This window comes from Balaenoptera physalus (genome assembly GCF_965194825.1).
Source record: "Balaenoptera physalus genome assembly, chromosome: 18".
NCBI classification, from domain to species: Eukaryota; Metazoa; Chordata; class Mammalia; order Artiodactyla; family Balaenopteridae; genus Balaenoptera; species Balaenoptera physalus.
The window spans coordinates 1,101,315-1,245,493 of record NC_138899.1 but is presented as its reverse complement, the minus strand read 5'-3'; the positions used below and the strand labels follow the sequence as shown (position 1 = coordinate 1,245,493).

Below are 144,179 nucleotides of genomic sequence, written 5' to 3'. Positions count from 1 at the left end.
TTTTAATATCAATACACGTTGATCAACATTGACAGATGTCCTATGGATTCTAAAAAAGCTTCTAAGTATTCATGGGGTGTGATGTCAATCTATAACCTAGTCATCAAAAGGATGACACTTTTTTCTTCTTAATATTTATAACTTCTACATTTTATTGTCTTTTATGCTAATTCAGTGTTGACTATAAATGGTGATAGTCTGCATTCTGGACTTGATCTTGGTTTTGTGGGAAAAATTCTAAAATGTTTTACAATTAACAATGAGTTTTGCTGTAGTTTGGAGTTTTTTCTTTTTCTGTCTTTTTTTTTTCTTTTTTCTTTTTGCTGTTATTTTAGAGATTTATCTACTTAAGGACAAGTTTTCCATTTCATCTTACCAAATTCTACTCTGCACGTTTCGAGAAGATCACATGGTTTTTCTCGCTTAGTCTGGAAGGTTGGTAAACTAAATGAATACGATTTTCTGATGTTGATCCAACTTCAGAGAAACCCCCCTGGGTGGGACCTTTTACATATGCAATGTGTTCAGTTTGGGGTTTTGTTCAGGACCCGTGCCCTGTGCACATGTACGAAGTCGGCCTGTAATTTTCACCAGGGTTTCTACATTTTCATCTGCACCGAAATGTGAACATTTTGGAGCCCAGTCACTTGCAGACGTGTGGTCTTCCTTGTCCTCAATGCAGGACATGACCAGCATCCTTTGCATTCCGGCCACATCGCGGACATTTCTCACAGCCAGGACAGGAGAGGAAAACTGTCGGGAAGACGGAGGGGGTCATGCTTGGGGGGGCGGCCGAGTAAGCAAGGCAGACACAATTATGAGCGTCCATGGGAGGAAGGGCTGCGGGGAGGCCTGATGCCTCCGTGGGGCAAAGGCAGAGGAGAGGGGCTGGCACCGGGGCCCCTCGACGGACACAAGGGACAAGCAGAGGTCCACGTGTCTGCTCTGCCTCCTCTGGGCACCAAAAACGGGCTTGGATCGATCGAGTGCAGTAGTGGTTCCCGCGCACTTCCGTTACAGATGACTCTAGCGTGTCACAGGCGACAACCGTACACGCTGCCCGCCTCTTTTCTGGCCGGGTCCAGATTTCTTATCTGCCAGGCGCAGAGCCCCTGGCTTCTCCTGTGCGCACACTAATCTTGTCTTAAGCCGGTCTGCGCAGGGATATAGCTTCCTTGTGTCGGGGGCCTGGCCGCCATCTGCATAAACTCTTGGCCTCTGCGTCTGCAGTGACTCCAAGTTCAGGCGAAGCCCGCGGCTCATCAGTTACTAACGGGGCTTGGCCCTGCTCCCATCAGCTCCACAGAAACGCTTCTGGATGAATTCGGGGGCCGCACAGGGTTCTCTTTTCCTCTGAGCCCTCCACGCTTTCTGGGTGAAAGTCGATGTGTGATGATGATGATGGCGATGACAGTGGTTTATCTAATCTCATCATGAGCTGGACGCTGCGCTAGGAACCACGTGTACATCACCGCTCGTCTTCACTGCCTCGTGAGACCTTTTACAGATGAGGACGCTGAGCTCCCAGAGCTCATGCAGGGCAAGTTGGCTTGAAGAAAAGCATCTGCAGTATCCCTTCTGAGCCCTTTCACCCCTCGGCCACTCCAAAGAGCCGGAGGAGCTGCTGCACAGGTGATGGGCGTGGCTGCAGGGCGGGCGGGCACTGCAGGAGAAGATGCTTGGTCCCAATCCGAGCCGTGTCTCCTACACGTGCTCCTCCAGCTCCTCCCAGCAACTGCCCCGGGGGTGGGGGGGAGGCTCCCTTCAACCAAGGGCGCGTCCTGGGGAGGGGGCCCAGCTGTGGGCTCTCGACAGCCTGGGATTGGGGGTGCAGCACCTCACGCTGCCCACTGCACTGTTTAATTTCCAAATATTTGAGGAATATCCTAGTTAGATTTCTCATATAGCTTTCTAACTTCATTTCATTGTGATCAGAGAACATAGCCTTTATGATTTCAATCTTCTTAAATCTATTGAGGCTCATTTTAGCCTCCAGCACATGGCAAATGCTAGAGTAGCTTATGCCCTTGAAAAGAATTTGTATTCTGCTATTGTTGGATGTTCAGTAAATTATCAGTAAACTCATGTAGGTTGATAGTGTTGTTTAGGTCTTTTGTTGTTGTTGTTGACTTTTCTATAGTTCTTCTATAAATTGCTAATACAGGGGTTTAAAATCTCCTACTATGGTTGTGGAATTTCCTGTTTCTCTCATTAATCCTGTCAATGTTTTCTTCTTGTATTTTGAAGCTCTATTCTTAGCGAATATACACTTATGACTGCTATGTCTTCCTCACTAAATGACCATTTTTTATTATAAGATTTTCTTCTTTTCTTTTTTTAAATGTTTTTCCTTTGTTAATTGAAGTATAATTGACATACAACACTGTATTAGTTTCAGGTAGACAACATATTATACACTTCCTATACCTTATAAAGTTATCACCACAATAAGTCAGTTACCATCTGTCACCATAAAAAGTTATCATACTATATGATAACTGTTCCCTATTTGACTGTATTCCCTGCAGTACATTTCATCCTGGTGACTCATTTCTTTTTTAACTGGAAGTTTGTGCCTCTTAATCTCCCTCACCTGTTGCACTCATTCCCCTACTCCCTCCTCTCTGGCAACTACCAGTACTTCTCTGTGTCATGAGTCAGTTTCATGTTTTATTCTGTTTGTTCATTTGTTATTTTTTTTAGACTTCACATATAAGTGATATCATACAGTGTTTGTCTTCCTCTGTCTGACATTTCACTTCACATAGTAACCCCCAGGTCCATCTGTGTTGTCACAAATGGCAAAATGTATATCTCATAGGGGGTTAATATCCAAAATATACAAAGAACTCATACAACTCAACATAATAAAACCAAACAACCTGGTTGAAAAATGGGCAGAGTGCCAGAATGGACATTTTTCCAAAGAAGACATACAAATGGCCAACAGGCACACGAAAAGATGCTCAACATCACTAATCATCAGGAAATGCAAATCAAAACCATAATGATATATCACCTCACACCTGTCAGAATGACTATTATCTCAAAGACAAAAAACAAGTGTTGGCGAGGGTGTGGAGTAAAGGGAACCCTTGTGCACTGTTGGTGGGAGTGTAAATTGGTGCAGCCACTTATGGAAACAGTGTGGAGTTTCCTCAAACAATTAAATATAGAGCTACCATGTGGACCAGCAATTCTACTCCTGGGTGTTTTTCCAAAGAAAGCAAAAACACTAATTGGAAATACATGCACCCCTAAGTATACTGCAGCATTATTTACAATAGCCAAGATATGGAAGCAACTTAGGTGCCCATCAACAGATAAATGGATAAAGAAGATGTGGTGAATATATATATATATGTATTCCATTATATCATAGGATTCCATTATATATATATATATATATCATTTTAGATATATATATAGATATATATATGTATCTTCTCTCATTCAGTTGGCTGCCTTTTCATTTTGTTGATAGTTTTCCTTGCTGTGTAAAAGCTTTTTCGTTTGATGTAGTCTCATTTGTTTATTTTTGGTTTTGTTTCCCTTGTCTGAGGAGACATATCCAAAAAAATATACTGCTAAGACTGATGTCAAAGGTCATACTGCTTGTGTTTTTTTTCTAGGAGTTTTATGGTTTCAGGCCTTATATTTAAGTCTTTAACCCATTTTGAGTTTATTTTTGTGCATGATGTGAGAGAGTAGTCAAGTTTGATTCTTTTGCATGTAGCTACCAAGTTTTCCCAACACCATTTATTGAAGAGACTACTTTTTCCCCATTGTATATTCTTGCCTCCTTTTTGTAGTTTAATTGTCCATATAAGTGTGGGTTTATTTCTGGGTTCTCTATTCTGTTCCATTGATCTATGTATCTGTTTTTGTGCCAGTGCCATACTGTTTTGATTACTGTAGCTTTGTAGTATAGTTTGAAATCAGGGCGTGTGATACCTCCAGCTTTGTTCTTCTTTCTCAAGATTGTTTTGACCTCTGTGTTTCCATAGAAACTTTAGAATTATTTGTTCTAGTTCTGTGAAAAATGTCGTTGGTATTTTGATAGGGATTGCATTAATTCTGTAGATTGCCTCGGGGAGTATGGTCATTTTAACAATATTAATTCTTCCAATCTATGAACACAGTATATCTTTCCATCTGTTTGTGTTGTCTTCAATTTCTTTCATCAATGTCTTATAGTTTTCTGAGTACAAGTCTTTTACCTCCTTGGTTGATTTATTTCTAGGTATTTTATTCTTTTTCATGCAATTGTAAATGGGACTGTTTTCTTAATTTTTCTTTCTCTTTCATTGTTGCTGTATAGAAATGCAGCAGATTTCTGTGTATCAATTTTGTATTCTGCAGCTTTACCGAATTTATTGATGAGTTCTAATAGTTTTTGGTGGTGTCTTCAGGATTTTCTATGTATAGTATCATGTCATCTGCAAACAGTGGTAGTTTTACCTCTTCCTTTCCAGTTTGGATTCCTTTCATTTCTTTTTCATATCTGATTGCTCTGGCTAGGACTTCCAATACTATGTTGAATAAAAATGGTGAGAGTGGGCATCCTTGTCTTGTTCCTGATCTCGGAGAAAATGCTCTCAGCTCTGCATCAACAGCTTCTGGCCTGTGTTGTTCCTTGGGTGGAAATTTTGAAACGTGTAAGGACACAGGGTCACCTGACTATAGTTACTGAAATCAATCTTTGGCGGGACTACCTTAAACCAGGTCAAAACTCACCTATAGGGCTTCCCTGGTGGCGCAGTGGTTAAGAATCGGCCTGCCAATGCAGGGGACATGGGTTCGAGCCCTGGTCTGGGAAGATCCCACATGCCGCGGAGCAACTAAGCCCATGAGCCACAACTACTGAGCCTGCGCGTCTGGAGCCTGTGCTCCGCAACAGGAGAGGCCGCGACAGTGAGAGGCCCACACACCACGATGAAGAGTGGCCTCCACTCATCGGAATTGGAGAAAGCCCTCGCACAGGAACGAAGACCCAACACAGCCAAAAATAAATAAATAAATAAATAAATTTATTTTAAAAAAAAACTCACCTATAAATATAGGTTTCAATAAAGTGGTAAAAACTTTACCAATAAAATGTGAAGTCCAGTGCATGAGACATTGCTATGTCTCTATCACAACATTTGGATTGAAAAAAGAAAAAGCCCTCTTATTTATACTCAGATGCTGAGGGGTGTTTGTCTGTGTCTGTGGTATGTATTCATCTCTTTCTTGATAGGAAAAATATTGGGACTTATATCACTTAATCTTTTCCTCCCTGAAATACAGTTGAAGCTCCTTTATTCTCTATTGAAAAGGACAAATAATGGTTAACACAAAAGTATGGATCAATTTAAATATCAGTGCATAGTGTCAAGGACCAGAGTGAAAGCAGAGGAAATCTCCAAACCCATACACTGTTTTATTGTTAAAGTGCTATGTGTTCACATGGTACAGTTTTTAATGATAAAAGCATATGAAGTAGAACATTTAAATTCCCCATGGTAACGCTTCCCTTGTTCAAAACCTGGCTCCTCCATTTACACCACTGTGAACTTCAGCAAGTAATTGAGCTCCTGCACCTCAGTCCCTTCATCTGTAAAGTGGGGATAACCCTTGTGCCTTGTTGTCCGGGTAACTGAGGGCATAGGCGTCTTGTGAGCCCTGTGCCCCATACCCTTGTCCCCTCAAGTTTTAGTTGCGGGTCCGGTGGACAATTTCCCCATTTGCTGCCAGGATCCTACCCCAAGTGCCCAGCTCACCATCTCCACTTCTCTGCCTCTGGACTTCTTCCAAGGCCAGGAGGACTCACTCAGCCTGTGCATGGAACACCCTGGAATGCTGGGGGCCAGAGGAGGTATTGTGCCCATGGACAGAAGGCTCAGGGTCAAGACCCCACTTCCTGGCCTTTGAAGGGACCCTGTGAGGCCCTGAGTCTCTGTCCTGCTGGTGACACAGCAACCAGCTCATTACATCCCTTTAACCTGGCTTCCTGTCTTCACGGCTCTGATCATTACCTGAAATTATCTTCTGTGTTTGTTTCCAGGGGGCCAGTCACAGAAACGGGGACTGTAATTGTCATGAGTATTTCCTCCTTACTTTATGAATATACTTGTATATATAAATAAATCATACATTTGTGTTATATATAATATATATATATATATATATAATATATATAGCAAATGTCTTTATTTTGTCCCCTTTTCTTATCCTCTTATCATGTAACATAAGATGTATTGACTTTATATCATAGTGTTTAAGTATTGCTAACTTTACATCATAGTATTTAAATTACAGGATATCAAACAGAGCATTATACATGTCTTCTGGAGAAAGGGCGCATGTGTTTTCAGTTGTATGCAGGATGCAGAATCGTGTTAGGCAGACTTATGGCCTTGTTCCTGTCTTTACTTGGTGGTTAAAGATGGTTTAAGCAGGTGTGTGTGGATGCTGAGTTGATAAGCGGTGGTCTTATGATGGTTAATTTTATGTGTCAACTTGACGGGGCCAAGGGATGCCCAGGTATTTGCTCAAACATTATTCTGGGTGTTTCTGTGCAGATGATTCTGGGTGAGTCCAACATCTAAATCAGTGGGCTGAGTAAAGCAGATTGCCCTACCCAGTGTGGGTGGGCCTCGTCCAATTAGTTGAAGGCATGAATAGAACAAAAAGGCTGAACTTTCCATGAGAAAGAGGGAACTCCTCCTGCCTGACTGCCTTTGAACTGGGACATTGGCTTTTTCCTGCCTTTGGGGTCAAACTGCACCATCAGCTCTCCTGGGTCTCCAGCGGGGTCACCCTGCACATCTGGGGACTTGCCGGCCTCCATAAGCATGTGAGCCAATTCCTTCTAACAAATCAGTCTTTCTCTCCCTCTCTCTCTCCCCATGTATATATATCAGTTCTGTTTCTCCAGAGAATCCTGACAAATACAGACTTGGGTCCCACACTAGAATCTAAGTACAAAGTGCAGAAACTGTCCTTCATGGTCAGGGTCATATCCTCAACCAGCCAACCAACGGATGCATTAACACCTCAGTCATGAGCTCAGAGGAGCCCACGGCAAAGAGCCCCAGAGGACCAACCACTTGCCTCCCCAGATGAGGCAGCAGGTACGCATGGGCCACCCCGTGGGATGGAGCCACGCAAAGCGCTCGTGGCCCACACACCCAGGTGGATCAGCTCTGGTGACATGGCAGAGACGAGGAAAAGATGTAAACCCGTAAAAAATGTCACTTTCACTTCCTGAGCCCTCTTGCAGCCCAGCCGCCCATCCTGACCAGGAGGACCCTGCCCCCCGCCCGGGGCAAACTCGCATGATGTTGAGGAATTCAGCATTTCCTCCAAGCTGAACCTTGGCCAGAAGGCTGCTGAGAAGTTCATTACAAAGACCGTGCATCTGGAGAGCTTCAAGTCCACTGGGCACATGGGGCCCACAGGACTTGCCTTTCTCCAGAGACGTGGGCAGGCTTGGGAGAGCCCCGCCGGCAGAGAGAAATCCCCCCTGAGAAAGTGAGAAGAACGTCCCAGAGAGGCCGGGTGAAGAAATCTCTTGGAAGGGCTGGAAAACAAAAGGTAAAGTTAACAGCGTAATGATGGCACAATTTCCAAATATTATGTGAGAGGCAGCCTCAAGACAAATATTTTTGAATTTCTAATGGAAAAATGGCATTTCTTTTATTTATTTTTTATGTATTTTTGAGTGTTAACAAATAGTTCTAGTGATAATTAGCATCTTTGTATATTTATTGAAAACCAGCACTAAATCTGTATATTTACAGAAAAACGCCTTCGACATAGATAATAGCACAATTCCATGTTTGTGAATTGACAGTTTCCTCTAAACATAGAGTAGAAATTCAGCAATTGTCACTACAGCTGTTTGTGAAAATTTGACAATAGATAAATAATGACTAGAAATCAATCTTTTCATTAAAATGCAAGAAACAAAAAAATATCTAAAGGAATTTTATTATTCCTTTAGCAAGTCCAAGTTAGTCTTTAGGGAGCTCCTACACATACATTTCGGCGTTGTTTCCATTTTTGTAGACCCAGAACCGTCTTTTTCTTTTCAAAGATGTGCATCGTGTTGCGGGGGGAGGGGGTGTCTGGGGGGCGGGGCCTGCACGCCTCCAACCCTTAGCTCACCTTTAACACACCTTCCCGACTTTTCGTCACTTACTGAAGGCCTGGGCTGCACACACACACACTCACATATACACACTGCACACACACTCACACACACACAGATGGTGCTTCAACCAAAGGGTTCACACTCCTTATTCTGTCCAATGACTGGACCGGCCAATGTGTTCTTGTCCCAAATAACCCCCTTCCTCCAAAAAAAAAAAACAACACCAAAACAACAAACAAAAACTATTGGCTTGTGTCTTAGCTGTTAATTGACTGAAAGCATTGAGTTAGACATGATCTGCGCCTGAGAATTCGTTGTGTTGTGGGCTCTTCTCACAAAGAAGAGATAGGAACCACAATCAAAGCAAAGATGGAGAAACACGGTGAACCACATTCTCTTCGGCTGTTCTCAACAGGAAAAGGTGGAAAAGCTCCATCTCCCGGAACAGCCGAGGTGCCTGGAGCCGACGGCACAACTAGACAGCGGAGGGTCAGCCTGTGGGAGCGCAAGCAGAGGCCAGGAAGATCTCCAGTAAGAGCCTCCGCGGGGTGCGTGCCTGGTGGTCAGCTTGTAGGGATGTGGGCAAGTACAGAGAAGACGCTGATTGTCAACCAATCTCCACCCAAGGATCCGGCCGCTGGAAGCCCCTTGTCTTGTGACTTCTGGCATTTCTTCCTCATTCCACCTTATCCACGGCAGCTGTACACACTCACGTGTGAGTGGGCGTCCATCCCCGAGCTGTGGAGTGACCGATAAGGCGACCACTCACGCTGGGGGAACGGTGTAATCACCGTCACAAGAGCCCACAGAGTTTACAGATCTTCAGTTTCAAAGCTTCCTTAAAGGATAAATACAGTATTTTCCATTTTGGAGCTGGAGACGTTTTCCTTCTCTTTTCCCTTCTACCCTTCTTAAATAGTCCATGTTTTGGATGAACCGCAGCGGGGGTGTGACCTCACACAGGGAAATTTTAGAAGTGCAGCAATTGCTTAGAAATTAAACAGCGAAGTCGGGTGTGTCTGGAAGCGTGGTGTCACTCCTTCCACCCAGACGAGGTGCCCTCGCCACCCACTGCGGCGTGGCCTCTGGAAGGAGACGCTGCCAGAGCCACCTCGCCTCCCCTTGTAGGGCCTCGGTGAGGGGGTCTGCACTGGGACAAGGCCGGTCCCCCCGCCGTGGGCAGCACCCCGGCCGTGGTCAGGAGCAGGAAGCAGAGCGTGGGTGGGTGGGGCTCTTGCTGACATGACCGTGTGTCAGGTGAGCCAGCCCGGAGTTGGGGGAGCCAATCATACCTGTCCGGAAGATGATTCCTGCCTTGTTCAAATGTCTTAGCGGAGAGAGAAGCCCTTGAGTGCATCTTGCGAAGGTCTCCGTGCTGGGTCGTGGTGGGGGTGGGCGTGGTGCAGTTGCTTGTCCGGGAAACACACGCTGACTCACGAGCTGTGAAACGTCCTTTCTGCTCAAGGCGGGATGCCGGGGATCCCAGGACACGTGTGTGTGTGTCATGTGTGTATAAACATGAGGAGAGGGCGGGAGAAGGACCAGGAGAACGTGGCCGAGTCACCTGGGGAATCCGGGTGGTCTGGGTGAAACGTTTCTGGACTAGCTTGCACCCCTCTTGCAAGTTTTCAGTGAGACCGAGGTGATTTTAAAGCTGCCTCTTCCCCGACAGCTCCAAGCGCCGGGCAAGGCTCGAGGGTGGCAGGAGTTGATGTCCCTCCCACCCCCTGCATGCAGGGTTCTGCCGGCCTGCCGCCCCTCCTCCCCAGAGCCTGTGTAGGGGTCAACCTCACCAACCCACATGGCTGGCCGGGAAGAGGGGTGGCTTTGCAGAGGGAGGCTGGGTTCTGTTGTCAAAATGAGGGGACACGGGTGTTGTCTCCGCCCCGAAACTCTACCCAAGTGGTCTGTGTGCTTCACTGCTCCTGGTCTACTGAGCAAAAGCCATCAGACCACAAACACCAGAGGTAAAAAAAATTCTGCAATTCCAACCCAAACGGTCTCGGGATTAATGAAAATCTGGGCTGCTAAAGCAAGATTCAAACCAGCAATGGGGCCTCATGGGTTAGGAAAATGGTCATATTCTTTTTGAAGAAAACTATCTTCCTATTTGTTTACAAAAACACTTATTTTTCGGCAAAAATGGAAATGGACGTGGTCAATGAGGTTATTTTATCAAAATGTTCAGTGACATACAGTAATTTTAATTAAGCGCTGAAATCCAACCAAAACCAAGCCCTTTAAATGAACTCAAACACATAAGAAAACATCAAACTGGTGTAAAATGTGGGGTTGGAATCATCCGCGATCCCTCCAGCGGTATCACTCAAAACAGAACCAAGTGCAGGGGAGAAGCCCCTCGGAGCCCAAAGACAATCTCCAGAATAAAGCAGTAAGGAAACAAACCTTCTGTGTACTTTAAATAAAGCACAGAGACAATCCCGACCCCAGACAGCACTTTCTGCATATTTATTTTCTGCCTTTTAGGTGATTAGGCGATTGTAACATTTTAACACTGCTCTGGAATAAGTGCTTTTGTGAGAAGTTCATCCTCCAGGTTCAAACAGACTGAATTTCCTGGTAAAATTTTATTTTGCAATTATTCCACTTTTTAAAAAAATCTTCATGCCACAAGATGCAAAGTCCAAAATATTTATGTTCCTGATTGTCAGCCTTCCCTTCTTAGAGACGTCAAAGCGAAAACAAAATAGACAACTCATTTTGTTGAAGCAATACAGGCACATTATCACAGCAAGATTATAATTCGGGTGCACAAAACCTGCATTTTCAGAGCCCAGCAAGGAAGCGAGCAGGTGCTCAGAGGCACAGCAGGCAACTAATACCAATAAAGTAGCCCAGATTCGAGTTCCAACAACAGAGAAAGGGTCAAACTGCAACCCACAAAAGTGGCGAAAAGCAGAGCTAAGGCCAAAGTCTCCCTAAACCACCTCATGCCTCGGGGAGAAGCTGCCACGTGGGGACACATCCTGTATCTCCCCCCGACGCCCAAGGCTCCACCACAGAAAGCCCAGGACGGGGTTAGGGGCGGAGGCAGGTCCACCAACGGTGACCAGAGCAGGACGGGTGACCGGGCGCAGGCACCTCCGTGTAACGCCCTGTCTCTCTCTGCAGCGCTCACCCCACACATCCTGGCTGCCCGCCCATGACCTGACACCCCCTCCCCTCTTCATCCTCGTCCTCGGCCTTCTCTGTGCCCAGGTCTCTCTGCCTGGCGATGCTCTCTGTTCCAGAAACAATCTCATAACAAAATAGAATAGACCTCAATCACACTCAAGGAAAGCAATACTTTACAGTATTTAAGCTCACTTCTGAAGGTACTGAATATACATATAATTTGAATGTAAATGTTGAGTCTAATTTCGCTTCCAGAGTCTGGCTCTAGAACTTAAACTACATGTAGAGTTTCCTTCAATGAATCAAGAGCAGACCCTACATATAGAACGCTTTGTGGGTTCGCGTTTGCACGGCTGACTTTCAGAGCAAAAGGAACGCTGTGCTCACACGCACGGCTGTGAGCTAACCCTGACCTGGACCACACAGGGCCACCGAGGTGACAGGTGGCAGCCCCAGGGCATTACCCAGAGAAGGCCACGACCCAGGTCTCTGCGCAGAAGAAGGTTATGAGAGTTTGGGTTTCGTTTTAGGACATCAAGACGCTATTTTCAGATATGTGAGTCATCATAATGTTCCCTGAAAAGACCGTCTCGGTCCTGAGGGTGACTGCACACGGACCCCGCCCAGCCCGGCACCAGGCCGAGCCTCAAACCCACCGCCTGCCCCAGGGCCAGTGGCACGGGGGTCGCGGCCACGGGGCTTGGCCCATGAGCAGGTGGGAGCAGGTCACCCAGAGCCGCAGGGTGGCGACTCCAAGCCCCCAGACAGCCTGTGGGGTGGCACGACTGGGGCCTTGGCGGGGCCCGGCACCCACTCACCTGATCCCTGGGGGCCCAAGGCTGGCGACGCAGCATCGCCAAACGTGGCAGTGCCTGGACCCGTTAGGGACCAGACAGTCTAGATGCAGCTCCATCCCGAGGCTTTGCGCGACCGCCCCGGGCCTGGTACCCACGGTGGGTGAGGACTGACCAGGGGGCAAAGGGCGAGCCTCATGCCCGGCACTGTCCACACCAGTGACGTCACCCCCAACCCCGAGCACCTCTGGGTGTGCACCGTGCTACGGTTCCAGCCCGCCCTCCGCCCTCTGCCCATTTCTCACCCCCCCTGAGCCGACCTCTGGTCCCGCACCCTCTGAGGACCCAGCCTCCTCCTGGGGTCGGGGTGCAGAGGGGTTGAGGCTCAGAAGTGGGTCAGGGTGTGTGTTTCCATCACTCCAGGGGATCTGGACACCCCTGGGAATGTGGGCTCTGGTTTTCAGCTCGCTTCCAAGGGTCCAGGCCCCCTGCCACGTCCAGCACCCTGACCGTCTGGGGTCTTGCTCTGACGTCCACACCGGCTGTGAGTGGACCTGCCCGGCCCGGTGTCTGCGTCTTGTTGCTGCTGGTGGCTCTGGGTGGGCCTCTCTGGGCCTGGATCCCACCCTCACGCGGAGTCAGCAGGGACTCGGGTCCCCTGCAGCCCCCCTTGCAGGTGCCTGCTCGATGCTGGGCGCAGATGTGACCTCACAGTACCTTCTCGGTGGTGCCCGCTGGCCATTCCCCTCTGGGCCGATCCAGACCCATGATGTCACTGCCCGGCTGGGCTCCTGCTTCTTCAGGACAACTCCTTCTTCTCGGCGCCGAAGTTTAATTCCTTGCAGGACCTGGCCTGTGCTGTGCAAATAAACCAGCTCTCCTTGTATGAAGGGAACTCAGTGTAATGTTCGAAGAAAGACGTAAAAGCTACTCTCTGTTTAAACCTTGGAGACCATCCTCTGCCCCGTGGGGCAGCGGCCAGTGGCTCAGGCTGTGTTTGCAGGGGCACAGCGGCCACCTGTGGCTCCTACAGGCTGTTCTGCCTGACTCCTGGGCTCGAGGGCACAGACTCTGATTCAGGACAAGAGAGGGCCGGTTCCGCCCATGATGGGGCCGCGGGGGGACCCCTCTCCAGAGGGGCAGGGGCGAGGCTGACGGCTTCCGGACCCGCCCAGCCCCGGGGCTGCTTTCGTTCTGTGATGTGACTGCAGGGGCAGAGGAGACGCCCTCTCAACCCCACACTCCCTCCCGCACACTCCATCCCCACGCATGGCATCCACCCACTCGGAGCTTTTTCTCTCCAAAGACGCCTCTTTGAAGTGCAAGCTCCCTTGGGTTGTTTCCGAGGCGCGTACTCACAGGGGCTGCCCCAGTGGCTACTTTCAGGCTGTCCGCCCACGGGACAGGAATGCGGGGTCCGGGGACAGAGCTGGACATGGGGTGGCAGCTGTAAGGGGCGGTCCCCTCATGAGCTCCTTCTGCCGGTGACTGACACCCAACTCCCTCCACTGGCTCCCGAAGTGAGGGGCGGGGAGGCCGGGGTCACATCCAAAGAGAACAGATGAGACTGCACAGCCTCTGAGCAGGACCGCCGCCGCCGCCTGGGGCGTTTCCTCAGCCTCAACCATCGCTGCGGGAGGTTAGGAAATCTGATTCCGGACGTATATCCACAACATGTGACTCTAAGTATGGGTCAACCTGACGGAGCAGCCAGTAGCCAAATCCCGGACAGTGTAAACTAATAATAACAAAAATGGGGTATTATACCCCATGGGAGAAAACATACCCAAGAGCTTATACTGGTACAGATAAATCATTGCATAAATGAAGGGAAAGGAGGCTCTTTCTTACAGTAGAATTCCAATGAGTAAACGCAGAAGGAAGGACAGAAACAGACGCCCCATCGGCAAGCAGCGCAGTAACAACTGTCGAAGGCTGAAGTGTCAGTGGTGCTAAAATCGGTGAGAACATAATGAGAAACAGGCTATCTAGGTCTTTCCAAATATCTTCCCATGAAACACGTAGGAATTAACAAAAGGAAAAGCCACCAGCTCACAACAGAGGGGCTGGTGGGCGGGACCCTGACGAGGGACCACAGCCGCCTTCCCCAGGAGTGACGGGACGTGACCCCCGGGGGCCTGGGAAGGACCCAGCACCACTTCCGCGGCATTCTCACCAAAAATGCGTAACCTCAGCTTATTCATGGGGAAGCCCCAGGCGAACCCCAGCTGAGAGGCGTTCTAGAGAATTCCAGCCAGCACTCTGCAAACCGCCAAGGACACTAGAGGAACGCATGGTGAGGAACTGCCCCCGACGCAGCGAGGTGCCACATGGGGTCCGAGATTGGCTCTCGGACCAGAGAAAGGACATTTGTGGGAAAATCGGTGACATCTGAGCACTGATCAATGTACTGGTGTCGACAGTCTGAGGTTGATTCTGCACTGTAATTCTGCAAGATGCTTGCATTTGATGGCGGGACCACCCCAAACTATTGTGGTAACTATTTTGGAAGTCTGCATTGTCTCAGAATGGAAGTTAAAAGCTAAAGTGAAGCTGCTGACGAACGGCAGTTTGTTGGGATCTTCACTCAGGACTTGCTTTGACCTGGGGCGCCACCTGCCCAGACCCCAGCGTGGAGGAACTGCTCGGCCCACGGTCACCCTGAGCACCTGTGCGGCTGCAGTTTCTCCTCCTCCTTCAATGCCTGGTGTCCCCGGAGAGGGGCGTGCGCTTCAGGTGGCGTTTGGGGCCAAGGTGACCCCAGAAAACTGCAGCTGGATCTTCTGCTTCTTAGTGAGAGACTCTGACACATTAACAGGCTTCGAGCCCTCTGCAAAAGGACCTGGGGACATTTATCAACCTCAGGTCGACACTGGCTTTGGTTGCACGTTAACGGGACCATGGGCCGCGTGGCAGGAAGGGGCCCTCGGGGGCTGTGAGATCACGTCCACTTTCCATGGCTGGACAAGGAGACATTCGTGTTCTGCCCGGCATGGTCCTGTGAACCCCCTAAGAGTCGGCGACAAAAACCGGCAAGTGGGACGTCCCTGACGGTCCAGTGGTTAAGACTCCGTGCTTCTGCTGGAGGGGGCACGGGTTTGATCCCTGGTTCAGGAACTAAGATCCCGCGTGATGCACAGTGCGGCCAAAAAAAATAAAAATAAAAAATAACCCAGTGAGCTGTCCCATCAGGACCCAGGCAGCAGGAAAGAGCGCTCGTCACCCCCCCTGCAGCCACCGAGGCCACACACGCCAGACACGGAGCTCCCAGGGCCTTCCGAGCTGCTGCGCAGCGTTGTGTCGGACTCATTCACAGCACAAGTCGTACCAGAAACTTGTCCTATCTGGCTCATCAGATTCCAGGCCACCTCTGGTGATTTTAGTTGCTTTAATTTAATTAACTTTAAAAAACCCGCAGCATATTGGTAAACAGCCTCCCGGGGCACATCGTGGGGATGGTTAACGACCTGCCCAATTACAGGAGGGGTCCCGACCCCTGCACCTGGTAATTAAAATTGCTAATCACCAGCAATTTTCTGGCTGGGCTTTAGAGGCTGGAGAAACTGTTTGACCCTTTGCCCACGGCGGGAACAATGTTTGCTGTCCATCGTCGGGTGCTTAGCCAAGCCTCCGGCCCTGCCTATTAAGTGCCACTAATAGGAAATCAACAAAAGAGCCGTGACATCTGCGGGGGCGTCCGGGCCCCAGGTCTGAGAGCACAGGTGCCTCGCAGGGCTGCCAAAGAACGCGCCGCCGAGCAGGGAAATCCAGCGGTAATTAAGCGGCTGTATTTCTGCAAAGTTGGCAGCCGTGCCCAGCAGCCGGCCTCCAGGCCTCCACTGGGTCCCAACCCCCAGGGGAGAGAAACGCCAGGCGCCTTTTGTCCTGAAGGGCGCTTGGACAAAGGCACTGGATGCGGGTTTTTTTTCTTCTTTTCTTTTTAATGAAGCTTCCCCCTGCTCCAGCGCAAGTGGGAGAGGTTGTGTAGGCTTTTCTTTGGTGGGGAGGTTGGGGTTTTCCTCCGTCGTTCTTAGAGGTCGTTGCTGGGTTGAAGGGCTCACAGGCCAGACGCTGTGATCTGCTGCTGGGAAAGTCCTTAACCAGTTCAAGCCCCCAAGATGTGGCTTCCAAGCCTCCTGGTATCAGCACAGCCCACGCCAGGCTTCCTAACATCATGTCCTGAGAACACGCCTCCCCATTCATCACTGCCCTCCTGGCCGCTTAAGGATGAAGTGGTCCCAGGCTAGAAATACGTGCTCAGAGTGGCCTCAACTGCTTTGGATATAAAAACAGTACAAGAGGGCTTCCCTGGTGGCGCAGTGGTTGAGAATCTGCCTGCTAATGCAGGGGACACGGGTTCAAGCCCTAGTCCGGGAAGATCCCACATGCCGCGGAGCGACTAAGCCCGTGAGCCACAACTACTGAACCTGCGCGTCTGGAGCCCATGCTCCGCAACAAGAGAGGCCGCGACAGTGAGAGGCCCGCGCACCGCAATGAAGAGTGGCCCCCGCTTGCCGCAACTAGAGAAAGTCCTCGCACAGAAACGAAGACCCAACACAGCCAAAAGTAAAAAATAAATTAAAAAAAAAAACAAAAAACAAACAGTACAAGATGGAAATTTGGATGGAGCTGCAGTGCGGGTGCTGTGATCTCAGACTCCATCTCCAGGCAGCCTGCAAAAGAGAAGACGAGAAATTTCATTCCAGCCGAGGGTGCTGACGAGGTAATCGTTCTCCACATCTTCCGTCGGTCCTTTATGAAAAAATAAAGTGAAATCAAATGTCATAAACTTAAAAACAAGGATTCTGAGGGAAGCGTAAAAATAAAACCAATAAAATGAGATGCTTTGCCTCGCATGTTTTCGTCCCCGCTTGCCCTTCTCTGAGCCTCCCTCTCCCTGGAGCCCAGGGTGACCGGTGTGGTGCCTGGTGGGGAAGCAGGCATCTGGCATCAGCAGGACTCTTCTAACCAGGGCTGTTCTAACAAGCGGAGAAGGAGCTGGCGTGACCAGAATCTTCCGGAAGCCACAGTCATCACTCAGGTCTGGTTTCCACGCGTTCCGGGGAGGGCACGGCTGGTTCTGGAACTCAATGTGCGAAGAGCTTGTGGGAAGCAGAAGATGGGGGTTCCTTCCACGTCCCCGATTTCCTCTGCTGAGTTCCTGCTCAGGGGCCGGCCTCGACTCTGAGTCCCTGCGGAAGGTGATGGGAGGGGTGGCCTCTCCCACACACCCTGGAACCGGACAAAACCCACACCCTTGTCGACCCTTGTCCAGAGCCAATGCGACTGGATGCTCCAGGGGCAGACGTGGTCCAGTTACCGCGGTGCCCCCATGCCTGGAGGTTAGGAGGTGCTCAGTAGATGCTTGCAGAGTGGATGCAGGACAGGGCCTGACTCCTGATCCCCCCACCTCTGCCTGACTCCTCACGCAGCTGGGGTCCTGCGTCTTCTTCCCAAGCCTTTATCCTTCTCAGACTTGACGTGTCTGTCTGTTCTCCTGTCCCCCAACTTTTCTGCCCTAGACCTCACAAACCTGCGGCTCCTGACCTGTCCTCTCCCCAACGACCTCACCTCCACCCTCTTTCCAGCGTCCCTGTTCTGTCACAGCCGAGCTCCACACCCACCGTCCCCAAAATGTGGCCGTCAGACCCCCAGGGCCTCCAACACCCTTTCAGGGAGTCAGAGAGGTCAAAACTCTTTCCATCACAACGCTAAGACGCACCTTGCCTTTTTCACTGGGTGGACACAGGCGCTGACGGCCCCAGAGAGATGGGGGGCAGACTGCAGGCGCCTGAGCATGAACCAAGGCAGGGCACCAGCTGTGCATCTCACCGTGCTAGTGCCCCACACGCTCAGGGTGGGAGGGAAAATGCCAGTTTCACTTAAGAATGTGCTAATGAGGCAGCACAAATTATTACGTTTGTTAAGTGTTGACCGTGAGCACAGGCAGGGGGGCTTCTGAGGCGGGAGACCTTTGCCCTGAGCTCCTTTCTCTGAAGGGCCTGCACGTGGTTGAAGTCTCCACTGTGGACATCTTGAAATTCTTAATAACTGTTTAACAAGGGGCCCTGTGTTTTCCTTTTGCCCTGAGCTCCGCTAATTCTGTAGCTGGTCCTGAATCAAGGCCTTTCTTTAATATTCTTTTTGATGAAATTAGATTAGACGTGTGCCTACAGTCCTTCTGCTACATAGCAGTCTCAGGGGGTCGACTCGGGAAACAGCTGGTGGGATTGCTTGGGTTGCAAGCTAAACTAGCCACCTTTTCATGGAGTATCACTTTTATGTGAAAGATCACTTCCTGGCAGATCAGCTGCTTATTCAGACACGGTGATCTGGCAGACATTTTCTCCCAAAAAAACGGACAATGTAAGCCTCTCACTTTAAAGAAAGTAACTGACAGTTTTGTTTTCAGTGATAAAATTTGAGGTTTCAAGCAAAAATTCCCAAAAATGGGTCTACCACCCTGAGCTTCAAAGATTCTTCATACCTAAAGGCTTTTCTAATGAGGCAGTGGTGATATTAATGAATGTGATTTTTTGATATTGTATTATGAAATGTGTCCACATTTGCAAGCTCTTTGTAAGTCAGTGCACGGGCAAAAGATCTGTTCAAAGTCCAGTGGATCTTAATGTAACAGAGTATGAGCAGTTCCTCAATGTAGCTTTAGGTTCCACATTGTAACTAACTTTTTAAGAAACTACCACTTGTCACGTTGTGGTGTAGCATCAGAGCAGATTATCCACGTTTACCTGAGAAAAATGCTCATTCTTTTTCCAACTATGCTTCGGAGGGAAGCCGAATTGTCTTATACTACAACCAAAACAACATACTGAAGAAAGAGATGAGAATTCAACACCCTTCTATCTAAGCCACACATTAAAAAGATTTGCAAACATGTAAACAAAGACCATCCTTCTCATTAAATTTTATTTTGGTTTGGAAAATATCACTATTCATAAAAATATGCTATCTATGTTTACTTATATTTATTTTATATGATGTATTATTATTATAAATAAATAAACATTTTTAATCATTCAGTTTTAATATCTATTACTGTAACCATAGATAGATATAACTCATGCAAACAAATGCTGTTTGGCATCTCAATAACTGTTAAGAGTGTAAAGTTGCCCAGAGGCTGAACCATTTGAGAACTGCTGCTCTTCCCACTGCATCAGCGCCGCCAAACCACCATGTGGCACAAATGGATGTATCTATGAAACAAGAACAGGCTCACAGGCAAAGAGAACAGACTTGCGGTTGCCAAGGGAGAGGGGCAGCAGGGGAGGGAAGGATTGGGAGTTTGGTGTTAGCTGATGCAAACCATTATATACAGAATGGATAAACAACTAGGTCCTACTGTAGAGCACAGGGAACTGTATTCAATATCCTGGGGTAAACTGCAATGGAGAAGAGAGTGTGTGAGTATAACTGAGTCACTCTGCTGTACAGCAGAAATGAACACAACACTGTTAATCAACTATACTTCAATTAAAAAATTTAAAAATAAAGTAGACTAGTTTTGGGGGAGGGATGGAGTGGGAATTTGGGGTTAGCTGATGCAAACTTCTCTATGTAGAATGGATGAACAACGAGGTCCTACTGTAGAGCACAGGGAACTGTATTCAATATCCTGGGGTAAAGTGTAATGGAAAAGAGTATGTATGTGTATAACTGGGTCATTCTGCTGTACAGCAGGAATGAACGCAGCACTATAAGTCAGCTGCATGTCAGTAAAATAGATTGGAAACCCCGCCCTGTGGCAGAAGCAGACCCACTCCATCCAGGAAGCAGAGAGCTGCTGCTGTCACAAGCATTGTCTTTTCTGTCTGTCATTTCAGTCCCACAGTGAAAAGCCAAGCTTCTGTCCTCTTGGACACATAGGCCCGGCTTCCTGAAGGATGATACAGCAGCTCCCCTGCAAGAGTTGTGTGTGGCACCAAAGCCCACGAGGGCCTCCAGATGTGGCCTGGGTGATCTGGACGCATCTGCAGGAGCTAAATGACTTCTTTCATGTTAACCATGAACCAAATTAAGGGACTTCCGGTTCTGGACAAGATGAAGTAGACACACTTCTGTCTAATCCTCCCACTGATATGTGGATTGTATACCAAACAAACATGGAACGGTGGGGACAGGTGGAGAGAAGAAGACAGGCAGGCCGTGGACATCAGGACCCGAGGAATAACATGGCATGTTCTCTTTGCTTTGTACATCCCAGCTGAGAAAACCAGAAACACCAAAGGGCACGGACAAAAAAAGTGCCGAGAAAAGCCGGTTCTCTCTAACCAAAGGATCAGGAAAGGGGCCACCTAACAAGACAGAAAACCTTTAGAGGACAACAGCCTCCTCCAGCCAAGCACCAGCAGAGGCCAAGCGGGGAGACTGGACCGTGCCCCCAACCTGCAGGAATGAAGTTCCCCAACCCCCTGATGGGGTGGTGTCAGCGGAGGCCTTTGGGGAGCCTGAACTCCCAGCCCTGCCTTGACTCATGAGGTCCCCTCTCCCCACCCCCAGATGTTGATGGAGACCCAGTGAGAACACTGAACTTTCCCCTCAGTCAACAGCACAAAACAACAGCCTCAGAGGAGGGCTGCTAAAGCAGAAGGTTAAAATAAGAACCAGAGTCTTGTAGCATAAGATGTCCAGGACACAACTGAAAATCACTCGTCATACCAAGAATGCAGAAAACCTCAACTTAAGTGAGAAAAGACAAGCAAAAGACACCAACACAAACCTGATATGGATGTTGGAACCATCTGACAAGGATTCCAATGCCATCATCATAAAGATGCTTTGGCAGGTAATCACCAACCCACATGAAACAAATGTAAAAATAGAAAGTATCAGCAAAGAAATAGAAGACATAAAGGAAACCAAATGGAGATTTTAGAACTGAGAAACAGGATAATCAAATCAAACACTCACAGGGTGGGCTCCAGAGCAGAACATAGAGGATGAGGAAAGAATCAGTGAAGACAGAGCAGTGGAAATCACCAAGTCTGAGCGGCAGAGAGAGGCTGAACAGAGGATGAGCAAAGCCTTTTGTAGGCCCGAAACAAAAATCTAATGTTTCTGTCACTGGAGCCTCAGAAGACAAGGAGGAGGAGAAGGCTGACAATATTTCAAGAAATAATGACTGAAATCTGGTGATAAATGAAGAAACCTTCAGAATCAAGAAGCCAAGCAAAGTGCAAACAGGATAAATGCAAAGAAGTTCACACAATAGTCAACCTCCAGAAAACTGAAGGCAAAGACTAGGTCTTGAAACAGCCGGAGAGAAACGATGCCCATTTACAAGGGGAAAAACACAAGGCAAAGACAGCAAATTTCTCATCAAAAACACTGGAGACCAGAAAGAATTGTCACAAGTGCTGAAAGAAAAGAACCATCAACCTAGGATCTTATTTCTCCAGGAATTAAGGGGAAATCAAGACACTCTCAGGGAAAATGAAGAAATTTATTGCCATCAGAAGAATAGATAGAGGGAGTTCTCTAAACAGACAAGAATTGTTGAAAGAAGGAATCTTGGAACATCAGAAAGGAAGAACGGAAAGAATGAAAATAAGGGTAAATACAATAGACTTTCCTTCTCCTCCCGAGTCGTGTGACTCATGTTTGTCGGCTGAAGCAAAAATGACAACACTGTGGTTTTCAATGTATGTGGAGGAAAACTCAAACGGAGGAGGATAGAGAGACCTAAAGAAAGTTTCTATACTTCACTTGAACTGGTAAAATGACACCAAAACAAAATGCATAAAAGAATTGTATTAAATAAAAAAATGAAATAATTCAAGGATTGCAGAAAATTTCAAAAGAGAAAACTCACTGAGGATGGAAGTGGGAACTCACAGGGCGGCCACTGGGACGTCAGCTGGGAGTGGGACAGGTTGGGGGAGGACACGTCTCTCTGAGCCCTGAGGAAGCCAGCTGAGGAGATACCACCTCCCGCCCTGCACACAGTGAGACAATCAGGCAACCTCCACAGCGCCTTGTAAAGTGGAGTAAGAATTCGAAAGCCAACAATAAACGCTGGAGAGGGTGTGGAGAAAAGGGAACCCTCCTGCACTGTTGGTGGGAATGTAAATTGGTACAGCCACTATGGAGAACAGAATGGAGGTTTCTTAAAAAACTAAAAACAGAGCTAACATATGACCCAGAAATCCCTCTACTGGGTATATGTCTGGAGAAAACTCTAATTTGAAAAGACACATGCACCCCAATGCTCACAGCAGCACTATTTACAACAGACAAGACATGGAAGCAACCTAAATGTCCATCGACAGATGAGTGGATAAAGAAGATGTGGTACATATATACCATGGAATACTACTCAGCCATAAAAAGGAATGAAATAATGTCATTTGCAGTAACATGGATGGACCTAGAGATTATCATACGACATGAAGTTAGTCAGACAGAGAAACACAAATACCATGTGATATCACTTATATGTGGAATCTAAAATATGACACAAATGATCTTATCTATGAAACAGAAACAGACTCACTGGTTAGAAAACAAACTGATGGTTACCAAAGGGGAAAGGTGAGGGGGAAGGATAAATTCAGAGTTTGGGATTAACATATACACACCACTATATATAAAATAGATAAACATATTATATAGCACAGGGAACTCTACTCAATACTGTGTAATAACCTATATGGAAAAAGAGTCTGAAAAAGAATAGATATATGTAAATGTATAACTGAATCACTTTGCTGTACACCTGAAACTAACACAACATTGTAAATCAACTATACTCCAATATAAAAAAAAAATTTAAAAAAATTAAAAACACGGAAAAAATTGCGTACAAAAAAAGGAGTAAAATTTAAAAAAATAAGAAAGTATGTATATTAAAAATGATAGTTTTCCCTTCCTCTTTTCATTGATGAAGTAAACACCATTAACAGTTTGCTGTGTACTCTTTTCTATGCCTATAGAAACATAAATATATGTTATATATATATATATAGTAGGTTAATAGGTAATCATACTTTGTATAGTATTCTGCAACTTGCTTTTTTATTTAACAGTATAAAGTGGACATCTTTCTAATGTGCACATGTATAATTATTTCTCCTGGCTGCAGAGTATTTTACAGTATGCATGAACCATTATTTATTCAACTATTTGCCCCTTAATAAACATTTGTTTTGTAAAAAAAAGAATCCAAAAGCCAAATGCAGTGTATCTGCTCCAATCCAATGGTTCTCCACAGCCCCTCTGCTTACTAAGATATAAGAAATACTCAAAGCCGGTAGGTTTTCTTCCTGTCCTGAAATGTGAGGGAGGTTTAACACTTTTAAAGAACTATAGTGATGTGCCGACGGAGGGCTGGGAAATCTACTCTTTGGTGGTTTCCTGGGTGCTTGTTCTCAAGCGTGGCTGCAGGTGAGAACCCCCAGGGGCCCCAGAAATTCCTGCTGCCTGGGCAGTACTGGCCGCAGGCTCCCTGGGTCCAGGCACCTGTCCGTCTGTCAGTCTGTCTGAAATCTAATGTCACATTTCACTCCAGCGTGCAGCCAGGCGACCGATGCTCTGGATTGAATACCAGACCTTTATCTAGTTTTCTGAATTCAAGAACCTTTTACAATCTCACTGTTGACCGGAAGCCAAAGAAACAGCAGGTGACACGGCCAGAGGACGTGGGCACTGAGGCCCGGCGTCAACCCCGGCTGCCGCGTGTCATTGCTCCTGAGCCAGTTTCTGGACCTTGTAGAGTCTTGTTGCCTCGTCTGCAGGATGGAGATGGTCCCAGCCTTGCTCAGTGCTTGTCAGGGTGAAATCCGTGAGGGGGTGGATGGTGGTGCCCAGGTGTGACCACATCCCGGCGCCTGGAACCTGTGACAGTGACCTTGTCTGGAATGGGGTCTTTGCACATGTGACCAAGGATCTCAGATGAGATCATCTGGGATTCTCTGGCCCCGAATCCAGTGACGAGACAGAAGACATGAAAACTGGCCCGTTCCCCTCGTGATTAGAACCATGATATTGATCACAACGCTGTGAAAAAGAGCTTCGCATGTGTGTGTTCATGGGGGTGGGGCGGGGGGGGGGGCACGTACAAATAAATAACTGTATCCACACCTGTGATGGTTAATTTTATGTGTCAACTTGACCGGGCTAATGGATACCCAGCCCCCCAGACGGCTGGTAAAACATCATTCTGGGTGCATCTGCGAGGGAGCTTCTGGAAGTGATGTGCATTTGAATCTGCGCACTGAGTAGAGATCGCCCTCACAGGGCAGGCAGGCGTCCTCCAGCCTTGAACTCTGACTGGGACCCACACCACTGGTTCTCAGGCCTTCGGGTTTGGACGGGAACCGACTTTCCTGGGCCTCCAGCTTGCAGACGGCAGTTGGAGGGACTTCTCAGCCTCCATAATCATGTCAGCCGATTCCTCGTAATAAATCTCTTTCTGTACATCTCTGTATATCCTACCAGTTCTCTTTCTCTGGAGAACCTTGACTAACACAGTATCTGGACATACACCTAGGCATCTATCTATCTGTCTATCTATTATCTATCTATCTATCTATCATCTATCTCGAAAGCTATTGAATTTGTACATGGGTTAATAGGAGTAAACTTTCTAAAGGATTCCTTTCTCCCATGAAACTTGCCATAGTTTTCCTTCTTGCTGAATGTGCATTTTTATTTTACACATTTTACTAAAAATTTCTCTAGTTTAGGATTCAGAAAGAATGGGACCTCTATTGCCATACAGGCCACCTGCAAAGCATTCCTTTTTTTCTCTTCTCTTCTTTAGATCCTAAGACATCCATAGCATGGGCAAGACAAGACATGCATGAACCTTCTCCATACTTGCTTCCAGGGACAAGAGCCCTGGACCGGGGTCTCATCAAGAATCAGAGGGTCCTTCAGGACACCTGCCCCTCCACTCTCCCCAGCAAACAAATGTACAACAGGAGACCGTTTCTCAACATCCTGTTAGAGAAGTGTAAGGCGACACCCAGTGCGTATTCAGGGTCCCACACTCATTAAGCTCTCCAGGAACGAGCTGCTCATTGAAGAGGGTTGGGCTGTGCTGTGCCTTCTGTGACCAAGAGAAGAGGTGTCCCAGGGGTCCACCCAGAGCAAGGCACTGCAGGAGGGCCAACCTCACAGCACAGGATCCTGAAGATAACAGACTGCAGAGCCCATTTATTTTCTGGAGAGAGTCATGGCAATGACGTCATAAACACGTCCTGTGGTTTGATAACCAAAGCTTCAGGTTTGTTTGTTTGCTTGTTTTTTAATTGCGGTGAAAAACACGCACCGTGCCATGTACCACCCTGACCATGGCTAGGCGCTGTCAGCTCTGCCCGGGCTGATGTGGAACCTTCTCACCCTCATCCCGGAGCGTCTCCCCCTTCCCTCCCAGCAGCCCCGGCCACACATCAGCTTTTGGCTTTTAAAACTATCAACAAGGATCTGATAGAAAAATACTGAAAGAAAGGAAATTCTGACCAAAGGAATTGGGGGCCGTGAGAAAGATCGAGGGTGTCTCTGGATGGGGGGGAGGCCCCGCGCCAGGTCCCGGGGTCTGTGTGCCGTGGGAGCCACAGCTGTGTGAGCGACGTGCATGGCTTCCCGGACATGAGCGCTTCTGCCCCCGTGCACCTGTCTTTCATGACTGTTGTTGCTGACCTCCTGCATGAAAGGTGCCAATCCTTGTAGATCTCGCTCTCCATGAGGTTACGTTGTTGCCCCCGGCAGTTCTGAAACTTGCTAGAACCCTCTGCTTCTGCGGGTGGATTGCTCCCCAGCACTCGCAGGCCCCAGAGGACACTTTAAACCTTTGGCATTTGGGGAATCAAGTTCGCAAGCCCACGCCCCTGTCTGTGACCCTGCCTCTGCAGTGGAGGTGGCCCTCAGTCCCAGCACGGGCACAGCCGGCCACCAGGGAGGGGACCCAAATGTCCCGGCACATCCGCAACTTACATCACAGACTTGGCTCTTTATGGAGCTCACGCAATGCCGTTTTGTGTCCTTTCCACACACCAAGAATCCAACAACCGTATTCCTTGTGTGGCTCTCACACTGAGCCATTGATCTTCTCACCAAGAAACCCTCAAGGTAATGGGACACTGTGACAAGGTCGCTCCTGAAGGGAGAGCCCGAGGCCAGGGGAGCGGTGTTCTAGGTGGACGCCCAGCATCGCTCAGGCCAGTGTCCCCAGCAGAGGCATTCGCACGCAGCGGGAAGGCTAGCGGGGCCAAAGCCGCACACACAGGCCTCTGGAAACCCACCTGCGCCGGGAGCGGGCACCCGGCATCCCGGAGCGAAATGTGTGCGGGCCAGGTGCCATCTGGGGCCAGACCTCCTCCGTGCCATCCTGGGGACACCTGGCCTCAGCCGTCCCCTCTAGGGGCTCCGGGGAGTAGACGCCAGCAGCCTCAGGCTCAGACCAGTCCAGAGCTCTCGGCAGGCCAGGGTCCCCTCCGGGGACGCTGGAGGACAACACCCTCTGCTGGCCCAGCTGCCCTGTCATCACTCATCAGAGGCTGCGGGAAAATCACTTTGCACGGAGTGGGGAGGGAGGCAATTCCCTGAGATTGATAGCACTAAATATGAAACCGCATGTACCCCATCCATGAAGCAGGGAATCAGAGGCGTATTGTTAGTGGGGAGATGAATGGAACTTGAGATAACCTTGGCAAATCAGGCATATGTTAGCATTAGGCTTTGTCACTAAGCAGGCTATAAATTACAGACATATTGTAAGTCCGTAAACTCTTCTAATGAATTGAGTGACAGTGGTAATTCAATGCGGGACATGCCAGCTTAACCCTTTTAAGAAATTAGCCCCAGGTCGCTACGATGCAACAAGCCAAAATGCGTTCAAAGTTACTGTTTAATATCTCCCGAGGGAGCACAGGCAATGAGATAAAAATACCTGGTTAAACGTTCCTGCAAATGAAAAACAGAAGTTCAAGACCCTGTGGGCAATTACATTATTTCACAGTTAATTCTTTGAGGAGTTTTTTTTTTTTTTTCCTGCACACAATCGTCATTACAGCCCTTTTCCCCTAAAATGATGCCGGTAACTAAATGCAAGGCGTAAGTCCCAGCGTGCAGTGCAGTTCCGGCGATGACTGAACTCATCGGGGTGCATTATGTGCTCTGGGGCTAAAGGCTCAGACACTTTAACCAGAGACGGGGGCAGTGAGTCCATACAAATGTACTGCCCGTGGTGTCTTGTTGCCATAATGAAGTGGAATTTATAAATAAAACTAAGGTGCAAAGACAGACCCCGTGCACTTCCTGGCCGTTACTGACAGGTATGACGCTGGTGACAGCTAAGCTGGGGTCGGGAAGCGATTTCAGAAATTGCTGTCTATTTGAGTAGAAGTTGCATGTAGAAATAACTGACAAATCAGTGTTGATCAAAAGAAAACTTTAAATTCAAGTGGGAGAATTAAAGGTAATATGTCATGATTTAAAATGTGTTGACATAGTAAAAAGCATTCTTTCGTTCTTATTCAGATGGAAGTAATGCAAAACAGCACCAGCGGATATAATTATTGTATAATAGGTACTGCTCTGGTTCCTAATGTTACAAAACTAAGAATTTTAAGAATAAGTCACCGCTATCTAGGTATACTTCCTCTCTTACAGAACACAATTATATTTTACTATAGGTGTTCAAGGGAAACGCGCTTTTTACTTCTTTTATCGTGGGACCAGCATTCTGTAGCCCTCTCTCTCTCTGCCACGGCAAGGAATTCCAAGCAGATTCAACGCCTGCAGATCTTACGTGAGCAGACCCACAATTTGTGTCATTTTCTCTGGCTCCAGGACAAGGTGTTCACAGAACATTTCTGTCCAATTGAACTGTACAATTTACATTAACAGGGATGAGGACAAATCATAATTTTATTTTACATATTCTAACTGTATCTTCACTCAGGTGATCGGCAAGCACCTTGACCAGAAATGTCAGACAATAGTCTGTTTCAGTAACTTATGAAATGGGATCGTTTTTTTAATTTTTTAATTAAATTTTATTTAATAAAGTTTTATTATTTATTTATTTATTTATTTATTTATTTATTTATTTATGGCTGTGTTGGGTCTTCGTTTCTGTGCGAGGGCTTTCTCCAGTTGCGGCGAGCGGGGGCCACTCTTCATCGTGGTGCGCGGGCCTCTCACTGTCGCGGCCTCTCTTGTTGCGGAGCACAGGCTCCAGACGCGCAGGCTCAGTAATTGTGGCTCACGGGCCTAGTTGCTCCGCGGCATGTGGGATCTTCCCAGACCAGGGCTCGAACCCGTGTCCCCTGTATTGGCAGGCAGATTCTCAACCACTGCGCCACCAGGGAAGCCCAGTTTTATTTTTTTAATTTTAAATTTTTAAAAAATTTTATTTATTTTTGGCTGCGTTGGGTCTCCGCTGCGGTGAGCGGATTTCTCATTGCGATGGCTTCTCTTGTTGTGGAGCACGGGCTCTAGGCACGTAGGCTTCAGTAGTTGTGGCACACGGGTTCTGTAGTTGTGGCTCGCGGGCTCTAGAGCACAGGCTCAGAAGTTGTGGTGCACGGGCTTAGTTGCTCCGTGGCATGTGGGATCTTCCCAGATCAGGGCTCGAACCGGTGTCCCCTGCATTGGCAGGAGGATTCTTAACCACTGCGCTACCAGGGAAGTCCCTGGGATCATTAAAGGATCTGAATCATTTACCTAAAAAATCTAATTCAGAAAAACAATCCATGGACCTGCCATTTGCCATTTATGTGGGAAACAAAGGACAAACGCTGACCTATCGAATTTCCATCACTTTTCTGGGGGTGCACGCATCTTCTGTTAAATTGGACCATAATTTTTGAACTAAGTAAACGGGCATGGTGTCAGCTTGCAGGCGAGCAGGTGCCTTCCTTCTGGGGAGGTCAGCCGCGGTGCACTGGCACGGAGACCCTGCCCGCCCGGCTGCCGGCTCTCCTGACGGAGGGGACGACAGGGCACAGGTTCGCGGTCCCGGGCACCCTGCTCTCCTGGCTCTCGCCCCTCCCTCCTGGCCACTGGAGCGCCCGTGGGCACACGAGGCCCTTGGTGGTCGTTCTTGGTTTCTGTGAATGAAAAATGCTGCTGCCGTATCAGTAAACCGAGGGTGATGCATCCATCAAGCCGTCACATGCCAGCTGCCCCCACGGTGCCCCTGCGGGGACTCCGGATGGGAAAGCACAGGACGCCGGCCCCAGAGAGCTGAGGTGCACATCAAAGGAATGATTTCGGTGAGCCCAGACTCCCGTACCTTCCCACACATAGAGAAGCGCTACATTCCTTAACTGGAGATGTCTGGTTTGCTTTCGTTAACAGTAATCTTTTGATGTTCCGCCTACCTGGTCTTTGTTGCAGAAACTCCTCTATATCCTGCCTGCCCCCCGACCTCTTCAGAGGAGTCCCTCCGAGCCTTCTGAGAGGCTGCGTCCCGGGCTTGTGTCCTCAGTTTTGTTTGCCAAATAGAACATAATTTTATCAGCTTTTAGGTTGTGCATTTTTTTCAGTTGACACTTCCAATGCAAAAACGAGCATGGCGTTGACGCCCAAACTTCGAGAAGCTTCTCAGCCCTCGAGGGTGGCACAGGAGCTGAGGGGGCCATTGGCTTGTTCTGTTGGGCCTGCTAAGTACTTAAGGTGGCAACTTCTACGTACAATCCAGCTGCACAGCCTCTCTCAAAACATTGGACCCGACCACGCGGAGCTACAAGTCCGCAGGCCCCCCGCTTGCATCAGCAGGGCCTCTGCTCAGACCACCTCCCCACCCACCCCGCCCTCCCTGCCTGGCCCCCGGACTCACGGAAACACCCAGGGCGGTCGTCTCCCGCCGTCCCCTCTTCTCTGTGTGTCTTTCCAAGCCCAGGTGGCCTTCAGCGGGCAGAGCCCATGGCCGTTAGCAGCTGCTCTTCAAGTGCGGCCAGAGGGCTGGTGGCATGGCCACCACGTGCTAGAAATGCCGTCTCAGGCCCCTGCTGGGATCCGCTGGGTCAGAGCCTGCTTTGTACCGGGATCTCCAGGCCCACGTGAGCACGTTGAAGTTTAAGACACCACGAACAGGCCCTCTGGGCGCTCGGTCACTACAGGTGGTGACTGAGAGGGAGGTGGTGAATAGTGACAGTGCTGGGCCTGATTTTTTTTTAAAACAAACTAATTAAACCTACACTCAGATAAATAAAAAAAGTGAGCTGCCCCTACTCCAGAATTCTCAGACAGGGGTGCGGTGGGCTGAAATTCAGGAAACTGGCCAAAATCAGCAATTCCTGCCTTTCAGCTTGGCCACTGCGCGGGGGACTGAATCACATCTGGGACTTTCACTCACCAGGTTTGCAGAGGACCGAGCTCCCCTCGCCGGACAGGGCTGAGAAGCGTTTCACGTCACCTGCCCGCGCCTGGCATCCATGCCGCTGAGAGCTGTGTTCAGGGGCGGAGAGGAGCCTTCATCACAGGCCCTCGGGAGCCTCCGTCTGGGCCCCGGGTTCGCATGTTTCCTAGTGCGTCGTGTGGAAGATGCCAGGAAAGGTGGCCATGGGCCCAGAGAGCCTGGACAGCCTGTTACCCACGTGCACCCCACCCGGAGGCCCACAGGCCGAGGCCGCGTGTGCTTGTCGCGCTGGTGCACGCACAGTGGCGCAGGATTGGGGCTGTCTCTCACTAACGCTGTTCTGCTCCTGTCCCGTCTTTCTAACATTACTGAATTCAGGACGACCCAGGACAACAGGCCCCTTGGGCCCCACGTGAGGACAAACCGGAGGGAGGTTTGGGTTATTCAGGTCAGCACAGCCTCGGTGCCCACCCCTGCTGCTGGCGCCCCTCCTGTGGGCTCGGGGACCCGACGCGAGGACCCAGCCCCTCAACCCCCTTCTCCCCGCCGCACCTGAGCCCGTGTGCAGGCTGCGGAGGGAGCCTGCGGCCCCCTTGTCTCTGACCCCCGGTCGTGTCCCTGCGACTCAGCACAGCTTCACGGGCCCCCGAGGGCAGGGCCAGCTTTCCTGATGGGCTGCCCACCTGCCCCTCACAGCCGCCCCACGTGCAGAACCCCCTCTTCCGTGTGGCTCCCACCCGCGGGCCAGGCCTGCTCAACGCCTGCTCAACACCCAGGAGCAGGAAGCACCCACCCAGCTGCTGTCCCATGACGCTCCCGGAACCGGGGGAGGAGCACAGGCTGTACGGGCCAGAACAGCATCGGTCTTCAAATCTGCAGATGAGAAGCTCCAGAAACCTCTTCCGGCACCTGCATTCTATCATGAGACGCTGTCACTGTCTCACTGTTTCCCAGTCCCTTTCACCACCGGTGGCAGCACCGTCCCATGTGGCTCAATAGCAGCGCCCGCGCAGCTCTGTGTTCAGGTGTTGTGCATGGTTGTGGACGGTGGTCCTTGATTGTGGATGGTTCTATATGGTCGTGGTTCTATATGGTGGTCCTTGATTGTGGATGGTTCTATATGATCGTGGATGGTTGTGGACGGTTCTATGTGGTTGTAGGTGGTTGTACATGGCTGTGGAAGGTTGCAATGGTGTGGATGGTTGTATATGGTTGTGCATGGTTGTATATGGCTGCAATGGTTGTGGATGGTTCTAATGGCTGTGGGTGGTTCTGGATGGTTGTGGGTGGTTCTGGATGGTTGTGGGTGGTTCTAATGGTTGTGGGTGGTTCTGGATGGTTGTGGGTGGTTCTAATGGTTGTGGGTAGTTCTGGATGGTTGTGGGTGGTTCTAATGGTTGTGGGTGGTTCTAATGGTTGTGGGTAGTTCTGGATGGTTGTGGGTGGTTCTAATGGTTGTGGGTGGTTCTAATGGTTGTGGGTGGTTCTGGATGGTTGTGGATGGTTCTAATGGCTGCAATGGTTCTGGATGGTTGTGGGTGGTTCTAATGGTTGTGGGTGGTTCTGGATGGTTGTGGATGGTTCTAATGGCTGCAATGGTTCTGGATGGTTGTGGGTGGTTCTAATGGTTGTGGGTGGTTCTAATGGCTGTGGGTGGTTCTGGATGGTTGTGGATGGTTCTAATGGCTGTGGGTGGTTCTGGATGGTTGTGGGTGGTTCTAATGGTTGTGGGTGGTTCTGGATGGTTGTGGATGGTTCTAATGGCTGTGGGTGGTTCTAATGTTTGTGGGGGGTTGCCCATGGTTGTGAATTGTTGTCTTTGTTTGTGGACACTTGTATATTGTTGTGAGTGGCTGCAGTGGTTGTGGATGGGTGTACGTGGTTGTGGAAGGTTGCAACGGTGTGGATGGTTGTATATGGTTGTCCATGGTTATGGATGGTAATGTATGGTTGTGGATGGTTCTAATGGTTGTGGGTGGTTCTAATGGTTGTGGGTGGTTCTGGATGGTTGTGGGTGGTTCTAATGGTTGTGGGTGGTTCTGGATGGTTGTGGGTGGTTCTAATGGTTGTGGGTGGTTCTGGATGGTTGCAATGTTTGTGGGTGGTTGTCCCTGGTTAGAGATGGTTGCCCATGGTTGTGAATTGTTGTCTTTGTTTGTGGACACTTGTATATTGTTGTGAGTGGCTGCAGTGGTTGTGGATGGGTGTACATGGTTGTGGAAGGTTGCAATGGTGTGCATGGTTGTATATGGTTGTCCATGGTTATGGATGGTAATGTATGGTTGTGGATGGTTGCAATGGCTGTCCGTGGTCGTGAATGTTCTAACAGTTCTGCAGGGAGCAGGGGTCATCTCGCCTACTTCAGGTGGATGAGCCTCTACAAACTGCATCTCCTCGGCAGCACCTGGGGCCACAGGCTTTCACCCAGAACAATCTGAATGTCACTTCACTTCTTAAACTCAAACGGATTCATTCAAAAGAGGTGCAAGTCTTGGTCCATTTCATTTTGATCCGGGATTTACATGTTGAAATAGAAACTATTATAAACTAATTTCCTTTTATTACAGTTTGTTTTGATTAATTTCCCATTAAGCATGATATTGTTTTTCAGGCGCATAGGTTACTCATATTAGCGAAGACTCTCATTCCAGGGAAAGGGAGGTTACAACCTGTTTGTTATAAGAATGGCGGCATTGGTTTGATGGGGTTGTAAACTGCGGGTGCGGACGTGTGGCCTGCTTGGGAGCATGTTCAAATCACCAGCTGATAGACTGGGCTCAGGCAGGCGGCTCTGCAGGCGCTCAGTGCAAAACACACTCGCTTTCTATGATAAATAAATAAGTAACCCTTTTGGTAAAGCAAGAAGGCCGTTGACAGTCTGCCTCTGCCCACACCCAGAAGCGGCTAGAGTCATAAAGCCACCAGAGTTTTTGCATTCTGACCCAACCACACAAAGCCAGCAAATAGCTGGAGCTCTGAATTTAATACCAGCTTTTTCAGAACAAGGAGCTCTTGGAGCCTCGTAGCTAAGCTGGCCCCGGCGGCTCTCGTCCTTGGAACCACACACCTGCCAGGCGTTCGTGGGGAGAGCTGGCTAAGGACGATCTGTCTTCTTGCTTAACCCCCTAAACATTCATTGTTTTCGACCAAATGACAACCAAAGTTGTTTCAGAAGTTTCCTATTAGCCTCATCTCTTGAGGACACTTCATCTCAGAAACTTCCCTTGACTTTCAGCCTCTCAGACACTCCCAAGGAGCCAGGGACCTTGCCCGGCTGCCAGAGCTCAAGGGTGCGGTGGGTGGATTCGGGGTGGTGTTTTCAGAAGAGGAAATCTTAAAACGCTTCCCGAAGTCCAATCAGTGGGCACCAGGCTGGAATGACACGAGAGGCCAAGAGGAGAGTGAGGACAGGGGTGAAGGAGAGACGAGTTCAGTTAAATCCCGGCAGGGTGGACAGGTCACGGAATATCCAAAAGCCTTTGAAGTACTTGGCGGGGGTGACGGCTTCTGTGCCAGTGGGGGGCACGCCGGCTCTCTTGAGACTGAGAAGCAGGTGGCATCGCCCTTCCACGGCTCTGAACACTTCAGAGTCAGGAGGTGCCAGGAGCTGGGCCAGGGGGAGGCCTGACCACCTGAAGGAGCCCGTCCTGCTGGGCCCAGCATGGGAGGGGTGGGGAGCCAGCCACTGCAGGACCCCACAGGAGCCTGGGGTCGGTGAGGGTCAGGGACTGTGGCGGAGAGGCGGAGGGGATGGCAGAGTCGGACCCTGACCCCGAAACCCCGGGGGGAACGGTGCCAGGCGCCCACCTCGGAGGGGCCTTGGTGAAGGAGCTCATACTGCCTGAGCCTCCAAGAATGGCACCTGGGGAAGTGACCGTGACCTCTGACCCCTCCATTGCCCCACCACTCGGCCACCCGATGACAACACCCAAGCTAACACTAAGGTCCCCTCCTGCCATCTCTCCCATCTCCACCTCCTGCTGCACCAGAGAGGGGACCCCACCCCTGGACAAGGCAGCTGACAGGCCTAGAGCGGGGCCGGCCCTCTGGCGGTGGGAGTGGCCCGGCCTCAGGTCCCAGGTGCACAAGGAGCCCCCGCCCCCCGAAGCCGGCATGGCGACTCAGAGGTCTCCCAAAGCCAGCGGGCTCAGCACGGCAGCCCTGGGCCCCCCTGGGGCCATAGGGCACCTTAGCAACCGCCCTTGATGCCGTGCCCTGATGTGAAATTTGGCTGCAGAGAAATGCATCTGAACACATAACAAGACCCAGCTTTGATTTCCTTCCCTTCAGAGTGAGATAAAATTTGAAATGTTCAAGTTCAAAACAACCCTGTTGTTCAGGTTTTTAATTTAGACGCTGCCTCGTTCTGCTAAGTCAAGGTTTTCCACCTCTGGCGCCACCTACCCTCTGAGTCCGTGAAGTGATCGTTTGCAAAGAAAGAACCTGTAGGGATTTCCCTGGTTAAGACTCCGCGCTCCCAATTCAGGGGGCGTGGGTTCAATTCCTGGTCAGGGAACTAGATCCCACATGCATGCCGCAACTAAGAGTTCACATGCCCCAACTAAGGAATCCTCGAGCCTCAACTAAGGAGCCCGCCTGCCACAACGAAGACCCAATGCAACCAAATAAAATAAATAAATATTAAAAAAAAAAAAGAACCTGTAAGCACCCAGCCTGGTGTCCCTACACACGAAGGGACGAGGCTCTGAAGCAGAGCAGTCGCCGGCCCACGGGCAGGTGTGTGTCCACCTGGCTTCCCAGGCTAAGGAAAAGGCATCTTTCTTTTTAAGATCAAAATTAATTTTTAAAATCTCCCTCAATTATTTCAGATGAAAATCTGAAGAGAAGTGCCAACAAAATCCCCGGTTGTTGAACTTGTAATAGATCAGGACAGCGTTTTCGGCAGGAATCTCCCAAACCCGCCTCCTGTTGCCCACAGAATTAGGCTTCCTTAGTTGTGTGTGCCCCACGAATAAAGATTCAGAGGGTGCATTCACCTACTCGTGCCCCAACCGCCAGATTTTCTGTACTTCAGCCATGGCATTGGCCTGTGACCTGCTAAGCGTTTGGAATGAATTTGATCTCGGAATAAAATTAGCCCCCGATTCCTCATCCCAGTGGAAATTGCATGGCCTTCCCACTCCACTTTCTTAATGGCTCCTTCACTACAAAGCCTCAATTGAATGGCCAAGTCGGCCATCAATAAGATTTGGAATTAGATGTACCGAGCGTAAATCAATAGAAAGGAAATCAAAACTAAAAGGCCAGAATTATTTTTGCAGCTCGCTTTGTGCAAAACAACTTTGCATTGAACCTCGGGGCCACCTGGAGACTCCAGAACAACTCTGCATTCCCGCTTCAGGCCACTAATGTAATGAAGCAAGTTTTATGAGCAGCCATTAATGACAAGGTCTATTAAAATGGGATTATATACCTGGCCCGTTCACCTCCAAGAGCTACTAGATAACAAAATTAGAAAATTCAGAATTCCAAGTGTTCGATTCCAAATTGAATGGGCCGATGCATTTGCAAGGGTTTCAGCTGTCTCTGCATGGTTCCTGACTCAGATTTCCACAGAATTTCACACTCTTGTGAATTCAAGATGCGTCGCTTCCTTGATTCAACAGGCAGAGATATGAAGAAGCCCTTCAGGCTCCTTTAGAATTGAGAGGAAGTTATTATCCTCCCTCCAAGACAACCTCCCCAGCAGCTCTGGTCGTTCTCCAGCTGGGCACACCAGGTAGGGAGGGACCTTCATCTGTCTCTGCCGGTCCACCCTGGTCCTGTGCCTTCAGACTTGCCAGCCCTTTATCACATTAGGAAAGTCATTTTCCAAGCTAATCAGCTCTTGGCTACCAATGGCTGGTCAATTATTAACATGTTATCCCTTCCAAAAGTATTTCATCTTACATGGTACCCCCAATAACATAATATTTTAAGCAAAGGAAGAACTCTCTAATGGTAAAAATTCAGCCACCTGAGCCAATGAGAAGACAAGTTTGTGCCTTTATGGTTTGAAGGAGCTGCGTACTGTGTCGCCATCTATGGTTGGATCTGTGAACTGCAGATCCCTGTTGTATTTCCACAGTGGGCAACGGAGCCGTAAAAGATAGCAGAACTAACTGTTCTATTCTGAACGTTTATTAGTCAAAAGATAACCATTTCACTTCCACCCTTCCTTCTAGTTCCAAAGCATGGAGACTTTTATTTACTCTGCATTGTTATAAGAAACATGAGTTCTTACTCACAATGAAGCGTAAACTCTGATGAGTGGGTGTTGGGATGTGTGATTTCAGGGTGAAAGGAAACAGCAGACCCAACTGTTTCAAGGCTGTGGTGTTATCTTAAGAAAATCAGCACCTAGAGTCTGTCATACAGAGTGAAGTAAGTCAGAAAGAGAAAAACAAATACCGTATGCTAACACATATATATGGAATCTAAGAAGAAAAAAAAAAAACGTCATGAAGAACCTAGGGGCAAGACGGGAATAAAGACACAGACCTACTAGAGAATGGACCTGAGGATATGGGGAGGGGGAAGGGTAAGCTGGGACAAAGTGAGAGAGTGGCATGGACATATATACACTCCCAAATGTAAAATAGATAGCTAGTGGGAAGCAGCCGCATAGCACAGGGAGGTCAGCTCAGTGCTTTGTGACCACCTAGAGGGGTGGGATAGGGAGGGTGGGAGGGAGGGAGACACAAGAGGGAAGAGATATGGGAACATATGTATATGTATAACTGATTCACTTTGTTATAAAGCAGAAACAAACACACCATTGTAAAGCAATTATACTCCAATAAAGATGTTAAAAAAAAAAGAAAATCAGCAAATGAGAAAACTATTTTTCACTCATTCACTGCAAAATTTAACAGCAGGCAGAGTGAACTTTTCTGCTAAAGTTGATCTTAACCTGTAGAACACTAGAATGACAGAAAGAGATCTTTGCACTTTTTTAAACTGACAAATTCTACCTCTTTCCTGGAATCTCTGAGTTCTGGGATGCACTTACCGACATGAAGAATAGAAGAGAGAATTTCTATGGGAAAACATGGGAGAATGGAAACAACACATGAAAAATTGGTGCTAAAAAAGAAAAAAAGTGAATGTGTGTGTGTATATATATATATGTAATAAATAAATACCTGATGGGATCTGCATGTTTTGAAATAGAACTCAATTCTATTTTGAAAGTGAGGTTCTTCCAGTCCCAGACAATGAGCAGTGATTGACGACCTTTGATATTTCCCCAAGAGTGATTTCAGGTTAAAAAAATACGTTCCATGTTAAGGTGAAGTTCTCACCAAATGTAAAATCTTACTGCCAGTTCACACATTCAGCCAAAAATTCCTTTAAGTTAATTATACATTATCTGAACAAGTGTATACACCTTCAGTCTTCATATCTGTACACATTTTCTAGTACTTTTGTTCTGATTTTTAAAGAACCTTGACTAATTCACTTTAGCGTGAAGCTAATCCTACACTGTGGGGCTAAGTATAAAACAAGTGACATTCTCAAATGGGTGACAAAAATGAACAGACTGGGGACAATTAAGTCTCATTAGCTGCGTGTTGTCACATTAACTACGGGGTGTGGCACCAATTTTCTCTTCTCTGTCACGAGCCAACACTCCCCCCGCTTTTACAGAGCAAGCCTCTTGGTGATGAGATGTCCAGAGCAAGCCCCGGTTCAGCTCTGTTCATGTAGAGCCCTCTGGACTTTATTTCCATTGCCACAATCTTAGAAGTTCACCACTCAGGTCTGTTGGTCACAGCGATGAGTAACTGAAATGGTCAAGTATCAGAAAAAAAATTCTTTCCCTGCTACTCAATCCGCACCGCAGTTAGAGCTATGGGTGGGAACAGAGTGATTTTATTTCAAGTAATGATTTTAGAATCTTAAAGGTGGTCATGAGACCCAGACATATAGGATGCCCAGTTTTAATTCTTAGTCACTTAATCCCAACAATTGTAGGACTGACAACTGTGGATTTGTGAATGCACCCAGGGGTATTAACTGTTGTCTGCTTTTCCACAGTGATGGGGAAAAACAGCAGTTAGGCTGATGCACACATATTAGTGGGAGTGTTGCTGGTTTAAAAGCATCTTTAAAGTTTCTTTACCCTGTTTCCCTTTTTGTCTCTCTCTAGTTAATGATGTCCTTTGGGGAAAAAAACCCTGCATTTAAGCTCAGCTAACAGGGGTCCTACTCCATAGCGGTATGTTTTGCAAGGAGTGGGTCTGGATAAACTTTTCTAGCACAATTTTATATCTAAGCCCTGATTGCTTTTTCTTTGAATTTTCCAGTTAATACTTAATTCTATGTAAGCAACTTCCTTTTCCCTTTAATTGTAAGGTGATCCCATCCTCAAACAACAGTGTGTTTTGTATAATATATTGGATTTTGCCAAAATTATTTCTTAAAGCAATATTGGATTCTTTATCTGAATTCAAGAGAATGATACAAAACAGAACCTGAAAATGGAAGTGGTCTCAGGGAGCACGTCTGCCCAGATGTTCTAGGCCAGTCTTTGCCATCCTGAGGAGCTCACAGCTGAGCATCTACACTGACCAGCCATAGCCAAGAGATGGGATTTTATTACATGTAGAAATGTGTAAATAATCTGATTTCCTGTAACAGCAACATTGAAACACAGTCTTCTCAGAAAACACAGCCCATGCGGAGACAAAGAGGATGAATGAATGAACGGATGAGTGGATGGATGGATGAACAGATGGATGGAGAGATGGAAGGATGGATGGATGGATGGATGGATGAACAGATGGATGAACAGATGGATGAACAGAGGGATGGAGAGATGGATGGTTGGATGGATGGATAGATGAATGGATGAAAAGATGGTTGGATGGATGAATGAACAGATGAATGGATAAATTGATGAATGAATACAGTGGTGTTCTCAGGGGTCCCCTTACTCAGGCAAACTCTCCCTGCTGCTTCCTCAGCAGAGGTGGCATTTCCCCTGGGCATTTCACTTTTCTCACCCACACTTAGAATTCCCGGTAGAGGGGTCCTGGGAATGCAGAGCTATTTTGGCCCATTGAGGTCAAGGTTGGGGCCCCCAAACGCAGCACCCGGCACCACCAGCAGCCTCGGGCTGGGCAGTCGCAGGGCTGGTCTGCTCGGACTCGCCTCCCGTGGACCCTCCCCAGGTAGTAAAGGCCACTGGCCACAGCCCACGTGGCCTCCGTGCGAGACCCAGGTCCCCTCCTGCCTTTACAGCATCCACATAACCAGTCTCTACAGTTAATCCGTGAAGCATCAGAACTTGGTGACTCTGACACAGTTCACCTTTCCCAGCAACTCTATTTAAAGCTTTCTGAGGACAAAAGTAAGAAGACAATCATACAGATCGCGGAGACCAGAGAAAGAGCAGGAGAAAGAGAAGCTGGAGAGACAACCACAGTGGAAAGCGCACAGCTCAGCAAATCACAGGGCAGCGTCCCAGCTGATAGGACCACGGCCCAGCCCCTGAGCACACGCACACGCCTGACTAAACACCGCAACACACACCCGGGAAGAAGACTGCAAGTTGGGATACGTCCTTGCAAGAAGCAGCACATTAACCGCTGCTTGCGTACTTCTCCAACTACAGTCCTTTACTTCTTCCATTTAGAACACAGTTACATTACAACAGCCAGCACCACTTCTGTTTCAGAACAACTGATTACATGTCTATTGCCAAATTATGGGTCCACTGGATATTTCATAAGTGAAAACAACTGCAAATGTGCTTTGAAAATGACCTTTAACTGGGGAGTCTGGTGACACACAGAGGCACGGCCTAAGGGTCCTGCTGCCCCTATTCCGAGGCCTCCCTGGGGTTGAAACGTCCCTCTTTCCTCTCAAGTTTTCTGGGAGCAGAGCGCTGCTCTGCGGACTGGGCAGCGGGAAGCCCGTGAGCTACAGCCCCTGCCCCCCACCCTGCGGTCTCTGCCCCGCAGACCCCAGCCCTTGCAGACTGTCACACTGCATCGGAGGGCCACATGCTGGTGACTCCACGCGTTCATTCTGTGGCCAAAAGTGCCTCAAACAAATCTTCCCGGAACCTCAAAATCCTGCCAACCCCACCGGCTCAGCACCCGGCCAGCAAGGAATCTTCCCGAGTCCTAAACATCTCAGAAGCCAAGGTGCGGCAGCAAACAGCAGAGGCCCAGAGACCAAATGCCCCTGGGATGAGAGCAGGGCCCTGAGGAGCTCCTTCAGGGACAGGAAACGGCACAGCCAGTGGGGGGTGGGGTTGGGGGAGGGGGGGTTGGGACATGACCCCGGAGGCCAGACCCAGCCCAGTGATCTCAGCATTAGCCAGAGATAAGTGACCCAGCCCCCCGGGGAGGGCCGTCCTAGTGGGATCAGTGTAAGAGGCTTGTCTGAGGTCACCACCCAGCACGTGGCTAAGCTGGGAAGTCAACCAGCCTCTGCGACTGGAGCTGACCTCTTAACCGTGGTGCCCATGGCTGCTCCAAAGCTTAACCCTGCTGGACACGTGCCCCCCACATTTCACAGAGAGCCTGCACGCTCTTCTACTGCATGAAAATTGGAGCAGGGCTTCCCTGGTGGCGCAGTGGTTGAGAATCTGCCTGCCAATGCGGGGGACACGGGTTCGAGCCCTGGTCTGGGAGGATCCCACATGCCACGGAGCGGCTGGGCCCGTGAGCCACAACTACTGAGCCTGCGCGTCTGGAGCCTGTGCTCCGCAGCAAGAGAGGCCGCGACAGTGAGAGGCCCGCGCACCGCGATGAAGAGTGGTCCCCACTTGCCGCAACTAGAGAAAGCCCTCGCACGGAAACGAAGACTCAACACAGTCATAAATAAATAAAAGAACATGAATTTCTTTAAAAAAAAAAAAATTGGAGCAGACATCTTTTTCCTTATTCTTCCCACTAAGCACCACGAAAAGTCCTGGTCGTCACAGACAAAGCAAACACGGGGAGCCTCCAGAAGGTGCAGGGGAAGCAGATGGGCAAGGCTCGTGAGGACCGGCCTGGCCGGGAGCCCCTCGGTTCGCGGTGTGGCTTATGGCTCCCACCAGGCGCTGGAGAAACTCGGCAAAGCTGGAAACACCCACAGATCCATATGAGAAAGCCTGCTCTCCAGCCTAAGGACCGGGAGACCAGGCGGCCTCCCAAGACCAGCAGTGTTTCCACAGTAACGGCTCCACCCCAGCCAAACAGCACAGAAGAAATTCAGGCCCTGTCCCCAGCCTGCCAGCAGAAGTTCAGTGGAGAGTCAACACCTGCACCATCGCGGGGCTGAGAAAAGGCGGCCAGCCCGTGTTTGGGGTCGTGGTGGGGCAGGCTGAGCGGGGAACATGGGCTTCCACCCCAGCTGACAGCAACACGTTGCACCAGCGCGGGGTCAGAAGCCTGCCTGCTCAAGGTTTAAATGAGATCCAAAGTCTTATAACACACACACCACCCACGTTTCCATCAAAGACCATCCACCACACCAAGAACCAGGAAAATGTCATATGGGACAAGAAAAGAAGCTCAATAGATGCCAACACTGAAATAACAGATGTTAGAATTATCTGATAAGGACGTGACAGCAGTGATGGTAAAAATGCTTCAACAAGCATTTACAAACACACTTGAAACAAATGAAGAAATAGAAAGTCTCAACAAAGACATAGAAGGTTTCAGCAGATAAATAGAAAATACAAAGCAGAACCATCTAGACATTTCAGAACTAACAAATATTGTATCTGAAACGATATCAGATACAAATATTGTATCTGACCCACAAGATTGGCTCAACAGCAAAATGGAAAAAACAGAAAAAAATCAGTGAAAAAAGGTAAAACAATAGACATTCCTCGGTGTAACTGACCATCTTAGCAAGCTGATGAAGAAAGAGTCACACAATCATATCAATTCATGCAGAAAAAATATTTAATAATCTCCTCAAATTGATGTACAGGTTTCACGCAAATTCCATCAAAATCCCAGCAAAATATTTTGCAGATATACACAAGATTATCCTAAAATCTATATGGAAAGGCAAAGGAACTGGAATAGCTAAAACAATTTTGAAAAAGAAAACTAAAGTGGAATTACTCTACCTGTTTTCCAGACTTTTTATGTAGCTTCAATAATCAGGGCAGTGTGGTATTGGTTGGGGCATAAACACATAGATCAATAATACAAAAGAAACAGAATAGAGAACCCGAAAAGAGCCCCACACAATGACAGCCAACTGATTCTCTAAAAAAAGGCAAAAGCAATTCAGTGGAAGAAGAATAGCCATTTCAAAAAATGGTGCTAGAGCAATTTTAAATCTTAAGGCAAAATAATGAACCTCGAACAAAACCCACAACTTATCAAAAAGTAACTCAAAGTCGATCATAAATTTAAACGTAAAATTATAAAATTTTTAGAAGACAGGAGAGAAGCTTCAGGACTTAAGGCTTGGTGAAGAGTTCTCAGACGTGACAGCAAAAGCACAACCCATAAAAGGAAAAAAGCAATACGTTGGGCTTTAGCACAATTAAAAACAGCTGTCGTCCTACAGAAGACCTTGTAAAGAAGATTAAAAGACAAACTATGGACTGAGAGAAATTTTTTGCAGATCAAGTGTCTAACAAAGCACTCATAGTTAGAATACATAAAGAGCTCTCAAGATGTAACAGTGAAAACCCCCAAACAATCCAGTTGGAAAATGGGCAAAAGATGTTGTCTGCAGAATAATGGTCCCCCAAAGATACCCATATTCTCAGGCCTGTAATCTCCAGAACTTGAGAATATCTTGAGTTTTATGGCAAAGGATAACTAAGATTGCAGATGGAGTTAAGAGGCTAGTGAACTGAATTTGAGGATGGAGATTATCCTGGGCCATCCACACGGGCTGTGTTAGGGTTCTCCAGGAAGCAGAGCTGACGTAGTAGGTGGTGTAGGTATATATATAGGTGTAGGTGGTGTAGGTATATATGTATAGGTGTAGGTGGTGTAGGTATATATATAGGTGTAGGTGGTGTAGGTATATATATAGGTGTAGGTGGTGTAGGTATATATGTATAGGTGTAGGTGGTGTAGGTATATATATAGGTGTAGGTGGTGTAGGTATATATATAGGTGTAGGTGGTGTAGGTATATATATAGGTGTAGGTGGTGTAGGTATATGTATAGGTGTAGGTGGTGTAGGTATATATGTATAGGTGTAGGTGGTGTAGGTATATATGTATAGGTGTAGGTGGTGTAGGTATATATATAGGTGTAGGTGGTGTAGGTATATATATAGGTGTAGGTGGTGTAGGTATATGTATAGGTGTAGGTGGTGTAGGTATATATGTATAGGTGTAGGTGGTGTAGGTATATATGTATAGGTGTAGGTGGTGTAGGTATATATATAGGTGTAGGTGGTGTAGGTATATATATAGGTGTAGGTGGTGTAGGTATATATGTATAGGTGTAGGTGGTGTAGGTATATATGCATAGGTGTAGGTGGTGTAGGTATATATATAGGTGTAGGTGGTGTAGGTATATATGTATAGGTGTAGGTGGTGTAGGTATATATATAGGTGTAGGTGATGTAGGTATATATATAGGTGTAGGTGGTGTAGGTATATATATAGGTGTAGGTGGTATAGGTATATATGTATAGGTGTAGGTGGTGTAGGTATATATGTATAGGTGTAGGTGGTGTAGGTATATATGCATAGGTGTAGGTGGTGTAGGTATATATATAGGTGTAGGTGGTGTAGGTATATATGTATAGGTGTAGGTGGTGTAGGTATATATATAGGTGTAGGTGATGTAGGTATATATATAGGTGTAGGTGGTGTAGGTATATATAGGTGTAGGTGGTGTAGGTATATATGTATAGGTGTAGGTGGTGTAGGTATATATGTATAGGTGTAGGTGGTGTAGGTATATATATAGGTGTAGGTGATGTAGGTATATATATAGGTGTAGGTGGTGTAGGTATATATATAGGTGTAGGTGGTATAGGTATATATGTATAGGTGTAGGTGGTGTAGGTATATATGTATAGGTGTAGGTGGTGTAGGTATATATATAGGTGTAGGTGATGTAGGTATATATATAGGTGTAGGTGGTGTAGGTATATGTATAGGTGTAGGTGGTGTAGGTATATGTATAGGTGTAGGTGGTGTAGGTATATGTATAGGTGTAGGTGGTGTAGGTATATATATAGGTGTAGGTGGTGTAGGTATATATATAGGTGTAGGTGGTGTAGGTATATATGTATAGGTGTAGGTGGTGTAGGTATATATGTATAGGTGTAGGTGGTGTAGGTATATATATAGGTGTAGGTGGTGTAGGTATATGTATAGGTGTAGGTGGTGTAGGTATATATGTATAGGTGTAGGTGGTGTAGGTATATATATAGGTGTAGGTGGTGTAGGTATATATATAGGTGTAGGTGGTGTAGGTATATATGTATAGGTGTAGGTGGTGTAGGTATATATGTATAGGTGTAGGTGGTGTAGGTATATATGTATAGGTGTAGGTGGTGTAGGTATATATATAGGTGTAGGTGGTGTAGGTATATATGTATAGGTGTAGGTGGTGTAGGTATATATATAGGTGTAGGTGATGTAGGTATATATATAGGTGTAGGTGGTGTAGGTATATATAGGTGTAGGTGGTGTAGGTATATATGTATAGGTGTAGGTGGTGTAGGTATATATGTATAGGTGTAGGTGGTGTAGGTATATATATAGGTGTAGGTGGTGTAGGTATATATGTATAGGTGTAGGTGGTGTAGGTATATATATAGGTGTAGGTGATGTAGGTATATATAGGTGTAGGTGGTGTAGGTATATATATAGGTGTAGGTGGTGTAGGTATATATGTATAGGTGTAGGTGGTGTAGGTATATATGTATAGGTGTAGGTGGTGTAGGTATATATATAGGTGTAGGTGGTGTAGGTATATGTATAGGTGTAGGTGGTGTAGGTATATATGTATAGGTGTAGGTGGTGTAGGTATATATATAGGTGTAGGTGGTGTAGGTATATATATAGGCGTAGGTGGTGTAGGTATATATGTATAGGTGTAGGTGGTGTAGGTATATATGTATAGGTGTAGGTGGTGTAGGTATATATGTATAGGTGTAGGTGGTGTAGGTATATATATAGGTGTAGATGGTGTAGGTATATATGTATAGGTGTAGGTGGTGTAGGTATATATATAGGTGTAGGTGGTGTAGGTATATATGCATAGGTGTAGGTGGTGTAGGTATATATGTATAGGTGTAGGTGGTATAGGTATATATATAGAGAGAGAGATTTATTTTAAGGAATTGGCTCACACAATTGTGGTGGCTGGCAGAGCCAAAATCAGCAGGGCAGGCGGGCGGGCTGGAGACCCAGGGAAGAGGTGATCCTACCGTCTGCTGGCACAAGTCCCTCTTGCTCAGGGGACGTCAGTCTTTTTTTCTATCCAGGCCTTCAACTGATTGGATGAGGCCCACCCACAATCTGCTTTACTCAAAGCCCACCAATTTTTTTTTTATTTCCTTTGATAGCTAACATTTACTGAGTACTTAATACATGCCACAGACTCTTCCATGCACTTTATATTTTTTATATTTTTCCCTCCCAATTTGAAAAACAACATAACATAAAATTTACCATTGTAACAATTTTTAAGGGTATAGTTCAGTGATATTAAGGGCATTCATATTGTTGTTCAATCATCACCCCCATCTATCCCCATAAATCTTTTTTAGAAAAAAAAGACATTTATTCAAAGAACAGAATATACTTAGAATTGTTTGCTTCTAAAAAGCCCATTTCCCCCAAGCTTTAACTTTATAATTTCATATTAAGCAATGAAGTTATTTTACACAATCTAGTTAAACAATTTTACAGAAATAGCCCCATAACTCTTTTTATCTTGTAAAACATAAAGTCTATACCCATTAAACAATAACCATTCTGCCCTCACTCCGCTCCTTGCACCTACCCATCTACTTTCTGTCTCTGTGATTTTGACAACTCTAAGTATCTCATATAAGTGGAATCAGACAGTATTTGTCCTATTGTGACTGCAAAGCCCACCAATTTAAACATAAATCTCACTCAAGACACCCTCACAGAAACAGCCAGAATAGTATTCAGTACATGTAGGTACTGTGGCCCAGCCAGAGAGGCCATTGTAATCACAGGGGTCTATAGATGTCGCAGCAGAGAGAATCAGAGACAGGACAGGCTTTGAAGATGGAGGAGAAGAGCCACAGTTCAAGAATGCGGTGGCTCCTGGGAGTGGGAAGAGGCAAGGAAACGAATTCCATGGAGCTTCCAGAAGGCACACGGCACTGCTGACACCACGATTTTAGGCCAGGGACGCCCGGCTGGGGCTTCTGGTCTCCAGAACCAGTAAGATTATAACTTCATATTGTTTGAAGTGAGCGTGTAGGACACACCTGCTCAGGGTGGGTCTCTCCAGCTTTGCTGTCCGCACCCTTACAGGGAAATGTCCAGAGCTTCATTCGTGAGAGCTCAGCTCTCTCTGCTTGGTCTAAATTGGAAGTGGAGACAAAAATCAGGAAAACTGCCAGTTACTGATCAGATCCCGGCAGGGGCTGTTGTTTACCTGCCTGGGACTACCTGGATGGTTACTGTGGATGGTCCTTTTTGCTCCTGGATGGCCACCACGGACACTGGTTTCCCCTCCCGGGCTGGTCACTGCAGACTGTGGGTTAAAGTTCTACATCCCTTCATGGTGCTGTTTTCCATTTGAGGCTGCTGGTCAAAGGACCACACTTGAAAGTGTCCAGACTACTGGTCTGTGCGTCATCAGACCATTAATTAACTCAAATGGGACACGGAACCCACCATGCCACCTGCAAATGTAAGCTGTGCTTAAATTCAACATGTCCATGGACACTGCAAACGTTTGCAGTCTCTTCCGTGGCTATCCCTCAAGGTAGACTGCTTTCCACTACATCTACCCGAAGAAAATCTTTAAAACATCTGCAGTAGTTCCCCATAACAGCAATAAAAACATAAAAAGCCAAAAGATCCCTGGTGGGCCTGCCACCTTTGGGTCCTCCCCGGGTTTAGGGGCACCGTTGTTGTGCATCCAGAACCACCCCCCTGTGGTTGGAGGACTGTCCACCTGGGACCCAGCCCTGCCCTGGGGTGGACCGGCTACCCCATTCTGAGCCCCAGACATAGGAATCGGTCCAGGACTGGGATATGGGATGCGATATGGCCCAGGCAAGCCAACCAAGATCCTGTGGGATTATCTCACTGGTGTGAATGGAGCAAGAATCTCTGAGGGATGGAGCTGGGAGGTGGCACTGGGGGACAAGCAGCCTCGTTCCTGCTGAGACGGAGGTGGGGGACTGGGGATGGTGGGGAGACTTAGGCGTCAGCCCTGCCCTCCTGCTGGCTCCAGCACCTGCTCTGTAACTCAGTGAGCTCCCAGCCTCCTTCCAACGCGCCTCTTTTCCCCGAAGCTGGCTTTGTTGGGTTCTGCCAGGTCTCAGGGTCTGCAGGACTGAGGGAGGACCGGAATGGGCAACAGAAGTAAGGAGAGGGGATCCCCGTCCCCCAAGGCCCCAGGGGTCTCCCGCATCTTCCTGTCTCTGCCACCCACACAGGCAGGACCCTGCTCGCTTCCTGCCGTGATGTCACACACCCTGGACATTCCACAGTGTCCTGGAGACCACGCGGGAGAATCTGAGGGGACGTCAGGAGAGCGTCTTCCTTCCGCAGCTGGAGGGACATGGCAGCTAATACAGGAGTGACCCTCTTCGTCCTGCTGCTTTACTGCGGGCAGGGAGCTGAGCTCCGGCCAATAAGAATGTTTACAGGTACAGTCACGGGGCATTGCTGTGGCCGGGAGAAAACGGGTGCCTCCCCGGGCTGAGTCAGGCGGGCCATGGCCTTCTCCTAGGGGTCCCTCCCCTTCATGCCTCCCCGAATTTACCATTTATTCCCGGGGGAATGGAGCAAGTTGAAGCGTTGTTCTATATTTGAAGCTTTTTTCAGATCCAATACTCCATGGGAGAGTAGCATACATTATATATTTTAACTTTTAATTATGGAAAATTTCTAGCTTACCCAAAAGTGGGGGAATCGTGGAAACTCCATCACCCGGTTTCAATCGTATACGTTTTACCATCTTGTTTTACACACACACACACACACACACACACACACACACACACTTTAGTTGTTACTGGAGCATTTTAGCAACGTCCAAGATGTCTTATGATTTTATGCAAATGCCTTCTTGCTAAGATAAAGGCATTTTTCTCTTACGTACCTACAGTGTCATTGAAACACTAACAAAATTAACAAAAACCCCGTGCAGGGCTAGTACCGGCCCACACTCAAGCCTCCCCCTAGGTCTCAGAATGTCCTTTACAGGTGGCTGGTTCAAATCCCACCCAAGCAGGCCCCACTTGGCTCCGGCTGTTGTGTCCTGACCTCTGAGTTGAGGAAGGGGACAGTGGACGCGCCCCCCCTTGCTGGGATGTGACTCACTGGCCGAGGAGGCCGAAGGTGCAGACACGGGCGGGGCCCCCCGACCCCCTCTTCCTGGCAGGAGGCCGCAAGCCCAGGCCCCCTGTTCCCCCCTCCCCTTCCTGCCCCCCTCAGAGGTCACCAAGGGCGAGCTCGAGGAAAGGGGCCCCGACAGGCTCCCGGCCCAGCTCCCAGGCCGGACGAGCAGGCCCTGGAGAGTCAGCACAGGGCCCATGCGGCTCCCCTGAGAGCAGGACGTGGCCCAGGCTGGGCCCAGAGTTACCAGGGGGGCGGCCCAGCCCAGCCTGGGTCTGGGCAAGGAGCAGGAGGTCACTCTGCCTGACCTCGTCATGAAGAAGCTACTCTTTCCAGCTGCTTTCCTGCAAGAGACTTGGAGTTTTGAGGCGCCTACCAAGGACGGCATCCTTTGGGTGCTGGGGTGTCGAAGGGTCTGTGACAGGTGGGGACGTGCGGTCACCCCACACTGCTGGGTTCCCCCAGCTGCCCGTTCCTTTTACGCCTGTCGGGCCCCCGGTGCCCGCGGGAGCTGCTCCCACACAGGCTTGAACCAAGCGCTCCTGACGCAGCCCCAAGTCGGGTCCGTCTCCTCGTCCAGACAGAGACGTCCGCAGGTGACCTTCAAGGGCTTCCCAGCTCGTTTATCCTAACGCGGGCACAGGGCAGGTGGAAAACTGAGACTGTCAGGAGGAGGAGGGGGTGTCAGCAGGCAAACCGCGGTGAGGCAGCTACACTTGACAATGCACTTCACAAACCGGCCGAGATCACAAAACATAAATATTTTTCTGCCTACGCTCACTGGCTGGCTGGCACAATGGCTCCATTATAACTGGGGACAGACACAGAACGAGAGGAGTATTTTTAACAAAGTGCTCGCACGAGCAGCTGCACCCGTTCGTAATGACTCGTTGCTGTCGCGTCCAAGGAGGCCTGTACTTTTGTTTGCTGCGTTTACGGAGGTCAGCACACTGGGAAGCCACTGTCATCACAGCACGGCCCTCTTTCCGCCTTTTCCCGTATTGTTCTAAGCCGCGGGCCGCAGATGAGCCGATTGGTATGCAGATTGTCCATCATTAAAACTGTTTGAAAATCAGCGTCGTCACTGCTTTAGTGCTGGAACTTGCGAGTCTGCAGGCGCCACCTGAACGCTCTGTGTGCCCCGAGGGGAAGGTGGCCCTGCCCGGCGGTCCCTGGGGGCGGCTGTCTGCTCTCTGGACCCCCCAGGGGCTGGAGGAAGAGGCTGACCTTGACCTTGAATGGAGGCCGTGGAGCCGGACACCCAGCTCTAAGAAGAGTGGGAGGAGCCCTGGGTGGTGCTGCCGGGGGACCGACACTCACAGTCACCGCCCACTTCCCGGCCCGCGAGGCCGGTTCAGGTCGGCAAGGCCGGGGAGGCCGGCGGCCAGGAGCCCAGGGGCCCCACGGAGGACTGGCTTCCGGCGGTCAGCTCCCCCAGGGGCCTCGGACCACCCGGATCGCTCGCTTACGGAGGAGGAGCCGGCGGGGCCAGTGTCTCTGCCCGCCCCCCGCCCCCCAGAGAGGCACAGGGCAGGGGGCCGTGACGGTCTCCCTTCCTGCACGTCACATCCTCAGCCCCCAGACGCGCTCGTGGCCGGCACCGGTCCTACGGGAGCAGCGTGGGCTTTGTGCGGAAGGGCGTGCGGGGCCCCCCCCACCCGCCCGGCGCTCCTTGCCCCCCCGAGGGGCGGCGCCCGTGAGCGCTGCCCGGGAGCGGCCCGTCCTCGCCCCTCCCTCCTGACGAGCCCCCGCGTCCCAGGAGCCCCGTGCAGGGCCCCTCCCCCTCGAGCAGGTGGTCGGCCCCGCAAAAGCCAGGCCGCTGACAGAGAAGTCGGTGCAAACTCAGGGAACGTTGTTAAACTATTGGGGCTTTTATCCTCCCCTCCAGGTCCAACTACTGAAATGAGAACCAGTTCAAAAAGTCAGGAGGATATTCCCGGAGTATTTGGTAAGGAGCCTCCCTTACCGCACATCGGGTCCGTGCCTGGAGGGGGCGGGTGACCGTCGGGGGGTGTGTCCCAGATAAGCTGGTGCAGTCGCGCGAGGCGGAGCCAGGTGACTTGGTCTGAGGCTAGGATCGCGTTCCCACGGCCCCGCGCGTGCGGGGGCTGCGGCGCAGTGAGACCCCCTTAGGATGTTGCTGGTGAGGCCGCGCAGCTCCGGGGCCGCCCGCTGGTCAGGCGAACTCTCGGGGAGAATCCGGCTCCACCAGGTCAGGGGGCGGCTGGGACGAGCACTCACACTTGCCTGGCGGGTCTGACAGTGACTGTAGCGGAGAATTACAGTCCCGACACGCGCACCCGCCCCGTCCGGGCGGCCCACCACCCAGAGCCCCAGACAACCTTCGGGAAAAGGTCAGAAACAATGGAGTCGCCGGGATTTCTGAGGATTTTCTGGGCTCAGCAAGCTAACCCTGCAGGGGAACTGCAGCCCCTGCCCTGCCCTCACCTCCTCCCAGGTAGAAAGTGGAGAGCCTTAGAAGTGAAAAATCCTTGTGTCTGGAGATAAGCCAAGGCGACCCACATGAGAACAGCAGAGGTGCTGATTCAGAGCTCACTGTGCAGGGTCACCCACCGGCACTGGCGTGTGGCAGAGACTCTGACAGATGGGAAGGGGAGAGCTCATGGAGGGAAAAGGGGTTCAGGGGTGTCCTGGGGGAGGTGCTGGGGGGACAGCTCAGGGGTGTCCTGGGGAGGTGCTGGGGGGACAGCTCAGGGGTGTCCTGGGGGAGGTGCTGGGGGGACAGCTCAGGGGTGTCCTGGGGGAGGTGCTGGGGGGACAGCTCAGGGGTGTCCTGGGGGAGGTGCTGGGGGGACAGCTCAGGGGTGTCCTGGGGGAGGGGCTGACCGGAAGCGGGTCCCGTGTGATGGGTCAGGGGAGCACGTCTGACTCTCTCGCGTCCTGAGTTGGAAGCAGGGAGGAGCACGGGAAGCCATCCGTCACTGATCAGGCCCGGCCGCCAGGGGGGCACCGATCCCTGCAGGCGGGTGTTTGGCCTCCCGGATTGTCGCTGGGGGCGGCGTCAGCTTCCTGCAGGTGTGACGTCTGGGCGGCCAGCTGGCTGCCCCGCAGGGCACTCACACGTGGGCCAGAGTGTTTTCTGTGCTATGTAGGTCAGGTCATTGTCCGTTTGCACGTGCAACGTCTCATTTCTCAAAAAGGAAAATTTTAAGTAGAAAAAGGACAAGGTTTAAAAGCACAGAGCTTTCTCACCTTGCACACCTGGCCGGCTCATGTCTACCTGAGGGTTTTTCCAGCTACGATTATACGCACAACATACAGAGGTGTGGAAGTTTCCGGCAGCTTTTGGTTTCGGTTTGCCCACCTTTGGGGCGTCCCCAGCCCCCAGTCCTGAGGGTGACTTCGGACCCTCTCACCCGAGGCTGTCCCTGCCCGCCAGCAGGCAGGGTGTCCTGCTGCAGCTGGGCTGTCACCACCCGCTCCGGGGACCTCTCAGGATGCCTGCAGGTCACGGCGCGGGGGGTTCCCAGAGGCCACCCCAGCGTGCTGCGCATCACACTGACCCCAGGAGGCCAAGCCCTGTCCCCTGCCTGGCCGCCGCGCCAGCCCCGGGTCAGGGCCCTGTGACAGCTGGAGGGCTGCGCACGCCTCGTCCTGCCCTCACACACGGCTGGACGCCTCGCGACAGAGGCCAAGGACCAGGGCTGGGCCGTCCCTGACCCTCCAGCACCTGGACCGCGTCGGGTACACAGTAGGTGCTCAGTAAGTGCTTGTGGTTCCCATGAGTGTCCACTCTTCCCCGTGGCCCCCAATCTAACCTGACACCATGACGTTTTAGGGACTTAGCGGTGGTCCTTCTGCACAGTAGCTCCCAGAAAAGGGGCCGAGGTCGGCTCGAGGTGGAGGAGGTGCTGCCGGAGCAGCTGCACCGGCTCAGGCTGCACCGGCCACACGCGCAGAGCCCAGGGGGGTGCAGCCCCGCCCCGCGGGGTCCTGTCCTGTGTCCCCAGCAGCCCCACCAGGAGGCCGCGCCCCTGAGGTCACCCTGGCCTGCCCTCCAGCTTGAGCCCCGGGGTCCCGGGGGGCGTCCACAGCTCCAGACGTCAGGGCCGCCGCCAGGTCGTCAGAAAGAAGCAGGGCTGCAGGTTTAGACCCTCCACACACCCTGTACCCCCCACCCCGGCTGCAGGGGTCTCAGAGCGCCCCTGGGTGCGCACAGCCATGCCCTGGCCAGGCTCAGGCTCTGTGGGGAGGGAGCCGCAGAGCTGGGAGAGCCTGGCCCCGTGTGGGGGGGCGAAGTCTCTGCTTCCTGTGATGCTTGCGGGCTTCTCCCCTTTCCGTGTGTCTCCACGTGAGCTGGAACCGGGGGACCAGCCGACCGCTTCAACTTCGCTGGGGCTGAGGGGCTCCCGGGATTTGGGACTTTCATGCTGAACCAGGAAAATCAGGGCTCGAGTGAATACAAACCCAGCGCGGGGATGGCCGGTCACATGACCACCGGGCTCACAGCTGGGGCTCAGCGCTGCCGTGTATTCATTTAGCCTCAACCCCATCCCAGTCTATGTTAAGTGCTTCCTACATGCCCTGCTTCATTTGAACCTCGTAAAACTCCCGATGAGATAAGCACAGACCCCATTTTACAGACGTGAAAACCTGAGGTTCAAGAGAAACGTGTGTAAGAGCACAGCCAGTGAAAGCAGAACCAGAGTGCGGTCCGGGGCTGCCCGACACACAGCCCAGGACGCCCAGCCCAGGACGCCCACGTTAGCAGCTCCCTGGCAGAGGTCAGAGGATGTACAGGAAGGAAACCCTGCCGCACTAGGTAGAAATCAGGGAAGATGCTCGTGCCTGCCTGCCGGGGGACAGCTAGAGGGGGAAGTCTCAGAGAGGGGACAGAACGGCAGCAGGGGCAGGAAGGAGAATTACGACGACGCCCGGGCCGGGTTTCCAGCATCGTGTCTCTGGGGGCATGTTTCTTGTCCAGGGTACCTGGATGATCTCAGGTTTTCAGAAGTTATTTAGGGAGGCGGTGGTCTCCCGCCGAGACAAGGTTCTTTAGAAACCAGGTCCGTCTCCACGGAGCTCCTTGAGTCCCTGTGTCCAGTCCTGCATTCACCGCCTGCCTTAGGTCTGTGTAGAGCAGAAGGGTGTAGGTCTTGCATCGCTGGTTTAACTGTCCTTGTGTGCTTTTCCCAAGATGAAATTCTAGTCCAAGAGATGTTGGAGCCAAATAAATCAGCGTTGTCGAAAATGCAAAAGAGTGGAAGAGCGTTATCAACAAGATTATTCAAGGAAAAAAGCAAGTACACATTTTTTAAAGCCTAATTGCATGTGTTCCTAGAGGTCTGTGGTATATATGCACAATCCCATCGTGGTAGCATTCTTTGAGGCTAGCTACTTCTGGGGCAAAAGCAGATGGAGAAGTGGATGAAACAGTAGTTCCCAACATCTGCTATAATCTTCCTGAGACTGGGGAGGTCACACCTAGACAGGCAGAGACAAGTTCCTTTATCCTGGCTGGTCTCTGGGTGCACGTGCAAGAAAGGCCTTGTGCTTGGGATGCAGGTGGGGTTTAGCCACTGCAGGAACCCGGGGCGCACGGAAATAGGAGCTTCTGACCACCCAGCACGTTTGATGCTCACCTAAACCTTCTGAGAGCAGGGCGGTGACTACGACCCCATCCGACGGGATAAAACTAAGGCCTGGAAAAGGACTGGCCCAAGGCCCCAGAGCTAGTAATGAACAAAACAATGTGCTTTCCCAAACTGCAGCTTTATGTGGTCCAAATGCATACAGATAAGTAAAATAGCACCCTGAGACCCAAGACGGAACATTTGATCCTTGCTAAGGAGAGAGCGGCATGGCAGAAATCTAGGCGCAGCACGTGAAAATGCATTCAGCAGCAGGGAAGTTCAGCATTTTCTTGAAATTTTACATCCAGATGTAAGTTCCAATTCCTAGCATTAGCTCATGGAACATCTGCCAAACAGCTGGGTTCAAGGAGGTCAGATGATGCCTGACTGTTTACATACTAAGTTGCCAGAGCACATTTTCGGTAGAAGTTGAAAATTGTGTTAGCATCCCAAGCTAATGTTTTAAAGTACAGTATGGATCGAAACGTTCACGGGAGTGTACATTTATGTTTTCCATCATTTTTTTCCATGCTCTTCATCAAAGATGCTGGTCTTGATGAGAACTATCAAGTTGGTGGTCCTGAGGGTTACCATGAGCTCTCAGATACTTCATCATTATCTCCGGACCCTGAGGACAAAATTCTCAATAAAGGTAAATGCAGCCTGGCAGGTCCCAGCCCGAGCTCAGACGAGGTGGGAGGACAGGGGGACGTAGGCAGAGACGCCTCCTTCGTGGGGGATGAACAGCGTGGTTGGAGGGCTGGAGAGCGATGCTGCTTCCGCCACCGTGACATCTCCCTGGTCAGGCATATTTCCCGCCTCCTGGGGACGGAGAAGACAAGAGCTGACTCAAAGACACATTCCTGGGCCCATCGAACGTCTCTGCAGGTGGCGCCTGAGAATCTGCATTTCAGCCCATTCCCCAAACAGTCTTTCCAGTGAGCCGGCAGGCGTCTGGTGTTTGGAAGATTGAACAGGAATAGGGCTGCAGTTACAGTTAATATTTCTAACACCTCTGGGTGCGTCCCACACATTGACCTGTGCAAATTGCCCAATGGCCGGTGTGGTGTTTGCTGAATGGCAATTTTCTATTTCTATCATCCTTCTCTGCTTATTAATTGGGATTCTGGTTTAAGGAAGAGCTTGCCTTTTATAAATATGCATGTATGTGCATATTTAAATGTTTATTCATATCCATTCACACTCATAAATATTTATTCTATCGATTTTAGCACGTTAATGTCATTTTTGTCTTGTCCAAATTGCCCCAAATTTGCTTTGGGAAATCCTTCCATTTGGTTCTTCTGTCCTTTTAATGCCTCATCCCTTTGGAGCACTTCCTTACTTTCTGGCACCACAAGATGTCCAGGGCTTCCTGTACTGCACCTGCCCCAGCCTAAGAATCTGGTTTCTTTTACTGGAGAACTGAACTTAGAAACCAAAGGTGGGTGCCAGGTAAATTCAGTGGAATAGCATTGCTTCCAGTCTCTCTCGGCAGACAGAGCTGGAAAACATATGAAGACACACAAACACACATGCAGACTCAGACACATGCACACACAGACACAGATGCACACACGCACGCAGACACGCACAGACACCTCTGTGCTGACTTCTCGGTCTCCCTCCCTGCTTTCTTTGTTTCTCTGTATAAACCATGAGTTCACACTGGCACCTCTGGTTCCACTCCAGTATCAATTTCAGGGGCTCTTCTCGAAGCTCCTTCTCGGTACCACTTTGTTAGGAACCTGGCTCCCACTTTCCACACAGATTTAACTGTTTGCTTAGTCCTGGAGTTTAGAATTGCTATCCCCACCCCTGAGAAAATCCAGTCACCCCACAAGAGAACAATATTTTTCATCGGTCCTTTCATCTCTAAGTGTCATTGTTTTCTGGTGTTGCCAGGGCCGTCCTCCCTGCCCACCGGGCACCCTGCATGTGGCTCATTTCTAATACATAAGGCTCCTTGTTACTGTTTGCTTTCCCTTGTCGGTCCCCTCATCCTGTTAATTATAAATACTTATTTACATTTCACTCTGTGAAGCATGACCATGGTTTTGAAAATCACACTCTAGAAAAAGGAACACACAAAGCTCCCCCTAGCCCATCATCCCACCTGTATAGGGGACCAGTCTCCTTAGTTCCATCTTCCTGTGTCTCCTTTTGCACAAATGAGGAGATGAGGGATATTCGTGTATCCCTCCTTTATTGCATGAGGGGTACACACCATAAATCTCCTCTAGTCTTTTTTTCCACTTAACAATGAAAACTGAAAATCACTCCACATTAGTTAATATAGATCTCCCTCTATTTTTCACAGCTGCAAAATGTTCCACAACGTGTGTGAACCATACTTAGCGCCCTGCTATCTGTGTACAGTCTTTTCACTTGGTTCCAACCTTCTGCAGTTATAAACACTGCTGCAATGAACAGCCCTGGTGCATAAATATTTTCCTATTGTTGGAGATGTATCTCCAGGGTAAATCCTTAGAACTGGGATGGCGGGATCAGAAAATGAGTGACTATGTAATCTGAATAGTCAGATAATGCCTGATTCTATATTTACACAATAACTTTCCAAAATGCTTTCCAATAAAATTTGCAAATAACAGGAGTGTTTCAACCTAGCCTTTTAAAATAGAGTGTGAGCCAAAATGTTCATAAGTATGTAATCAAGGAAATGCTCCCCCATTTCTTCCATGTTCTTCATCCAAGAACCCAAACTTGATGAGATTTACCAAGTCGGTGGTCCCGAGGTTTACCATGAATCATAGCTCTCCTTTGGCCTTGAAGACAGGTCTCGCAACAATGGTAAATGTAACCTGGTGACTCCCCCGGCCGGCATCCCGCGTGCAGTGGAGGGACGGGGCGTGGGCATCGAGCGTGGCTGGCACCGCAGCCTCACTGTCAGTGTGTGCTCACACTTGTAAATTATCACCAATCTGATGGGGGCGGAGGGTGTTTGTGTCTTGTTTAATTTGCAGTTTTCTAATTATGAGCGAGTTTGAACATCTCATACTTTAAAGGCCATTTTTTTCATCATTTCAGAATCTTTCCTTTTATCCTTTCCCTTCAGTCTTTTCTCAAGGCTTATTTTTAAAATATAGTTGGAAACATACAATATAAATTCTATATCTTGCTTCTTTATGTAATATGATAATGATTTTCTTTCTTTCTTCCAGTTTTATTGAGATAGAATTGATACACAGCACTGTGTAAGTTTAAGGTGTACAGCATGATGATCTGATTTACATACATCATGAAATAATGATCACAATAAGTTCACTGAACATCATCTCATTTAGATACAAAATTAAAGAAATAGGAAAAAATAATTTTCCTTGTGATGAGGGCTCAGGATTTATTCTCTTCACAACTTTCATATATAACATGCAGCAGGGTTAATTACATTTATCATGTTGTACATTACATCCCTAGTACTAATTTATTTTATGACTGAAAGTTTTTACCATTTGACCACCTTCACCCCATTCCCCTCCTCCTGAGCCCTGGTAACCACAGATCTGATCTCTTTATCTATGAGTTTGTTTGTTTGTTTTTGAACTATGATTGACCTACAATGCTACGTTAGTTCCTGTTACACAACATAGTGAATCAATATTTCTCTACATTTCAAAATGATCACCGCAGTAAGTCTAGTTATGATCTGTCACCACACAAAGGTATTACATAATCGTTGACTATATTCCCCACACTGTACATTTCATACCTATTACTCATTTAGTTTGCAACTGGAAGTTTCTACCTCTTAATCTTCCTCACCTATTTCTTTTTTCTTATTATTGAAGTATAGTTGATTTACAATGTTGTGTTAGTTTATGGTGTACAGCAAAGTGATTCATTTAGATAGATAGATAGACAGATAGATAGATAGATAGATAGATATACATATATATATATATATATATATTCTTTTTCAGATTCTTTTCCATTATAGGTTATTACAAGATATTGAATATAGTTCCCTGTGCTATACAGTAGGTCCTTGTTGTTTATCTATTTTATATACAGTGGTGTGTATCTGTTAATCACAAACTCCTTATTTATCCCTCCCCCTCCCTTTCCCCTTTGTTAACCATAAGTTTGTTTTCTATGTCTGGGAGTCTGTTTCTGTTTTGTAAATAAGTTCGTTTGTATCATTTTTTTAGATTCCACATATAAGTGATATCATATGATATTTTTCTCTGTCTGACTTACTTCACTTAGTATGATAATTTCTAGGTCCATCCATGTTGCTGCAAATGGCATTATTTCATTCTTTTTAATGGCTGAGTAGTATTCCATTGTATATATGTACCACATCTTCTTTATCCATTCCTCTGTCAGTGGACATTCAGGTTGCTTCCATGTCTTGGCTATTGTCAATAGTGCTGCAATGAATATAGGGGTGCATGTGTCTTCTCAAATTAGAGTTTTCTCCGAATATATGCCCAGATGTGGGATTGCTGGATCATTTGGTAGCTCTATTTTTAGTTTTTTAAGGAACCTCCATACTATTCTCCACAGTGGCTGCTGTAATATTTTTAAACCTTTGGATTTGAATGCCTCTAGGTTGGCAATGCTTCTACAGGTAGCCATCATCCTCAATAATGCCTGCTGGCATTCATGTAAAGTAAGTGCCCAGGAGAAGCAAGGATCTAGGTGTTTAAATCCTGACAGTGAGAGAATGTTCTCATTTCATTCTTTTCCATGTAGCTGTCCAGTTTTCCCAGCACCACTTATTAAAGACACTGTCTTTTCTCCATTGTGTATTCTTGCCTGCTTTGTTGTAGATCAATTGACCATAGGTGTGAGGGTTTATTTCTGGGCTCTGTCCTCTCTCCCATTGATCTATGTGCCTGTTTTCATGCCAATACCACACTGCTTTGATTACTTTAGCTTTGTAGTATAGTCTGAAGTCTGGGAGGATTATGCCTCCAGCTTTGTTCTTTTTCCTCAGGATCGCTTTGGCAATTCTGGGTCTTTTGTAGTTCCATATAAATTATAGGGTTATTTGTTCTAGTTCTGTGAAAAAACATCATGGGTAATTTGGTAGGGATTGAGTTAAATCTGTATATTGCTTTGGGTAGTATGGCCATTTTAACTATATTAATTCTTCCAATCCAAGAGCATGGGATATCTTTCCATTTCTTTGAATCAGCTTCAATTTCCTTTATCAGTGTTTCATAGTGCTCAACATATGTCTTTCACCTCCTTTCCTTTATTTTCAATCATTCAGCATCACTTTAAGTATACAGCATACTACATATACTTGGATCTTGCTTTCTAAGGAGTATTGCAAAAAAAAAAAATTAATGCATGCGTTAAGCCTACATACACTGTAAAAGCCTAAGAGTTTCACACTGATAGAATTTTGTTTTAAAACAAACTGACAACTATGGGGTAAATCCAAACAAGGATTCCTGGGTAAAACAACAATCACGAAGCAATTCCTGCCTCATCTTGATCGTGCAGCCGTGAGTGCTGGTGACCCCTCTGCAGGTGCTGGTCGCCCCCCAGCCTCAAACAGACGTTCCTCCTCCCCAGCCAAATCATCCAGGCAAGTTTCACTGCCTCTGCGTGATGAGGAGTTGGTGGGAAATACTCCCGCATCTCCACCGCCACCACGTTGATATTTGTCCAGTCTTTTTCACTGCACGAATGTCATGTTTCCTATTTCCTGATCAGGCGTTGATTCCCCCTCCTTTTGCTCTGCAGGCGTCCATTTTTGATTTTGCAGGGCATCTAGGATGAAGGGATACCAGGGCCAGGAGGGGTCGGGATGACCCACCAGGACCTGCTAGTTTCCGGGAAAGAATGGATTGGCAGAAGGGCTCCACAGCCAGTCAGTGGCTGGTGACATCCTCTTAGAGGTTCAGTCCATTTAATTGAAGGGAAACGGCGTCGTGAAGCCCAAACCTGCAGGGTAGGTGTCTGCAGACTCTGAATGAATGAATGGGCAGGTGAATGACTGAAGTGTCCCAGCTGGAAGGGAACACTGAGCCCTGGAGCTCATCTGAGCAGAGGACCGGCTTCTACAGGCATGTGTTTCATTAACACGGAGAAAAGGTGAAGTCCCATCGTGATCTAGTAACTTCACAAGCAGCTCAGATGCAACTTGACAGAGTTTCTGCTGTGGCAGAAGGGGCGGGTTCTGGGGTCCGCAGGCAAACCCACCGAGGGCCTCGCTGAGGTGCTCACTCACTGTCCTGTCGGGATCCGGCCAGGAACCTGTGCCAGAAAGAGACCCTGTGGTCACGGAGGAACCGGGCTGGAAAAACTGGGGAAAAAGTTAAAGGAATACTCCTCCGTGTTCACTGAAGGCAAAGGGCAAAGATAAAGTCTGGCAGAAACAGAGGGAAGATCAGACAACGGCACAGCTATAGCTGGAGAGGAACCCGTCTCCTTGCTGGGGGTTAGGACACGGCTGGTCTCTTCGGCCCTGCCTGGTGGGCTGACACCTTTCCACGGGAAGGTGGGGGGCTCGACCAGGCCAGTGGTTCCCAAGCCACTGAGTGGGTCCTGAAATCAATTCATTGGGTTGGCACCAACATCTAGAAGAGGAAAACAATAAAAACCATGTGTGTGTTGATGAAACTTTTGTTTCGAGAGACAGGAGGTGGTCACTGGTCACGGTACAAAGCGCCTTCCTAGCTGTGTGGGAAGATTCAAAGACTGTGAAAGTCACAGCTTCGGGGGATGCACTCACCCTTCTGTGAGTCTGAGATCTGGGCCGCGTGTGCATCACGACTCTCCTCGCTGCCCTGGTCCGGAGCCAGGACCCACCTCCTGCTGGGGGGCCCGCGGGCGCATTCTGTCTACCCTGGGGCCCCCCTTCCCCGGCAGATGTCGGTGCTTGAGGGAGCTGCTTGCTTTCAGCTTCTCATCCTGAGCGAGAATGAGGCCCATCGCCGGCACCTGCGGCCAGTGCATCCGCCTGGGTACGGAACAAAATACCGCAGACCCGGCGCCGAAACACCAGGAACCACCCACCTGTCGGCTATGCAGGCAGAGTCCAGACCAAGGGGGGCTGGGCCCTTAATCTGCTCCGTGCCCCCCGACCCCGGTTCTGGTGGTTTGCACAGTCCTCGGCTTGTAGAGACATCACTCCATCTCTGCCCCCGCCGTCACCCAGCCTCCGTCCCTGTGCACGTCTGTGTCTGCGGCTAAATTTCCCGTTTTCATAAGGACACCAGTCATGTTGTTGCATCAGAGCTGCCCTGCTCCAGTGGGACCTCACCTTCACTAGTCCCGCCTGCAACGACCCCATTCTAACTAGGTCACACTCAGAGGCACTGGGGTCAGGACCCCAACATGTGAACTTCAGGGCGACCCCTGACCCCACCTGCTGGCAAAGACCTTCCAGCCAGCGCCCAGGAAATTCTCAAGCCAAGGGGAGTTTCCCCGCTGAATGTTGACTGCCTTTTCTACAAAATAAAAATAAATACTTTGCCATTTTATTCTGAGTAAGAAGTGGAGTGAGGCTTTGGGAGCCTTGTCTTCTTTCCTGTGTTATTTCCTCCCGTGATGCCTGGGTCCCAGGCACGTGGGGATGGCGCCCATGGCTCCAAGGAGACTGCAAAAGGGGCTCCCAGGGCTGCTCAGGACAGAGCCGCCGGGACAACTGGAAGGCGGTTTGGGGGGGTCGAGCCCATTCAGACACCAAGTCCAGCCCTGAGCACAGCCCTCCGAAGAGGCTGTGGCCCGGGTGGGAAGCCACGACTCAGATTCTCCCACATGTGAGCCTCGACTGATGTGTGCTCAGCTTGCCCGCGGGCCACACCAAGAGCGTTTGCTTTTCTCGTCTGTGGGCTCAGAGTTTGTCTCTGCCCTGAGCCTGGTTGTCCTGGGCAGGAACGTGGGCAGAAATTCACCCAGCGCGAGATTGCCAGGAACGGAAGTAATAGGAATCAGCCTGGTAATGACGACATGAGCATGCCTTTCAGCGCCTCCTCCCGAGAGACGCAGCCCCACAAATCCGTGGGTCCCGTGACCGCCCTCGGGCCACGTGTGGACGGGCCTGGCGTGGCCCCGTGCGTCCCCTCATGCTGTCTTCCCGCAGCTCACGGGTGGGCATGTGTGCCCTCTGCGGAACAGGAAGTTGTTTAAGACGCAGGCTGGCAGCAGCCCTGACCGCTCTGGAACGAGGCCACCGGCGCTGTCTTCTCTGTTCTAGAACAGTGCAGCAGGGAGAAAGCAGCTCCCAGAGGTGGCCGTTCCGTGGGAACTCAGAAACGCAGACTAACAGTGGGGCTCTTAACGAGCTGGAAGCGTCGCCACGGAGAACAACGCGGCGGCGTCTGCCCTCCGAGTGCGTGTTCACTGTGGCGCTCCTGTCCGTCCTGAAGCCGGCAGCCAGCGTCCCCCCGCCTGCCCCTCGTGACACCGAGGGGACCCCGAGCCCTGGCGCCCCACCGAGATCGGCTCCCCGGAACAGGCAGGATCCATCCCCCAGGTCTTGTGGGCAGATTTATCTAGAACTTTCTCCCGTTGCCAAAGATGAAATCACCTCCGCGAAAGTGCTCCTGCCCTTCCCCCTCACGGGAGGCTGTGTGGACTCTCAGCACTGATTTAAGCGCGAGAGGGACTTCTGTTCCCGCGTCATCAAGACCCCAGCGTTTGCAGCGATTCGTCTGAACCAGGTGAGAGGTCAACGCCATATTCTTTGTAGACAAATGATCACCTAGAAGACAGTCGTCATACGTGTCTCTGTTTGGGGGACTTGGGAGCCTCAAAATTGGAAAGAATGAGTCGATTGTAACGCCTCCTGGGGACCACGTGGTAGGCTGAGCCGTTGGAAATCCCTGTTTGTGCAGATCAAACATGGTCCAATACCCGCAGCGTCACTGGCCCCACCCCATCCCTGGTGCCTTCCAGGCCCCTACCCCAGGGGGGGCTCCCGCCCCGCGGGGTCCCCGCAGGGAGGCGCGCCCTCCTCTCTCCATCCCCGGTCCCCCGGGCGCCCACACTCTGCTGAGCAGATGCCGGGCCTCCTGCCCCTGTCACCACAGGCAGAGCCTCCCCTGTGCTCAACTGCCTCCCCTCCAGACAGACGCACAACCCCCAGCACACAGGCTGCCTCACACCCGCTGGGGGTGCGTTCATTTCTTCCACGAGCGGAGCGATCCCACGTTTCCCGGACTCACTGTTCGGGGCTACCCTGAACCCACCACTGACCCCCCAGAGACACAAACGTACAGGCCTCGTAACATCGTCCTCATGAGCCAGACCTGGGAGTCACGAGGCAGAGAGGTTCTAAAGGAGGGCTCCCGGGGGTGACTCTGTGACGTGGACTCCAGGCTCCGCGGCAGGGGAGCTGCTCTCACTCGCCTTCCTGGGCTGCAAGAGGTTCCTCACCACAAGGGGCGTGGTGCCACTGACCATGTAATATCACCTTTCCCTGACGTTGACCATTTTAGCCTAGTCTTAGATTCTTATTGGTATCTGTCATACTCCAGAGGAATCCAACCTACCCTCCTTTATCTTTCTCTGCTGAACAGGAGCTGAAATGGAAAAGTTTCTGTGGGACGTGGGGGGGCGTGGGAAACAGTGCAGGGTAGAGGCCGAGAGCTGGTCAGATCCTGGCTCTGCCTCTTATTAGCTGTGCAACCTTGGTTAAGTTACTTCACCTCTCTGAACCTGTTTCATCGTCTGTAAGCTATGGAGTTACTGTGAGGATTAAACAAATTGACAAAGGTAAACAACTTGGGGCAGACAGAGTCTGGTTCATAAGAAATGTCAGGCATTATTACAAGACTTTTTGGGTTTTATTAAGGTATAATTTACATACAGTGAAATCCATCCTTTTTACCGTCCAGTCCTGCAAGTTTTGACAAATACATAGGGTCATGTCGCCATTGCAACGAACAGGACAGAACAGGTCCGTCACCCCAAATTCCACGCCTCCGTGTAGTCAATTCCTTCCACCACCCCCAGCCCTAAAAAGGATGGACCTGTTTCCTGTGCCTCTAGCGTTGCCCTTTCTGGAATGCCGTACACGCGGTGTCGTTCGCTGTGTAGACCGTGAGTCTGGTTTCCTCCGTCAGCAAATTGCCATGTTGTGTGTGTATCCGCATCGCCTCCTTGATGCTCCGCTGGAACCACCGTTTGTTTATTCCTCACCAGCGGAATGACATCCGACCTGTTTCCAGGTTTGGGAACTGCAAATAAAGCCACTGGTAACCATCTGCATAGTAGTTTTGGGGCGAGTACAGATTTTCATTTCACTTAGGTAAATATCTAGAGATATGGTATAACTATGTTTTACTTTATAAGAAACTGTCAAAACAGATTTTTTTTTTTTTTTTTTTTTGCAGTTGACTAGAAGGATTGAGTTGCCCTGGGTCCTCCTCAACATTTGATATTTTCTATTGTTTAACCAATCTAATGAGCCTGCAGTGGTATGTTATTGTACTGTTAACTTGCATTTCCCTAGTAACTAGTAATGTTGAGCGTCTTGTCCTGTTTATTTGCCATCTGTATATCTTCTTTGGTCAGATGTCTGTTCAAATATTTTGCCCATGATTTATTAGTTTGTTTCCTTATGATTGTGTTTTGAGAGGTATTTGTACATTTTGGATACAAGTCCTTCACCAGATACGTGATTGGACAATATTTTCTACCAGTCTGTGGTTTGCTTTTTCATTTGCATAACATTGTTTTTCAAAGATCAGAAATTCTTAATATTGATCAAGTCCAATTTATCAATTTTCATTTTATGGATCATGCTTTTGGTGTCAAATATCAGAAATCTTTGCCTAATTCAAAGTCACAAATATTTTCTATGTTCTTTTCTAGACATTTTACAGTTGTAGATTTTACACTTAGGACTATGATTTATGTTGAGTTAATCTGTGTCCATGATGAAAGGTATAGATACTTTGTTTTGGTTTGATTTCTCGCACACTGATGCTCCATTGTTTCAACACCATTTGTTAGACAAACTCAGCTTTCTCTGTTGAGTTGCTTTTGCTGACACTTTGCTCTTTGAATTGCCAGATGGTGACAATCAGTTGATCACATATGTGTGGGTCTATTTCTGGATTCTTTCTTTTCTCCCACTGACATAAGATCTATTCTTTTTCAGATATCACATTGTGTTGGTCACTGTATGTTTACAACAAGATTTGAAATCAGGTAGCGTGAATCCTCCCACTTTGGTCTTGATTTTCTAAATTGATTTTGCTATTCTGGTTCCTTTGTCTTCCCATATAAATTTAAGAAACAGCTTGTTAATTTCAACAACAAAAAAATTTGGGTGGGATTTTGATTGGGATTGCTACAGATCTGTAGATCACTTTGCAAGAAGTTGACATCTTGACATATCCAGTCTTCTGACCTTGCAATGACTTCATCTCTTTAGGTCTCCTGTGACTCCCCTCATCTGCAACAAAACAATATTTATACATAAATATTTCCTATTTCTTGGTGCTACTACAAATGGTACTTATTTAATTTCCAATTGTCTGTTTCTAGCATAACGAAATGTGATTGTTTCACACACTGACTCTGTAACCCACCACCCTGATCAACCTGCCTTCAGTTCCAGCAGTCTTCCTGTGGATTCTTCAGGATTTTCTACAAAATTATATTATCTGTGAACAGTTTTGTTTTTCCTTTCCAATATATACACCTTCTATTTATTTTTCTTGCCTTATTTCACCAGTTCCAATACAATGTTGAATGTTAAATAGGAGTGGTTAGAACAGACATCCTTTCGTAACTTAGAGTGAAAACATTAAGGATGCTTTTACTAAAGCTGATGTTAGTTGTGGGCATTTTTAATAGAATCCTTTTATTAGGTTGAAGAAGTTACCTTCTCTCTACTCCTAGTTCGCTGAGCGTTTTGATCACAAATGGATGTTGAAATTTGACAAAGTTTTTTTCTGTATCTATTGCAGGCATAGTGAACTTTTTGGTAAAAAGTCAGATAGTAAATACTTTAGTCTTTGAGGGCAATATGGTCCCTGTTGTAACTACTTAACTCTGCCATTGTAGCACAGAAGCAGCCAGAGACAATACATAAAAGAATGGGTGTGGCTGTATGTCAATAAAACTTTATTTACTAAAACAGGTGTTGATCCTATATCTTATGGCCCATAAGCCATCGTTTGCCAACCCTGATCTTTTGAAATCATCAGCTGGGTTTTTTTAATCCTGTTCATATGATGAGTCGCATGTGATTGATTTTGAGTGCTGAACCAGTCCTGTATTCCCAGGATAAACCCATTTGGTCATGACATAGTTTCTTTTCTATATTTTTGAGATTCAATTTGCTAAAATTTACTTAACAATTTTTGCATCTATGTTCATGAGTGATATTGGCCTCTGGTTTTTTCTCCTTCTGGTGTTTTTGTCTAGTTTTGATTTCAAGGTAATAATGGCCTCCTAGAATGAGTTGAGAAGTGTTCCCTCTTCTTGATATGTCTCTATGAAATGGAAATTATTTCTACCTAAAACGTCTGGCATACAAACACACACACACACACACACATCTCTGGGATTCTCTTCCGACCCCATCTTTGAACTCCAGCTGCTTTGGCCTCTCCCTGCCCCCAACCCCATCTCCTCCGCACACTGAGACCGCTGGGCTGGGCTGTGTCCCCCATCACTGCCTGGCCTGGAAAGTCTCCAGGCAGTAAACTGGAGGGACCATAGGGAACCCTTCATTAGTTTCCCCTCTCAGGGACTTCTATCCTTTGCTGCCTGTCTGGTGTACGTGAAATCATTATTTCATATACATATTTTTTCTAGTTTTTAAATTAACTTGGGAGGATAAATCTGGTCCTTGTTATTCCATCTTCTCCAGTCATGAAAATTCAAATACTAGATTATACTGATGTGGTTCCATTGGGAATCCTGTAGCTATGACAATCTCTGCATTTTAACCCAGAGAGAAGATTCAGGTGGCCTGGAAAGAGCAGAGGCCAGAGACCCTAGCCCCCTGGGTTCTTTCCCGGCTAGGTCACCTGCGACCCCAGTGACCTTAGGCAAAACCTGCCTCTCCAGGGTCTCACCTGTAAAAGGAAAGTAAATATCATTCCCGAGCTTCGTCAGGTGCATTGATGGTCAAATGGAACCCTACCTGCATAGGGACCATGCAAATGTTGTCATGATATGTGCTCCCTTGGGACTCCCAACTCCACAAATAAGCAAATTTAAGATGTACATTTTTATATTTATTGATGAACTGTATGTTTTTCCATAAATTCCCAGCCTGAATTATCTGCCAAAATTTCCTATACAATTTCCTCTTAAAAATACAGATGTGGTTTTAAATATTCAGTGAGAGGATGATGTTGGTAATAATCTCTACGATGTAGAAAATCCCTGGAAGGACAACACACAGGGAGGGCATGACAGCTGCGGCTCCAAGAGGAAACTAGAGCCAATGATTGGAATGGCCTGACTCATCACGGACAGACTTTTTCAATTTAAAAATTGTACCATTAAAAATACAAATGTGGTACTTAAATAAAATTTAGCTTAGTATTTTTAAAGCCTGAAGCACCTTGAAGGACACTGCAACTGCAGACATCTTCCCTTCCTTGTTGCTAGCCCAGCCAGCTCTGCCTCTGTGATTTCCGAGGTGTCTGAAAAGTCCTCTTGGCCCCCGACACTGTCCCCGACATCCTGACTGTGCCTAGACGCCCGGTTTAGACTTGGGGCTCTGTTGAGATTGAAGTGTCCCATGGGATAGATATAATTTTATGCCATAATCATTACTTTCCTATTAACATTAGCTTTAACAAAAGATTCATTCACTCACTCAGTAACTATCTACTGAGCATCTGCCCAGAACAAGGGGTTCTTTTCCAACAACCTACGGAGTAGCCAACGACTAGTTATTTCTCATGGGTTCAACAAATATAAACGTCTAAACCTGAAGGTTTTTCTTAAGTGTTCCAGGCTGTACTTACATGGAGTTTTGGGAAAACCGAACGGAGGCAGGTCTTCTTGGTGAGCTTTGTGAGTAGGGCGGGTGGGAAGGGCAGCTTCCTGCAAGGGAGGTCGTCCCCCGACAGCAGGGACCCTCATGGGCAAAAGCTGCCTGAAGTGGCCCCCACCCCTCATGCTGCTCCCCTTCCTTGGCAGCGGGACCAGTGAGTCCCACACAATCATGCGTGCGAAGGGGTGAACAGGAGGCAGGGTGGAGAATCGCCCTTTTGGGGGGTTAAGCATCTTATAAAATGTGTGTCCAGGACCAAGGACAGCAGCCAAGCGGTCAGGGCATCGTCCCTAGAAGGAAGCAGTGCCCCCACGCGCGGCAGACGACACAGATGACGCTAGCGTGTGCTCAGAGCGAGGAGAGGCGCGCGGGAGGCATGACGACGTGGCCCCCACCCCACGCCCGAGTGCCCAGCACGCACTCTCGGCTCTGGGCCCCTGCAAGGAAGGATGTTTCGACAGCCTCACCCGAGGCCATGTCACGTCACGTGCTCTGCGAAATACTGCTTTCGCAGAGCTCACGGTTGTCTAAAGTTGAAAAGATGTTTGGAATCCTGCCTTAACTCTTCACCAAAGCTTGATCGCTATACTTATTTTTCCTCCAGGAAAGAAGAACTCAGAAAATGATCAACATGCGAAACAATCGGTTCTGGACACAGTCCTTCAAAATACTGGAAAATCTCCAGGTAAATGGGAACAACAGTTTGGCTCTAATAGGGATTCTCTTCGCTGGTGAGAAGGGACGTAAGGCGTCCACTCAAGGGCCCCGCGTGCCCTGAGAGCAGCTCCGGAGGAGCAGGGGGCGCCGTCCCGGGGGGACCAGCGTGGGCGCATGGGGGGTCTCCTGGCCCAGCACGTGCACGTTGCAGGAGTCCCGGGCCACCTGCGGCGTCCCCTCCCTTCCCGCTGGACCGAGCGAGGCCGTGCCTCTTTCCCAGGAATAACAGGGACGCGGGGTCCGTGACACACCCACGTGCGGCGGTCTCCGGCCCCCGTGACCGGGCCCAGGGAGGTCCCGCGCGGCCTGTGGGATGCGCCCTCCTCTGCAGGCGCCCCCCACCCCGCCTGGGACCCTGCTTCCCCCCCACCAAGGCCTCCTCACCGCTGAAGTCGGTCCCCGCATTCCCCTGCGCCTTCTGCCCTGGGCCCACGCTTGTCACCGGGACCTTCCTCTGAGCCTCTTCCCTAGGCTGGCCTCCTGTCCTCCCGGCCTCGCCGAGGTAGACTTGGCAGCCGCGTGGAGGCTCCAGGCGACTCCTCCAGCACACCTGTCACCCGCGTTCGGCCTCACCTGACGAGCCCCGAGCACCTGCCTCACGCCAGGCACTCAGTTCCCGGCATTTACCACCTCCAGCCCCGACCCGGGGCCCCGCCCTCGCCGAGCGCACGTCCCAGGCCCTCGGGGAGGCTCAGGGGGCCTCAGCGGCCCAGCCTGGGGGAGCTTCTGGGTCCTGACGCTTCCTACCGGCTGCTCCTCCGGGCCCCCATCATCCTCATAGGCAGGGCCTCCATCCCGTCCTTGGCTCAACGCCCCCGAGGACGGGCTTCCAGGCTCGGCACTGGGACCTCCCGGGGGTTCAAGGTGTCGTCAGGCACAGGCCCAGCTGCTCTGAAGTGGGGCCTCCCCGCCTTGGACTTTGGGGCCGCAGCTGGTCCGGGGGCTCCCCCCACCTCCCTGCCGGCTCCGCCCCGACCTTGGCCGAGGCCTCTTCCTCCCCCAGAGCTGCCGGCTCCCTCCCCTCCTCGCTCACTGACCATCTCCCCTCAACCCACGCTCCCCACTTTCCCTCCGTGCAAACACACCCGGGTCCCCTGGGGCTCTGTCCTGCGTCTTTAACATCCTCTGAGCCCGGGGTGACGCCCAGCACCTTATACTCAGAACGCCCGGCCGGCCTCCGTCCCCCGCTGGACGCCCGCCTCTCCCGTCTCCTTCCAGCCTCACGGCTCTCCCGCTTGCTGTCCACAGGCCAGGGGCCCTTGGAGGGGTTTCAGGCGTCTCCAGACGGGACCCCACGGGAGGTTCTGAAATGCAGGCTCACGGCAGTGCGTGGAACTCCTAGAATTTCTCAAGGAAATCTCTCTCCGAACAGGAAACGCCTTCCAGTAAGTGGAAGAGGAGGAGCGGGGCCCAGGAGAGTCTCGGAGAGCCGTCGGGAGGCCGTCCGCCCTGAGGGAGCCCCCAGAGCAGCAAGTCCAGACTGCGCGAGAGCCCCCCCATCCTTAGCAATAAAGTGTATATGTGCACACACAGACGTACTGTTAACCGCTCCGCAGGCAGAAGGTTGTTCTGTTCACGTGACCTTAAGTAGAGGTCGTTTATTTAAACGTTAAGCTAGAGGGTATGTGCTTTTCTTTTTGTTTTTGTTTTGGAAAAGAAACAAGGAACCAAAAATAATTCCATTTGAAAGGAAGAGCATTGAAATGTTCCTCTTTTCTAACAGGATAAGGTTTGAGATCCTCTGAGAATTCTGTCTGTGAAGAACCAGAGCCTGAAGGCCTGAACGGCAGCCCTCCGACCTCCCCTTCTCAGGCAGCAAAGTGCACACGCGTGTACAACATGCACGTAGACACACACACAGACGTGCACGCACGCACGATGCCATTGTGTCCTCGCGTTTGCCGGGCTGGGGAAATGCAGCCTGGGTCTCTCTGGTGTGGGAGATGAAGCCGTGCTCCAAGTGGGGTTTCCGACCTATAGCGCTTTCTTGGCGGGGCGACTAGAGCACAGCTTTTGGCAGGCTTTTTTTATCCAAACCCATTCTGACTGTGGGCAGGTTGTACCTCTGCCTGACTCGTGGAAAGAGTTCCTTAGGACAAAGTGGGGTTGTCCCATTTCTCCAGAAAGGCGGGTCTGGAGAAGGTCGTGTATCCTGCCTTAGAAGTAACCATGGAGAGAGAACTTCTGTTCCGAGGTGCACACTTGGCAATGGATTGGTGTTGGTTCTAAAACCCCACTTTTTTTTTTTATAAATTTTTATTTATTTATTTATTTTTGGCTGCGTTGGGTCTTTGTTGCTGCGCGCGGGCTTTCTCTAGTTGCTGCGAGCGGGGGCTACTCTTCGTTGCAGTGCGCAGGCTTCTCATTGTGGTGGCTTCTCTTGTTGCGGAGCACAGGCTCTAGGTGCGTGGGCTTCAGTAGTTGTGGTGTGTGGGCTCAGTAGTTGTGGCTCGCGGGCTTCAGTAGTTGTGGTGTGCAGGCTCAGTAGTTGTGGCTCACGGGCTCTAGAGCGCAGGATCAGTAGTTGTGGTGCACGGGCTTAGTTGCTCCATGGCATGTGGGATCTTCCCAGACCAGGGCTCGAACCCGTGTCCCCTGCATTGGCAGGCGGATTCTTAACCACTGCACCACCAGGGAAGTCCCTAAAACCCTGCTTTTAAAGGCAGCTGGAGATCAGATCAAACTAAACCATCTTATTTGTAATTGCCGGCTGTGTGCTCTTCTCAGGACAGACAAAACCCTTCTCTCGTTCCCTGATGTCACCAAGACGACTGTAAAATAGAGGACTGGGGGATTGGAATCAGAGAATGGGGGCTCTAATCCAACCCCGAGACCCCAGACGAGGAAGCTGAGGCACAGAGAGGTCCTAAGACTCGCGAGTCACCAAGTAACTCGGTGGCCGAGCGGGAAGCAAATAGCTCTGATTTCCAGCCTCTCCTATTTCTATGGCGTCATTCTGCAGCCCCCTATCAATAAATGGATGTTTCAGTGCTGTCTTTTTCTGTTTGGAGACATACAATTTTAATTTTTCTGTTTTATGCTTGAATCTCAGAGAACATTTTTCGAGCACTTTGTGATTTGAAAGTTGTTTCCCTGCATGTGATGCCAGTGAACCCTTAGCACATTACCTTTTAAGTGACCAAATAGACTTTAAACATGTTTGTAAGAAAATGTTTTTCAGCTAAAGATCTCACATGATGTTTTTCAACTCCGGATGCACTTTTCCTGCTTGATTCTGAATCCCAGGTAACAGAGCTTCACGCAGCTCTCCCAACAGCCCCACACGGCCCAGGTCCACGGGCAACACGCAGGGCGTCCAACCCCAGGGTGATTCTCTCCTCCCACGGAGGGTCTGGCCGGTCCTGTCTCCGCCGGCTTCCACCCGGTCCCCAGATGTCCGTGGGAGTTCAGGCTGATCCCCGTGTGCCGGGGCAGCTGGTTCTTCTCTCTATGTCTGGGTTACGCCATCCATTCTGGACGTGTCCGACCTCGGCTGTGCGTTCGTTGCTCCCTCCAGAGTTCTGCCCGAGTTCTCACCACAGAGTGAGAACTTCCAAGTCCCTTCACAGACACGAGAAAGACCAATGACAGCGGGTGTTAGCTTTTGGATAAAGGGAAAGGTAACTGTTTTACAATCTCCTTCCCTTTGCTGACCTTTACCTCCTGACGCTGACTTGTCCTGCCTGAGGACGCTCGTAGGTTTTATGAAATGAGCTGGAAACATGGAGGAACACAGAGGGGGCAAGCTAAGTCTCAGCAGGGGCCCCGGCCATCTAACCTCCGCCCTGCTGGCCAGGGTACTGACACACCGAGCTCTGTGATCCTCATCCTGTTTTTAGACCCTCTATGTGTGTCTTTCTGTTGTATCTGATTCAGCTAAAAATGTGCTGTGTGTTCAGCTTCAAGACAGTCAACGACTCTCATGGCAAAGGCAATGTGTTTGCAGTGACCTCAGTTACAAAATTAACAAGGCAGATTTCGTTGTCTTTGGTGAGCCAAAAAAAGGACAATACAAACTCTAATGGAGGGCGACATGGGAAAGAAGACTTAAGGACGATTTGGAAGGAGATGGCTTATCATTTACTAAATTCGACTGACTAACCAGCAGTGTTGCTTCAGCTTATTCAACAACAGAAGCATCGTTCCGAAATGGCAGCAAACCTCCTGAGCCGTGGCTGGGAGCCGGGAGGAGGGCGTGAAGACGAGAGAGCCTCGCGGCCAGCACGCGGCGGCCCAGCACGCCCAGGAGGCCCAGGGGCTCTGTGGAATCTCTTGTCCGAAGTTCCACCCCGTGTCCCGGCGCCTGAGGAGGGCGGGAGGTGGGGAGAGGCTGCCCAAGGCCTGTCGTAGCAGGCCCGGGGGGTGCGGGCTGGCAGGCGCTCAGGTGCCCAGAGAGGCGCAGGCAGAGGGCAGGCCTGTCCCCCGGGGGGTGAAGACCACTGCAGGCAGGACCAGCCCCGTCCCCACAGGGAGCATCTCCAGACAACTGGCCACGGGGCCGCCGTGGAACGACTGGGGCAGGGCTGGCCCTCGTCGAGGCTACACTTGCTGCGAGACCACAGTCCGACTGTACGGGTGGCTCAGCGGCCACGGCCCTGAGCCCTGGTCCATCTGTGCTCCTCCGCGTCCACTCTGTCCTTCAGCGGACAGGAATCAGGCGTCCCCGTGTCCGTGTCCCACCGTGACAAAGCACCACTAACCGGATGGCTTCGAACAACAGACATTTATTCTCTCTCAGTTCTGGAGGCTGGAGGCCTGAGATCAAGGTGCTGGCAGGGCCGAGGCCCTACAGAGGCGGAGGCGGGGCAGGGAGGACCCTTCAGTGTCGGCCTCTCTCTTCACTCTGCCCCCTCCTCCTCCTCCTCCGTCCGTGTGTCTCTCGGGAGGGCACCCACCCAGATGACGCACAATGACCACCTCATCTCAGGAACCTTGATTATATCTGCAGACATCTTTCTTCCAAATAAGGGTTTGATGTGAACATGTCTTTTGCGGGGGCCACCATTCACCTCACTGCCATCCCCAACATACAGGACACACAAATCCCATCAGTTAGCGCATCACAGCTGGGTGACGACAATTTGATCCCACTCCCTCCCGCGACTCTGACCCTCCTCGGAGCTGCTGGGGTCCCGGGAGGAGCGGAGGAGAGGGGAGGGCACCACCCCTCCAGGAGATCCAGGCTGCACGGCAGCGGGAGGGGTGCGTGGGACCCCAGCGGCCACGGCGGGTGCCCCGGGGGCTGCGCAGGGTGTGCCGAGCTGGGCCTCAGCCCTGGGAGTGAGGGTCCGGGCCCCACCACCAGGGAAGCCGCCAGAGCCACGGGCGCTGCTGAGAGCAGGGCCTTAGAAAGGACGCTGGGGGGGAGACGAGGAGGACCAGTTGCGGCTCCAGAGCACCTGCGCCGAAGGGGCTGTTCCTCCCACTGCTCCCCCCAAATCAACCTCCCGCAGGAACACGGGTGCTGCATGAGGTGGCGGGGGCCTCGCCCCAGAGGAGAGCGCTGTCCAGACCCGGCGGTAACGGCGGCCAGCTCTCAGGCCTGCGGCCCTGGGATGACCATCACGTGGAGCAAGGAGGCAGCCAGGAGTCGCCAGCGAGCAGCCCTGCCCGAGCCCCTCAGGAAGCTCCCCACCCAGCCTGCACCCTCTGGGTCCCCCCACCGAGCATCATTGGCTCTCCCGTGCCCACGCGTCTCCAGAGAATCCCGCCTGCGGCTGTCGGACAAGCACGCGGCCCACCCGATGTCACGTGCTGAGCGCAGGCCCCAGAGATGCGCCCCGAGGAGGGCAGGAGCCGGGACCCACAGCCAGGCGGCTGACGCGAGCCGTCAGTTAAGTGACACGTCTCTGTGCTTCTTCCTGGTCTGTGAACAGCTGAGCAGGAACCACAGCAGCGTGAGCCTCTGGGGGCAAAGTGAGTGGATGTTTCAGAGCCGCGTGGGTCCTGGCGCTGAGGCTGCACGGTGGCGTGGAGCACTGAGCAGGGCCGTGCAGATAAAGCGGGCAGTGACACGGTGGGCACACATTGGCCTGGGCACGGCCGGGGCTCCATTCTCGCCTGGAAACGAGGCGGGGCTTCTCTGCCCTCTGCAGAGGAGATTCACAAAGATATCTGCAGATTATCGTGAAAAAACATATCAGCTCCGGGAGTGATGATTTAAAATAGGTTATCTGTGAGAACCCAGGGGACACAGCACATCAAGCTAGCGCTGCCCCTGTGCTGATGGGGACCTGGGGCGCGGGGGGGACTGCCAGGGCGGGGCAGCCCCCAGTGTGACAGTCAGCAAACGCCCTCGTTCTGCCCCTGTCCCAGAGGGTGACGCCACGCGTCAGGCTACAGGGAGCCTAACTTGGGGGCTAAATCTGCCTTATCCTGTTCCTTAACCTTTGCATCTTTTCATGGACCCGGAAGCCAGGCGGGGCAGCTCCGCCCCTGGACCCGGCCGCCTGCGTGGTGACCCCGGCCCCCGTGGGCCTCCTCCAGGTCTTGTGAAAGGCACAGAGGACGAGGAAAGGAAACCGGCGCTGGGGCCTCCTGCAGCCCTCCCTCCCCTGCACCTGCGGGGTCCCCACCCCAGGTCCTGCAGATGAAGCGGCCTCTGTTGGTCCAGGAGCAGGACGACGACGAGGGCTGCTCAGGACGGTGCCGAGGAGAAGGCGCATCCCGGCACCTCGTGGCCCCTCGTGGAGATGGGATTCCTTCTGTGGCCCCAGCAGCCGGGCACACCGACGGGCACCGAGCTCAGCACGGGCGGCCGGGAGCCCGGCCGGAGCTGCGACCAAGACGCCCTTTTCTTCCCACACCTTCAGCCCGAACACTCGCGATCCAACAGCCCTCCCGGACTCCCTCCCCCTCCAGCTGGAGACCCTCAGCCTCTGCGTCTTCCACCAGCAACACGAGGACGCCGCCCCCCTGCTCGTCCCCCCCACCTCTCCACACCAGCGTCCAGGGTGCAGGCGAAGGAAGTGCACCACGGGGACAACCCTGAATTCGTTCCATTCATACTAAGAAAATGAACCGCGTGCCACCTTTAGCATTTTACGATCGACAAATTATCAGCAACACCCCCCAAATCCTGACTACGCAGTGCGTTTGATGGTGCAATTACGAACTGACCTCAAATCGTGGCCTCTGAGCTTCTTAAAACGAGAACTATGATTCAAAAATTCCAGCACAAATCCCAGTGAGCATGTATGTTTATTTACAGTTGTATACGAATGTTAATACATTTTATATTAACATCACAAAAAGCAGAAATTTTAAAAGGTAAGATAAATTATTTTAAAATAATTTTAGGGACTTCCCTGGCGGTCCAGTAGTTAGGACTCCATGCTTCCACTTGCAGGGGGCTCGGGTTCAATCCCTGGTCAGAGAACTAAGATTCCACAAGCCACGCGGCACGGCCAAAAAATAAAAATAAAAATAAATAATTTTAACTTTATCAACTTTTTTTGCTTTACTAAAATATGGCATAAATAATAGTGATTTTAGTGAGTTCTGTGCTTGAAGATGCTTCTTTATCTCTGAAACACCAGGTTTAACACTCTGTGGTACAACCATCTGACATGACATTTAAGTTGTTAATTCTGATACGTGGTATTTTACTTTTTTATTTATTTATTTATTTATTTAATTTTTGGCTGTGTTGGGTCTTCGTTGCTGCATGTGGGCTTTCTCTAGTTGCGGCGAGCAGGGGCTACTCTTCGTTGCAGTGCGCAGGCTTCTCATTGCGGTGGCTTCTCTTGTTGCGGAGCACGGGCTCTAGGTGCACGGGCTTCAGTGGTTGTGGCACGTGGGCTCAGTAGTTGTGGCACGTGGGCTCAGTAGTTGTGGCTTGCAGGCTCTAGAGCGCAGGCTCAGTAGTTGTGGCGCACAGGCTCAGTTGCTCCGCAGCATGTGGGATCCTCCTGGACCAGGGCTTGAACCCGTGTCCCCTGCATTGGCAGGCGGATTCTTAACCACTGCGCCACCAGGGAAGCCTTGACACTTGGTTTTAACGACTATCATGTCTGGAAAAGATTCCTCACCGGGACACGCAGATCAGAATGAGAAGCACTTCACTGGCTGGACTTCTTCATCACGTGGGGGTCAGTCCAACCCGCTGACCAATTCTACAGGGGATTTTGTTAAAGTTTGGGCAGTAAATCTCTGTGCTTCATGACAACCATCAGTTGCTGCTCCAGACCACTTAGAATGTGTTGCATTTTAACAAATTCTAATAAATGGGCCCAACCAACTGAAACCCTCCACTTGGAATATCTTAAAACAAGTTTAAAAAGTGGATTCCCAAGTTTTTTAAGTGTTTAAGCCCAACTTACAAAAAAAAAAAGGGATACATATCATTATTCACGATAAAATCCCATAACGATTATATAACATTTCTGAACGTTCATTTTCAAAACGTTTTCTCTGCAGACACGTTTATTTTGAAAAGTAGCTGCTTCCTCACTTGTCACTCGGGAGGTTCCCCTCGCGGCTGGCTGCGCGTCTGAACGCTGTTGGAAATGTTTGCTCAGTGGCCACTTCTCCTCAAGGGAAGACCCGCAAATTCGGACATTTATTCTTCGGTAAAATCAAACATCTGACTGTGTGCAAGCTCATCCCTGAGGTTACAGGGCATCAGAGAGGACTTTCAGGGCCTCTTCCCATCTCCTGGCAAAATACTGTGAAGATTGCACTACTTAAAGGATAAACTGATACTTCTGCTTCTGCTTGGGCTGCGGAGGTCAAGTGGAAACAGGGACAGCCCAGCTCCTTCCCAGGCAGGGCCGTCGCAGGGGCCCGTGTGCTGTGATGTCCCGGGAAGGGGGGCACATCCGAGACGATGCGAGGCCTGTGGTCCCGGAGGAGCCGTGCCCCGCAGACCCCCGCGGGGCAGCTGAGATGCAGGAAGAGCGGCCTGGAGACCCCGAGAGAAACGCTGGGCCCCTCACTCCTCTGGGGGCCGGCATGTGGGGCCCTCTGTGCCCCTGCTGGGGACACGCAGGAGCCAGGCCCCCTTGCCCGCCGACCGCAGGGCGGAGGCTTGTCCGGGGGACCCCTCCCCACACGTACGGCTGGCGTCCCCGACACGCGGGCGGCATGGTGCCGTGCCCCCCGGCAGGGCTCTCAGGCTTCGGAAAGCTTTGCATTCCAATGTTTCTGAGCATCCTTCCTCCCCCTCCGCAGCCCCAACCTGTGACCCCTCCGGTCCCCTGTCGGGGGCTCCCAGCTCCCGCCCGTGGTGCTGGGGTCACCGGGGCCCCCAGGGCTGGAGCACACGGCTCAGCCCTTCTGGAATCTGCCCTGAAGCCTTGGGTGGACCACGTCAGGCTTCAGGATGCCCTCAAAGGGCTTGGCGCTCCCTTCAGGGGCCCGGGGTCAGGCGCAGCTTCTCTAGGCGCCCAGGCTGATGGGGTGACCCCAGCCAGCTCAGGCCTGCAGCCCCCAAAACGAAGCGGCCTTCCCCCAGCCCCACCCTTCACGTCAGGGCATCTAAGGGAAGGACCCCAGCTCTCCGCCAGGGAGGGTGGGCAGCACAGGCTGCAGGACGGGGCGGCCCGTCAGGTGTGAGCCGCAGGCCCCTCCCAGCACACGAGCCCAGCTCTGCGAGAGGAGGGTGAGTAGAGGGGCGTTCTGACGGCAGAGGCCGGCCCGCACTCCTGGCGGGCACAGACGCAGGCTCTCGGGCTCTCTGGCGCCCCTCGGGAGGACAGGCTTAGCTTACCGGTGGAAACCGGGGAACGTGTGAGAGAGCCAGTCGAAAGCGCTTGTCAGCAGCATGAATCTGGGCTCCAGGCAAGTTGCTATGCGATTTTCCCCGGCTGCATTTTTATTAAAACCTTAAACCGGAATAAAGGCAGAGAGATGATACAAATTTATTTCTCTTCTTGAAGAGACACCTGGCAACACGTCCACAGAACAATATCCATAATCACTTAGTCAAATTTCCATACCATTTGACTCAATTTTCTGGAAAGCAGAGGCTTATTTTCGGCGCAGAGAGATCCGTGTGATTCACGCCCCCCTGCGCCCCAAGCCCCCGCGGAGCTGGGCGAGGCCGGCGGGGAGGCTGCGGCGGCAGTGCCCCGGCCCCGAGTGCCTTCTCCAGGCGGGCGGCGGGATCTGACCCAGTGTCCCCGGGGGCCCCGGTCCCAGTGCGCAGCTTTAGCACCTGGCGGCCCGCTCTGGCCAGGCTTGGCGACCTCAGCCACCTCACCTCCTGAACCTGTGTCGCCCCGCAAAACACACAGCAATGGAAACACCTCCGGGGCAGCTGGAGGGGAGGGAAAGCGCGGGCGCTGCCCGGTAGCCCCGGGGTCCATCCCAGCCTTCCCGCCCCACGCTGGGTCCCCGGCCCACACCCCTGCTGCCACTGCAGTTTCTGTCGCGCTCCCCCCTCACGTGGCTGTGGTGCCTCGTGACCCAATTTGAGTGTGACCGTGGCCATTTGATCAAAGGGCTCTTTTTCCCAACAAGTGGGATTTTCAGCTTGGCTGTGCCCTTCTGCCCTGCAAAGCCTGCAGGACACATCCTCCCCAGTGACAGAGAATCACACGCTGGGAATTCTGCTGGCGACATGGTCCAAGGCTAAGCCAACAGGCGGGAGGACGGCAGGTCCTTCCAGCCCGAGGACGGCCTTCGGCCTTCAGCCTCGGCGAGTGGCCTTCTGCGCGGGGGGAGGGCTGGGCCTGCGTGGGCCCGGGCAGGGGCTTCTCTCCACTGAGCGCACGGCCCCAGGACCGCGGACCTCGTGCGCCGGGCCCTGCATGCAGCTCCCCAGCCGCGGCAACCTAAAGCTCAGAATGATTACCACCTTCTGGGTGAAAGGGCGGCCCTGCCCTCCCAGGGCCGCGCGGGGCACCTGCCTCCAGGGATGGCTCAGCCTGCAGCGGGCTCTGCCCTCCCCACCCCAGCACGCAGCCCCCCGCTCCCCGAAGCCGCTGCCGACTCTGGTTGGTGAGACCCTGCTCGGGGGCGACAGGCTGCCTGACCCTCTGCGGTCAGCGCCTCCGTCTTCCAGGCCCACAGCCCCTCCTGAGTGAGCCCCTCGACCCGGCCCGGCCCGGGCTCCTCTCGGAAGCGACTCCACAGCCCACGACTCGGCCTGATTACCTGATGGCTCCTAAGTCAAAGGGCATTTCTGTCCCCAAATCTGGAGTGGCGTTTTCTAGAGTGGCTTCTACTGCAGAGTCATCTCTGGAGAAATGCTTCAGATAAATTAAAAGCAGGCTCCAAGGTCAAAAAGCTTCAGGCAGTTTCCCCAGGAGATACACAATACATCATCATTTCTGGGAAGGTCTGCAGTAGAGAAACCTGCTTCAAATTTCTGATTGTATGAATTTTTAAACTGAAATTAAACGTAAATCCTAAGAAGTTCTGACCTTCGCCCTGGGTCCATCTCTGCACAGCCAGCGCCCCTGACGCCCCTTTTCTTCTAAAGGGACTCTGCACCCGAAGGAATCGGATGTGGGTAAAACCTGAAAGGATGCATCACGCAAGCAGCGAGGGGGGCGCTCCCTCTGGATCTGCACTGAAAGTCGCACACGGTCTGATTTCTTGGTTTCACTGATTAAATAATTCATATACTGAAGCACAAACTCTGCCAACCCCCAGCCCCCGAACCTGGCAAGTGAACTATGTCTCTTCATAGACAATCAGGAAAGAACCAACACATCTGAAAGATAATTGCTTTTAATGTTCTAAGTTTTCACTTACGCAACATAATAAAGGCAGTTTTATGTGACTCGATATGACATTTTTACAAAAAATGTCCCCCCAGCATCTGGGCAGTAGTATATAAATATTTACAATGAAAAAATAGGCAAGGAAAAAGGAAATCTTCATTGTTCAAGACAATTTCTTTCCAATGCTTACCAGAATCTTGAAAATAAAATACTTCATTACCTTTCTTAGTCATCCATATTTACATGTTGATTCAGCTGATGGTTCCAGGAATCTAGGCTTAAGGAGGTTTTGTTCTAATCACTCCTGCTCTTTTTCTACACTATTTTCCAAGTTATCTGAGAGTAAATTAAATATAAAAATGTAAACTTTGAAGGAAGAGAAAAAAAGAACACGTGTAAATGCACTGATAGAAAGGTCCTTACAGAGGTTAATATTTTACAACACTAAAAACCAAAATAAAATACTCTATATATTTCTTTAGTAGGGACATTTGGTTTCAATTTAATTTGATTATATTAACAAAAATTGCCTCTGAAGAGGATGCCAAAAAAATAGCAACGATGTTACCATCCTAGCTGATGAATATCCATCACCCTAATTTTCTCTAAAAGAAACTGTGTTTTTTTCAAAAAGTGACAAATATGAATTACATCACGGAGAGCTTAAAAGCCTCAACAAAGTGTGGTATCTTTTAAATATGAAGACTTTAAAAAATAAATTTGAATAGTGCAAGCCAGCCTCTTTAACGTAGTGATATTACAAATATATTCAACTCCAACGTAGGAAAGCACGACTCTGCCGCCGCCCGACGCCGGGCTGTCGAGGTTGCCGGGATCGAGGGCAGCAGGCGGTCCCCGAGGAGGCGATGCGAGCGTTTCCATGACGACGCCTCCAGCGGTACCTGCCCCGCCCTGCGGCCGGGGCCTCACGTGTGGGAGCTGCGCCGGCCCCTGGCGCCCAGGGACACGCGGAGCCGCGGCTCCCGGGCGCGGTAATGCTCGTTGAAATCCAGCCTGAAGCTCAGGAAGCGCAGGCTCTCATCGGGGCTGGTCGTCAGCAACACCAGGAACTGCTGCACGATGCCCTGGAGAGACGCAGGGGACACACGCCCATCTCAGGTCCAGGAAGGAACTGCCCACACAACCGCCCTGCCTTTAACCCCCTCCGGCGTTATTTCCACCAACACCCACCCTAGCGGTTGTCCCTGGGACCAGAGTTCACCCAGCCAAGGGCAGTCCCACGGGGAACAGATGCCCATTTCCACAAATGCAAATTCACAACAGTAATTTCATGGAAAAGAACTAACCAACAGATTCTTCCTTTTTGCCCCTAAGTTCTACAAGAATTAGCAAAACAGCAAAGCAACTGGTGGGAAAACATCCTATTTTTTAAATTTTGAATAGATAACTTCAGTGTGACACTTTTCACCTTTCACATGAGTTACGGAAGAGTATTTAATCATAAAGCCCTGACGGGAGGACAAGTTGAGAACACCAGGAACAGACACGTGATGTAAACCACGGCCTCGGGGTCCCGGTGCCTTTGGGGGTGTCGGGCTGCGGTTGCCCCCGAGGGCGGGCAGAATGCGGCCGCGTCACCTCCTCATCGGCGGGGGGGTGGTTTGCAAAGACGACGACAGGGCGTGAGAGACGTTCATTCAACTTTAACAGAACAGAATTCCCAACTGCTTCTGTCCGGGCTGAGTCACTGAGTGAGGACATCCCTGTCAACCCCCCGCCCGTCTCACGCCAGCTGACCGTCACCTGCTCAGGGGAAGCGCTCGGGAAAGCTCTGATCGGCAGAGAAAAGGTCACCAACACACCCTTGTCCATCCTTCCCGAACTCTTGGGGTGGACACTGCCCCCCACCCTTGCTTCTGGTGGAGCTCCTGGGAGCTGGGACGCGTGCAGACGTGTATATGTGACACGAGTCACTTTACACTGAGCGAACACACTGCCTGCGTGCGTGTGCGTGCGTCACCGTCTCTCTGGGTGAGGAGGACTTAGGAGAAAGTCCCTCAGGAACCGTGCTGCTCAAAACACTGCCAGGGCTTCTCGCGAGCGTGAAACTGCAACACGCTGACGACGGACGCCTCCACCAGGACACGTGAGGCCACGTCTTCCCGCGGGGCTGGGCCCAGGGCCGCTCACAAGCAGCAAAGCACGGACGGCTGTTAAGACTCTATAGTGTTTCAGCCACCGACACAAAGAAGACAGCAAAGGACTTACGTGTTCAAGACAAGAAGTCTGAACGGTAATGATTTACAAAGATCAAGGCTGTAATGTTAAGTAGTGCTGGGATTACATTAAGATTACTTTCTAAAAACTGTATTAACTCTACCGGGAAAACATGTAAGCACCGCTGTCCTTTTAGAGATCAGCACTTGGACACATTTTAAGTTACTGAGTACTCCTCTGCAGCTGGGCAACTATCTTAATCAACAGCACGAGCCTAACCACGAGGCACCCATTTCTGAGGATATGAACCCGCACCACATATGCGACCTGGGTCAAGACGGCGCTTCGTCATCAAAACACCGGCCCAATAAAGATATTTTTGCATTGGACACAAACCAGTCATTACCGCCATTTATGAAACATGTTTTCAACAAAAAGGTAACAGGAGGCCAATGCCAAAGTGAGGTCACTTACAAAAGGGACAAATTTGCCCCTTAGTTATGCTAAAGAAAAATTCAAAATTAAAAAGTATGAGGACCTTGGGAAGTAAACTAGATGCCTAGGGAACAGGGTCGTGACGTTTCATTTAGAATTTTGAACCAATGAACACATAGCACAAAAACATAATTTTTAAAAGTTTGGGGTTCAACGCTTGATTTGTCTAATTAGTTACCAGCCACTGAGTGGAAGAACTCTTCATAAAATCTTTTCATGTCTATTTCCATCACTAAAATCACCTCGAGAAACATGAAATCAGAAACCAAACCCTCAAAAGAGACAGACAAAGCAGAGGGCGCGGCCTCCGTGGCCCAGCAGCCCGAGGCCCGTCCCGCAGCAGCTCCCCACACGCTCCCAGCGTGTCCGCACAGGAGGGGGCCGCACAGCCGCGCCCACCAGAGCGGCCACGGGAAGGAAGGGCCACCAGAGGTCGGACAGCAGCGAGGGCAAGACTCCCACCCAGCGGCAAAGGCTGGACCGACTCAACGACGGCCCTTCCGTCATCCGGCACCAAGCGTCAGTTACAGGAGGAGAGCAGTGCGACGCGGGCGGCACCCCGTCGCTGGACACGCACCTGGTAGAAATGCGTCAGTAGGCGCAGCTGGGAGCACAGCCTCGGTATCGACTCCTGGAACTCCCGGACCCTCTGGTTCTCCTGCTCTTCTTCTGCGGCCGTCACCCCCCACTGGCCCTGAGAGTCAGAGGGAAGCAAACGGGTTAGACTCTGGATGGAAGACGCCGGGGTGTGGGGCTGAGGTGGGTGTCAGTGGCGGGGGCTGACTTCCGCCCCTCAGTGCTGCTGGAAACGTCCATGATCGTCTTCTGATGCCAAAATGTTCTCTAGCTTCCTTTATCAATTAATAACATACCTCGGAAGTATTTTACATCAATACACGTGAGTACACGTAGAACTCCCTCACTGTTCTTGATAATGTTCATTGGCCACAGTGCTACATTCTGTGACATCCAACAATTCAGACGATTTGTCACAGCTCACCAGTCTTCTGCTATTACAAACAATGCTGTAATAAACAGCCTTGTATCTGTCTGTCATTTTATACATATTTCAATGCAGACAGTTTACGTGTCTGTAAACTGAACCCGACGGTTCAAAGCACTGGCACCCTCACACGTTGCATTAACTCCTGACTTGAATGGGAACGCTTCTTACCATTTCCCTTAGCTGTGATGCATGTAAAAGACTGTTCTCGGGCTTCCCTGGTGGCGCAGTGGTTGAGGGTCTGCCTGCCGGTGCAGGGGACACGGGTTCGAACCCTGGTCTGGGAGGATCTCACATGCCGCGGAGCAACTGGGCCCGTGAGCCACAACTACTGAGCCTGCACGTCTGGAGCCTGTGCTCCGCAACAAGAGAGGCCGCGACAGTGAGAGGCCCGTGCACGCGATGAGGAGTGGCCCCCGCTCGCCGCAACTAGAGAAAGCCCTCGCACAGAAACGAAGACCCAACACAGCAAATAAATAAATAAATAAATTCAGCTCACTCAACAGTTGTTTGCTAATTTAAAAAAAAAAAGACCGTTCTCGATCACTGGTGAAGCTGACTAGCTGCTTTCCGGCCAGCACACGCAGGAATTATCACAGGATCATTTCTATCAATTAACCTGGTAAATTACATGAATAGATCTCTTGAACCCCTGCATTCCTTAAATAAACCCCAGTCTTGGTGAATTATTCTCTCAATATTCTGTTAAATGTTTCCACTGTGTTTTCTGTAAGACTTTCTCCATCACCGTTCACAACCTAGGTCTGGTGTAAAGATTCTCGCATCGGGTGCCAACCTCACAGAGCTTCGCAAGCGGGCTCTGGGCGCTTCCCCACCCCCCGCAGCTGGACTGGCGCCCGAGCACAGCACTCTCCACGCCGAGAGGTCCGGCCGCTCCCTTCCCGGCGGCAGAGCTGCTGACAAGCAACTTGGCTCCTTGCTGAGCCGCTGCTCTGCCTAGAATTTGCCCCCTGTCCTGGGGTCAACGCTAGCAAGTCCAGAGAAAGCCCTTCGTCTCCCTCCCGTGTGCAGGCTGGCTTCGCGGATCCGAGCAAGCCTGCAGGCGGCGTTTCCTCCCCGCCTCGGTGTGTCCGTCTTCCCCCCACGGCCTCGTGGGCGGGTGCCCGGCTTGTTCTGCTCCCCCTGGGCCTGGGACGCCCTCCGTCCACACTCACCCTCATCTCACCGGGGCCCTCCTCCTGCTGCCCGGCCACCTCCGGGTTTCACTGCTTGCCCAGCGGCTTCAGCGGGCGTGTGGGTGACTCTCTCCCCGTTTATTTCCGTCGGCACGAGGGTTGTGCATTTTCAGAATCGCGTCCTGGGGTTCCGCAGCCGGAGAGACACGGGTCACCCCTAGTGCCCCCCCGGACCTCCCGCCGTGGCGGGTCCTCACCGCAACCCCATCTTCCATCACAAGCTGGCCTTGTCCTCTCTACTGCCTTGTGCCCTCGACGGCAACCTGCTTCCCTTTGGACAACGTCAGTGCCCGGTGCGTTGTCCATCCTTTCCACTCTGTCCTGTCTCCTCTGTCCCAGAACCTCCCGACCAAGCAGGTCTGCCCAGACGCGCCCTCAGCCGTGGGCGAGCAGGTGACGGGTCCAGGGGGCAGCCCCAGACCAGAGGTTACCCAGAGGCCTTTCCTCTGATGAGGTGGGTTTAGCCCCGTTACCTCTGTTGATAGGACAGACACGTCTGGTCTCACTGTCAGCATATCAATGAGACGCTTTCTGGTCTACCTGACGGTGGTCATCTTTTACCATATGGTCTGTGTTTCTTCTGATAACCGGAAGACTTCTAAGTTTGTTCCAGTGGTTACCTTTAAAAGGATACCTTCATAAAACAGGCCATCCCTGCGCTCTATTTCTTCAGACAGCATTACCAACCAACCTGAGCGCAAATGGTGAGCGTCCCCCTTCTTGCTGCCTGATTTTAGACGACATTGTTTTCATGTCTGTATCTTTTAATATATGTATACCTGTTTTACTTACTTCATGAGCTTTAAAAAATATCTTTTGATGCTGGGCTTTAAAAGATGAAGTAATTACTAAAGTTATATTACTTTCTACCTCTTCTTCCCTTACCACCTTTTGTCTTTTCAAACAAATTTTTTAAACATTCTATTTTACTGTAGTGCAGTGCATATAAAACAGCACGAGAATCCAAGTGGGTCGCGCGATGCATCGTCACAACACGGAATACACCTCACAGCGGGGCTGGCACGCACGTTCACGTCAGCAGCGCAGTGGCCGCGTCCAAACACTTTGTCTTGTATTTGCAACCAGGTAACGATTTTACATAGTTAAATTCAACTTTGTTTTATAAATAAAAGCTATCCCTGGGCTTCCCTGGTGGCGCAGTGGTTGAGAATCTGCCTGCCAATGCAGGGGACGCGGGTTCGAGCCCTGGTCTGGGAGGGTCCTGCGTGCCGCGGAGCAACTAGGCCCGTGAGCCACAACTACTGAGCCTGCACGTCTGGAGCTTGTGCTCCGCAACAAGAGAGGCCGCGACAGTGAGAGGCCCGCGCACTGCGATGAAGAGTGGCCCCCGCTCGCCGCAACTAGAGAAAGCCCTCGCACAGAAACGAAGACCCAACACAGCCTAAATAAATAAATAGCGTTCCCTTTAAAAAAAAGAAAAAAAAAAAAAAGCTATCCCTAATGATTAAAAGCAAAAATGAAACCAATTAATCCAACTGGGTACTGAGCTGGTGGCAAAACCTTACGGGAAGAGCTATTCCAGGGAGGTCACCTTGCGGTAGCGGACACGTGGCTGGGAAATCGCACGGCTGCTGCACTGTGGGGAGAGGGTCAGGATGCCTGTTCTGAGACCGTGGTGTGTACAGGTGTGTACAGGTGTGTGGGGGGCAGGCGGAGTCAGGGAACAAACTGCTGGGCGAGCTCCTGCTAGAAAACAAGATTTCCAATTGTGAGACAGAAAAAAGAACGAAAGAGAAGGCCTTTAGCCCTAAATCTGAATTGGACGTATTATCACACACGGTTCTGAGAAGTGGGAAGAAAGCAGAAAGCTGAGGGCAGGGACTGCAGGAGGAAGAGGCGCCCGGGAGCCCCTCCCCGGCAGCAGCAGCAGGAACGCGGAACGCCAGGGCCCCGACCAGGCGCCCTGGGCGCTCCGAGCCGCCCTGCACAGCCCCTCCGGCCTGTGGGGGCCTCGGGTCTGATGACGCCGCAGATCGTCGGCCTCACGAACGCTAACCCTTCCTCGGGCACACTCGCAGCTCGCGGCTCTTCCCTCTCCCGCGTACCCGAGCGCATTTGAACAAACACGTCGAATAACCTGCCTTATCAGGCGATCTGCTCCGAGGTGCTGGCGGGTAACAGTCTGTCACCACCCCAAGAATAAGCATCTTGAAAAAGTGAAAGACTGTACAGATTATATCCGATACAAGAAATCCCATAAAGACTCAAACTCATTCAATAAATCTTGGTACTTCAAGGTCATGAAGGACATGAACTACTTCAGTAAGGTCACTGAAAATAGCCAACGTGCAGAAATCCGGTTCCCACGGGTATACATGTGTCCACGAGCTCCAGATGAGAGCGATGCAGAGTCGGGCACCGCCCAGCGGAGACACCGATGCAGACGCACGTCCCGACGCTTACTGAGGAACACTGGCAGAGACCAGCGCTTCCCGTGAACACCGCCTTTATTTTTAAAGCTGAGGACGATGGTGATGGTGCCCACTCCCTGTAAAGAGTCCCCAGCCACTCAGGACCCCGGCCGCACGTGGATACGACCACAGCCGCAGCGACATTTCAGCGGCAGAGTCTCTGCTGCGCTGGTAACTACTGCGGCAACAGTCCACTATCTAAACGGATAAGCCCACCAGCACCGAAACCGTACCTCGGCTTCACGCTGCTGCCTCCTCTCCTCAAACCGCAGGCGTCTCTGTAGCTCTTCCAGGGCGGCTCTGTAGATGGCATCTTGGGTGTTCTGAAGCTCGATGATTTGATCAAACACGGCCCTCAGCTGGTTTAAAAGTGCCTGCGGAGAGAAGACAAGTTTTTTCTTTTTATGAACAGAGCCCCCAACACGCTTACTACTAAGTTTTTCAAACAAAATATTGACACTTAGTGAAATTCTCAAGGCGCTCTTTAGCTGTTCATTCATGCATCCGCAGACACTGACTGAACACCCGGTCCTGGCAAACACGCGAATTCTGAATCACCATAGCAACAGCAAGCAGACAGAGCCCAGGCTCTCGGCCGAATCACCTCCCATCCTCACCGACACCTGGCAACCCAAGGTGCTGCCCAACTCCAAAGTGTGGAGCACGGAGCTGCGTCCGCAGTGGGACTGCTCAAGGATTAGAAAGGGATGGGAAAACACTTTTTTTTTTTTGGTGGCACATACCAAAACCAGACATGGAGAATATGAGAGTGGAAATTCTTTAAAAAGTATAAAAAACAAATTCTGCAAGGTTTTTTAGAAAAAGGTATCATGTTTTACATCAGGAATGAAAGGATGGTTTTAAACCAAGGGCGACAGTGCGTCTCCCTAATTCACGGGGCCCCTCAGGGCACACACCTACCGCAGGTGATTCATTCTTTCTCCAGTGCGGCACGGGAAGGAGGAGACCACAGCACACAGTCTCGTATGTACACCAAACGATATCCGCGCACCATACACACCCTAACCCAGGGCTGTACGGCGAGCACCACGACACCGGCGCCAGCGGAGGGGAAGGGGCGGGGGGCTGGACGGTAACAAGAGAGCCAGCACCCACGGGGTCTTCCGTGGGCAGCAAGCCCCGCGCTCGGCTCAGAGCTGCCTGCTCCTGGTGGGGCCCCAGCCACAACACGGAATCAAAACAAAAACTGGAGACGACTTTCTAAGAAGGATTTATTTCTTCTAGTTTGTTTCTTTATTGTAGTCAAATAAAAATTTACTATTTTTGGAGCTGGGGCGACTTACTGCTGTTTACTCCAAGCTAAGAGTGCAATATGTGCTTCTGTTATCAGCAATCTGTTCAGACGGGGAGACTACAGAAGTGCCTTCTGTGCTGATACCGGTTTGCAACAATTTACAGTGTGACTCAGGATTTTTCTCAAGAATGTACACACAGAAATTACAAAAATGTATACACACACCTGTCACAACCTCCAACTTCAAAATTACGTGTATCAAACAGCCTTGTTTTTCTTACTAAGTGACGTAAGAAAAATACATTTAATTTATGTCAATAACAGACTGCCTTAATTTGTTTTATATATTGGGTTTCTTAAAAAACAAAAACCTTCTAGTGATTACTTTGAACAAACCATCAAATTAAAAGTAAAACCCTCAGCAGACGGACCATTTCAGAAAAGATCATTAGAGCCTTCAGCAAACGACTCCTTCCATGAATTTAGCCAGGACCAACTCACACGTAAACATTTACTATCATGAGAAAATTATGCTACAGGCAAAAATATTTTCTCCCTTGGATTCTGTTCATCTCCGCAGACATCTTTAGCAGGGAGCAGCGTGGCCTCCAGCTGTCTACAGTGGCATTTCCACAGGTGCAAACGGGCAGAGACGCCGCTACTGGCAGGTGCATGTGCTCTCTATTCGCCAGCCCGGGGACAACCCTCGGCCCTTCACACGTGTTCTAAAAAGCATTAGATCTAACGATCGTAAATCTCCCCGCCAAACACACACACACAAGATGACTTTTAACTGTTTAAGACCAGTAGCAACTCACATGTGCCAGGCACTATGGTGACGGCTTACGAGCAGCACACAATTTAACTCTCACAAATGTAGGGAAGAGAGAGGAGTGTCGCGCTCTTTCAGAACACGGGAACGCTGGGGCCAAAGGCTGAGAAGCGGGACAGAGCCTTAGGCCCACCTGCCCGCAGTGCCCCACGCCGTGCGAGTGGACGAGGACACGGTGGCAGCGAACGCCCGCAGCCCGTCCGGTCGGGCCCTGGACACTCATCTACCCGGACCGAACACAAGCGTGTCAGCAGGCGGACCCCTCACAGGACCTGCCCGTGGCGTCAGCCTGATACAGACGAGGTGCAGTGATCGAGGCTGAAAGCCCTGAGGTGTGTGCTTCTTAAGTTCTCCTTACGCTCCAAGTATCTTAAATTACTGCTGTGCCACTGTTTCAATATATTTATAACACATTCTATATAGAAGCATCTTTGATCTGAAGCATCTATAAAGAAGCACATATGATCAATAATTCTCTAATAATGAAATCTGGCGTATCAAAATACCCGTTTGCCCAGCCATGGATGGCTAACCAGATATACTAAAAAAATCAGACAAGTGTAGCTGATTCACTTTGTTATACAGCAGAAACTAACATACCATTGTAAAGCAATTATACTCCAATAAAGATGTTATAAAAAAAATGATAAAAAAACAGCACTAAGATACAATTTCTCACCTATCTATCACACTGGCAAAAATTTAAAAGTATGACAACATGTTCTGTTGGTGAGGCTGTAGGAAAATGCACTCTCATGCGCCTGCTGTTGGGAATGCAAATGCACACAACGCTTCTGGCAGGGATTCTGGCAATATCTAATAAAGCTATCTACTGAAAAAAAAATCAGACAAAACAGAAGCCCTTTCAAGCAGCGTGTTCCCACAGAAGGACCCCTGCAGCGGGTGGAGGTTTAGGGGGAAGTAGCCCTCTGCAATCCTGAAATGTCTTTAAAGTCGCACATTTAACGTCAAAAATGCACTTGAAATTTTGCTTCCTACTTCACATTTGTCTCAAGTGAAAGCAAAGTGTCCCTTATTTTCCCAGATCTCTGAATAAAATCTAAGCTCCGGGAAGACGCCACACGGAACATGCAACTTTCAGCAGAGCCTACGGGAAGCAGTGTCAGCAAACGAGCAGGGGTTTATCCAGACAGACAGCCTGTCCCGACTCTGCCGCCAGAGGCTCCGGAAGGCCTGGCCTGCGCCCACACCCCCTGAACTGAGGGAGGGTCTCTGAATGCTTGTTCTCGTACTGCCGTCCCTCAGGACGACTCCCCCCTGAGCAGCACGCGAGGACATCACTGCCACCCCAGGAGGTGGGTGGGCGCCACCCGTCTTCACCCTCTCATGCCCAGTTCAAGGCACGTTCTCACCTGAGCACCACGGCTCCAAGCCTGATGGGAAACACCACGCTAGCAGCAAGCCTGCCCCTGATGGGAAACACCACACTAGCAGCAAGCCCGTCCCGACTACCAGGGCTGTGGTTGCACCGGGGGACAAGCCCGAGGGAAGGACTGGCTGACCGTCCGCTCTCGTCTTACCCTGGAGTCGGCGTCCAGCAGACAGCGGGAGATGACGGTGTCCAGGAAGGCCTCGTGCGCGGCGATGATGTGGTCCAGGTCCTGGGCCTGCTGCACTTTGTTCCACAGTTCATCCCAAGAGCACTCAAGCACCTGGAAATGACGAGAGCCTGACGGAGAAGCCGGCGCCATGCTGGCGCAGCGCCTTCCACGAAGCACAGCACGAAGGCCTGAGACAAGATGACCTCAACCAGAATCAAGGGCTGACTCGAACGTACCTCAAATGTAATGTAATACTGCATCTGATGGATGAAATGGACCATCTCGGAAGCCAGAATGTGACAGTGGTGCAGCACCCCAGAGAATTCTGCAAGAGAGCCGGACACCGCCGTCGGACACCAGCACAGCCCGCCCTCCTGGCCACCTGCAAGCTGTCTTCCCCAAAACTCCCTCACTTTCACTCTCGACCCCTAAGGCAGGAAACAGCCTTTCCAGAGTCCATCTCTGTGCTATTTAAACACGTATTTAGCCACCTAATCATGCAGTGACAGATTACTTTATGGAATATAAGGATCTAACAAGAAATGGCATAAAATGAAATAACTGTATTTGAAAATTAGAGAAATTCTGTTTTACAATAATGCAATATCTTGAATAAATATAAGCTCAATTTTATGGTTTCTTTACAATCAGTCAGTCTGCCTACTGTGTGTGAGACTTTTACTATTCCCTAGCTATTTGGCGACAAAAATGACATTTCCCTAAGTACCGAATGTGACCTTGTCACCTGAGAGAAACATGAACTTGGAGGGGGGTGGGCAGGGCCCAGACTCCACTCCTGTTCTTTGTGAGATTGTAAAACCAGGAAAAGTCTGGAAGGTCACCAGGGAGCGGCCATTCTCTGCTTGGACTTTTCATTTTTGTTCAGAGACTCCGCTGGACTATTATGGGGTACTACTGTCCCTGAAGGCTCCGTTGGGGGAACGACTTTAATATGGGCCAGACTGGACATATTTCTGTTACCACTCCAGGGGCCTTCAATTAGCTACCTGGATAACTCACTTGTCCCTGCATGCAGTTATTTGAGAAATCATTCTTGTCCCTTCCTCAAAGGGTAATGATGGAGTGACGTATAAACAGGTGTGAAAAAAACAATAGTGGTGCTATATACTTGAAAAAATACTGCTTTCTACAAGCTGAGGACTAAGCGACACTTGTGGGGATTCTGCCTTGTCTAACACGTCCTCCTCGGCCAGGGAAGAAACAGCATGGCCACCTCAGAAGACCGGCACAGGCTCCAAAGCCTGACGTCCCCCATACCATCAGGAATCTGCAATCCATGAATACGGTTAATATTCTTCTGAAAGACAGCTATAAGCTTCCTATTTCATTTGTAAGTCCAGAGTGAAGGATGTACTTTTCCTACTAAAACCATCAGAGGGGCTAAGACTTCTAGTCTAGCACTCAAAGTCTATTTAACTGAAATTACTTTTCAATGTAAAAAGGCGTAAGAACATGCTGTTTTCAGCCATATTCATCTGCATTATGGTTTAGGTAAGCTTCTCAGAGAAGTAACCCCAGTGCGCAACTCCATCTGGGGTTTAACCAGAGTTGGAACGGCGGGCTGTCCTCCCCCGACGCCAGGCAGTCCCCCTGGAGAGCCGTCCGTGCACATTCAAACATCCCACAGGCATGCGGGCACGTGCCAGTCCGGTTCTCCAGACCTTTCTCGGTGTGATGTGATTTCTTCGTAGAGCGGCAAAGTTCCATGAAACGGTCTGTGATACGAAATAGTCTAGAAACCCCTTGCGGAAGGGTCTGTTTCTTTAGCGTTCTTCACGTCACCACAGACTCCGGGTGGACCTTTCCCGGAAGCCCAGCGTCTCTGAGGCCTCGTCCAGCACAATCTCACCACTGCCGAGGGCACGGCTCTGCCCGCACTCACAGCAAACGGGGGCGGCCTGCTTCCCAGCCTCGTGCGACGGGTCTGCAGTTTACACTAACCCAGCCTGACATTTTCCCACCAAGAAAGTTTAAGATCACAGACAGAACGGTAGGTCTCATCCCGGCTCCCGGCGGATGACCTGAGAACACTGACGCCCCAGGTGCCTCGGGGCCTGGGTCAGTGCAGGAGCAAGAGCACACCTGCGGCCACTCGCCAGCCTCCGGCTCCAGGACAATCTTCCACACGTCGGGGAAGAAGCGCGACTCCAGGTTCCACTGCTCTGTGTAGTGTGGGTCTCCTCTAAGTATCACCTAAGCTAAAGTCTTTTCCTCCTGCCCAGATCTGTCTTGGGCTGCGGATCCATTTACCCTTAAAAACATCTCACACAGATGCGCCTGACCTGGCAGCCCGGCCCCCGCTCCTCCCGCGGTGCCCGGAAGCAGAGGCCCAGGCGTCCACCCCGGCCACACCGCCCACCCCACGGCTCTCAGCCCCGAGGCTGCTGGCTCCCCGGGCTGCGTGACCCTTGCACACCGTCACGGTGGACCGGGCTGCTGGCCTCCCTGCTCACCCCTCGGGGCGGACCCTCTCTGGCCCCCGCTGCACTGAAGTCACACCGGCTCACGTGGCCTCGAGGCCCGTGGACCTGGCCCAGCCCCCCTTCTGGACACGCTCTTCTGCCGGGCCCCCGGCCCTCCCCCACTCCCCGCTCTTCCCATCTAACGCCCTCACCCCCAGATGCCAGCTCGGGAGCCCCTCCATCCTATGACGCCACCTGGTGGGGGTCTGCCTCCCATACTCCCACAGCACCTGGTCTTTCCCACTTCAAACGACGATCAAACTGCCCTAAGCGCCTGCGGACACGTCCAGCTGGCCTGCGAGACAAGACGCTCCCTGACCACAGGGACCCTTCTGTCACATCCACCACTGGATACCAAGAACGGGCAGCACCAAGTAGGCCAATCATTATTTACTGAATGAATCATTTCAATCTTCAAAATTTAAGGAGACAGTCTGCATCATCTATGTCTTGACTATTTCATTCACATCCCTTTCAAAAGGTTTCCATGACCAAGGCAAATTTGGCAACAATGTTAAAATATGTGTTATTTTCTTTATAGTCTTCAAGTACTACCAAATGTATTTTCACTCTAGAAAAACCATCTGTTCTCGAGTCTGAAGTGAGCACGGAGGACAGCATCTTTAATGCACCCTCCCTCGAAGATAAAGCCTCTGAGAGTGAAGGGACCCGAGGGCACTGCCTCCTGAAAAGGGATCCGATAAAACAACCCACACGGTAAAGTCTGCAGTCCCTCTAACACCACAGTGCTTCCCTTCCCCACACGGGAGAGCAAGCGCTCTGAGCTGAAGGATTTCGGAGCTGCTCACTGCCCAGTTAAGGCTCTAACGACTATGAACCCAGTTCACACAGAGACTGAATTCACAAGGTAGACTTCAGTCCTTTAGCTCCTAAAAAATACAACTTACACCTGAAACAGCCCTTGAATCTCTTTACGCAGAACCTTGAAAATACACTTAAAACATACTTATAAAAAAAAAAAAAAAAAAAAAACATACTTATAATATAAGTACTTGTGTTTTTATAACTGAACCACAAATAACCATATAATTCTAAAAATCCCAAAAGCAAAGCAACCTTCACCCTGAGGTGCAATAAATACATAAATACAATACATCTCCCGCTGGACTAACGTAGCAGCAGATAGCTTTACACAGACACCAAGAATGACCATCTCCCCTCCGGCGGACTTAGGCGTGAGACGTTAGACCCGTCTGTAATCCTCTACTGCCCCTCAAGGCTGCGGGAGGGACTTCAGGGCTTTAAAATACACCAGCAGCTCTCACAGGCTTGACCATGTGGTCTGGACATCTTTCCCAGAAGCTTCTGCCCAACTGGAGATGCACTGGAAATAGCCTTGAGTGTCGTTAAAAATTACAAAAGTTTCTTTCTAAAAAATACCCTAAAACAATTTATTCACAATTTCAAAATCACCTCCTTCAACTTTTATCTACAGCTGAGGGGATGATATTTAAAAGCGACTTCACCAAATTACCCATGAGATTCATTTCTCAAGGCTATGGAGTCAAAGGACGTTGGTAAGATCCTGGGTCTTTCCTGTCTCCTGGGTACAAGACCTCTGGTCACCGGTCAGGGCCTCCTGCAGACACCGTCTGGCGTCCTCTGTCTACCAGGCAAGTGTGAGGACACGTGTCCACGTGGGGCTCCCCGAGGGGCGCTGGGCTGAGCGCTGCACAGATTCCATCCTGGCAACCCCTGAAGGCAAGTGCTGCCAACCAGCCCCGACCCAGACGAGGACCCTGAGGCAGAAGACTGAGAATCAGCTCGAGGCCACAGCCCAGCATCCGGGCAGAGCACTAACCACGCGGCTTAGCAGTCTGGCGAACAAGAAGAGAACACTTCACGGCCGCGTAATCGCTGAGGACTACCTACTCACCCACGTGGACAAAAACGAGAGACACAAAGAGGAACTTTCAAAGAGAAAAACATCTACTCATCTTTGACCCGCCATTCCGCTGAGTCTAGAGCGCCAACTGTAAGATGACTCATTGTCACATTAATCACCAAGAAAGGAAAACTAGTCCCGTGCCAGCAGGGGAGCCGACCACTTCCCCTGCCTCCTCCTCGTTCAGTTTTATTTCCAACGAGGACCAAAAAGGAGACTATTTTCACACCGCTCTTCGGGGAGGGGACGCTCCATGCACTCCCTCCCCCCGGGACACAAAGGCTGAGAAGGACGCAGCAAAAGCTCGTCTACCTGTAGTTCTGTATTTGCCTATTTCATCTGGTTAAATGTTATTTGAAATACACGTTTAGTTGCCACTAATAGCAGCAGTTTTTAGATTAACTGAATCTAACAAAAGAACTTCCATTTCTTTTTAAAGGAAAAAAACCTTTAAACCATTTCAGATCAACAATCTTTTCTGTCTAGCTAAATGGCAAATATATATAAAAATGGGTTTAATCGGCTTGGCATACCATTATCAAAAACTCTTGCTCTGAGCAAATCATTTTCAGGTGTTAACTGTTTACTCCAAACAACTTATTTTGATGAGCATTAAAATTATTTCTGGGATGACAATCATGGGTACTGTGCACATGACCAAACACACACATGCACACGTGGAGGATTCCACGGGCTGCTTTCAGAAGCGTTTTCTGGAATTTTCCTGTATTTCTGCCTCAGATTTATGGTTGGTGGGACATTTCTAAATCTGCCGTGTTAAAAAGACTAACTACCGGTTGATCTCTGTTCATCAAGTTGCCTGGCCATTAATAACTAAAACACTTCCTTATAAGTCAAAGGTAAGAACGTTGCACTCCAACAGAAACATGGGCAAAAAAACAATTCCCTGAAAAAACAAACACAAATGACCAAAAAAAGAAAGACAGAAAGAAAGAAAAGTGTTTACATTCAAAGCTAATTTAAAAAGCATTAAAAGGAATTAAAATGAACTTCCAGGGAACTCCCTGGCGGTCCAGTGGTTAGAACTCCGTGCTTCCACTGCAGGGGGCACGGGTTCGATCCCTGGTCAGAGAACTAAGATCTCGCATGCCATGGGGTGTGGCCAAAAAAAATAAAAAATAAATTTTAAAAAAATTCATAGAAAGCAAACAAATAAATAAAATGAACTGCCATTTTCACCTATCAAATTGACAGTTTGTTTGAACATAATATCCAATGTTAGTCAAAAAAAAAAAGAAGAAGAAAGAAAACAGCAGTACAGACAACTATCAGCCAGTGACAGCTGTGCTTACGGGGATGTAAGTTAAATTGGTACAAACTTTCCTGAAAAGTAATCGACAATATGTACCAACAGAGTTAAAATAGAAATACTAAGAAATATAGGTATTAGTAAATGTAAAGTAAAACTAAGATTCGTATCTGTTAACCCAGCAATTTCATTTCCAATTCACCTATTCTAAAGAAATATTCAGAGGCATATAAATATATATTTACACAAAGCTTACGGCATTATTTATATTAGTGGAAAAATAGTAAAAAAAAACAAACCCAAAAAACTATATGTCCAACCAAAGAGAAAAGATAAAATGATATGTCCACAGGAGGCAATATTATGCTATTAAAAATATTTTAGAAGAAGTTTTAATGACAAGGGAAAAGGCTCAGTGAAAGAAGCTGAAACTGAACATGATATAATAGGATCAAGTTATGTTAAAATTACACAGAAAACTGATCAAATAAATGCATTAGTTATCTTCAAGTAGAAAACAAAACTCATTTCTGACTATTCAAAATAAGAGAAAAGCCAATTCGCATAGACATTGCTGATATTCAAATCAGAAAAACGTTATCAGAACCAGCTAATACTTAGAACTGTTACAGAGCTCAGATTTCCCACTGCTAAAAATAGTACAGTTGTTCATTTCGAAAGGAGAAGAGTGATACAATGACAAGTATCTGCACTGTGCTGAAATGATCTCCACCAGACACTGAGGAAGATGAGACCCCTCTGCTCGCAGGGAGGGGGAGAGGGCAGGCCCGGTGAACACCCGGCAGGCGCACCGACCGTGTGACTTCCGGGGAGGGCGGCAGAGGCAGAGCCAGGAGCCAGCGCCTCCGCCCTCATCGACTAGGAAATGGACGCTGAAGGCATGTTTCCGTCCACAACCACGAGAGGCTTTCAGAGAAAACGCCCCCTCTTGCCTCCTTCTCAGCTACTTCAGAGGGGCCCTAGCATTAATCTTCTCGAAGTGAGTCCGGAGGAAGCTCGGCCAGGAGCCTAAGAGCATCACGACCACTCGCCGAGTCCCGCCGGGAATACAGAAAGCCCGGACGCCAGTAAGCCTGTGATTCCGCGTGTCCCACATGGACGGGTACCCACCAGCCCCCAGCTTCCGGGGTGTCACAGTTCTGGAACTCTGGGAGCTGCCCAGGGAGGAGCCTCGACCTAGTAAACAAGCAGAGCTCACGCAGGCCGTTCTGCAAACAACTGCTCCTTTTTTAGTAACTGCTTTCACCAAAGGATTAACAGTGTGACCGTTCGGTTCTTCTCTGGAGACATAATTTGTTGAAATACTTTCTCAAACGTTTTGACCAAATCACTTTCAATATAAAGATTTGAAAATTATTCATAACTGAAGACACTCAATATTTATAACATTAAAATGAACTTGACTATATGACATGAGAGTTTTATTATAGCTTTTAACTGTAAAATATTGTAAAATCTTCCCATGTCCTGGTTTATGAACCAAAACAATATTAAAGCAATTCCCAAATAGACTTTAATTAAAACACTTAGTGAATTTTAAATGAGCCAGTGATTTACTAAATGGCTTTCTTTCCTTAAAAATTATTTTTTTTTAAAAAATTAAAGTACATATATGAACACTACATGATTCTAAAAGAAACTTCAATGTCTAAAAAAACCTAACTTGACTCAATTTCTTTTCCTGATTTGCACTGAAGTCAAGATAAGCATATTACAAATGAGCCTCTTCACAAAAGACAAATCCAAAAGCACAAGAAACCACTTTTCAATTACTTTAAGAACACTTTTGTTTTTGCGAAGCTGCTGGAAACCAAGGGCCAGGCGGGGACACGCCCTCTGCCGGGGTTTACCTGGCATATTTCTCAGGAGCTTGGCGTTGCACATGTGCCCCTTCCGGATGTCAGTGAGGATGTACTCCATCCGCTTGGCCCTCCAGAGGAAGTTAAACACTCTCAGGTAGTGGCTCATACACTCTCGAGTGAACACCTGGGAAGAGCAGAACACAGGCTGACAGGAACCTGTAAGGTGAGGGTCCTCCCGGGGCAGGGCTCAGTCATTTTTTTCCTTAAACAGAAAGCCAGAGAACACACAACCAGCTCTAACACGTTCTAAGTGGTAGGTAAGCAACCAGCACAGCCCACTTCAGGAAAGCGCCATCACACAGCAACCACGCTGATCGTTTACGCGTCAGAGCACATTCAACGGACCTGACGCACAAAAGTTCAGTGTGACCGAAATTCCTTACAACTATGAACTGTCTAGAGCGGGGACGTTCACATCCCACTGCATTCACACAGGGAAACAGCGCCCACAGGACGTGGTCCCTCAGTCCATCACTTACTGCAGAATAAAGTTCGGAGGAACATTCAACAAATAAGCTCCTGACACCTCATGTAACACCCTGGAGATCAAGGGTAGAAATAAATGGATTTTATCCTGCCCATTGTCAAAATGACATTTGTCTTTCCAAATCCTTCTTCACAGAATTTGTTAAGAATCTAAAATAATGCTGTGTTATAGAAGATATAACTATGTAACTAAGATATGTACCCATTCTAATTAAATTCTATATAAAAAATGACAATCTCAATGAGAATAGAAAGGAAATAGAGATTAATATGGTAAATTAAACAGGGAAAAATCAGGAAATCCATTTGCTTCTAAAATCTGATTCTAAAACCATAAATTTTTAAATAAAATAGCCCTCTTTTTATCTTTCTAGTAACTTCTGTATCCAACTGCACAGAATTTAATGTGATAGTTAAAAATTATTTCAATTTCTAACGTTAGTCTGATTATCTGCAGCTGTTCAATAAAACGGCTACAGATAGAGCCACTCCACTGAGAACATGCCAACCCAGGACATGTGCCGACCCTGGGACTGGAGTGCAAAGACCGGACGGGCAAGAGGCCACGCCCCGTGTGAGTCCTGGGCAGACTCCAGCAACCAACTACAAGCCCTCTTCTCCTTCCAATCCAGCCTCTCCCGTCGGACCATCAACCCACTGGAGTTGGCAAGGAAATGGACGCCTATGAGCCACAGGTAGGGATCTATCTTAAATTTCTTTTTAAATACATCTATGATATAAACTTCTTTTCTTGACTCTACTAGAGCTTTTAAATATCTAAAATCTTGAAAATATAACATAGCGTGATCAATTGTTTATGCACAAGGTATGCAATGCATAACTTCGATACTCTCAGTAAGATGTGCAATATCATACAATAATTAACTAACCGTGTATATAGACCATGTTCAGTGTATCTACTACTCCAGGCACCTACATTTTGTGAAATAATCGATGCAGCTGCCTTCACTATGGTATCATTTATACTATGAAAAAAATAATATGTAAAATATGCAATATTAACAAGGTAGATAACAGGAAAGTTTCTAACATAAATAATTTGTTAAAATATCCTCTTTTTTACATTATAATTACTTAAAACTATTTATGACATACATCAAAGGAGAAAAAACTAATTTGAATATGACCAAAAATTAAGTTTGAGCACAGTTATATATTGAAAATGTAGTAGCTTTGATCTGATAAAATTTAAACACGGGGAGTTTATGTGTAAAAAGCCTGCCCCAGTAGCTACCGCCTCACAGGAGACAGACAGAGCCACCTGCCAGAGCAAAGCCGTCAGCCCAAAGGGAATGCAGGAGAGCCTGGCTTCGGTGCAAGTTCTCCAGCAGGAGACGGGCCCATATCACACCTGGAGAGGAAGGACAGCCACAAACTCCAACTCTGCAAAGACTGCTAGGGAGACATTGTAGAGCCAAATTACACTACTTCTTAACAAAATATTTTCCCAAGAATTAGAAGAAATGCATGTCCTTCTTCAATATTTCAGATATGAAAGTGACTGAGATAAGTTCAAAGAGATGCCTTGGTCAAGGAGAGTTCACTCAAGTCTGAATAAAGAAAAACTGAGCACTAAAGAGGGCATTTTAATTGCAGACACACAAGAAGAGAGCTGTGCTGGTCAATCCTTTATGATCTGGGAACCATTCAAGGAAATAGTACTTTTCTTTAAACACAGTGAAAGCACTATGAACAATAGGACAGCTATTTTCTCATCAGTTTAAATGAATACTAAATATCAAATTTTATCCAAGTAGTAAAAATACAACTCCACTAAAATACTTTATAGTTCCCTTCAAATTATCCTAAATTAGTCACTACAGTCTAAGAATAATGGAACAAAATGAATAACCCATTTATTAAGTACTTGCTGAAACCTATGATAAGAACAAATGATATTAAGAATTCTTAAAATAATCCAGCACTTCAGCACTCATTAGTGACTGTTGTGCGCACACACGCGCGCGCGCACACACACACACACACGACTCTGGCTCAAGCATTCATTCAACGGATGCATGCGGGAGGCAAGCGAGCACTTGCGCTCTAGAGAGAAAGCGGCTCGGAAGCAACAGGACGTGCAGCCACCCAAACAGCTATGACGGCGCCCAGCGGGATCTTACGGTTGCGATGGGCCCGTCGACGTGGTAATCCAGGCTGAAGACGTCCCAGCCGGTGTCACCTGGAGAGACCTGAGCGCAAAAACAAACACACAACTGCAGGGCTTCCCACCACTGTGAGGCTGTCGAGTCCTCAAAGAAAAGGCATTAAAATAAAGCCCAATTTTTAAAAACCACTCAGCAGTTTTGAGCGTGAGCTGCATGACAGCAGAGGAGGGCATCTTTTGTCCACTCCTGTACCCTCAGCATCTAGACAGTGACAGGCACATACGCGGTACCCTGCAAATATTCTGGAATAAAGAGCATATTTTCAATGAATACTGTAAAATCAGTTTTAACATTCATCAGCATTTTCTCAAATGACAAAAACCCACTGCCTTTTGGGTTCCTAACCCTTAAAAGTAAACATTTGTTAAAAACCCACAGGTTCTGCTAATGGTCCTCCATCATAAGTAAGCAAACAGTGTATTATGTTTATGAAATACTCATTCCCCTAAAAAAAGTCATCTTCTACCAACTAAAACTAAACACCTCTATTTGCGATCAATGCTACTGCAATCTGTCACCTCTGGGCCCGGTATCATCACCAGCAGCAGCAGCGGTGGTGACTAAGCGTCCACGTGGCCAGGCCCCAGGACAGAGCTGCATGTGCCCTGCCCGCAGCCCTGGGGGCCCTCTGTCAGGAGAACACACTGAGGTGCGGGGACCCGTCTGAGGCCACACCACGCCAGGCCACTGGGCAGGGATTCCGACGCACGGTGGCCAGCTCCCCCCCCCCACCAGAGCGGAGCAGCGAGGAGAGGAGAGGAGAGGAGAGGGCAGAGCGGAGCAGCGGGGCCTCAGGCCACACGGAGGGCGTCAGCGAGGAGCCCCGGGTGGGACCAGAGCTGCGGTACCTCCAGCAGCCTCACATCCAGTCTTCTGAGGGCCTCAGGGCTGTCAAACTGGGCGTTGGTGGCTCTGACAGCTGTTTCAAGAATCCCAGTCAAGTTGTGTTGGTACAAAGTCGTAGCCGGACGGGCAAGTTCTGGTCTTAACAGATTTTTGTAAAAGTAAAAGAGAATGTTACTTGAATTCTTAATGCACTTCCTAAAAACTTAAAATTATAAAGAGTTCAAATTACAAAACCTAAAAGGACAAATGGAACCAATACAACACGGTAACAAAATGACTATAAAATTTGAATGCTACAGAATTAACTATAAATAAGATTTCATGAAGTATTTTGGGGAACAAAACACTTCTTTAAAATTAATTTTGATTCAGCTTAAAATTGAAAATCCTTAAGTGAGCCACGCATGTTAACAAATACAGTTTTCAAACTTAAGCCTGGTCTACAGTAGCATGAACTACTGTAACTTCCTGTACAAATCCAATGGGCAGAAAGGACTAGATTAAATCAAAACAATTGGCTGTGTGGACACCATGATTCTAAAGGCTAAAAACTACTGCATTACCAGCAAACATTTAAGGGTTACTGACATCTGCGTTCCTAAATATGAAACTGACATCTGCGTTCCTAAATATGAAGCTAACATTTCTGAGATCCGCCCCAGGTGTGCGCAGGGTGAAAAAGGACCAACAACGTCAGTGTCGCTCAAATAAATCTGAGGCAAGCTAGAGACTGATGACATTCCCCTTTTAAAACTGGAAACTTAAAACAGGCCTTTGAGAAGAAATAAATTTTTCATTTACTATCAAGGATGAGACACTTTAATTATTAAAACCCAGCATAAGGCAAACACGGGTAAGTCAGCTAAATGATGCGATCTGCAACGCGGCCATGGCCTCTAAACGTTCACAAAACGCCTGCTCTCCTCCACCCCAAACCTGCACACTTGCCCCCCACCCCCTGGGCCACTGAAAGAACATCTCCCCCTAAAAACTCATCTCCACCCACTCCCCACAGGTGCTGCCCTGGGACCAGTACCTAAGTCACCAGCGACCCCCTTCCTTACAGAGAGCAGAAAGGCTCCTTCAGGAAGTATAACCACCAAGAATTCATGTTCAGCAGATCATCAACTCTTTCATGAGCTAACTCCTCAAACAAGGTTACCCCTGAGCCTGCTATGTGTGCCTTCAAAACTCAGTCATCTTTCGTACTGAAGACGGCCTTCTGGTTGGAGGTGGAACTACGGCGCTTCCGTGGCTGAAGCGGCTTCTCAAGTGCAGTCCCCACGCCAGCAGCTTCCCCTCGGCCGGGACCCTCTTAGGGACGCACCGTCCTGGCTCCGGCCCAGAGCCACGGAGCCGGGCTCCGCGGTCAGGCCCGGCCGTCCAGTCCAACAATCCCCGGAGGGGATTCCGACACACATGGAGTCTGGGGACCAAAGGCCTGAGACACTACTGGACTGACACAGGCACGATTGAAGTGTCCCAAAGGCAGCGCCAAGAAGCCACACGTCCAGTCCTAGGCGCCCGAGTCCACGCTGTGCCCACCCACGGCTGCCCGGGGCCCGGCTGTCTGCTACAGAGCTGGCCCTCCTGTCTCTATGGCAGGAAGGAGGGACACACACTTCCTTCTAGAAGGGACGGTGCCAGGAGGAATGTCATGGAACTGAATGGAAGGAGTAGTTCTATGAAGAACTACTAATGGAAGGGACAAACTAATGGAAGTTTGTCCTATGATGTTGTTTTGTTTTTTTAGCAAGAAATAATGTAAACTAAAAACATGGAAGAAAAAGTTCCATTTTAAAACATACATTTTATTTCGCAGACTACTCTCAAACTGAAGCTAAGCTAACCGACCACACCACGCGCCCCTCATACCCCTGCTGGTCGGTGCCAGTGCTCAAGAGGCACACGAGCCCCGCGAGTGAAGCACAGGACAAGAACTAAAGGGACATTGGCTTGATGATGCGACAATTTTCTCTCCTCGGATTTCATCTTCCCAACGTTCTATGAGAATTCAACACATTTCCTCTAATGTCGCTTATTCTTTTAAAAAGAAACTGTAAAGCTCTTTATCATGCTGAACTCTACTGCACGTTTACGAAAAAACCTAAAGAGCCTTCTTACTTGAGCAAATCCATTAAGTGCCTGATAAAGTCTCCTTGACCGAGCAGCAAGTACCGCCTCATGGCCTGCATGTGGTCCAGCAGGCTGTACTTCTTATTCAGAACATCCAGTAGGTACTTGCTGGTCTCAAAATAAGCCGCGTCAATTTTCCCCTGAAATGCATTTTCCAAATCTGTGAAAAAATCTGCAGCTGTAAAGAACAAAGGGGAAAAGTACGCATACGTACATAATCTGCATTTTACGAAGGAGGAATGAGAGACTCACACACACACAAGTCACTCCACACCTGCTCACAGCTTCGCTGACAGGCCGAGGGCGCGGTCAGGAGGGCAGACCAGGAGGGCTTGTTTGTTCTTCAGAATAACGGTTCCGTTAAGAAAAACCTATTTTAGCACTGCTGCTATTCTAATTATACATTACTGCGGAGAAACTAAGGTGTCCACAGTGAGGAAAACGTAGTTTTCTGTAGAAGGGGAGGTCTGATGGTGCAGTAATGTGAGGGCGCCAGGCGCTGAGCTGACCACGGTCATATTTGGGGGATGGGGAGGGGGAGGGGCAACACAAATTTCTGTTGATCTATGTCATTTTAATAATGTCAAGATCCTCCCCCAGAAGTGTTCTTGCTGTACCATTGCTCGATTCATGAAGGGTTTTCACGCCAAAAACAAGGTTTAATGCCAACCAACGGCAGCCAAAGCGCCCGTCAGATGACACCCGACCCACAGCCTGCTGGCCGGTCTCTGTTCCTTATGCTCCCACAGGAAAACATCTACCCTTAACTCTCTAGGCTCCCTTTTAAATTTCCAAAGTTTTTCCCATATGAGAAATATAAACGTGACTTTTCCCACTGCTGTTTGTATCATCACTAGCAGCCCTTCCGAGGCCGCGTCTCTCCTCCTCCCGGCGGCGCTGGCAGCCGAAACCCCCTCGCTCCGCAGAGGGTAGCAGCGGGGAGAGCAAGGGTGGCTGACTGAGGCAGAGCAGCAGCGCTGTGGCCCCCTCCTGCCTGCCCGCCGCGCGCTGGGCGCTGGGCGCTCACGGGTGCTGGCCTCCGCTGCGGGTCTCCACGGCAGGCCGGGCACAGCACTCGTCCTCCCTGAGTGCCATCTTCTCCGGCCACTAGGGAAACGTCGAAAGGCATCAACACAACTCTTCACCGGGCTCTTCCTCCTCCTTCTACCTCCTCAACACAGGTGTTTCCAAACATTCTGTACTGGGACCTCCATATTCTAAGAACTAACCTGGCATCTCTGAATCCCTAAAAAGTTTACACAGAACAGTGCGTGTCAAACACACCTGAGACAGGGAGCCAGAGGGGTGAGAGGGAGATGTGTCTGGCCCGCGGCTGCAGCTGCCGCCTTGCCCTGGAGCCCTGGCCTTAACCGCATGGCGACACAGGTGCGACCACATCTCCCGTCAACCCTGACCTTGATCTGGATTTTCAGTACAACTCCAGCACATTCTGGAATCTCCCCTAGGGAGCCCTCGCAGATGCTGAAAATCAAGCTGGGCCAAAAGGAACACAAGAAGGTGCGCAGCGTCACGACTCATCAGGGAAATGCAAACCAAAACCACAGTGAGATAGCACCTCGTGCCTCTCAGAATGGCCACCGTGGAAAAGTCAAGAAATCACAAGTGCTGATGAGGACATGGAGAAAAGGAAACCCTAGTACAGCGTGGGTGGGAATGTAAATTGATGCAGCCACTGTGGAGAACAGTATGGCGGTTCCTCAAAAAATTAAGAATAGAACTACCATACGACCCAGCAATTCACATACAAAAGGAAATGAAGTCAGGATCTCAAAGGAATCTCTGCACTCCGTGTTCACTGCAGCATTACTGACAAAAGCCAAGACATGGAAACAACCAAAGTGTCCACGGACACATGAATGGATAAAGAAGATACAGTGTACATATCCAATGGAACATAATTCAGCCTTAAAAAAAGCAGGTGCTTCTGCCATTGGTGACAACGTGGACGGACCTGGATGACATCATGCTGAGTGAAGTAAGCCAGACAGAGAAAAGAAAGGCTGTATGATCTCACTTACACGTGGAATCTAAAATCGTCAAACTCATAGAATCAGAGCGTAGAATGGTGGTTGCCAGGGACGGTGGGGAGGGGGAAATGGGAAGGTGCAGGTCCAAGGGTACCAAGTTTTGATTATACAAGATGCATAAGCTCTGGAGACCTGCATACACCAGATGGCACAGTGCCTACAGCTAGCAGTACTGCCCTGTGTACTTCAAGCACGTTATCTGTACACGTCATCTCATGTATCACTTTCTACCATTTACTACTTATTATTTCACTTTATTGTATGTTTAATCTCCATTCCTAGAGCACAGTTCATGAAAAGCATCATCATGGTGAATTCATACCATCTCCCCTACAGCTACCACAATGCCTCACACAAAATAAACTTGAATGAGTCAAGACAACAGTATAAGTAACAAATGTAGCCAAGACTGGACAGCTGTCCATGTAAGTCAGCCACACAGAGAACACATGAAATTACTGAGGATGGGGCAGGCAGCAAATGGGGAAACTGGCAGAGAGGAGAGTAGTAAATGAGGGAAAGCCACACAACGGTTAACACAGTGCGGCATTCTGAATACATAAACGCTGGGAATCAGTGCTGATTTCTGAACAAGCCTCTGAGTTCATTAGCAAGTGTTTCCTTTATTACCTTACTTTGGCATACTGTCACTGCATCACAAAAAAAGTAACACAAGTTACCAAGGAGAGTAAAATAGCTACACCTAGTTATTTTTTAACTGTATAAGAAAGGAAATTCAAAATTTACACAGTAATAGATATTTTATATGTATCACGCTGTGTATTAAGGCATCTTGGATAATAATTCCGAAAATCTGTCAGTCCTATTGAACGAAACATACTTCAAGCAATATATAGCACTGTCACCACCACCATCACCAGCGTCACCCCGACATCACCACTATCACCACCACCACCATCATCACCACCATCGTGCCATCACATTATCACCACCATCATCGTCATCATACCGTCCTGGGGTGATTCTGCAGACTTGGTCACAGCTATCATCTTTGTAGTGGGCGTCTGGTCATGACAAACCTGGTGCAGGAAATTTATTGATTTTCCTATCAAAAGGACCTAAAAAAAGGAAAATATTCTAGAGTTACCTTTATTCAAAATTAAAACGATCTAACATCCAAGCACTACAAATTATTCTATTGACTAAAAACTAAATAATAAGAACATCTGGGATAGTATCAAGTGAATTCCAGGAACTGAAAAAATTGCTACTAACAAATACATATTAATACGTTGAGGCAGTCAATTAACATATACTTCACCTCAAGAATGTAAATCCTAAAATGCCACAAAACTGTGTTAACTGAAGACTGGTTTTGTCACCGGATGCAGGTAAATACAGCATTAGCATATCACGGTCACAGCAGTCGCACCCCACCTTCCTGGACTGGTCCATCGTCATGAAGGACGGGATCATCGACTTCCGCAGGGTGTACTTGTCGTGCCACAGCCGGTCTGTCTTCACCGTTGGATCTGATGCTACGAAAAACTGAAAGGAAAGAGGCAGTGAAACATTAAAAAGTGATATTTATGGCGAAATATTAGCTAACAGCAACATCAAGAAATAAGTAATTCTAGGAAGCAAAATTCTCCAGATATTGGGAGGCTTACCATTTATACAATAAATCTTATTTTAAGAGGCATTTTGATAGATCTCTCTAAATGGAATCACTTCTTCCCCACTTTTTAAAACCAAAATATAGCGAAAGTAAGATAAGCTTTTTCTCGAAGACATGTGGTCGCCCTTGTAAATATAATAACAATGACAGCCTCTGCTGTGTACATCATGGATCTGAGTGTGAGGTCTGCCTAATCCACACGGACTCCTCCCACAACCTTAGGAAAGGCACACAGGCCTCTGGGGCTGTTTCAATATTCAATTCAAGCCAATTCAGAGTCTTCCTCTCCTCCTCCCACCAATCAGCTGCGTCTCCTCCTGCCGCTGTGCCGCCGCCGGCAGAGGCCCCAGGGCCACCCGCAGCACTGCAGGAAGCGACCTTCGCGTGGCGCTCTCCCCGAAACCCACTGCGCTCGGAAGCTTCCCCTGTTCACTTCCTCACCTTCCCTAACCCCGCCCACCGGCCTGTTCCCTGACATCCAAAAGGGTACGGGTGCTAAGGAGAAAACTAAGCTGCTGTTGTTTCCAGCCCGTCTGCTACCACGCCGAGGCCACTCTCCTTTTTCAGCCATAGTCCTAACAGACTTGTGCTTTTATTTCTATAAACTCGATCTCTAACAGCAGAACTGCTGAGTCCAAGTAATTTCTAATTTTTATAAACAATGCCAGATCTCCCTTCCAAACGGCCCTGTCAACTGACCCTCCCACCACAGGAAGCTCTACATTCCTGCATCCTTGCTCGGTTTGAATTTTGCCAATCAGGCAAAATCATGGTTGCTTGTACTGTTCTTTTACTGACAACAAAGGAAGTTGGGCCTATTTTCATAATGCTGATTGCCACATGATTTTCTCCTGTGAATTGTCTTTTCATATCTTCATCCCATCTTTCTACTGTCTTTTTCTTACCAATACACAGAGGCTCTTTGTTATATAAGGGAGAGTGACCATTTGTGAATCCTTAAGAATTACAAATGTTTCCAAATTAATGACTTGCCACTGTTTATGGTCTGCTCCATGTTTTGTCTTGTTCTTTCTGGGTCAGATTGGTGACTGTCTTCCTTTATGGCTTCTGGGTCTCCTGTCTTCCTAAGAGCTCCCCATCCTAGATTACAGAAATATTCTCCGCAATTTTAGTAAGTACACTGGGCCCTCTGCATCCATGGTTGGGTGAATCCATGGATGCAGAACCCAGGGATGCGGGTGGGGTGGGTACCACACCACACCATTTTGTACAAGGGACTTGAGCATCTGCAAATGTTTGTCTGCGAGGGTCCTGGAAACAATGCCCCATGGACACCGAGGGGCAGCTGTATTCCCGCTGCGCTGTTTTCGTTCCCTAGATCTTCCGTCCCTGCACACAGGAGACACTGGGGTCTGTTTCCTTCTGGGCTGCATTTTCTCTTTACTGGCCAGGCCAGCACCTCTTATTTAATACAGCACCCCTTCCTCTGAGCTAGCGTCCTCACCAGGAGCGATCATTACAGTCACTTACATCGAAAGATTAAAAGGGGAATAACTGACTCCACCAAGAGATGCTGAGGAGTGTCTGATAGTATGTTTACACCCGTCCACGGCGACCAGTTAGATGCACTGGAGCGCATCTGGTGCTTCGCTCCATCTCGGTTACTATCCCTCCCGGCGTCCCGTTGCCCGTCCTGGGAGGGCGGAGTGCCCTGAGCTGACGCCGCGTCCTTCAGACTCCACGCGAGGTGCCTTCCCTGCTGCCGGCCTGATCCAGGCTTTAGGTTCCTAAGTGTTCATTGCTCCACCGACCTAGAATCAGCCACTTCTCCAAGGAGCCCCAGTCCCTTTTGGGGAGAAATGGCATTTGGACCACAGCCCAAGTACTTGGCAGTACTTTAAGTCAGCAGCTGGATGTCTGAGACGCAGCACCGGCCACGTTGCACATGGCAGCTCGGTCCTCCCACTGGACTGCAAAATCCATTTAGGTCCCAACATACCTAAATGCCTTTTTGTTGACTTTTACATAAAGTCCAAATCACCAATTGGTGAATAACACACAACCCTGGCTACAAAGGTGTGTCTGCAGATACAAAATGGATTTAAAGAATTTAAAAAATATTTTTAGCAAATATATAGCAATACAAAATTAATAGTTTCCTAGCAAAAAGTAAATAACCAAAATAAACCTAAGGAAGGGGCTTGAGAAACAGAGAAGGAGGGAGGGACAGAGAAGACTCTAAAAAGAGCAGTATCTGTAGAAGAAATCAGAAATGTAAACTGCTATCACCAAGACATGGGGTCTACTAAACTGTAAAAAAAGGTATCTTTCTTATATTATTCTAGACCACAGAAGAATGTGCAGTACCTGTTTATTTAATGAATCTTGCTTAACACAAGCTAATCCTGATAAAAATAATGCCCCAAATGGAAACTACAGACCACTTTCATTTGTGAATACAGATGAAGAAAGTTTGAGTGAAACATTATCCTTGCGTTACAGGAATAAAGTATTTTGGGGCACAACATACTTCTAATACACACTAAATGTGTAAAAATGAATTACAGAATATTATAATGTAGTCATTAAAAATGAAGTTTGGGAATTCCATGGCAGTCCAGTTGTTAGGACTCAGCACTTTCACTGCGTGGCCTGGGTTCAATCCCTAGTCGGGGAACTAAGACCCCGCAAGCCACGTGTCATGGCTGGAAAAAAATTAATTAATTAAAATGAAGTTTGTTAACTATCAGAAGTCATTCTGAGAATCTGATAAAAACTACAGATTTTCTTCCCAGGAAAAAAAATGCTTATATCCACAAAATACACAGTTTTATGTGCTATTCAGGAGTTTCAGGGATCACATTTTAAGAAGCCTTGGTATAGAAGAATAATGTTTAATGGCATGAAATTATTTTCTTTATTTACTTCAAGTAAAAATAGAGGTCACAGGACTTCCCTGGTGGCGCAGTGGTTAAGAAGCCACCTGCCAATGCAGGGGACACAGGTTTGAGTCCTGGTCCGGAAGATCCCACATGCTGCGGAGCAACTAAGCCCGTGCGCCACAACTACTGGAAGCCCATGTGCCGCAACTACTGAAGCCCACGTGCCTAGAGCCCATGCTCTGCAACAAGAGAAGCCACCGCCATGAGAGGCCCACGCACTGCAACGAAGAGTAGCCCCCGCTCGCCGCAACTAGAGAAAGCCCGTGAGCAGCAACGAAGACCCAACGCAGCCAAAAATAAATAAATAAATTTATTTTTTAAAAAAATAGAGGTTACAAAATACTATGTGTGGTATGATATACACACACATAAAAATATATAAAAAAGGGATATACAAAAATATTAACAGAGGTTATAGGTTCATGATGAGATTCAATAAATTTTAATTTTCCTCTCCGTGTTTACATACTCGAAAACGTTTTAATTGCACATTTTTAAATCAGAAAAAAATACTGTTCAAAAGAACTGAGTAATTCAAGCCAATGAGTGAACATATGGTACAAGTAAGAATTTTTTTAGAAACACTGTTTACCCAAGGCGATGAACTAAAAAAGATTTTTTTTTTCCTGTTCACAGAAATCTACTCCCAAGGGTAACTATTTAAGGAAACAAAATTTCTAATGATGTTAAGGTCTTATATTTGATCCTTGTATTTGATCCTAGATGGTATCGAGCCATCTAGGATCAAATACAGCCAGTTTCCTTTAAGTAGGTATCTGAACAAATGCCAACATTTTTATGACCATGAGGATGAGACTGCTACATTTATTTCCAACTCATATTCTTATCTTTAGATATCAATTTAAATTATGAAAGTATTTATTGATATTCCTTTTTTTAGACTTTTTTGGATTTATATTCCCTTTCTAATTTTAAACACATAACTAACGACTGCTTTCAGTACTATTATAATGAGGCTATCACCACTTTAACATAAACTCAAATCAGCCCTGATAGAAATTAAAGTGTCACAAGCTCACCATGAACAATCTAAGAGGTTACCCAGTCACCACACTATGTCTGCTCTGTGGCTTGCCATTCAACAGATTAGATTAACTGCATATAAATTGTTATTTATCTGTTATTCACTTAAACAGAATAGCTAGTTTCTACAGACAACACACTAATTTATCCTGATAGTTGGAGTACAGCTGGATTTTTATCAGTATGAACAATAAGAAAATTTAATTTAGAAGATAAAGAACTCAGGCATTCAGTCATCTTTAGAAGTTATGAAAGCATCATTTCATCTGAGGGCAAAGTAGCACTCAATCACCCTACTAGCAAACATCTAGAAGCAAACACCGAGAGGCCTGGGCATAATTAATCTTGCAAAAAATATAGTTACAGAGGAAAAGAATCAAGGTCAGAATATAATTGCAATATGCTTTTATTTTACTGATGCACTTTCCACTCAAGGCTCTTTAATTTGCACCATTATGTCAAACACAGAAAGAAGTGAGGGAAAATATAAAGCATAATTGAACCATGATTTCTCATGAAGTGCTGGACAAATGCCAAGGCCTTCCTGCTAAAAACAGAAATGAAGAGGGTAATTTCCTCAGCAAGCGACTTATTTTCTAAGACCAGATCCATTCATTCAGACCACAAAGGACCCCAACTTCAACGGGTCAATAGGCAGGCCACCACCAAGAGACCCGCCTCTGGCCACGCGGAGAGAAGCCAGAGGCTCTGGACCAGGGGAAGGCCAGAGGGAGCTGACCAGGCAGACTGGCAGACGACAGCTTTCAGGGGTGGGCGTGAAAGTGCCAAAGTGTAAGATAGGTACATGGTCAACCTTTAAATCCAATAATTCCTAGCAAAAGTGTAAGAGAAACAAAATAAGGAGAGTGCTGAAGGCATCCACAGAGGTAGTCCAAAAAGCAGCCCCTGCGTTCTCTCTAGTTAGTGCGCTGACCTTCCGATCCAAGGATGCAGATTTGGGAGCACCGTCAGAGCATTTCAGCTAACATTTGATTGCTGTCTGAAATTTTTCTAATTTTGAAAGCAAGAGTGCTGACTTTTAACTTTTCCCTTCTTTTCCTGTTCCTAGTTGAAGGCCCCAATCCTTTATAGCTCTGACAGGTTTATCCAAAAGGCAAAAATATAAAACAAATGAACACTGAGCTATCGTGTTCTTACCTTGAACACACGGGCATAATCTGTTTACCTCTCTCAGTTTACAGGGGAGAGAACCCATGTGAGCCACTAAATGTCTCAGGATCGAGTTTCCCTAGATAGTCATTGCAGCAAAATGAAAACCTTTGGTTTTCTTTTACAGTACTACTTTGTAAGAACCAAAAATAATTAGAAACTTCTCCCCAAACACTGAAAGTACTTCCTACACTAATCATTCAGTGCATCTGTAAAATCTCTTTTTTTAACTGAGGTATAGTTGATGCGCATTATTATATAAGTTCAGGTGTACAACATTTGAATCACAATGAGTAAGAGTTAAAGACCATTTATACTTATTGTAAAATACTGGCTATAGTCCCTGTGCTGTACAGTATATCCTTGTAGCTTGTTTTATACATGACCGTTTGTACCTCTTCATCACCCACTTCTATCTTGCCCCTCCCCTTTCCCTCTCCCCACTTGTAACCACTAGTTTGTTCTCTACATCTGAGCCTCCTTCTTTTTTGTTACATTCACTGGCTTGTTGTATTTTTTAGGTTCCACATATTAGTGATACCACACAGTATTTGTCTTTCTCTGACTTATCTCACTGGGCATAATGCCCTCCAAGCCCATCCACGTTGTTGCAAATGGGAAAATTCCATCCTTTTTATGGCGGAGTCGCGTTCCATTGTGTGTATATATACCTCATCTTCTCTATTTAATTCGTCTGTTGATGGACACCTAGGTTGCGTCCATATCTTGGCAACTGGAAATAATGCTGCTGCGAACATCGGGGTGCATGCATCTTTTCACATCAGTGTTTACGTTTTTTCAGGTGTGTGCCCAGGAGTGGGATTGCTGGCTCTTATGGTGGTTCTGTTTTACCTTCTTTGAGAACCTTCCACGGTGGCCGCACCAGTTTACACCCCCAGCAACAGCGCACGAGGGCTCCCTTTCCTCCACGTCCTCGCCAGCACTTGTTATTTCTTGTCTTTCTGATGATGGCCATTTCTGACAGGTGTGAGGTAATGTTTCACTGTGGTTTTGACTTGCATTTCTCTAATAATTAGTGACGTTGAGCATCCTTTCATGTATCTGTTTGCCATCTGTATGTCTTCTTTGGAAAAATGTCTATTCAGAGGACATCTGTAAACTCTTACAGGGCTCTAGTCTTGCCTGCCTTTGCACTTCATCCTAATACAAGATAAACAAAATAAAAGCTGGATACTAATCCCTGCACCACTGGACTAAAGGATCATATCTTTTTAACAATTAAAAGTAAAGCCCCGGTCTTCCCTGGTGGTGCAGTAGTTAAGAATCCACCTGCCAATGCAGGGGACACGGGTTCAAGCCCTGGTCCGGGAAGATCCCACATGCCACGGAGCAACTAAGCCTGTGCGCCACAACTACTGAGCCTGCGCTCTAGAGCCCACGAGCCACAACTACTGAGCCCATGTGCCACAACTACTGAAGCCCACGCATCCTAGAGCTCGTGCTCTGCAGCAAGAGAAGCCACCGCAATGAGAAGCCCGTGCACTGCAACGAAGAGTAGCCCCCGTTCACCGCAACTAGAGAAAGCCCACGCGCAGGAACAAAGACCCAACGCAGCCAAAACTTAATTTAAAATAAATAAATAAATAAATAAAATAAAAGTAAAATCCCAACTGGTGGACCCAGAGGCAGTTTTAATGACGCCACAGAAATAGCAAAGCTCAGAGGCCACCTGGAAGTTTTTCTTTCAGATAAAAGGACTGAAAACTCATCCTTGGGTTGCAAGTCAGTCAACCCCAGAGGCAGCCGAGGTGGGACACTGAGCACCGCTCTGCAGCAGGAGGGGGAGAGAAAAGCCTCCTGGGAACCAGGTAAACATGGGCGTTTCAAAGAGCTTCCTGGAAGGACCACAGGATGAAGCCACGTTACACAGAAAGTGAGCTCTGAACAGCCATCAACAAAGATGAATAGGAGCTGCACGCAGGAAAGTTACTGAGGAGGAGTGGACGGCGGGTCAGAGAAAGCAGGTCCAGGAAGCCCGCCAGGCAGACAGGGGCAGAGATGGCCCTGTTCCCACACTGGTCACATCCACCAGTGAAGCCATCTGGCCCTGGGCTTTTCTTTACTGGAAAGGTTTTTAAAGCACTTATTTATTCTCTTTACTTGTGTTATAGGTCTATTTAGATTTTCTATTTCCCATGAGTCATTTTGATAGTTTGTGTTTCTAGGAACTCTCTCAGATTTTATCTGGCAGAATCGACAAGCTAATTCTAAATCTATATGTAAGTGGAAATGTGCAGAAACAACAAGGACGATTGTGAAAAGAGCTGCTCCTACCAGATACCAAACTCTAAAGCTACGTTTAAGTATTACTGACAAAGAAATAGCAAACCAAAAAAAAAAAAAAAATCAGAAAAAAATAGAGTCCAGAAAGACTCGGGTATAAATGGGAATTCAGCATATGATAAAACATGGCAAAACCAACATTTGGAGAGCATCCGTCAAGCCCATGATTCTCGGTACTATTCTTACACCTCTAAGTCTGAAATGATGTGAAAACAAATGGTTGAAGGAAAATAATTACAGGAAAAAAGTGCAATTACAGATACAAGATATCCAAATGTATGAACTCATCCCATGATTCGACTCTTAAAAAGTCAGACAAATCCACAGGACAAATGGGGAAACAATACAAACAGCAATTAGTAGGACAAATAAAAACAACCAATACACATGAAAAGCTGGTCAATCTCACTAGTAACCAGTGAAACACGAATACATAAATACCATAGGAGACGCCACATCTCATACATTAGATTAAAAACACTTTTACTCAGGTTGGGTAACATGAAGTGCACACAGGAAGGCGGAAGAAGTCGGCGGGGGCGCATGGGGTGGGGGGACCGGGAAAGCCACCCAGCACTCGAGACGGAGTCAAACCTACAGCTGTGCCCTCCCCACAGCCGAGCCGGCCCATCTCCCAGGACCGACTTCAGAGAAGCTCATAAACACTCCCAGGGAGGCACATAAAGGGATGTTCACTTTAATAATGTGGGTAAGATTTAAAACTAAAAGAACAGAATCTGCTCGGATAGGAGAGCTGTCAGGCAAAAGGGCTGTGTCCAGGCAGCAACAGCTACAAGCCCAACCCTCCACAGGAGGCCTACAGGGCACGCTGGGGGCCTCCACAGCACACACGCACACGTGGATGCCGTGTGTGTCCCCAAAGCACAAAACAGTACCACCTACGGTCAGATCTGCTTCCATGATTGCTTACGTGCAATTTCACCCGCGAAAAACTAGGTGAAAACAGGAGCCCAGCCACGTGGGCCACACAAACATCCCCAGAGACGCACCTGAAACTGCCCTGCCGCCTTCACCCACGCGTTCCAGCAGCCACGATCGTCTGTCCCGCCTCCGCCCAGGCCCACAAGCTAATGCCAGGGCTTTGTCAAGGTCAATGCCATATTTACTCTAGAATTTACCCATTTCTTAACCGTCTAATATGTGTTAAAAACTGTGCTACAGCTTCCATTTAATTCCTATCCTTTTTTAATGTAACATAATGACAAGGTTTTTGAGTGTGGTGCCCCTCACTCTACTTTTTGTCAGAAGTCTGGTTTTTACCATATGATTTTGCATAGCAGTGATTTTTAGGGGCAAATATGTTACATTCTGGCGGAACTAACTGTATTTCAATAGGTACATATACATATACACATATACAAATAACTTGTCTCATTAAAATTGTCAGCACCACAGTTAACCAGCATGAGTTTAGTTCATACAGTAACGGTGCAAAGCATCAGAACGTGTAATACCACCCTGCCAGGAAACCCGGACTAAGACTGGGGACACCTAGTCCTAGCTTTGCCGCCAACTTGCTGATAAACAGGGACAAGCGATCCGACCTTGCTGAGTTTCCCACTGTTCAAACGAGGATAACGGTTTCTCACTAACCAAATACAACTCTGATCAATGAGGTAATTGGCAAAATAGGCCAGGCATGCAAATGAAGTATGGTGGCATCACTGTGAAGAGAAAACAGTTTCGGGAAAAAAATCAAGAAAGAGTAACTGTTCCCATGCTCCTCAAAGCCGCGCCTGAGAAGGGGCCGCGTCCCTTACTTCGTGGTACGTGTCCTCGAGCTCCCCATCGTAGATCCACCGGTAAAGGAAGCTCAGGACGGGGTGCGACACCAGGCTGAGGATGTGCTGCACCAGGGACCTCATGGAGGGGTCCCCCGTCTTGGTGTAGGCGTGGACGGCTGAAGCCAGCTCACCTCCCTTCCTTCCTGGGGACACAGCAAAAAAACACCCACATTGACACTCACAGTAGAAACCAACAACTGAACAGTAATGCAAATGGCCAAGTCACGGAGATAAAGTGTGTCTGCTCTCCTAGTACTGTTTGGACGTAGAAGCAGCAGTCAACACGCGACGGACCAGGAGCCCAGAGGCCTAGGGTCTACCTGGGCTTCACGTGAGTCAGAGCGCTTCACGTGACTCTCCATGACCCCTATGGAAAACGTGACTCGAGATACGATCGAGAACACAATTCTTCACCTTTTCTTGACTGAGACCCACATCAAGACTCACACTTTATACCGCAATCCAATACACAAATAAGCATATATAGAAAACAAGAGCTTTGCAAACAATACTTACACTTGAAGATTTTCTATTTTTTCCTTTTTCTCTTTTGGTATAATATGCTGGTCTCAACTCATTAGACTGATGTCATAACCCATTAACTAACTGGTGGCCCTACAGTGTGAAAACATGGCCCTGTGTTAACAGTGGCTGGTGTCCCAGGAGCACAGCTCAGCACAAAATATCGGGAGTGGCAAAACCCAGATCCAATAGTATAAGCACACGAAGAGTTTCCCATGTGAATAATTCTGGAGTTTATTACATTGCGGAAAGTTTGGTTTTTTTTTAACAGCTTTATTGGAGTATAATTGCTTTACAATGGTGTGTTAGTTTCTGCTTTATAACAAAGTGAATCAGCTATACGTATACATACATCCCCATATCCCCTCCCTCTTGCATCTCCCTCCCACCCTCCCTATCCCACCCCTCTAGGTGGTCACAAAGCACCGAGCTGATCTCCCTGTGCTATGCGGCTGCTTCCCACTAGCTATCTGTTTTACATTTGGGAGTGTATATATGTCCATGCCACTCTCTCACTTGGTCCCAGCTTACCCTTCCCCCTCCCCGTGTCCTCAAGTCCATTCTCTACGTCTGCATCTTCGGATTGCGGACAGATTTTAAGGAAAGGACTGACGTGCTCTGACTTTAGTAGGATCCCTCTTGGCATGTGTACACAAACAGAGACAGAGTCAGTTGGCAGGTTATGAGGACAGGGCATGAAGAAGGCCCGGAGCGGGGACCCCAGCGTCCCCGCGAGGGCAAAGCCTGGGGGCCTAGGGAGGAGCTGGAGGCGCCAGGACCATGAAAGGGATGGGGGTCGGCAGGAAGACAGTTGGGGGGCTGCCAGTAGCTGGAGAGTAAGGAGGCATTTACTCACTGTATTCGACTTCTTTCTTCTTTTGAGCAAGGTGCCACCCACACCGGGCCCTTGGAATCAGTGGCCCTGAGAACCATCCCGCGGGAGGGGGCAGCGCACGCACAGCCAGAGGGCAGGGCGGCCACCGGTCCCCACATCTCACCTGGCCCTCCCACCCCGAGGGGGCAGGGACCCCCAGTGCCCACGGTTATAGACGAGGAGAGACAAAGGGCTTCCTGGCCAAGGGAGCACACACAGTGAGAAAGATGCTGAGAAGCAACTAGAAACACAGGCCGAGAGCCCAGGGGGGGCCCCACCCAGACGCACAAACAAGGGAACTTGTGACACAGCTGCTGAGCCCAGACGTGGGCCAGAACCTGGGGGGACTGAAGCGCTAGGAGAGGCTGCTAATTGAAAGACAAATAAAAGAGGAACAGAGATAAGCAGCTGTAACACCATGGGCCACAGGAAAAGGCAAAATCTCTGAAAACTAGACCCCGCCCCCTTCCCCTCAAGGAAGTCCTGAGCCTCCAAAGCATAAACACTGGGCTATGCGGACAGCTGGTTATTCTCCCCTGTAAGTTCATGTCTATTAATTTGTATTTAATCAGCATCCTTCTGGCTGTTAAGCATACAAAAGGGCAGGCACAAAAATAAACCTCGGTGACATTCCCTAAAACCTGCTTTGAAATAAAGCAAAATGACCTTGGCAGTGGTCCACCAGGGCCGCCAGGGTCTTCAGTCTTATCTTGGGGTCGTACGTCCAAACCAGAAGACGCCGGAGCGTTAAGCTACTCTCAAGGCCCAAATTCACACCCTGATCATCTTCTAACTGTAGCTGAAAAACAGGAAAGACAGAATGTGTAAGTACGGGTCACCAAACAGGCCAAGCATGTCTTAATCCATGTGAAGTAGACACGGGGAAAGGATTATCCTCATGAAAATGAAACAGAAGGTCCCTCTGAGACAGCGACAGTTCCTTCAAGCTACAGAGGAGGTCTGTTTCAATGGCAGACAGGACCCTGAAAATTAGCAATGAACTGGCTCTAGGACACAGTGAAACTTTACAGATATCCAATCCTTCCCGATAGGATTATCAGATTTTTATCTTTTAAAAGTAATGTATGAAGAAACTTAAAAATTCTGTATAGTGGTATTTCCTAACACTTCAAATCATGAAGAAATTAAAAATAAGGTATTTACCTGGGAATGTAAAACAGAGAGTAATCGGTAGTATTCTTTGAGTTCCTGGTGCAAGGCAGCACAAAAGCTCTGTGGAGAAAGGACGAAGCACAATTAAAGCAGGACACGGTCACTGCACACGACGGTCACTACACCGCAACACACGGGGACCTCGCAGGACGACGCCTTCAGACAAAGTTCGGGTGTCTGCGAGATGAAAGTCTGCTTCTGTCCACATTCCCCACGCAGGTGCACCCACCAAGACATACGCATTTAATAGCATCCGGGAAGGGCTGTCCCTCAGCATGAGCTTTGCAGGAGGGAAGTGGAGAAACACAGTGCATTTTTCATAAGCTAAGGGGTATTCACTTTAGACACTGATGCTTTATTTTCAGATTACGTCCCTTCTAATTTTTTTTCACTGAAGTATAGTTGATTTACAATATTCTGTTAGTTTCAGGTGTACAACAAAGTGATTCCGTTATACATATATATGTATACATCTATATTCTTTTTTTTTGGACTCTTTTCCATTATAGGTTATTACAGGATACTGACTATAGTTCCTTGTGCTATACAGTAGGTCCTTGTTGTTTACCTATTTTATATATACATAGTACTGTGTATCTGCTAATTCTAAACTCCTAATTTATCCTTCCCCCCACCTTCCCTTTGGTAACCGTAAGTATGTTCTCTACGCCCGTGAGAAACCTGTCTATCCTTTACAGGTTCTGTCACAGGCTCTCCTCCTGCATACCCCTAGGCTTACGCCCAGAGTGCATTCCAGAGTCACAGGAGTATGTGAAGGTCCTTCTGATACCTTTTCAGAATTTAAGATTGAAAAGGTACAAGGCAGTTTTTAATAATGTGGATGGTACAACTCCCTTCACCAAAATGGGGGGAACTGGCATGGAGTTGCCAATTTAAAAATATCACTAGTGAAGAACATTAGAGAACATAAAAGAAACATTAAGTGTCTATCAGCAGATGACTGGATAAAGAAGATGTGGTAGTGGGTGTGTGTGTGTGTACATATGTGTGTGTATATATATATATATATATATATATATATATATATATATATATATATATGCAATGGAATATTACTCAGCTGTAAAAAAGAATGAAATAATGCCACTTGCAGAAGCATGGATGGACCTAGAGATTACCATACAAAATGAAGTCAGACAAAGACAAATACCATATGATACCACTTCAACATGGAATCTAAAAATAATACAAATGAACCTATTTACAAAACAGAAACAGACTCACAGACATAGAAAACAAACTTATGGTTACCAAAGGAGAAAGGGAGGAAAGGGAGGGAAGGAAGGGAAGGGAGGGAGGGAGGGATAAACTGGGAGTATGGGATTAACAGATGCACACTACTATAGTAAAATAGATAAACAGGGATTTACTGTATAGCACAGGCAACGATATTCAGTATTTGTAACTACAATGGAAGGTAATAAAAATACATACATATATACATATATACGTATAACCAAATCACTTTGATGTACACCTGAAACACTACACTGTAAATCAACTATCCTTCAATTTAAAAAAATTTTTTTAATTGAGAGAATCAAGTCAAAGGGAAAATACACTAAAATATGTAAAGTGACTCATACATGGTCAGTGTTCCCAAGTATGCATTAAACATTTTAAAAAATTGCTATATTTGATTATCTTTGTCACGATCCACTATGTTTTCTCTTTTCTTGAGTTGACCGTGACTGACACAGTCCATTTTCAAACCTTCTTTATGTAAAAAGAACCCTCTTCAGAATGACTTTCTTATAAGATTCTAAGGAGATTAAGCACTTCCCGAGGTGAATGTCACCCCAAAACCCCACGTGTCTCCGTGACAAAGAACATACCTGGCCTACAAGTCCAAATGAACGGTCTAGGCTCCTCTGGTCAGTATATTTTCTGATTTTATTATGTAACCATCCCAACTCAGCAAGTCTGACCGTCGTATCCCTCAAAGATTTATTTAGGTTTGCCTAAAAAGTAAATATATCCAGAGTTTAAAATAAAAAAAATTTTTAACACTAGGATTTTAATTATTATTATTTTTTTAACCATTTGTACTTTTATAATTCTTAGGCTTCAACATAAGAAACTTAAAGGTAACTAACACACCATCACTAAAGTGAAAGCAGTGAGACTCTAGGGAACAAAAAGCATCACAGAGAAGGCAGGGAAGTAAGACACCTCTGAGCGAGTGTCAGGCTTGGGTCCCACCGCCCCAGGAGTGACTGGCCAGGGTGCCCGGCATGGCAGGGACAGTCTGTGACGTCAGTGGCCTCGTGACTCGGCTAAGAGTCGCAAAAGGACAGAGGGTCAACAAGAAGGACTGTGGGAAAGGCAGGTTCTGGAAGACAGAAGCAAAGATGCCAGGATACCTGGCCGTCAGGTAACTCGCGCACCACTGTCACAGGATGAAAGGGGGCAACGCGCTGAGGATCAAACCAGTGAGCAAACCAGGGTTCCAGGGTGCAGGCTGACCAGGACTCCCGAAGCTGCACGCCAGCCCTCGTGACCCTAGTACTGCCTCACAAACCAACCGTGCCTGCCTGGTCCTGATGCCATCTGTCTTGACTTCTGAACACTTCAGACAGGGTTTCAGGGACCGTACCTTTCCCTCCACTTTGTAACAGTTGTCAGCGTTGCTCATCTTGACATTTCTGCCGTCTATGCCCTGGAAGACGTACAGAATATCTCTGACTAGGGCTGCCTCGGCAACTTCCACAGCACCTGTAACACGGTTTTTACAAGGTGAAATAAATCGCACAACACAATTCGCTTCAGGTAGTATATTTGCAACCAGAACAAAATTTAAAAACTAAATAAAGGAATTTAAGATGAGAAAGAATATGAAGTTATAAGAAAAAAGGATTTTCTGAAAAGGATATGGAGATCATATAATTTCTCTTCCAAAAGTCTTTTAAAAAGACAAAGCAATATGTGGGAGTTTAATATATGATCAGGAGCAGCACAAATCAATCACAAAAGGATGGATAATTATCTCATACAATGTTTAGAAAACTGGCTACACGGCAAGCACGCAAACCTGGTTCTGTCTCCATCACCATGACAAAAGGAGTTAACACAGCAGAAAGGGATCTATGATTTCCACAAACCTTGGAACAAAAGCTAACTCAGAATTTAGGTATTACCCAACGTCATGATGAGAGGCAAAGCCCACAGACCCAAGGTCTCAGCGGGAGGAGACACAGTCAGAGCCCAGCCGGGGTCAGGCTCCCACTCCAGGGCTGCAGTCAGTTGTGGCGATAACGGTCTATAAATACCAGGTTGCAGCAAACCGGGCCTACCGTCACCGGGGAAGGGAGAGCAGACCCAGGAAAGCACTCGGCAAGGACCTGAGCAGTGGGCGGCTGTGGGGAGGCACGGCCAGGGTGACAGGGCGACAAAGCCAGCCTGGAGGACTGAGGCTTCTGAACCCCGCCACGAGAGCGAGAGACCACGCCAAGGCTGTGAGCGTTTAAGACAAGGGGTGCATCCTACTCACCACCTGCATCCCCCTCTCTCCGTGGCCTTGTCACGCTGCGGGACACAGAGCTGGGGACGCCCTTCGAGGTAGCGGTTTGTGAAGGAGGCTGGTTTGCAGTTAAAGTCCACGCAAGACGTGAGCCCAGCTGCTGTCGGAGACAATCTCCTGCGCCCGGAGCTGGGTGAGACTGTCTGAAAGAGGAAGGGACCGTCTGTGTCTTCAAATGCCAGACTAGTCACGGAGGACACTGAGACAGCCGAAGACACGCTGCTTGAGTTGCTATACTGAGTGACTTAATCCTGAGAACCTGAGACGCCCAAGCGACCACACCACCACCGCCCCCCACCCCCCGCCGCCGTGTCCCAGCGACGACGCCCAAGGCCTCCTGGGCTCCCGAGGTGGCTCTCGGGCTCTTCCTGCCACCTCCACAGACTTCTCAACACACAAGTTACAACCTACTGGACTTTTCTTTACAAATACATAACACACACCACCCAGCTAAAACCACTTTGAGATTCACTACTGGTTTTACCCTAAAAGTTAACATCTTTCATCCAGTGAACATTCGTTGAGTTAAAAAATCCGAAACTGTCCCCCTTCCCTGTCCTCACTGTCCCTCAGTCTTCACAGCACTTGATACGAAACGAAACATCGTAATCTGCAATTAGTTTTAAAAATGCACAAACATAAAATATAAGGCAAAGGCACATCCAAGGTCAAGACAGCTTCTAATAATTTGGAGAACATGTCAAAGCTGCTCCCTGAAGATGTAGGAAGCTGACAGCTGATTTCTAATGACATACGTTTTGACAACCGCAACAAAAATAGTGCTTCCTGGGACCACAAAATACAGAAACGAGGATCTCAGTGGCACTACTGCTTCCAAGTGGTGAGCTTTGGTTTTAACTGGTCGAGTAAGAGAGGAAAGAAAAACCTGAAACGGCCCTGACTTTTTCCTATTTTTGACAGGGGGAAAAAATCATCAACAACACTAAATTAAAACTATGTTTTTGAATACAGTCCTAAATTTAAGAAAAAATTCTAAAAGACCACTTCAGTTCAAAGTTCTCTATACAGCTTTTTTTAGATCATGACACTAATTATTTCAAATACTTATTTTAAAAGTGAAAATAAGAACATCTGTTTATTCTTTTAGCCAGAATATGAGTTTAAGATTAAATTTTGGGATGTATTGTGCTGTCTTTCTAAAATACTAGACTCCATTTATTCCACATGTGTGGTACACACATTCTATTTTCTAATAACTTTAACAAAATTTGATTAAGTCGCACAATGACTTATAACTGTATTACGCTCATGTGGAAAACATCATTTGATGGTAAATCCTTGGTCACTGTTCTCCTGGAAAAATAGCCACTTTTTGATATTTTAAAGCATAGTCTGCTTTAATGTGATTTCTAGGAACGTGTATGGAAAAACACACAGGAGAGCAAAGTTCCATGTCCATTCGGGCACTGGCACTGGCTTTACTCTCAGCCATGAGCTCTGCTGTGATCGGATGTGACAGCACGTTGATGTCACACATGTACTGTAAGATGCCACACGCCTCAGTCTGAAGACCTCAGCACTCGAGGACAAGGCAGCTTTATCTTATGTTCCAGACGTTTTAAATAATTGAGGAAGAGAACAGCACACCCACGAAGGGGACAACGTGCACCGAGAGAAGTGCGAGAGCCCAGCAAGAGCCCGTCGCTCAGTTACGGCCAGAGAAGGCTCTGCATGCCGTCGCGAGCGCAGGCCCCCCGCTAACGGGCCTGTGCCTTCCTTAACAGGCGGAGTCGGCCCAAACCCTTCACAGGCAGCTAGGACTAAACACGGGAGGGGCTCCCGGCTGAAACGGAGGGAGCGCCTGGAAGGGAACGTCCTAGATAGAGCACCTCAGACCCAGCGCCTAGAACATCCCTGGCACACACGCGGCTCTGAAGACAGTGTCGGTGAAGACGAGACGCCCGATTAAGGGCCAAGCACCCCCCCGCACCCACCGCGTGGGGACGCCCGCCGCGAGCTGGGTTACCCCGGGAGGAGAGGCTGAGGTGTCGGGGCCGGGCCGCCGAGGGCGCACGCGCTGCCGCTGCCCACGCCGCTGCTCCCCAGGCTGCCAGAGCTCTGGGCCGGCGTGGCGCTGCGGTCCTGGTAGTTCAGGGGCAGTGTCTGAGGCCTGGCGTAGTAGTAGGGCGTGGAGTGAGCATCTCGGGGTAGCGCCTGAGCAAACAACGTGGCGTAGCTAGAAACCTGCAAATAAAAGGCGTCACGGATATGGGTACGAACTTACAGAACGCTTTCCCACACCAGCAAAGATAATTTACATTCAGACTTTGGTTCTATTTCTGTAACTGGATTTTGTGCAGGCAGACCTCAGAGATATTGTGGGCTCAGTTCCAGACCACCGCAATAAAACGAGTAGTGAAACAAAGCAAGTCACACGAATTTTCTGGCTTCCCAGTGCATATAAAAGTTATGTGTACACTATACTGTAGTCTATTGAGTATGCAACAGCATTATGTCTAAAAAGCAATATACACACCTTAATTTAAAAATACTTTATTGCTTAAAAATGCTAACCATCGTCTGACAATGCAAAGTTGCCACACACCTTCAACTTGTAAAAAATGCAGTATCTGCGAAGCACAATAAAACGAGATGTGCCTGTACTTATTAAACGATAAATCAGGTATTATAGTTTTGAAATATGCCTGCACTGGTAAAGTTCTGGAAAGTTTTCTGAATCTCAAAACTCCCACATGGTCTGATAACTAAACACTTTACTCAGAAACCAAGCAAACTGAAACTCAAACAATTACTCAAACATTTTTAAAAGTCTGGCATTATTATGTAATGAAAGAATGCTCATTACTCAGACTAAGGCTTTAAAGGTAAATATGACTCTTTCACCCACATTCTTCAACTCTCTAAACACTCAAATTTCTGTGGTCGAGCATCTTATTACACCAGACTCTCTGGGACTCCGGGCGGCAGCCCAACAGCTCTTTCAAACACCGCACGGGTCAAAAACTGAACCCACTGACAACAAACTTTTCATGGTATAACAGTAATTAACGTTCATCATGATATCTGAAAACCCAAGAAAACCCTAAAAGGTCTTCTAACCCAACGAATAATGAAGCTGTGCTAATATTAATAACTTTACAGAATAAAAATCTGAAAACTGATAGTTTATGCTCTATTTAACCAGGCATTGTTATATTTGAAGTAATAACATGATTCTCAAAAAAATCTTAAGGAAACACAGCATACTGACTAAAAATGCCCTTAAAAACAAAAAAACAAAAACAAAAAAAGAAAGAAAAAGAAATCTCTTGACCCTCATGACTGCCCAGAAAACTATACAAATTTTTTTGCTTTTCTCCTATTATTTTCTTAAGTATAGAAGCCAATTCCTACCAAAATTTGGTATAACTGTCCCAGCAAAAGACACTGTGCTTTAAAAAGGCATCGAGCTGTGAAAATAGAGACTCTCACCTTGTTAGGCTGCTTGCGTGGATCTTCACTAAGGCTTAGCAAGAGGTAGAGAATTGACCATTTATTTTTCAAAACTCCCTGTTTAGAAAGAAAACATTAAAAGAACAATTTTGTACTAGTTCCCAATTTTATCTTCCTCTCTCCTAAATTACCCTTATTTCCAAAATAGAAACGCATTTTAAAATACACCTGGTAACATCGAATCTAAATTTGTCCATTTTTCAGGCACTACCATAGTGCTATCCATGAGAAGGCAAGAGAACGTTCTCAAGAGGTCAAGACCCTTGGAACCTTTAACCCCCTGAAATCTAACTCCAAAGTCCCAACGTGAACATTTTTTCAATTATCCTATTCCTGTCTAACGGTATTTCCTCCCTGAAATAATTCTTATAACCAACTTCCCAAACACAGCTGATTATAAGAATAATGCCATCACAAAATGCGTGAATGCTTTCCCCGCCTTAAGTCCAATTTGAGCCGTAAAACAAGAGTATTAGGAAAAAAGAAAATAATTCCAAAGTATAAGACGTAGGTCTCAGCATCATGCATTCTTGGGAAGCTCAAGGTTCTGAAGCGCTTAGATGTCAGGATAACTGCCCCTAGGTTTCTATGTAAGGTAATCATGATGATTTCATTAATTTCCAAACATGTATCACTCCCCCCGATTCACAACCGTTAACAGCAAGCAGCCCACCCTCCATACGTTTTATCCCAAACTTACAGCGCATTGCACTCTATTCCTGTATTCCTACCTTTCCCATGCGTAGGCTAGAAACTATAAATACTTTATTTACAAAACAAATTATGGGACGGTTACTCATGTTGCACAAGTTCTTCATTATATGTATAAAATATTCCTAGAAAGTTTCTTTAAAGAACAAGCTCATTCTAGGTATGTAACTGATTCACACAGAATTTTTCAGAAACAGCAAACTCCCCAGCTGGGACAACAGCAAGGAAGGAAGAGGCCAGCCCTGACCGAGGCCTCAGCCCAGAGGGAAGCAGACGTTCGGGTAAATACACTTTGGTTTCATGAACTGCCCTTCCAGACACAGGAGGATCGCTCAGTGGCCCAGGCTCACGAGAGGACCCCCCGAGGAGACGTGCGTCTCTCAGAAACAGAGACATGTGTCCCTGCAGCGCGGCAGGAGGGGCTCACTCTTCCCTACCCTGCCTGTTCCAGGGGAAGCCAACCAGAAGCAAGGGAGCCTAGGGGCTGCACTCCACACCCGTCAGCCCCCCGGAGCCCAAAGCAGCAGAAAGGGGGAGAGAAGAGAGCTGGTGGGACCACCAGAATCAACAACTCCAGCAGCACACGTTTCAGATGATTCTAAACCACTTCAGACCCTGTCGTCTTAGACTGTGAAACTGAAAGGACCTCAATTCAGACATAAAACGTTGAACGCTGTGCGCACACTGAATTCTAAATGTGGAAACACGTATCAGGGCCCCGTGAGCTCTGGAGGAGCATCGGGACAAGCGTTGCGCGCGCAGTTATTGAGACCGGCGCACACCCCAGCCCACCCGTCCTGAGGCCCCCGCTCCTCTCGCACAGCCCCGCCTTCCTCCGCCCGCCCGCAGCCCCTCCTCGTCCTCAGCTCTGCCCCGCCAGCCACGGTCCAGCTTCTGGCCCAGGACACCCTGCCCACGCCTCTGCTCCCTGACTGCCGCCTGGGGTCTAAGGACACAGTGGCAAACGGCCAAGGGCCCCTCGGACCTGCGCTGGTGCCCACGGGCACACTGCTGGAAGGCCCTGACGGGCGGGAGGGAGGACAAAACACCGACCACGGCTGTGGTTCCAAAGAAGCAGACGTTTCAGCAACAAGAAGGAACGGCTCCCGCCGCTCGCCAACACCTTCCCTCATGCTTCGGCCTCCAGCCCTAGGAAGCCGGCTACCATGTAAAACATCGCTGCTTTAGGACTAAGCATTTGGTGCTCCAAACTGAACTGTGGCAAACAGCCATTTAAATTAGAAACTCCCTAAATATGTTTTCACCTAATGGCCAGTGTTAACAGACATAACAGCTCTTACTGATGAAATCTCCCTTTGGGGATCTCGGTAAGGCTAATAAGCATCTCGGGAATGTGACATCTGATAAGCAGATCTTGGTAATTTTCAATGCACAAGTGAAGTTGTTTTTAAAAATAGAGAAAGATTAAGAAAACCAAATAATACAGCAGTTTGAAACTATCTGCCTGGAAACGACTGTACAAAAAAAGGTTCCTCTTTTTTTTTTTTGATTTTATAATTTAATGTTAGATTATATTCATATTGAAAGGTTTTTTTTTTTAAATCATATCTCTTGCAAGGTCATTTCTTAACTTCATAAATATCATAAAGATGGAAAAACATACTTAAAGCAGTGAATCCTAGTAAATCCAATTGAATTAAGGAATCAAAATGGTCAGCAAATAAGGTTAGGCTTCTCTTTAGGGGCACAACAGACGAACAAAGAGGAAGACTTGAAAGAACCGCAAGTTCTACTACTGGCAGCATCGGGCACTGCTCCGTGATTTCACCATCGTGAGACTAACCGAGTATTTGCTGAGCAAAGCAGTAAACTTCTCAGGATTTCACTTTCTTCTCTGTAAGAGAAGGGAGACGGCTACCTAGCTGTCTAGCTTCCTTTATAGTCTGAATCACAAAAATCTCCCCCTAGGATTCCGTTAGTTTACTGGAGTAAAGGCCAGCAGAGTCTTTTATAAAAATAACAGGTTAGAAAAACCACTCATGTGCAAGTATCAACATCCAAGCACAAAATGTTCAAATCAATTTTTTATTTATTTACTGTGACAGTAATTTACTGTAATTTATTCACAGTAACAGCAAGAATTGCACCTGATGAACAGTGAGATGCAGCAACAAGCTAAGCCTCTGCTGTCGTGTGTAGACACGTCAAAGCTCCTGCTGATGTGCTTCCTCCCAGGGACGTAACTAAGACTTCGGTGACACGCTCACTGCCCAGGAAGTCTGATCACTTTCTCACTGTAGCTTCATTCATCTTTATAAGCAATTTCACATTCAACCCAGCTAGACCCTACTTCTAACACCGAACATCTTCGAAAAGCAAACACTATCTAGAGTTGAAAGCCACTACCCAACACAGAGAAGGTGACCACGTGCTCCCAGCCACACTAACTGCCTCGCCAACGGCAGAGCAGCTTTCAGACACGTGCGTGATACCTGTGAGTGAAGTTTCCTGTGGAGTTCTGAAAATAATGCAGCATCTGCTTCTCTTCTCTGTCGGGTAACTGGAAAGTCAGAAAATGAGCATGTTAATGACACACACCGAAGTTTATTCTTATGATGCTATTTCACCCACAGTAATGGATAACTCTGACATCTGCAACGAACCTTGAGCTTAAGAATCAAAATAACTAGGCAATGTCACTTCAGCTCCATAAATTTCGTCAAGTCATTGGATCTGAGATTTGTAAAATATGGACAAAATTAGGCTGGAATCAAAGAGTTTATGTGAAAATTAGCTAAAGTAACAGAAATGATGGGATTTTTTTAGATCCTATCTATAAATAGTAACAAACGGCGGCCCAGTGAGGCAAAGTACCACGAGTTTAATAAAGGCCACCCGGAGGGAGGGATGGGAAGTGAAAACATCTTTGGTATCCTAACTGCAAAAGGCAATAACAAAGAAGTACCCCATTCATGACAGTGTGACTTAAAACCACACCTTCTAAGCATTTTTGTTAATATATACTGCAATGCTTCATCGTGCTTTGGTGTAAGATGTAAGAGTCAGTTACTGTTTCAAAATCGAAATCGAAACAGCTAAGGGGCTAATCTTCACCCAGGAATTCGTTCCATGCCTGCATGTCCCCAGGGCTCACGGCCACAGCCTATTCTCTAGAAGCCAAGGGAACCAACGAGAAGCTCACTCGCCGCGCGGCTCCGTGAAGGAGGATGTGGGCCTGGGAGGAGACGCTCACCCACGTCCACCACGCTGCGCACACCACCCGTGCACAGGTGCCTCTTCAAGGAATCCCGTTACGGCCGAGAGAAAAGCCCCACCCTCAGAAGCTGGCTTACAGCCTCACTGTTCTCCAAGGAACCTCTGCGTCTGTTTACCCCAGCGTAGCAGGACTGCTTTCTTAAAATCTCATCTGCCAAGCTCACTTAGTTTAAATGTTCGAATTCTTCTCTAGAAAGACAATGACTGACTTGACAGCCAATACCTTTTCATATTCATCACCTAGGAAAGGGTCCCCGTATCATGTAGTGGTCATATGGCCCAGTATGTCTCGTATGGACATACCAGAGGCCGCTTCATCCTAATCAAAGCTGTACCCCCAAGTCTTCCTGTGCAGAACGGTAAAGCTCTCTTTAAAATGCGTTATTACAAAATGCATTCAACAAAATGAATGCAGTTAAAAATTCAATATAATTTACTTTTACATGTTATTTCTACAGAATGGGACTAATGCTAACTCAGATATAAAAGTCACAGGACAATAAAATATAGTAAATAATACTAATAAAAATGAACACAGAATATTCACCAAAAAATGATGTTTTATCTAATAGACGACTAAATAAAGCAAAACAAGCCTTGAGTTACAATGTACCTCACTTACCAATGTGAAAAATGAAGAAACCAATAGGTGTGAAATTTTGTCACACACGATGAGTTTTGCACTTTGTGTCAATATAAAACATACTAGCAATTTATATCTGAAGCCAGCCATATAAAATGGCAAGTTAACATTTTTGTGCTATTCCAGAGGGCAGAACTACCATACCCCAACTAATCTAATATACCAAAAACAATCACCAGATTTCAAAAACATTAAAATGTACAAACTATGTCTAAGAATGAATGAAAGATGATAGGTCATCTTTCACAGGTCACCAGATGATAGATCACCGGTGACCACTCCATGGACCATCACTGACACCTCAACCACAGCTGGGCCACGTCAGGGCTGGGGACTCGGGCTGGGGGCCCAGGAGCAGCCGCGGACCCCAGGTGATGACGGGCAGAAGAGACGCACTGCGCCTACACAGCAAGCCTCATTTCAAAGGCACAGAGACGACACAGGACAATAAACGGCACACGGTTACAGCGCTCTCCTTAAAAACAGACCCTTCGGGAGCCACTCGACAACGTGGCCGCCAGTCCTGCGACCCTGAGGACACACTCCCGCCAGCCAGTCCAGGCACGTGCGGCGCCCCCGCGGGCCGGGGTCTGCGCGCTCACAACGGGCGCACAGGTCTGCTCAACGCGGTGCCTAGCGCTTGCGGTCCTCACTGATGACCTGAGCGTAACGACCATCAGGGGCCCAGAAGCGAGCGCAACGTCCTCAGGTTCAGTTTTACAGACAAGAAAGGAAGATGAGTCTTCACGCTATGATAAACAGTCCGTCCCCCACCTTACACGGTACCTACGTGCCAGGGAACCCCAAGATCGGAATCACGCCAGTCCTGCGCTGCTCAGCGAGCCGCCCCCCGACCCAGCCGCTCACACGCCAGGGTCCCAACCCTACGCGCGGCCGCCACACCACCCAGCTCGGGTACCCAGCTCTGCAACAGGACGTCCACACAGAGCCCCGGCCAAACAGTTAATAAGGCAACAGCTGAGGTGGGAAACGGTGCCATGAGGAACTACCGCCGAGAAGGTGGCATTACCACTTGTGACAGCCCGTTTCACCTGGGCGGGTTAAGAGGCGGGCCCGCAGGGAGAACGCACCTGCTTTCTCAGGTGCCAGGCTGCTGCTTAGGTGGCTGGGGCCAGGCTCTTGAGTCTGGAGAACTGTGAGGAAAGGGGACCCGGCCCCTGGAGAAGAACCACCCTCCGACCGGGACGGGGCAGCTCTCACAAGCGGGTCCTGGTGCTCAGAGCGCCCCCCCTCAGATGCTCCGGGGACGCACAGTCGGACAACCATTCCTAACCGGGGGCTAATACATGGAGAGCTTCCTTCTCTAAGGTAACACTGTGTATGAAAGCTTTCAGGACCATCTCAGAATTACAACATTCAACAGCAAGCTCTAAAGTACTGCAAGTTGACTCACTGAGTTGTTTTAACTGCCAAGATAATACCCTCTGTTATCTGGTCAAAGGGTGCATAAGATTAAACACTTCGAATCACAAGATAAGCAGCAAGTTATATGAAGTCCTTTTATCTTCCTCACATTCTTAACCCACATTATGTTGTTATAATAGTATTTAAAACAACCCCCTTCCACTATGTTCTTGTCCTTATTTTTAATATATATTTTTATATATTTGTAATAGTACCTATAATTAAAATGTGCTTGGGAACTACATATATACGTACACATACAAAGAAATACATACATATGTAAAGAAAGACACAAGTATATATCTGTGTGTGTGTGTGTGTGTGTGTGTGAATAAACTTAAGCTTTGACAAGTTTAAGAATGCAACACATGATAACACTTAAGAAAAATACATACGTTCTTTCTTGATTTTTTCAGCTACTAGAAATTCATCTCTTTCAACAGTTGGGGCAAAGTTGCTGCCAATAACTCGCACGGCATACTGGAACTGCTGGGCCACATCGGCTGAAAGGTAAATAAAAGGATGCAACTTATCACCATCACGTTACGTCGCGATCCCCCGAGGCTTCCAGTTCAACACGGTGCACTGGGCAGGTGCATCTGCTGTCCACCTTCCCCAGGGCTTAACTGAGAGGACGGAAGAGCCACAAAGAGGCAGGATGAACGACTACATGAGCAGAATGACAGTTTTACAGACAAAGAGAGGGAGACAGCAACAGAAAGTCTGAAAACTCCTAGGAGACAGAAAACAGATTGGACTGATAAACCTAAAAAAAGGAGCAGGAAAAGTGCCAGCGCAACCATGGCACCTGCTCAGCAGAGCCTACAAGGAGCGCCAGGGCTCACGTGCACACACACGCCAGGAGTGGCCACGAGCAACCAAAACGGGCAATAACTTATGAACCATGTGTGCATTTCCAGGTAAAGAGGATGGCTTAAACACAGACATGCGCCTCCACGCCCTTCAAAAACCCCACTAAACTGAGAAAAGGGGATCTTTTTTTTTAAGGCATAAACCTACAAGAGCAAAGAAAACAAGGCAGATCAGTAAACGCTGCTGACTCGACTTCTACAAGTGTGTCCCACTACGATCACTCCATAGCCACCAGCCCATCTCAACAAGTCTCCTGAGTAGCTGGTGACCTACTCCTCCTTTTGCCCCTGGAGTAAATGACCCACACGCAGTCAGGCTGATCCTGAGGAAGGCCTACAACACTGGGCCCCTTGCCACCTGCCCCTTGCTCTCCTGGCCCAGCTCACGACACACCAGCCATGCTCCGTGGTCCTGCCCTTCCTTGAGGACGCCTCACTCACGTCCAGCTGAGAACCCTGACACACCCTCCCCCCCCCCAGCTCCTCAGACCACCTTCCCACCTCCAGCACACGTACACACACACACACACACACGCACGTGCGGAGTCTTCCTTAAACACCACTGCACCACAACACAGAAGGTGAGTGTATACATGGGGGAAAGGAGCAAAAAGAAGTAACTCAAACTGTTTCTGTGGAGTCACAGGATTAGAGGGGAGATATTCTTCCTTATGTTTTCCCACACTTTAAAAATTTTCTTCACCAACTATACATTAATTTTATAAACATTAAATGTCACTGAACATCTCTTATTTAAAAGGAGTGCTTGTATAACTATTTTAGTTAAAAATTATTTTTAGATTACCACGATCCTGAGTTCTACAAACAACAGTTCGTTAACAACATACCCAAGGACGTCACACAAAAATCCCCACTCTAAAAGTTTCATAAACTTTTGAATTTTCTCCTGCCCAAAATGCAAACCTCCTCAGTACCAGACACACTCTCCTCGTCCTTGTCTTCACACCTTCTCCACACCTCTGCATGTCTGTCGCATCCCTCCCGCCTCTGCAGCCACCTCTGCATGTCTGTTGCATGTCTGTCGCATCCCTCCCGCCTCTGCAGCCACCTCTGCATGTCTGTTGCATGTCTGTCGCATCCCTCCCGCCTCTGCAGCCACCTCTGCATGTCTGTTGCATGTCTGTCGCATCCCTCCCGCCTCTGCAGCCACCTCTGCATGTCTGTTGCATGTCTGTCGCATCCCTCCCGCCTCTGCAGCCACCTCTGTACGTCTGTCGCATCCCTCCCGCCTCTGCAGCCACACTGCAGTTTCCCTATCTGCCTGCCAGCCAAATTTCCAGTCTATCTTTCTTGTGGATGATAAAATATCTGAAAAACCCATCAGGTATTTCTTAAACCAAATCTACCTATCCTGTGCTGCAAAGGTAGACGCACAGAATCCAGACTATGAAAGAAATTAGCAGAGGCGGTTATTCTTTCTTTAATAATGACTATCGTCAACATGATATCAATAATGACTATCAATAATGACCATCATTTAATAATGACTATCATCAAAGATTAAAATGCAAAATATCAAGCAATGTCAACCACAAATTTCTCCTTTAACACTCCCAAAACATCATTCAATTTTTAAAGTAAACTCAATCAGTAATTCAATGAATAATTCCAAAGTACCTACTACATGCCAAACAGTACAAGCCCTAAGAATAGAAGAGACAAGAAATAGTGGCTAACAAGGCAGCCTTAGTGAGAATACAAAAAAATGAGGCAAATAATACACAAGGTAATCAGACTGTGACAAGAGCTACTGAGAAATAAGCAGGACGTTACAATGGCAAATAACAGGGAAGACTTCATGAAACACGCCGGTTGAGCAAGGCCTCTCTGAGGAAGCGACCTCTGAGACGGGTAGGAGCCTGCCAGGTGAAAAGCCAGAGAACCAGGTGGAAAAGACACAGTAGTGGGAGTCACAGGGCTACTCAGGACACTGTTCCTCAAAGGAGGCCAGTGACACTGGATTCTAAAAGCCAAACTCATTCCACCAAGAGTCCCAGACAAGGAGGTCCACACGGCAGCTCTGTGAGGATCTGGCTTAACCCAAGACTAAAAATAGGAGCATTCACATTTTTGACCACAAAGTACCAGAGTACTCTCGCCTCCAATCTGCTCTGGGCATGTGCGAGGCGTGGGCGGTTGGTTATCAGGAGCGGGGAGAGGGAGGTACACCCCCCGCCAAGCCTCTGAGGACATTTCTCTGAGAAGAAATGGCACCAGTGAATTCAAGGATTTACTGTCTGACGAGGGCCAGAGGGCCGCTGCCGGGCTGCTGACACACGCTTTCCCGCAAGCAGGTGAGAGCCCACCCCGCAGGCGGGGCCACGCCTCTCCCGCCGCTACTCAGCACAGAGGCACAGCAGCAGGAGGGAGTGAGTTCAAGGCAAGAGGCTCCGGCATCAGAGCCCTGGGCGCCCGTCGTGGCCCTGCACGTCGTGGCCCTGCACGTCACCAGCCGGACGACGGCGAGCCAGCTACTTCACCTCTCCGGGTCTCAGGGGCCTCACCTATAAAATGAGGTCACTAATAACCACTGCAACCTCCCAGAGGGTAAGCAGGGTATCTGGCACATAGCAAGGACTCAACAAACGTTAGCTATCTTTATTATTATCAACCCGAAAATGTCATTTAAATGTACACTGTGTCTAGCATAGCCATCAAAATTACAACTCAACAGAACACCCCTAGTTTTTAACCTCAAGCAAGATAATGTGGTCTTCATCCTGTAGCTTACAGACAGGGAACGAAATCAGCCTTCAACAGATCTGATGAACCTGTTTTCTAGAAATGACCCTCTGGCTGCAGGGTGGGAGAGAAACTGGGAGGGGGTGCAAAGCCAGGGCCGGCGACACCGCGGGGCCACAGGACCTCAACCCGACACGCGAAGGCCCAGAGAGGGACCACAGGACCCCAACCCGACACGCGAAGGCCCAGAGAGGGACCACAGGATCCCAACCCGACACGCGAAGGCCCAGAGAGGGGCCACAGGACCCCAACCCGACACGCGAAGGCCCAGAGAGGGGCCACAGGATCTCAACCCGACACGCGAAGGCCCAGAGAGGGACCACAGGACCCCACCCCGACACGCGAAGGCCCAGAGAGGGGCCACAGGACCCCACCCGACACGCGAAGGCCCAGAGAGGGGCCACAGGACCCCACCCCGACACGCGAAGGCCCAGACGGCACGCAGGTGTGGGCCCAAGAGGCTTCGGATGGAAGACAGCTGCCTCTGCATTCCAGAAGGGCTCTCGCCCGCACGGGCAGCTAAGAGACCAGCACTGAGCTTCAAGGTGCACAAAAATAAGCGAGTCCCCAGGAATTACGAAAACCCTACAGGCGTGTGCTTCCCAGAGTTTCAGAAAGTGACCGAGGACAAACCGTCCAAGTCGTAAGTTTCTGCCTTCCTGCACCTCCTCTACCTGTGGGCTTGTGCACACGTGGCACTGCTTTCGTAAAGGACAGGCCAGCAGGTCAGTAACCTGAACCAGCAATCCCCACCCCAGACACAGGTCGGAATGACTGTGTTCCAGACGCCAAGCTCCAACAGACACCGCCAGGACCAGTATCTCTGGAGATGGGGCCCACAATATTCATTGTGAATGAGTGCCACATTTAGAGAATTCAAAATGAAACGACGCAACACTGCATGCAGTAAAAAGTCTTCCCCCTCCACTACTGTCTGGCCACCAGCTCCTCTCCCCAAAGCAGCCTGTGTTACCAGGCTCTCGTGAGGTCACAGATGACTCTGATCACAGCACTAGTCGAAAAGCAATGCTCTAAAACAAAACAAAATAAAAATCATTGCTCTAGTTTGTGGTTCTCAAACTCTGTGCTCTCAAGCCCCCTTAACACTTTTAAGACGGAGGACGCCTAAAAGTTTTTTATTTACGTGGGTTACGTCAATCTATATTTACTGTGTTAGAAACATAAACCATGATCATTTTTAAACGCTAATTCATTTTAAAATAGCAATAATAAACCCATTGGGTACAATTTTCAAATGAAGCCTAAACCTTTAAAATTTCAATATACACATTAATAAACATTTAGTGTACATTTTAACATACACATAATAAGTTTTTTTTCCCCCACATAATATGTTTTGATGTATATTTAATATACATTGATTTTTCCCAAGGTAAAGACTACACTTTGTTTGGAACTTCATCAAGAACTCTTCACAATTTTCAAAAATCATAAAACCCACAGCAACACCACTTCTGGTCCACAAACCACCAAGACGACATCCTTTCCCTGCCTGCACCATGGCTCACGCTGCCCTCACATGGCCGTTCCCAGTCAGGGCCATCGTCTGACCTCAGTATGTGGGCTACTGTAGTCCTACCTAAGCATTTGTGCTAAAACACTTACCTAACAAAAAACTCCTGTATTTCTTCTTAATCTCTAGTTAGAAAGAGGATTACAAAGTATGAAAAGGAATGTTGCCTCTGGCAGAGCTGAAACACTATAACATCAAGTACACTGTTTCCAAAGACAAATAATGACTATCCAAAGATATAACAATAAGTAAAATGTTCCAGGAGAGGCTCAAGGATGTGGAGAGAGAATTCTCCACTCAATAACTGGCACTGTGTGTTTCAAACAAATTCACAAGTGTTATAAGCTGGAAAAGGTGGGAAATAATGGTTATACTAACTTTATAAAAGTGTCAAGCATCATTATAGCTAGGTGCTTTGCTTCTGAAGGTCCCTTGAAGCTAACTACAAATTAAAAAACAAAAAACTTTATGAAAAATTGATTCATATGAAATTCACATTAAAAGTAACAAGTATCTATTATGCCTCAATTTCACAGTATTAAAAAAGCAATATATTATAAAAGCATTAAGGCCAATTGTTTGTAACGTCACTAGAAAATGTAGTTAATCAAATGTTCTACTAAGTTAACAGATAAAATACCCACCAATGAAAAGAAATTTTTTAAAAATCTCAAACACTGTAAAGGCAGCAATAACATTGCTCCTTTGTTCACTAAGGAAGAATAAATTAAAACAGAACAAGGCAAGCTATTAAAGACATATATTCTTTGGTAAGTAGTAGCATAATTTGGAATTATGAATACAACTGTTTGGCAATCCTAGCTGTCCAGAACAGAACAGAGCATCGTTTTAGTGGAGTTTATGATATATTTTACTCTGAGAGGACCCCTCAGGATCTCACAGACAGCTTATTTACTTTTTTTTCCTTCCAGTTTTATTGAGATATAACTGATATACATCACTGTATAAGTTTAAGGTGTACAGGAGCCATTTAGACACAATTCTACATGGAGCGAGAGGATGGTGCAGAACTTTCTGAAAAGTTTTTCATCCTCCTGGAATGGGTGAAACTAAGTCAATCAAAAGGAGCCTCAAATGTTAAAAAAAAAATTTGAGAAACATGATGACACCTTGCAATGAATGAATGGTCTTCAAAGTCTAGTTGTGACAATGGAAACGGATGAATGTGTGGTTTATCCCTGGAGGAAAACTGAGGGCCCACGGATGTAATGCAAACCCTGACTTTAACATGAGTGAATCATGACCAACCATCTCAGTTCCCTGGTGTCTCCTATGATCAGGAATGTCAAATCAGAAAGGCAACTCAGACACACACAGAAGAGCTGGAGATAAAAACAAAACAGCCAGGCCCCGCCCTCCTCAAGACCTTGGCCCAGGTGTGCCAGGGCCCCTCCCTCTCTCCACCCAGGTCTCTGTTTAGGTATCCTCAGCTTTCCCTCAATATCCCTTTACCCTGGGCTTCCCTGGTGGCGCAGTGGTTAAGAATCCGCCTGCCAATGCAGGGGACACGGGTTCGACCCCTGGTCCGGGAAGATCCCACATGCCGCGGAGCAACTAAGCCTGTGTGCCACAACTACTGAGCCTGTGCTCTAGAGCCCACAAGCCACAACTACTGAGCCCGCTAAAGCCCATGAGCCACAACTACTGAGCCTGCACTCTAGAGCCCGTGAGCCACAACTACTGAGCCCGTGTGCTGCAATTACTGAAGCCCACGTGCCACAACTACTGTAGCCCGTGCACCTAGAGCCCGTGCTCTGCAACAAGAGAAGCCACTGCAATGAGAAGCCCATGCACCGTAACAAAGAGTAGCCCCTCTTACAGCAATGAAGACCCAACGCAGCCAAAAATAAATTAATTTTTAAAAAAAGATTAAATCTAGTCTAATAACTTGTAAATTAAAAAAAAATCCCTTTACCCTACTTTATCTTTCATCACAGCACCACTAAACAACATTATAAGTTTACTGTTTTTTTTAAAAATAAGTAACGTTTCTTCCACTCTAACAATGAGAGAAAATCTTCTTGTTTTTAATTTTTATTTATTTATTTATTTAACCTTTTGGCTGCACCGCATGGTATGTGGGATCTTAGTTTCCCCGACCAGGGATCAAACCTGCGCCCCTGCATTGGAAGCATGAGTCTTAACCACTGGACCGCCAGGGAAGCCTCTAAGTTTACTGATTTTATCACATATCCTCCACTAGAATGTAGCATCTAGGAGAGGAATTACCTGTCTCTCTACCTCTGCATCACCAGCGCCTAGCACAGTGCCTGGAGGTGGGGGGAGCCCAAAGATTTCTTAGCTGAACAAAGAAAAAGAGTGAAACTTCATAAACTGGAGCAAGAACCGCGTAAAGTCAGTGTCATTTAACAGACTGACCAAGGAAAACTCATCCTTTTGCTCCTAAGACCATCAAATAAATTATGTATGCTAATTGTCAGGAATCATGAAAGGTCAAAATGCAGTCTCAATTCTTTAATTTTGTCTTAAGTCTTCCTGCAAAAACTGCACACTTCCTTTCCCACATTATGGTGCTCAAGGAATAAGTAACCCAGTTGCTTCAATTACCCAAAAGATCCCTTCGTAGTGCATCCCCTCTTCCCCCCTCCCTCCCGCCAAAACAAACATCGAGAGACGACAAACTATGCCGTATTTTACGGTTCCAGGACTACACAATGGCTTGACCTACTGCACGGGACTGGTCTGGTGGCAGGACTCGCCATGTGAACCCTGCAGAAATGGTTTTACATCAAAAGCAACCCTCAGCCCTTCATCGAAGGAAAACGTGGCAGGTAACCGTCATAGGCACCTTCGCATCATCCTCAAATCCGCTCCTTTGCTAACGTTAAGGGGAAACTGTGTGGCTCCACCACCCGGACCCCCTCCGCGGCGTCGCCCCCGCGCAGTCACGGGCGTGTGACCCGGGCCAGCCCGCCGCGCTCTCCATCCGGATAAGCGCGGGAGCGCCCGCCCGGCCCTGCGGCCGGAGGAGGCGGACGCGCGGCGGCTGACCGTCCTCCGGGCTGCACCCCGGCACCGCGCCGGGCAGCGGTGACTCAGCCGCCCCGGGACCGGCCTCCTTCCCCCACCCCGGGGGCTGCAGCGCCCGCAGGCCCTCCAGCCCCGACCCCGCCAGCCCCGGGGACGCCTCCCAGCCGCCCGGCCAGCCCCGCTACCTTCACTCCTGCCCAGGATCCGGCAGCACAGGTTCTGCAGCAGGACGTTCGGCGACTTCTGGTCCGGGGTCGCCATCCTAGCCCGGGGCTGCCCGCGGGGGCCCCGCGGAGCCCCCGGCGCTCGCCTGCCCCGCCCCGAGCCCGGCGTGCTCCGGAGGCCCGGCCGCCCGCGTCCGCCCCGCGCCCCGAGGGCTCCCGGGTTCCCCACAGGCTAAGGGCCCGCGGGGAGCGCCGGCAAGAAGGGCGCCATTTTGACGGAACCCGCCGAAACGCGGGCCCCTCCCACAATGCCCCGCTTCTTCCGGGCGCTCGGGGCCGCTGGTGCGCCGGCCTAAGGGTTCCTCCCGACAACTGCGGCCCAGCCAGGAAAGTTCCGGCACCAGGCGCCCCAGCCGCTGCTGCTCGCGGTGCTCAGACCCACAAACGTCCCCAGGTGTCCTCGAGGGTCAGGACGGCTCCGACCCCCAGACGTCCCCAGCAGAGGGGCAGGACGGCCCCTGACCTGCTGTGAGAGTGGTGGGTGCCCAGCAGCGCTTTCACAGTCCATAATTTTTTTTAAAGGATCATTGTTTCTACTTACACTTTGGGTGGAGAAGTCTGTTTATAGAAGTACAAGGGTTTTATGATTTTCGACACGTGGCTGACCGTCGACACCGGCCACATTGTCCAGCTTTTCATAAGAGTGCTGTTTGGCACCTCCCCACCCCCAGCCCCAGGTAACTAGTCAGACAAGAGCGAGAGAAGGGGGCAGGCTTGACCACCAAAATGTGTTACATGGTCACATGTGGCTACTTGGGGAAAAGGGCTGGCTGATGGCAAGACTTGGGGAAATTAAGCAGCTGCTGTGGTCAGGGGTAATGATGGCTACAGAGAGCACAGGATGGGGTGGACTGTGCTGGGGTACATGCGGAAACCTGGGGTCCGTGCATTTCTAGCTAGAGGCGCAGCCATAGGCAGAATCAGAGGGCGTCTATAACAGCCCTAAAAGAAATCTCTTATTCTTGTACCTGCAAAGTCATCAGAACTGAGGACCAGACTCCAGTTATGATGCAAGTTGAACACACAGTCCTGCCAAGTCTCTCCTGTTAAGGGTGGATGGTTAATTGAGAAGAAGTGGACCCTGAGGTTTGAGATGGAGACGTTTGGGTAAAACGTGAAAACCCAAGTCACCTGAACCTTCTTAAACACAGCAGGAAACCCCTCCTTGTGTGTGTGTGCAGAGTCTGGCCTTTCCTCCATTTTCTGAAGAATCAGGATGGCTCTTCTCAGCAGCAAGTGAAACAGAATTCCAAAGGACTCAAGTCATCCAAAAGAAGGAGTGAAAGAGTGGACAGAGAAACAAAAAATCAAAGAGGACAACAGAAAACAAACTTTTAAAACAGTGTACCTAAATCCAACCACTCTAATGACTGCAACAAGTGTTAATGGATGAAACGCTCCATTAAAAGGCCAAGATTGCCAGAAGGAGTGAAGGAAAAAAGCAGGACCTAACTACAGGTTAAGCCATATTTTAATATAAAAAGTTGGTAAACAGTAAATGGGTGGAGAAAAGATATACCACGAAAACAGTGAGTATAGCAAGGCTGGAGTGGCCACATTAACATCAGGTAAAATAGACTCGGAGACAGGGAGTGTCCAGAGACAGAGAAGGACATCTCGTGCTGATAAAAGGGTCAGTTCCTTAGGAAGACACAACTGTAAATGCGTGTGTGCCTGATGACAGACCCTCAAAATACATGAAGCCAGAGGGACTTACAGAGATGATGGGTGAGGATGCAAGCAACTCCTTTTCACCAAAAAAAAAAAAAAAAAAAAGCAGAAAACTGGACCAAATTGCCAAGATGAACCAAGCCAGGGCACTGGAAATCAACCAAAGATAGACCACAAATTGGAAAGCATTCAGTCTTGAAAAAATGATGGAGCTTCTAGGGAGAAAAACGTGCATCTGTGGTCTTGCCAGGGCTGTTCCAGTTCCCACCACACAGCTTGACCCAGGAGAGCCCTGGTACTCCCAGTGCACGGTGGCTGCCCGACCATCGGCTTTGGTCCCAGAAGGGGTGGGCTCAATTTGGGGCAGGAGGTGAAAAACCATGGCTCACCAGCTAAAGGGGGCTTGGTAGGAAATGAACAGGGTGACACTCCAGCTACAGTAGCCCAAGGTTGGGGGCCCACTTGGTACAAGTGGCAGCCCCGCCAGGATTTTAATGCTGTGAGGGTGACTTTTGTGTCACCTTGACTGGCCGTGGTGCCCAGATGTGTGGTCAAACATTGTTCTAGGTGTTTCTGTGAGTGTGTTTTGAGATGAGATTAACATGTAAATAGTAGGCTTT

At 48.6% G+C, this 144,179-nt stretch overlaps 1 protein-coding gene and 2 long non-coding RNA genes across 5 annotated transcripts; 1 reads left to right on the top strand and 2 right to left on the bottom strand.

The window, feature by feature from the left end:
- The first annotated feature begins 49,208 nt into the window (after positions 1-49,208).
- Positions 49,209-73,570, top strand: LOC309647669. 2 transcript variants are annotated; one of them, XR_014256241.1, is made up of 6 exons: positions 49,209-50,838; positions 54,049-54,150; positions 55,029-55,136; positions 57,200-57,295; positions 69,037-69,117; positions 70,522-73,570. It is a non-coding gene; the product is annotated as an uncharacterized lncRNA (long non-coding RNA). The 2 variants fall into 2 exon arrangements; XR_014256242.1 differs by having other exon boundaries at positions 57,200-63,126.
- Positions 73,571-80,809: 7,239 nt separating this feature from the next.
- Positions 80,810-142,129, bottom strand: TUBGCP3 (tubulin gamma complex component 3). 2 transcript variants are annotated; one of them, XM_082434974.1, is made up of 22 exons: positions 141,850-142,129; positions 133,879-133,986; positions 130,632-130,699; positions 127,447-127,524; positions 125,981-126,198; positions 123,964-124,136; positions 123,070-123,188; positions 122,309-122,434; positions 120,444-120,512; positions 119,946-120,078; positions 117,860-118,026; positions 108,417-108,527; positions 107,989-108,097; positions 104,959-105,148; positions 102,837-102,972; positions 101,944-102,012; positions 99,302-99,437; positions 92,008-92,096; positions 91,751-91,882; positions 88,356-88,496; positions 84,069-84,185; positions 80,810-81,903 (listed from the first exon to the last, which is right to left on the bottom strand). In XM_082434974.1, the coding sequence occupies exons 1-22, from the start codon at positions 141,923-141,925 to the stop codon at positions 81,745-81,747; spliced, it is 2,724 nt and encodes a 907-aa protein (XP_082291100.1). In that variant the 5' UTR covers positions 141,926-142,129; the 3' UTR covers positions 80,810-81,744. The 2 variants fall into 2 exon arrangements, with proteins under 2 accessions (XP_082291100.1, XP_082291101.1); XM_082434975.1 differs by having other exon boundaries at positions 104,959-105,130.
- On the bottom strand, positions 133,994-141,822 carry LOC309647539. The gene is made up of 3 exons (XR_014256158.1): positions 137,528-141,822; positions 135,618-137,241; positions 133,994-135,373 (listed from the first exon to the last, which is right to left on the bottom strand). It is a non-coding gene; the product is annotated as an uncharacterized lncRNA (long non-coding RNA).
- Positions 142,130-144,179: the final 2,050 nt, after the last annotated feature.

Bases quoted from the DNA above. Each gene is read 5' to 3' on its own strand.
- TUBGCP3 (XM_082434974.1), bottom strand. From the start codon at position 141,925: ATGGCGACCCCGGACCAGAAGTCGCCGAACGTCCTGCTGCAGAACCTG. The intron at 122,435-123,069 runs GTACGGTCCCTG...TTTACTTTTTAG, and splicing joins GTTACAAAGTGGAGGGAAAG to GCAAACCTAAATAAATCTTT. The intron at 105,149-107,988 runs GTATGATGACGA...TGTTCTTTACAG, and splicing joins TGCAGAATCACCCCAGGACG to CTGCAGATTTTTTCACAGAT.